The sequence below is a fragment of the Colletotrichum truncatum genome (genome assembly GCF_014235925.2).
Source record: "Colletotrichum truncatum strain CMES1059 chromosome Unknown Contig_0010, whole genome shotgun sequence".
Classification (NCBI taxonomy): domain Eukaryota; kingdom Fungi; phylum Ascomycota; class Sordariomycetes; order Glomerellales; family Glomerellaceae; genus Colletotrichum; species Colletotrichum truncatum.
Genome location: NW_027222407.1, coordinates 1323445 through 1460007, shown reverse-complemented (window position 1 = coordinate 1460007; position 136563 = coordinate 1323445). Strand labels below are relative to the sequence as shown.

Below are 136563 nucleotides of genomic sequence, written 5' to 3'. Positions count from 1 at the left end.
GTTGGCTAGGTGATCGAGTAAGTCCAAAAGACTGTCCCCTCTCGTCCAAAGTGTTTTCGCTGGCAGAATGACAGACGGTAAGTAGAAAGCGCCGATGCTACACGATCAAACTCATAGCTTTGAGTGGGATCTGAGTAGCGCATGATTGTGTCGGGTGGTTAGGGTAACGTCCCACACCCACTTCTGGGCACCCCCCACATTTGGGCACCCCATTTACACCAAAAACGCCGTTTTTCGAAATTCTATATTAAACTAACTACTATACTTACTAAGAAAAGAAAATATATATAAACTATGTTAAGTATAATTATAGCCATCTAATTTTTTATAAAGGTTTAAATATAATAATAGTTATAATATAGAAGTTTAAAACTAAAAGCTTTAAAATGTTAGTAGATACTAGTAACTTACTAGTATTCCTTAATATTAGAAAAATATATTTTCGCTTATATATACTTATTTAAAAAATCTAGGAAATTAATATTTATACTTATTAAAAGTATATAATTATATCTAAAAGAGATTTAAAAGTATTACTTTAGTAAATATAGTATAATTAAGGGTTAAAATTCTATAATAGAAACTTTTCTTAAGGGAAATTTTAAAATATTATTTGTTACGGCCAGCTAACTGACAGTGGGTTTGTGTTAACAGTAAGCCAGGGATTGAGAGTAGTAACAGTCGTTCCGTGGTCCTGGTCGAATAGATCGTAGATCTTCAAAGGTCTTGGTGATCAGTCAAGGCCTCAACAAGAGTCGTAGAGTAGTCGTCACTTAGGTATAGCTGAAAGTACCGGTTAGGGTAATCACAAAGTTGATTGCTGAAGAGCTATGGAAGTCTGTCCTCGAGCCCGGCTCGAGTCCATCCTATATACAAGTCCTGAACGGTCCTCCTTATCTTGGCTATGTTGGATATTTGACATATCCAACATATCCGGGGATCGGTTGGATATTTGACATATCCAACATATCCAGCCCGGGTTGTCCTTACCCCGCGTTATCCCCGAGGCCACGTGACTTGTCCATAGTTCTTCCGTTCCGAGGATCCCTGGTTACACCTGTCCGGCTGGGTTACATATGCCCTGCGTTAGCCGCCGGGATCCAGGCGGGGTCGTGTTGGCGACCATGTCCAACGGGTCGTAACATTATTCTAAGCTTAAAGAATTTTTTACTAAGTATAAGAATATATAAATCTACTATATCTTACTTAAAAATTCTAATCATATTAGTTAAATATCTCTACCTATTTTATATATTAAGATATAGGCTAGGTAAATTAGTATTATAAATGTTAAACCTTGAATTTATAATACTTATTATCAATAATACTAGTATATAGCTACTTAAGTATTATAATTAAGTCTTAATCTATTTAACATATATTTATTCTCTTTAATAAGTAAAGTATTTAGTTTAATATAGAATTTCGAAAAACGGCGTTTTTGGTGTAAATGGGGTGCCCAAATGTGGGGGGTGCCCAGAAGTGGGTGTGGGACGTTAGCGAGTCAAGAGCCAGGTCTCCACCAGACACTTCTGCTATTACCAACTTAATTATTGACGATCTATGAACTTACCATACAGGATTTCAAGAAACCATATTTGTTTATTCCTTGAACCAAGACTCTAGAGGTGAGCATGAAGAGTCATGTTAGGTGGGGCCCATCAAACATGAGCTGAGGCTTTGGGAAAGATGAAAAGGTTCTTTCACTTGGCGTACGAAGGCTTGTGTACCAAGGTCTCGTTTACTGCTAACCCGCGCTTTCGATTTGTCCGTTCTACTCCTTCAATCTTCAAATATCGTTCCCATTTACAAACACAAGATCACACCACATTGAAGGGTCAATCCAAAGCAAGTCGCAAGCGATACAATTCTCACACAACAACTGTTCCTGGGTCAAAATGAACTCACCAAAGCTTTTTGATACTCCCATCTTATGGCCAACTGTCTTTTCTTGGGGAACTTGTGTTTTAACACTTGCGTTAGTGGTGCGGTATATCTATCTGGTGTAGTTTCATCCGCTTGCCAAGTATCCAGGCCCTTCACTGGCCGCCATTTCTTACCTATGGTATGCAAGAAAGTGGCTACAAGGGAGATATCCCTGGGCTGTTGAGGAACTTTTCGACAAATACGATTGTACGTGCCCTATATAATTTCTGGTGAAATATACCGTATCTCTAATCATGCGTAACTGACAGCCGATGTTGTTCGCGTTGGACCCAACGAGATTGCATTCAGGTCCCCAGAGGCCCAGCACGATATCTACATGGCCACGGTTCGTAACCGCGAGACATTTGTCAAAACGGAATTCCAAGATCTTGGAGGGGACGAACCGGGTGTCACAGCCGAACGAGACCCAGAAAAACATCGAAATGTGGCCAAGCAGCTTACACCCGCATTCTCCCCCAGAGCATTGCACGCACAAGAAGTTCACGTACACCGCTATGTAGACCTGCTCATTGATCAGCTGGACAAGCACGGCGGCACCAGCGCGGCTGGAGTTGATATGAGAGAGGTATGATAGCCTATCTTGCGATTTTCCTTTTTTTTTCAAGGCTCATATTACAGTGACAGTGGTTTGACTGGCTTGTTCTCGATATCGCCGGATATATGGCTTGGTGCTATGAATTCAACAATTTGAAAAATGGTAAGTTCCGTATCATACATCATTGAATATTAATTTCTGACTTCATGGCAGCTCAAACTTGCGTCTATTTGCGTGAGTCAATTCAAATTGGACTCTTTGGAACCATACGACAAGTTTTGAAAAAATTTCCACTTCTCTTCCCATTGGCGCCTTTTTTCATCCCGACATCAGTCACAAGAACAATTCCCACCTGGATCCAATTTAACCGCAAGATCGTCGATGAACGACTGTCGAAACGAAAAGAACTCCAAGGAAAAGACTATTTCTCATGGCTTTTGAAAGATGACTCGAAAATTCCTTCAGAAGAGTGGCTGGTGGCACAGTCCAACGTCCTCCTTGCTGCTGGATTTGACCCCCTTACTAATATTCTCACATCAGCGGTTTACTTCCTTTGTAAAACTCCGCGCGCTCTTGAACGACTTTCTGACGAGATCAGCGGCAGTTTCTCCACTTATGAGGAAATCAAAGCTGAGAAACTTCAGAATGCGAAGTATCTTCAGGCTGTCATCGATGAGTCTATGCGACTACACACTAATGCTGCATTTGGGCTGCCGAGATACAGTCCAGGGGCCGTTGTTGACGGGGATTATATTCCAAAAGGGGTAAGTAAATCGAGTCATCCATTTATGCCAAATTTCAACCTACTCACATGAGTGTCATCTCCGACAGGTAATCGTTCAGAACGCCTCTTTCGCTGCAACGCACTGCGAAAAGTATTTTCTGAAATCAAGAGAATTCTGGCCCGAGCGTTTTCTGGGCCCGAATGACACTTGGTATGAGGAAAGGTTCGCTCTATATGACAACAAAAAAGCTTTCAAACCGTTTTCGCTGGGACCGCGGGCTTGTCCGGGTCGAGAGATCGGCATGATGCAAGCCCGCATTGCCTTGGCGAAGCTTATTTGGACCTATGAAATGGAGCTTGTCAACCATCAGGTTGATTGGGAAAGGGACTCCAAGTTGTTTCTCATTTGGGACAGGCCGGAAGTTCGAATAAGATTCCACAAACGGCGGTTATAAACCTGTCATACAACTAACAAGTAACGTTTGTTACGAGATCTTTGTGAATTTCGTTAAACATCACAACAATGTAAGGAAACAGTGGAAGTTTGCTCCATCTACAGCTTCGGCTCAAATTGAATACATATTGCAGAGCAAGCTGCATTATCGCACGTGCTGTCAACAACCATTCGTATACATAAAAACCACTTCGGCAGTCTTGTAGAGCATAATATGAATTATGACGTATGCCAACGTTATCTGTGAGTTCAGAAACCGATACAAGGAAGCTTATTTTCAACTGATCTGCGACTTGGCCCATGCACAATTTACATAGATTTTGTGTCCTGCAACACAATCTCTTTAGTTTGACGGTGTTAATGCTGCACAAAATACAATGTACTTACGCTTCGGGGATTGTTTTTGTGTGGTGCCTGTATGCTGGACAGGTAATGGGTTGTTAAATATATTAAAGGACCCCTGCAACCCTGAAATTTGTACATTTTAACGTTCTCAAATGTGAGATATACACTTACTTACCGGTGGTGGAGTTCTCAGGTCCACCTTCAGCTTAACATCGGTCAGATGTAAAGCTACTTGACGATATAGGGGAAATAGCTGAGAAAGAAGGTGAAAGTTCCTACTAGCAATGTGTATGAGGTCTATACATAATTAACATTTAGAACCCTGGAGGAGGTTTAGGGTGTAGTCCAAGGATGTGTACGGTAAAGGTCTATTCAGTGGATGCCCATGTTCTCAACAAAGCTATGGTTCAGAAGAAGGTTTCGGACAATCAAAGTTAAGCAGTTTAACCGTCTACTAACCGTTTACTAATCGGGCAACTTCGCCTGTTTGGGGAACTGCAATGGAAAGACTATGCTGCGAAGTTAGCGTACAGGGGGTGCTACTTTCAGTTGTAAGTTTACCGCCTTTAACGTAGCTGACGTTCTTTTTTCTTTTTCTTGAACTGTTTCGAGAACAGGTTTAACGCCTCTCATGCAGATTTCTAGAACTCACGGAATGGCGACAGATTCCACTAGTGTCTGGTCAAGTGGTAATATCCCGGGAGACTTCTGTAAGGTCGTTTCCTGTACACACGCTTGACGTTGTGACGGCCCGATTATACACGAGATCCCTACTGAGTAACCGTGGCGATTCAGATTTCTGAAGATTTGTTATTGTACCAGCCAGAGCCGACATGATGAAGCTTCAATCACCAAACTTTCAACAGATCGTCGATTTCAAACGACGATCGGCATCACACAGGCTTGGCTGACAATGGTGAGATACGACTCAGCGCTTGCTTTTTTGCTGAGTTCTCAGAACTTTGTTCAAATGCAATAATAAGTGGATTTGTAGGAGGAATATGCGAATTCCCTTGGAGATACCGCTAGCCATGCCAGCCTGCCGTACTTGCTTATAGCAACTATTCTCATGACGCCTGTGAGGATATGCATTGAATTTCTCTGAATTATTGTAACTTCTTCTTTCTACAGACGTCTAAGATTCATTGAAGATAAACCGTGAGCGGTCGGCAGTTGTTAACCATCAGCTCCAAGCAAGCGAATCGCCAGTTGAAATAACAACCAAGCTCCAAGCTTCGCCATATCCCCTCGAACTAATGTCTGACAACATGACACCAACCGTTAAATCTCAACAAAACATTGATACAACCGCAGTTCAGGAGTCCTATGAGCAAACAAAAGAGCAACCTTCATCTGAGCACCCAGAAAATCAAGATGGACCCCCCAGCCACGGACTTAGAGTGAGATTGTCTTTTTGGGGTGCAATATTAAGTCTTTGTTTTACTAGTCTGCTCGGGTCATTTGAGAATGTAATCACCACCTCAATGTCATACATGGTTCGAGAGTTGAAGATTGGGAGTAACTATGTGTGGATCACCAACGGTTTTTTTGTCGCAAGGTATGCACTTTCGCCGAATTCCATAACCGAACAGTCCTGATGCTTCTTATAGTGCTGCTATTCAGCCTCTGCTTGGCCAACTAGCCGATGTGTTTGGCCGCAGGAGACTTACTCTTGTCATTGTCGCAACGCATACTCTTGGGAGCGGCATCTGCGGCGGGGCCAAAAACGCCGCCATGCTATTCGCCGGACGCGCAATTCAAGGTGTCGGTAGCGGCGGAATCAACATGATCATCGAAGTCATAATATCAGACCTTGTGCCGCTCCGGAAACGAGGTTATTTCATGTCGCTCGTGCTTTTGATATATGCCCTGGGACTAGGCACAGGCCCCTTGATAGGGGGAAGCCTAGCTCAGAATGTGGGCTGGCGCTGGGTGTTCTGGATCAATCTCCCCATAGGTGGCACTTCACTGATACTTCTCTACCTGCTACTTCGCGTGAAAGACGACAAGACAACACCGCTACGGGACAAGATTCAAAACATCGACTACATCGGAAACATTATCATCATAGGATCCACTGTATCTGTGCTATATGCACTCACAGTGGTGGGGTCATTGTATTCTTGGGGAGCCTGGCAGACTCTCACACCTCTGTTACTGGGCTTCGCAGGTTTCTTTGGTTTCATTTGCTTCGAGGGATCGCGCTTCTGCCCACGTCCTGTGATACCTCTCCGCTTCTTCAAAGACCGAACCCGGGCAGTTATTTTCGTCAACACGCTATTCACTTCCATTCTCAGCTATTGGATGCTGTACTTTCGCCCGCTTTATTTCCAAGCTGTCTTATTGTCAAGCCCTACATTTGCTGGAATTCAAATGCTACCCAGCACTCTTGGCTCTCTCTTGGTATCAGCAGGCTGTTCTGCTGCCCTCTCCTGGGTCGGCAGATACAAAGCTTTCCACAACTTAGGCTTCGGAGTTCTCACGCTCGGACTGGGCTTACATGCACTGCTCGACAGATACTCGTCGCCTGCTCGGTGGGTGATATTCCAAATTCTAACAGGAAGTGGTATTGGCATGGTACTGAATACACTCTTACCTGCACTTCAGGCGAGTCTTCCAGAGACCGATGTTGCAGCCGCCACAGGATCCTGGGCGTTTATAAGAAGCTTTGGTAATGTTTGGGGTGTAGCAATTCCGGTTGCGGTTTTCAATAATCACTTTGAGCAGTTGGCAGACCACATTACGGATGAAAAGGTTCGTCAGAACTTTTTAGGTGGCCATGCTTATGAGCAAGGAACGCAGGAAGGCCTTGTCAGTCTAGAGAACAACACCAAAATTCAGGTGGTGGGCGTGTTCGAACGTTCACTTCAAACTGTTTGGTTTGTCTCAATCGCATTCTCTGCCTTTGGGTTTCTACTTTCATTACTTGAGAAAGAGATTCATCTCCGCAAAACCCTCGAGACCAAGTATGGCCTTCATAGAAACGAAAAGGATGGACGTGAGAACGGTGGTCTAAGAGAAAGCGAAACTCCTCCTACTACCTCTTGAGGATTTGCATAATTATACTTGGTGGAATGGCTTGTACTACATTAAAGAGACTACATGGATGAGAGATCGTTTTAAAACACTGGTCAGATATCTACTAGATGGACATAATTTTGTGGTATTCACCGTGACTGAAACACATGAACATCCGTGAAGCCGCGACGCGCCATACACCATTCAGCTGATGCTAACTACAATTTCGCCTGGTCATGTCACTGACTGAGGTGTCAGACATACCGATAGAAAAGCGACGTATTTCTCGGGGAATTTCCATCGTTGAGTTCTTCAACATGGTTTATGTTACTGTATGACAAGCTTTCGGTATACGTGATCAAATTGCTCCTTTCTACGAGAATGGTCTGAATTACGCGGATCTTGATTCCTTGGTTATTGCACGTGACCTCGCAATCGGCTTGTTTCAACTTTTTAGTTTGAGGCATTTAACTCAAATCAATGGTGAGTGGTATGTAGGAAACTAATTCTACTATGTTTTATACTGCCTTTGGACCAAAGTTGTCGATCAGTTGGAGATGGGAATGCAGATGTATAGAAGAACACTATAATGTGGCACCGAAGCTTTCGCCATCTTGTCAGTGATTTAAGATTTAAAATGGTAAAGACAACGTGGTAGGAGGTAGTCGTCTAATATAATGCAATAATTTTAAACTTTTCTCGCCTGCATTTATCAGCTAGAAGCTTTGGGAAACAGGTTTGTTGTAGTCTCAGGTGCCACTGAGAGGTGTAGACCATATGTTGTGCAGCCACTGCATCGTACAGTTTCCATCTTCAATAGGCATTCAGAATCGCCCGCTTACCAACGATCACAGCCCAAGCAATTACTCAACACCATGGCGTTTTCCATCCCTTCAAACAGATTCATTCAGCTATCGGCGCTTGTCCTATTGTACGTGGCTGCCTGCAGTCTACTCGCGTACCGTCGTCGGCGGCTGTACAGTCGACGATACGGTTGTCGCCCTCCACCGAAGGCGAAGCTAGTTGATCCTGTGTTTGGAATCGATGGAATGCTTGCGAATGCTAAAGCAGCACGAGAACATAGAAGTCTTCAGACATTTGAGGAGCGCTTTTACTCCATAGGAGCGACTTACAGCACTAAGCTTCTCTTCGGAAAACCGATTATAATCACCATGGAACCAGAAAATATCCGCACAGTCATAAGTCAAAGCTTCCACGATTACGCCCTTGCGCCTTTCCGTCAGCCTGCGCTGAAACATTTTCTTGGTGATGGCATCTTCACGACGGATGGCGCAAAGTGGCAATCATCCCGAGCGTTGCTGAGACCGAACTTTACTCGCGACCAGGTCGCTGACCTAGAGTCTTTGGAGAAACATGTGCAGGATTTGTTCAAGGTGCTCCCACGAGACGGAACTACGCCGGTCAATTTACAAGAACATTTTTTCCGCTTCACCCTCGACTCGGCCACCGAGTTCCTTTTTGGAAAGAGTGTCAATAGTCTGAAACGATGTGTTGACCAAGACGCCGACAGCCTCGATGCTCAATTTGAAACTGCTTTTGCCACTGCTCAAGCGGAATGCATGGAGTTCGTCGGCCTTGGCCCGTTGGCAAAGTACGCACGAGTTAAATCCCATAAACAAGTCGACGTTGTACACCGCTACATCGATCAATTTGTCGAACGAGCCATCGAATACCGAAAGAAGCACGACGAGTTGGGAGCTGAAAGTAGTGCTGAGAAAAAGTCGAAGTACTTGTTCCTACAGGAGCTTGCTAAGGTGACTACCGACCGAAGCCGTCTGCGATATGAATTGCTCAACGTACTCATGGCCGGACGTGACACCACGGCAAGTTTGCTGGGCAATCTTTTCTTTATGATTTCCAAAAGGCCGAAAATCTGGTCTAAGCTGCAACATGAGGTCGATGGCCTTAACGGGTCTATGCCTTCGTATTCTACTCTGCGAGATATGCCGTACCTCAAAGCGTGCCTCCGCGAATGTAAGTGTCCCTCGTGGAACCCATCGAATTGGGATTTAGAGTTTTGGCTGACACTTGAGTCGTCAGCGCTACGACTGCATCCCGTTGTTCCCGTCAATACACGCATAGCAACAACCGACACTATGCTACCACGTGGTGGTGGACCAGACAGGAAAAGCCCTGTGTACGTGAAGAAAGGAACTGCTGTGGGTTGGTCAGTGTATGCAATGCACCGGCGCAAAGACATTTATGGCCCCGATGCCAATGAATTCCGTCCGGAGCGCTGGAGCTCACTTCGGGTTACGTGGGAGTATCTTCCGTTTAATGGGGGCCCACGTATTTGCCTTGGACAGCAGTATGCACTGACGGAGGCCTCGTACCTCACGGTGAGGATGTTGCAAGAGTTTTCGAAGGTAGAGAGTGTGGACCCAGGTGAATGGGAGGAGGAGCTCGCTATAACCGCCTGTAATCGGAGAGGATGTCGAGTTGTACTTGCTCCAAGACTGAAGACGGATATGAGTCCCTCTTTGTCTGATTGAAAATAGGTCGTTATGGTAATTACGAAATACGGATATACTCGGGGCCAAATTTTCTGCTTTTTCTTTGATAGAAAATCCGGTTTGCGAGATAGATTTATGTCAGATGCTGCCATTTATTAGACGGACTGGCCCTGGAATCGATTTTCTGTGTATTGCTCTTTCTTGACCTATGTTTGAAAACAAGTGGTTGGAATACTTGGAGAAGTGAAGTCCTGACAGGTTTCTCTGCTCCGCGAGAATCAGAAAAGGTATTGAACGTAGGCGCTGAGTGATTCAACACTTTATGCCAGTGTTGCTAATCAAAAGCGAAAGAATGTGTTGCTTTTAAGTATGATATAGGGCATGGTTCCCCCTTTTCCTTTCGTTTTATCCTCTTATTCGTATCTGTATTAGTACTATCACGACTCTTAGGCATAACATAACTAGGACCAGACCTATGACGGTACTTAGCGGCTTTAGGGCATCGATATACAACGAGACCTAGGGATATAAAGGTTGCCTTGGAACGGAAGAAACGGGAATAAGTCACGTAATAAGGAACTAATAAGATAAGAGTCGAAAGAGTCGATATGGGATCCTAATGGCCGCTTAACTAACTCCTTATGAGAGAGACAATAAGTTTGAGTACTAACTCCCTCAATTCCTTGACTAGATAGTATAATAAGATAGCTAAGAAAATAGAGAATGGCAGATAAGCACTCAATAGATATTTTTGATTCATTTCTTTTCCAGTAATTAATTCTGGCCATAACCAGAGACTTTCGACATACGAAAGTAAAACCACTACACACAAGGGCCTTGGATTAACTATGATCAGAGAAGCGAAAACGCCATACAGTGGGTTGCGCAAATTCTCAGTGTACCAGAAAATCATTTTGAGATATGATCAGGTAAAAACATCTAGTCAGGGAGGACCTAAGGTAACCCGTGGTTGTGGTTGTGTTTGCTGTTCAATCGCTGCCGGCCCGAATGCTGAATCCCCCCCAACCCTGCTTCAATGTGTAGAACATCTTATAGTTCTTTGGTATGTATCCTTGAAGTTTATTACCAAATGGCTTCCATCCAAAGTACTATAAATGTGCAACTTCGTTATTACGTAGTTAGAAAACTAACAACAGGGTGGAGGGATGGAAGCAGTCCGCCAGAACATGAATATTTACGGACGGACCCACCAGGGACTGCTCAGAGGGTCGACAGAAATCCGGTCATGGCAGGCTTAGTCAGCAGGGATACCGCCCGCTCCTTTTCCATCACAATCCCAAGTTCTCCGGTGGGTATGGTCGCATCTGGCATGTCCCCTAGAACAAGAACCTGATGAACCTGTTTTAGTCTCGCAAAAGGTCAGGGGACAGGGTCAAGGTAAATTATAAAAAAGTCTGAAGAAACATCGCGCGAACCTTAAAAACGGCCGGGATGAGTTGATCTTTTTTTCCGATTGTAACCCAGGGTTCCATCCGTCATTATTCCTAGGTCGATCCCCATTTTCCATTTTTGAGTTACCGAGATTCGGATCGGCTCTTGTTTAAGTGGCTGTTTCCCGTCTTCTTCTTTTTTTTGTCGAAACTCTGTTGGGAATGCCGGGTCCCCTGTCGTTTACCCCACGAACTTTAGACGTGAGGAAACATTGACGATATCTTGGAATCGCCGAAAGGGGGGTATGAGGCAGTGTAAACTGGGGTTGAGATTTTGAGAGTGTTCGTTATTAAATTTTTATGCGCCAAGTTGAGCAAGTTGGGACTAGGTCGTCTGTCAAAGTCATGACTTCTGTCGTTACGTTACCCAAGAGAAAACAAAGTGATTATAGCTAACTCAAATGGTTTATGCAATTTGTCTCGAAAACGGGCTTTCTTACGCCGCTTCGTAGTTGTTATCGTCAATGAAAATGTAGAAACTGCTGTGCACTCCCACAGCCCGCAGCATTCACCAGATAGCACCATGAAATGAACTTGAATGTATCAGTATGTATATCTTTTTGACAAATAAAACGTAAAGTATTACAGGTGGTATCAACATTGGCACACCAAGACGTCGTCGACCCCAAGACACCGCCCAGATGCACCACCCCCGACTCCGTTACGATGCAACCCATATTCCCACAAGAAAAAAAAAAAAAAAAAAACCGAAAACTCTCTATAATCCTTTCTTTTTTGGTATCACCAATTCTATAACGTGCCAATCACACACAAAACATCTTCTCCTCCAAAGTTCTCCTCTTAAAAGCAGAAGACGGCATCGGACATCTTGGACATGGAACCGGGCTTCTCGAAGCCCAGGTTCTCCAGCGACTTCTTGGCGGCGTTGACCATGCCCGGCGGGCCGCACAGCATGATCTTGGTGTCCGGGGACGGGGCGGGGAAGCGCTCGGCCATGAGCTCCTGCGTGACGTAACCGACGCCGTAGGTCCAGTTGTCGGGGGGCGCGTCGAGGAGGTAGTGCAGCTTGAGGTTCTTGGGGTAGCGTCTAGCAAAGGCCTCGAGCTCCTTGCGGAGCAGGATGTCGCCCTCGGTGCGGTTAGCGTAGATGAGGCTGACCTCGGTGGTGTCGCGGTCGTCTTCGCAGATGGCGCGGATGAGCTGGTACATGGGGGTGATGCCGGTGCCGCCGGCAAGCATGCCAATCTTCTTGCAGAGGCCGCGCTTGTAGCGCATGGCACCCTTGGGCCCGCGGAAGAGCACCTCGTTGCCGATTTCGAGGTTGGCGAGGTACTTGCCGGTCAACAGGCCGTCGGGGTAGCAGCGGATGACGAGCTCGAGCTTGCCGAGGTCGGAGTTGTTTGAAGTAGGCGTGTATGACCTGCTGACGGACTTGCCGTCAATCTCAGCCTTGATGGCGACATGCTGGCCGATGGGCAGACCCAGCACGGTGGTGGGGGTGGGCAGCTCAAAGACGAGGCGGTAGACGTTGGGGGCGATGAGCTCCTTCTCGGCGAGAGGCAGAGGGTGGTAGTTGACGGGGTCGAGCCAGCCGCGCTGCAGGAGAGGGTCAGGCTTGGCGACCTTGGGCATCTTCTGGTGCGGGCGGAACTTCATAGGGGTGAGGTCGTAGTGGAGGAGCTTGGAGAGCTTGTTGGCGGTGATGGTGCCGGCTACAGCGAAGAGGGCAGATGCAACTGCGAAGCCCTCGACGAAGCCGAAGCCGGTGCGCTTGGGGCGGCCAGCAGCGGCGCCGAAAGAGAGCCACTCGGGGAGGTGGAGGTTAAGACGCTGGAGAGCGGCGATGGCGTCCTGGCCGGCGGGGGTGTTGGAGGCATGGCGGGCAGCGACGGCGCCGAGAGTCAAGAAAACGGCGGCGGCGGCGGCTTGAGAGGCAACACGGGCAGGGCCGGAGGTGGTGGTGGGCTGGGGAAGAGTCTTGGGGGCAACGCGAACAGCCTTGGGGGCGTTGCGCTTGTTTGCGCCCTTGAGCTTGCCGACGCGGAAGTCGGCCATGATCTCGTAGGCATCTTCAGAGTGACCGGCGTTGTCAAAGGCCTCAGTTGCGTCGACACCACCAGCTTCGATGAGTACCTCTGCGCCACCAGGGTGGTCGTGCAAGTACTTTGTTACATCATAGACTGGACGAGTCAGTTAGTGAGAAGATCCACAATTTTGATGGAAGATTTGAGCGCACCTTCACCGTGGATGACCATCCAGCAGTCGTTGGCTTCTCTGTGAAGAGCGACCTCCTTGGCCGTGAACTCCTGGCCTTCTGTTGATGCCATGATGGGTGTGTGTATGTGTGAATGTGGGTATCTTTAAGAAGTGGATCAAGGAAAGGATGAGGAAATCGGTAGTGACGAGACCGACTCTAGTAGTGCGCAGATATGAAGAATTAGTATGTTATTTAAGAAAGGAGAATACAATCGAGAAGGCGTGGATAGGACGATAGTAATGGACTAAGATCCCCTTTTCCTAGAGTCGGGCTTCGGCAGCGAGGAAAACCAGGGAGTATTATTTATCGACAGATGAGCTCCATGGCGACATGCAGAAGATATCCACAATTAAAAAATAGAAAAAAAAAAAAAAAAAAAACAAGCAGTCGGGCGTCTGAGGCAAGACTGAGAGATAGCGTAATGTCCGACCGACATAGGACGGGGGGGGGGGGGGGGGGGGGGGAGATGAGATGCCGAGGTCGAAATAGGTGTGGATTGGTTCCCTTCAATGCCACTCGTAACTATCAATGCTCCTGCCCCCCCCGAAAATGGAGCTCAGGGGACCTTGGAACCTAGGGAAAACGGGGCCGCGGTGATCGGGCGGTCGGCCGTCTGACAAAGTAGTGCTACGGGATTGGATGCCGGAGCTGTCGATACAGAGGGGGCCACCGTGATGCCTTTCGGGAGGCCCGAGGTGGTGATGCCCTGTTTTTCGGTCGCTGAACCAAGTTACAGCTTTTGCCTCTGTTGACGCAGTTGGTTCCCCCGAAATGGTTGTTGAGGATCCGATTTTACGTGTGCAACGGGCAGAAAGGGCAGAAAAACAGAGTCAGGCCCTGCATTAAACTCACAGGGCACTCTATGACTGCCGGAAGCCAAGAGATTCGCGGCTCTTACTGGGAGATTCTTCTACTTCTTCTCCTTTACACGTGTGTGACATCTTAGGTAAGCTAATCATTATTGATAAGCAGCCATCAATGATTGGCTGGTTCGAGTGTGCCCTGATGGCGTGCACCAATGATAACAACGGTCCAGACCCCCCCTATTACGTGGGTGGCACAACGAGCCGAGGCGACGGATTTCGGGACTTGAGACGGACGACAACGGTGTGCCGCTACACTAAGTGCGCTAGGAACGGGTGCTAGTACAGGCACCTGGCAGTAAGGAAAATTTGCATCGGCAGGGATCGATATAGAAAGCCGTAGTGGGCCCCACCCGCAATTTCAGGGCCTGATTCGGTGGTTGCTTGTATTGTTGGAAGTTTCGTCTCGCCTCGGTACCTCTTAGCGCAGATCATCCATGATCCTCGTCTTAATGTCAGAACCCTGTTCGTCCCTACCAGCGCCTATCAAACATGGCCAATGTGCTTCTTGTCCCCGGTTTTTACTTCCTATTTTTTCCCTCGAGGCATTCTTTTGCCTCAGTTCCGCTGTCATGGTAGAACCGCGGCTTGTCTCCGTTCACATCCTTCACGGAGCCGATTAATGCTCTCATCATAGCGTGGCCCCCCAAACGGCCCGCATTTTCGGACTTGAGCGCTCATGAAGTCATTGCTCCCTATCGTTGCCCCGTTCAGGGCTCTTTTGACGTGAACCTCGGCAGGCCACAGTTTTTTTTTTTTTTTTTTTTTCTAGTCTCTCTTTCCCTCTGTCCCTTTCTCGTGCAATGGCCATGGGCTGTTTGTCGGCGTGTTTCCACCGTGGAATTGGCATTGCCCAGGGTCGGATTGGATAAGCTACGGCATGGATTCGTTAATCTGGCCATGGGTACGTACCGTTTTGAATTGCGACTTTTCTATTTACCAATCCCCCTTCCTTTACTACTTATATATCGTGAACTCGTTGCTTCCCCCATCCGGTACGGCTTTTGGTTTATTGTTAGACGTGCCTTATCTATTAATACAAGTGATTCATACCATTTCTTAACCCATTTTCATCTTTGTTCGATATTCAGACTGGTACACCACTACATCAACACATCTTCAACGCCCACCATGTCATCACAACGCTTCTACCTTCTGGGTGAAGATCCCTCTACCACAACAGAGATCGAGATCCCTGCCTCAACAGACGAGGAGGGTCTTCAGCATCTTGCCGCCTCTCACTTTGCTGTCGTCGACCACAAGGGTAAGCTTTCTACCGTCTCCCACCGCAATTGCGACCAATCACTAACAGTCTTAGGTGTCGGCTTCACCTTTGGAGATGAGGCTCTGACAACAGTCGCCGACGTCCTCGCTGTTGAGGGCCCCGTTGCTATCACCATCGATGGCCATGCCGTCCGCGATGTCCCTGGCCCGACCGGCCTGCCTTTCATCGGCAACTACTTCGAGGTTTACCCCGACCATCTTGGCAACCACCAGCGCCTATTCGAGAAGTACGGCCCCCTCTTCAAGACCAACAACATGGGCTCTGTCATCTACCACACAAACGACCCCGCTCTTGCCAACATCGTATTCTCCGAGAGCGATTTCTTCACCAAGAACATCATCCCCGGACACCCCCTGTACCCCATCAAGAACAAGGAGTCCGGTGTCTTTCTGGGCGACACCGACACCCCCGAATGGAAGCTGGCCCACAAGTTCCTGCCCCCGGCTTTCGGCCCCAAGGCCGTTCGCCACTACGCGCCCACCATGCAGGCCACCATCGAGGACGCTTTCAAGGTCTTTGACGAACTCGACGAGCGCGATGAGGCCTGGAACGTCTATCCTTATATGCTGAAGCTCGGTTCCCAGGCCGTTGGTAAGCTCGTACTCGGCATGGACTTCAAGCACTTCACCGCTGTCGATGCCCCGCCCCATGAGATGGTTATGCGTATTGCTCAATCCCTTGAGCTGAACAAGAAGGTTACCGCCATGGGTAGCTGGTACGCCTCCCTGCCCTTCGGTGACCCCAAGCGCCTCCGCGATGCCCGCTGGCGCATCATTGAGATGATGAACGAGTCCATCAACGCCGCCTCCAAGGGTATCGAAGATCTCGAGCTGCAAGAAGCGGCCCTCAAGGCCGAGAACATGGTCGACTACGTTCTGCGCGCCGCCGACCGTGAGGGCAACAAGCTGCCCAAGGACCGCATCATGGAGCCCCTCGTCGTCGCCACCGGTGCCGGCTTCACTACCACCTCTTCCCTTCTCTCCTGGCTGCTGTACGGCTTGGTCGCCTACCCCGGTATGCAGGAGCGCCTGCTGCAGGAGCTCATCGACAACGACTTCGACGAGAACACCCAGATCACTGCCGAGCTCACTCAGAAGCTGTCTTTCCTCGACAAGTACATCAAGGAGACCCAGCGCAAGCACAACCCCTCCTACCAGCCCGCGCGCACCTCAAAGGTCGACATGATTCTGCCCGGTGGCTACAGACTGCCCAAGGACTCCATCGTCATCCCTGCCATCCACCACATCCACAACAACACCCTTGTATGGGACAACCCCGCTCGCTTCGACCCCGACCGCTGGGACACGGAGAAGGTCAAGAACCGCCCCAACGCCTCCTACATCCCCTTCGCCACCGGCCCCCGCATGTGCATCGGCTTCAACTTTGCCCTGCAGGAGGTCAAGGTCTTCCTGCCCAAGCTCATCTACCGCTACAAGTTCAGCCTGGCTCAGGACGGCCCCGTCGAGTACGACCCCATGTTCCAGCTCATCCGCCCCAACAACCTGTACGTGCGCGCTGAGCGGAGAGTCAAGTGGCCTCCCAGGAGCGACGCCTAAGTGTTTGAAAAAAAAAAAAGGTAGTATTGGGATATGAGTAAAGGGTGTTTGGGGGGGGAGAAAGAAAAAACAAAGAGTTCATTTTGTATGTACCATCATCGTCGGTGTATACCCTGGAGCATTGCATGGCGCAGAAATGGGAGGTTTTTTTGGGATAGATCTCATGACTTAGACATAGAACTGGATACCGATCTAGACTAATTACATGTTTATTTTGTTTACATTCTCATGGTGCCATGTGACCATATGTAGTGTCTGTCATCAATCGTTTCGTTGACGTTAATGAGTTGCAAATTCATCAAATATACGGGGTAATACCATCTGAGAATGAAACATAGGCGTAGGCTCAAGTAACCGAGGCTCATTCCCGGGCCTGAGCTTCACCTGTTGAGTTGATCTAGGCAGTTACGGTGGAAAGCCATGCAGCCGATCTGTGCCCTGTCGTAACTTCCTATCAATGTTCAATGAATATGCAGTGACACATCTCTAAAAAGGCCAGGAACGCCTCTACTTCTGATTGACCCGTGTCACCTGGCCATCTGTATTGCGCTTGCCTTTCTTGTTCGATTTATCCGATTTATCTTTCAAGGAAGTTGCAACTTTCCAGCCCCTCCAACTTGTAGAGCCGTCCATCTTGGCTAGCCTTACCGCCACCTCCTTTGCCTTTTACACATCCCCACGGGACCCTAATTTCCAATTCTTCGTTTGATAAATGACAACACCTACTCAGGAGAGCCTCAATACTGTTGGAGGAACATGCAGCACGTCCATCTTTTCGAATACACACCGCTACCCAACCCGAGATACACGCGTCTAGTCGTGCTCCGCCGTGGCGAACACGACCCATCGTGTCCCTTACCCTGCGACATCAGGAGATGAAAGTTGACCGCCCAGCAGCTTATCTGGCTCTATCATACACATCGAATAGTGAGACGCCCAGCGTGCCACCTACGGTCCATAAACCCGACACCAATACCGTTGGCAACGGCATCGGCAAGACTGGCAGGCAGCTCTTGATATCGCCCAAGTGTGCCGCTGCTCTATGAGTCTCCGAAAGTCCTCCCACAAAGCTTTCAGACGGCGCGGCATCTTGCTTGTCTAAATCGACGCCATATGTATCGATCAGGCGTCAAACGAGGAGAAGAGTGCCCAGGTGGCCACAATGTTCGAGATTCATCAAGAAGCAAAACGCGTAGTGGTTTGGTTCGGCAAAGATAGCGCACCTTTGACGGCAACATCTTTCGCATATATGGCTCCTTGTGCAGTACTCCCCAAGATTCATGGTATCCCTTCCTTTGGGATTCTTGATACTTTCACCAACATAGTGAAAGCATTTGCTACGAAGAAGATTGTCAAGCGTACGCCGATGCTGCATTGTGGGCGACTGTTCCTCACACCTGATGGGCGCCCAGGATTCAGTGTTTCAGGAATACCTAAAGAAAATGTGATTCTCCTCGTTGGTGGACTGAACTTCCCTTCATTTTAGACGCCGAGGAGAAGGGTATCTCGTTGAATAGGTATCACATTTGGGTGCGATGGTTGGAGGTTGTGAGGCATATAATTGACCCCTAACTAGACACAGATATAAGAATTCCAGTCGTCGGCATTATTCCCAGCAAGCCTGGCAGTTTGCGGCCAGGGACAAAGCTTTCTGGTCCGCCCACTTCCATCCGCCGGCGAGCTTCCCAGCAGTTCGGTAGGAGCAGCACCCTTCTCAACCCAATCGACCAAGGCTTCTAGTGAATTCTGTTTCCCGGGAACCTGGGGATATGTGGACGCGCCGCCGCAGTGCCCACCTCCTGCAAACACCAGTCAATCTCATATACGTTAGCCATGCGCACTTGGAGCCACTTACCAGGAACCATGAACAATGACGCCCAATCCTTCCTGTCTCCCGTCACCTTCTCAACCTCCTCCAGATGCTGAATCGGCCACGTTGCAGCGTTATACGGATCAGCCCAACCCTGCGTAACGAGCAGCTTGCCCCCGCTAGCCTTGAAAGCCGTCAAGTTGGTGCTAATCGAATCGATCAAGCTCCCGACCTTTTCATCCAAGGCATCAACATCGCCAGCCCAGTCGAAAGTGGTGCCATTGTAGCTCAAATCGTCAAAGACCATGTTTTGCAGTAGAGGCAGAGAAAACGACAAGGACAAGCGTCCCTCCTGGGGCATCCATTCAGATTCGCTCCCAAGGTCGAAGCCGGGGTAGAGGCTTGCGTTGGTCTCAGAGTGGCGCGGGCCGGCGTATATTTCCCTGGCTGCGACGAGTTGTTCCGGCGTGAGGCAGGTGGTGGTGTTGGCAGCAGATGTTGGACAGGCGAGGTTTTGGAGGTCAAAAGTACAGGCCAAAGGGTTCTCGAGGACGCCATCCTTGACGCCGTCTTCGGCGTCGCATTTTTCGAGTACTGCACTACGGATGAGGTTGAGAGACTCCTGGGGTAGGAATGCCGATCCCTGCACCGTGTCAGACATGCTGGCGTCAACTTTGCTCCCCAAACTTACCTGTGTCACCTGCTGATTCCATAAAAACGACAGTGCGAGGTGTGAATACCAGTTGCCCGGGCATCCCGCGGCAATACCATCAAACAATTCTGGATGATACTCCGCCAAAGCAAACCCCTGCGCACCTCCGGTTGAGCACCCCTTATAATACGAGCGCTCTGGGGACTTGCCATAGTGCAGGGCAGCAATCTCCCTAGCAGGCGGCGTGAACAACGCAATGGAGTTCCTGATCCACGCGAGAACCTGGTTGCGGTCGTGCAGGAACGGCAGGCGGATGCCTCCGGGATACGCGTCCCCACCATTGTTATCCTCCGCCCTATGTCCGCTGTCGCCTCCCGCGGTGGCAAAGCCTTTGTTGAGGTTTTCTACCATTGCTGCGTAGTCAATCTTGCCAGCTAACCCTCCGTTGCCTAGTTGCATTAGCCAAGTCTGTCATCTGCTGGGAACTGGCTTTACCTACCGACAGCGAGGAACCTGCCATTGTAAGAGCTTGCCTCGGGAAGCCAGACTTCGAACAACACTGTGTTGTTCTCTGGGTATGGGATGGTGCCGTTAACGCGGCAGAAGGAAGCCGTGTTAAAAATTGAGGACGCGTTCACGGTGTTTGCTGCGACGAAAGCTGATTCAACTGCTACCAAAGCAGGCACCGATGTCTTGACTAAATCAGCCAATGCGGCGCAATCCGGAGTGCTGCTGGATGGCGCAGCGCTCGAAGCTGTGACGAGCCAGACTGTTAGGGCTATGGCAGACAACATGATGTAAACGCGGCGCTTCCAACGCGGGTGGTCTTGTAGCTCAATAAGCCATGGCTTCGAGGGCGAACAGCGCCATATATGTATACCCCATATTGGAGGCTGCTCAGTGGGGACGAAGTTCAATCCGCGCAACGGGCTTCGAGTTTCCTTGCAGAGACGCTCCATCCCATTGTGTTGGGTCCGTTTTCGGTCATCGGCGCCGAGGCCGATGGGCATCATTAAATTACAACCCACGAGGACAGCAAACGAGGTCTATGAGGGGAGGTAAACCAGTCGAAAACAAGCATGATAACCCCACATAGGACATTTGACAGTTGCCGGGTTCCGCTGGGAAACAACGATTACTAACCTCGGTCAACGGCGCCGAAGCCGGTTTCTATTCAGCATAGAGATGGAGTTGCAAAGACCATGGATCTAGGGGTGAAGTGCGTCCGTATAGGTGGCATTTCTCCGCGGCACGGTGAGTCTCCGCATCGAGGTGTCATTGCGAGCGGGCCACGACAGTGCGCTTTATTGCTCCTTTACGCGGGGTAATTACCGACCAGGTGGCTCTGGATAATCGTCCCGCTTGTAGATCGGATTGAGCAGCTCTAAGCACCGACTTGGTCCGGATTGTTTACAATGACGTCTGTCGAGCCCCGCTTCGGCTTGGACATTGTCCTGTCGTGGATGAGGGTCCGTGACGTAACCTGTTGTCTTGGTTGAGACAGGCTGAGTTGTGTTGTTTTGAGACCAACAGTGTAATTTGATGCCAGGTCTATAACCAAAGACGCAGTTTTAGAACTCATTGTAACTCATGTTGACTTTTTCACAGAAAACTAGACTCACTTAATGTGGGCGAAACCAGCACAGAACGCTCAGAATGGGGAAAAGTGGTGTTGTTGGTTGGAAGAACTAACTGACTAGCTAGAGGGCTGTGGAGGCTGGCTAAGACCAGTGGTGGCGGCCGTCAGCCCACGTGACGGGCCGGCGAGGCCTGCCACCCACACTTAATTAGACTTCCCGATTTGCCGTGTTTAAAATACGCAATTCAAACAAAATGTGGGAACACCGAGCGTTCCTCATCTCCACATCCTTCAACCCTGTTTCGGCGTGGTTTATCGGCAATTGAACCTCCTTGCCTCACATCATCTCCGCCAAGCCCGCAACCATGTCGTCGGTACAGGTGCCGCCACGGAAGCGCCGCAAGACGCAGCTCGCTTGTAATCCGTGCCGCGCCCGTAAGTCCGGCTGCGACGGCATGCGTCCGGTGTGTACTTCGTGCAGGACTAAGGGATGGGTGCAGCAGTGCGCGTATCAGGAGTCGGTGTTGCGTGCGTCGTCGCGGCCGTAAGAAATCTTCAGACTCTGTTGATTGAACAATACTAACGAGTTGCTAAGGACCATATCGGAACTTCAGCGGAGATTGGAGAGGCTTGAGGGGTCGCCTGTGCCTTCGAGTTCCATTCACACGGCTGCAGTAGGGAACGGAGATGGTCCAACGAGAAAAGTCTCGAATCCGAGGCTAGCTGAGCATGTCTCCGAAATTAGTCGCCATCAAAACAGTGAAGTCTCGCATAACGACGATGAGACGGTTTATGGCCCCTCTTCTAATATTTCATTCCTTCGCCAAGTGACGCTCGCGGCTGATCCTCAGAGCCAGAGCCCGGATGCTCCTGGTGAGGCGACCGATACCGCGCCGACGGTGCTTGGCTTCTCTACTACGCAACCTAAAGGCCCGGATCCTCTGCCTGAGCCCGTGATGCTGCCTGAAAGGTGGCTGGCCGATAGCCTGGTCGAGGCTTTCTGGGAGTTCGTTCACCCCGTCTTTCCGATCCTTCATCGCCCGTCATTCATTGCATCATATGAAGCTTTGTGGCAACCTACAAGAGGCAACGGCCACAAGCGAGACTTTAAGGATGTGGTGTTCCATTCGACCTTGAGCATTGTGCTTGCTCTGGGCTCTCAACGCACCGACCGAGTCTCAGTTGCAGAGCAAGCTGATCTGGCAGACAAGTTTTACAAGCAATCTGTAAAGTTAGTTTCAGTTGATACACTTGACCATTCCTCGCTTCACGTCGTTCAGCTCTTTCTGCTCAGGGGCGTTTATCTTCACTACACATCATACGCAGACCGGTGTTGGAATACTGTTGGCGTAGCTTTACGGATTGCACAGGGTCTTGGGTTGCATCACGAGGGAGACAGGTCTATCGCGACAAACCAACTTCGTCGGGAAATGAGACGGCGCGTGTGGCATTGTTGTCTGACTTTGGATCGGTAAGTTGGATCTAATCTGTGAACGCATTCCTTTGAATGTCACAATTGACGTCGGACGCGCTTGCAGATTAACGGCAACGACCTTTGGACGACCGGTTCTCCTCTCTCGCCAGTACTCTGTACCGCCCCCAGCAATTATCGATGACGAATTCCTTTCAGAAACAAGCGAAGGGGCTCAGCCTCCGAGCCATCCGTCGTATCTGGTGTTCTTCGTTCATTCGTTAGAGCTTTTCGACGTGTTGAAAGAAATCCTCGGCAAATTCTATGGGGATGGCGACTATGCTCTGGAACAACGAGCTCAGTCTCTTAACGATGTTCTCCAGTTATCTTCGAAACTGGACGACCTGAGCGATCTTGTTCCCGCTTATTTGAAAGAAAACGCCAGTCTAAATGGATATAAAGAAGAAATACGAGGATGCTTGCAGATGCAGGCAAATATCCTCAAGTCCAGGTATTAATTTAACCCCGGTTCAAGACATCTTGCTAAGAATTGGAATAGAGTCCTGTGGATCCGCCTCCTGCTATTACGTCCTCTGCTCCTCGCGGAGGCCAAAAAGGCCAGTCGATCACGACTAGCTTTACCTGGCTCATCTACCCTACGAGAGAGCTTTGGGCACGCAGTCAACACCCTCTGTGTTGCCACAGCCCATGCTGTCCTCCAAGAAATGTATGAGAAGCTAGGGAGTGTTCGCCAAAACTCAGCTTGGCATGTCCTGTTGTGTAAGATCACAACCCCAGGGATAGCAGTGGTCAAGACTCACGGTTCTTATAGTCACATTTGCGGCAGCATCTACCCTGGTTGTTGCTACATTGTGTCCTGGTCTTCAAGTAAGCTTTCACACCGAGCCAACAAAGACATCTTGGGATCATGCATTGCGCATCTTTGAATTTCACAAAAAACACGTCGCTTCAGCTGCCAGGGGTATCGAGGTCTTGCAGAGATTCCGTGACTCGGTTGCCGCTGTCTCACGTCGCGACGCCCCCGCAGGTATGTTTACAGCGTTGACGAGAGTTTCGTGTGCGGAGTAACTAACAAGATAGAAGAACAAAATGATGAGCCCCATCAAGTACAGGAGGACGTATTGCTCCCTTTCAGCACTGTCCCTGGCCTAAGCCAGACGCCGATGGCCCAAGACTTTGGTGACTTTTTGGGCTCCGACTTGCTAAATGAGAGCTGGTTTAATACGCAAGGTATAGATTTTGGCAACTGGCCCGTTTTTCAATGATAGAAGTATCTAGACATATTTATGAAATAAAAGCAAGTCCGGCAACCAGCGCCGACGAGTGTGTATTCTTGTTTTACTGACAAGGTCTAAAGACCAGATGTTTGCTTTTTCTGCACCGCATCACGATTGAATAACTGGAGCAAAAGAGTATTTAATATGTGTCAAGTGAATAGACGCATGAGATAATAATTACGTGAAAACAAAGTGTTGAGCCTCGGCGCCTGCTTACTATCAGACGCCACCATGGACTTTGGTGCTGACTTTTGACTTGGACGAGGACAGGTTAAACACCCAAAGTTCCAATTTCAGAAAGTAGTCAATATTTCATCAAGAATTTCCGCCAACACAATTCACATCAGCACAGGCTCAAACTTGTGAATAATCAAGATTTGGCTAACTACGCCCGCTACACAAATGGCTCTTCAAACTACTAATACATGACATGCTCAAGAGACAGGGGCGTCGGAGTCGTGAAACTTGTTCAGTTTCAACAGCTTCTTTGCGTTATCCCTTCCAATCTTGCGGTAGTTCTCAACACCGCCGACGGCTTTCTTGACCTCTTCCGCCTTGCCATCCCACCAGGCGGAACAGTTCTCGATCGTCTCGTACGGATAATCGACGCTAAAAAGCACGCGGTCGGCGCCAATCTCGTCCACCACGTACCTGAGTGTCGACGTCGAGAAGTGGCCGCTGGTGGTGACCCAAATGTTGTGCTTAAAGTAGTCGTAGACGGTCTTCTTGCACATGCGATCCTCGTTGCCTTCTTCCTTGGCAATAGGCTTCTTGACGTCTTCGAACCAGTGATGAATTCGAGGGAGGTCGAAGGGGATATGTTCTCCCAGGTGACCGACGATGATCTTGAGGTTCGGGAACCGGTCAAACACACCGTTGGAAATGATTCCCATCAGGTGCAGGTTCACGCCGTTGGCGAAGCTGAGAGGGGGGCCGACGAGGTACTTGCGCTGCGCGTACAGCTTGTCGTACACCACATCTGCCGGCGCGGCGGGATGGATGTACACGGGGACGTCGAGGTCGGTCACGACTCTCCAGAAAGCGTCGTACTCCGGCTGGTCGTAGAACTTGTAAGTCTCCCCGTTGGGGCCCGCGTGCTGGAAGTCGCAGAGCAGCGCGCCGTGGAAGCCGAGCTCCCTGACGCAGCGGGTGAGCTCGCGGCCGGCCTGGGCGGGGTCGTGCATCGACAGGCACGCAAAGGCGCCGAGCTTGTCGGGCCGGGACTTGACCTGGTCGTGGGCCCAGTCGTTCACCTCCGCGGCACGGCGCTCGGCCTCGGCCTGGTCGGCGATGCCCTGGATCCCGGGAACCGTCAGGGAGACGATGGTGTAGCCGATGCCGTGGTCGTCTGCCAACTTGACGCGCTCCGAGTTCACATCGCTAATCTGACGCATGTAACGATCGCGGTCGCTGGGGTTGATGTAAAGGGCGGCTTCGCGGCGGGATTTGTCCTCCATGCCGGCCACTTCGTAGGCTTCTTCGAGTGCGATCTTGCCTAGCATTTTTGACGGTTTATCAAGGACTTGGTTTGTGACTGGTTGAGTGGGGCGTTGCTTGATATTGTGAAAGTACTTTTCTTTTGCTTTTGATGCGCTTTCTGGTGTAGTAGTCAAGAAGTGCCAGCTTTGGGTTCTTGTCACCAACTCTTATACTTGAACTTTTGTCCTATATCAAACGTAGTCAAGGCCATGGAGGCCATGGCTGTCTCCGCGTATCCCGAAGGCTTTTTAGCAATCATGACGTCTGAAAGCCCATAGCCAGACACGTCTGAATCTGTTTAGTCAGTCCTTTCAAGGCTGGAAGAATGGAGTCGTGACAATAATCTGATATGGAGGGCCCATTTTGTGGTGGCAATCAGTCCAAGCTTTTCGAAAGTCGTTGCATTGACCAATGGGAATCGTGTTTTATCTCCGCGGCCTCATCGGGGAGATCGTACGCTTCCGAGGATTGGCGTCATAGGGCTCCGAAGTGGGTACTCCCATCCCGGGAGCTTGAATTTCAAGGTAGGATCTTGTAGCAAGATTCGGCTACGGCACTGAGACAGAAAAATAGAGCTATGCATCCTCGATACCGATCCGGCTAGAATACTTCCAGCGGGGCTAGTAGAGATCCTTGCGGCACTTGGTGGGTTATTTCGCATGACCGTGTGCTATGGCTTTCAGACGTAATGCAAGTAACGGATTGCAAGTTGGTATAGACTGAGACAGTATTTTCTAGAGCTTGAAGCCATATTGAGGTTTTGCATGTCTCAACAACACTATCAAGGAACCTTTGTAAGTACTTAACCCTACCAAGGTATCTCACACACGGTCAACTGGCATTCTTTCAACGGCAAGCGGAACCCCGTATTAGCCACAGTTGCAACATTACCTGGTCGAATCACCCAAGAAGCAAGGCATGTAATTCTTGTTGAATATCAACAGCTTACATATATTTCACTCGATACCACTCACTTACCAGATGAGACCAGACACGTTTGTAGCAACTGGGGCTTACAAGACAACAGATAGAATCATGGCCACCGGACTATAACGAACACGAAACGCGTGTCGCATTCTATTTGACAAAGCAGACTTGGCGTAGGAGTGATTTTGGTGCTGGCCCAACAAGCGAGGTGCATTAGTGGCCTGCCTAGAAAAGACACAGTCGTTACCAATAGGATCGCTTCGCCTGCCGATCTCGGGCAGTAAAGGTACCGACACAAAGGGGGGGTTGATCCAAATTCGAATCATTGCCATATTGATATCAATCGTTGGCTAAAAATTGCCAGTTATTGCTCATGTTCCTATTCAATGTTATGGCATTCTCTTTTGAAAGGCCTTATCTTGGTCCTACCTACTATGCGCGCGCACATTCACAAAAAACAAATGACTGAATGCTGACGTGTATCTCATCGCAAGCTAAGAGGCTTCCTGCAGGGGAACCTCTTTTTTAAGTCGTGGCCGGCGAATCAGCTGCTCATCAAGTGAGGGGTTGTCTGACACCGGTCACGTAGTGGTTTTGACTGCAAGAATCCTTTAGGCATCATTCGTAAGGGCGAAATCTGCCTAATTGTGCAGAATGCGGCCGGACCAGGCATAGGAAACTGAGTGTCGCGCCTCCATTCATGGAGACGGAGGTGGAAAATCTGCTGCCACTTGGCGAAATTATCGTATGCTAAAGAGAGCTTGGGTGAGAGAGAAATGGATGCATCTATAGATTACTTCTTAAATCATGGCCATCTTGCAACGTTTTGGTTATCAATTTCTTCCCATGGCTTTGACGACGTTTGCCATGATTTTTGCTCAGGTCCGGCGTGCCTCCATACCATACCATTGAAATTACCTATGTGACATGATTTCCTCTCCTATAGCTGCTAGGAATATCCTTCGCTGTCTTGTTTTGGTGCAGCCAATAAACAATAGCTATGTTTGTTTTTTTAAGTTGGCGCTGCTACGTCGCCATAGACTGGGTGCTCCCATCCTCAAAAACCTTGAGGCGGGGTTTCTGCAAGGAAAAAAATGAGTACAAGATCTTAAATCACATGAGCATGTAGAGAAGAGGGGTGACGAACAGGATCAATATCATGATAGCCCTCAAAGCGGCAATGGGTGTGCTCGCAGCTATTCAGCCAGCGGCAGTGGTGACCCAGCATGCAAGTGACGTCGATGCAGTCGGACATTTGGCTGCAAGGAATTCCTCGGGACTATGAAAAAGTTGGCATAAATATTATTTTTTTGAGCTGGGGGGGGACGTTTACCTTCTGTTTTAGCACTACTAGTTCTCCTGGACTAAGCTTCTCGCCATGGGAGTAGTTGCATTCGTCTCCGTTTTTGCAATTGCCGTGAAGATGATATGCGTTGCAAACATTGCCAGCTTTCTGCATGCGTTCTTTGAATCGCTTCTCCGCCGCTATGTCGGTTCGCGGAAGCGGTTCATCGACGCGCTGGCTCTCTGCATTGAGGAGGTAATACTTCCGGAAAGCCTGTTTCTTGGTCGAAGAAATGTCGATTGTCTTGGTAGGAGCAGTAGACTTTGTCAAACGGGACCATGACGGTGGCGTTTGCGCACCCCCGCTAGATGGTGAGCTCATAATGCCAGGAGGCTGGCTTTCGTTCGTGTCACTCCTCAGCAGAGCACCGCCGCCGCCATTGCCGTTCTGTTGCTTTGGACCTAAGGGCGGCGGCAACGGTTGGATACCGAGGGATGCAGCCATATTCGTGATAGTGTGCCTGTCGGGGAGTTTCTCGGTTCTGAAAACCGAAGGGAAGCTAATCCTATGGAAGTTTAGGTGTTTAAACCCCTCCTCAGCGGGTGTAGTCTCAATAAGTGTTAGGCGCGGATGGACTTTTGGGTCCAGCTTGTAAGGCTCAAGAACAGGAAGGTAACCGTTATCGTGGCAGGGGCCGAAGAAGATATGCTTGCACTGAGTAACGCGGACCATGACGCGTAGCATCTCCCTGATCTTATGGTCGGCCGACTCCTTGCCAGATCCGACATCAATAAAGCTGAAAAGGGGCTGTGAACGACCAAAGCCCCGGCCAAAGTCGGCGAGAGTGCGCTCGACAGTGCTGTTAGGTATGATTCCGGAGGCATGAAGCTTCTTTGCGAGTCCGTCCATATTCAGTACGATTTGGACAATGATGCTCCAGTCCTCGCTGGCCGACTCTGGATATGCGTCGGTAACATACTTCTTAATCTCGGCCCACAAGAGGTAGCCAGCCTCAGCGCCTCCATCGACACCTTTTTTGAGAAGGGCATCCTGAAATACTGCGCCATCTCCGTCAATAATAACAAAAACGAATGGATTAGAATCCTAGCATCCGTCAGTCTCGATGTCTACGTCAAAAGTCAGAGTAGACCAGAGTGGGCCATGCCGTAACTAACGTTAGCCTTTTTAAGTAGGGATACTTGGCTTTCAAATTTTTGCGCCTTGGTCTGCCACATCCGCCGAGACTCGACCTCGTTGCTGTAATCGTCGCACTTTTCCTGATACGCTTGCTGGAGCTGTCCAAAACGAACGATAATTTCCTGTATTTCGATTGTTAGATATCAAAATTATGAGGCAAACTACGTCGTTGTAACCAATCCCCTCAAGGCAGTTACAAGACTGACGATTTTTTCGGCGTGAAATCTTGACTCTTTTTCCACAATCCCGAGTACTGACTTGAATCATCTGATCTCGTGTGTAATCATTCTGACGAAAGATTTCCAGCTGCTGGACGTATTTGGCTAGATCATTTGAGCTATCCATGTCGCTGCCTTGATCATGTATAAAACTCATATCGGGTAATTTACGACTCTATATTCGCCTGCGCTGGCGAGCCGCTGATTGATGGTGATATGCTGGGCTGTGAGCTCCTTCTTTCATCAATGTGAAATGGGGAGATGAGGTTGTGAAGGTTTTGAGCTTGGGACGAAGCGCTGCTTCATTATCTAATCTAGTGTGGGGCCATGCTGGGGGGGCTTACTTCATCTCAGGCCATTCAGAGCGGTCGCTTTCCATTGTTCTGGGGCTTCGGAGCCCCTTGTGCGGTCCAATCTTAGTGCCAGGCTTTTGACCATCCAGTAGGTTTGGGGGTCTTGTGTTCGCTGAAATCCGAAACTAGCGGGCCAATGAATATCTACTCCCCCGGGCACTGTTTGCTGCGGAGCGGGGACTTGCATTTATTTTCCCGACGTGGCAATACTTCTTTCGATAACTGGTTTTTCTGCCGTTTGTCTTGCCTGCCTTTCTGCAGACATTCTGTGTCTGTCAATGGCAATGGTAGGACAGCCAAGCTAAGGCAGTATATGGGTGTTTGACTGTTTCTGTCTGAGAATAGAGAATTTTCTAGAATGTTTTGTCTCACATCTTGCACCACTAACCCCCAGCTGACCTAAACTCACCAGAAACTAGCATTCTGCCTGAAGTCGGGTAGCCCGGATTAGGGAAAATGACAACGTTTTCTTCTCATTCTATCTATTTTTCGAATTTCCTTGTTGTCGTGATGCCTTCGAGGCGAAGTGCGCAGCCTCACCATCACGTGACCCACATATCGCCTGTGGGGATAATCCCGAAATGGAATGACCGGAATATCTTTATTCCGCTTCGCCCACAAAAACATATTTAGGCACAATATCGTTCCATAGTGTAGTTAGGAGAAGACAAGCCACTCAATCTACTACTTTGAATACATGCCTACGTTCAGCACTTTGCTTCACCACACTTGTGGTAGCCTCCCGATTAATTCAAAGGGATAATGATTAAGGCAAGTAGACAATTGAAGTTTCTGGACTTTTCTGCTGGTCAATGGCAGTGAACCTTTGCCATATTCGTGTTTGACTCTGGGGAAGAACCATTTTCCTTGTCAACGTACAAGTACGTTGAAGAATCTATAAAGTGTTATGACATGTCACAGCCAGCCTTCCTCGTTATGTCTACTTAAATGCAGAGCGCGATCAATGTCGCTTCAATTAGTTCCTATCATCGAGTAGTGTTCAATGTTGTCGTCGTTTTAAATCTTTTCCCGGTTTTCACTTGCTACACAGACAGAAAAAGAATCTGAATTGAACAAAGCAATAGTAGCACGGTTCGTAGATTACGGTCCTTGATTCAGAAATGCTTGACATACTCCAGTAGAACGAAGTAATTAGATTGTCATAGACATATACAATATGGTTGAGTCTATAATTCACATGCTCCCTTGCTGTCACGTCAAAGGGTAGGACAACCCTACAGGTTCTGGTCCTTCTTCAGCAAAATCCAACTTCCACCATTGCACGCATCTCTCTACTCCTCTCGAATGTTCTCATAACCCCTTTCGCACGACAAAATTACCCTATAAAAAGTTTCGCTAGTAATTCTACCTTAACATTAAAGGAATGAGTTTGGCGCTAGCGATAAGCATAGAAACAGACTTAAGCGAAGACAGGTGAGAGGCGCTGAAGAGCGCACACGTAACCAAAGCTTCCAAACCCTTTGGCATTCTTAAAAGAAGGAGCAGAAATTATTACAACTCCTTTGCGACCATGGATTTGCGTCAGGTCAAGCCTGTTTGAGGTACGGGTAAGAGCGAATATTCAAAAGGTTGGATCAATTAGCGATTGGCTGGTGTCACTAGGTACCTGGTATTAAACCTTCAGTTATGTCTACTTGTCTTCAAAATATAGATGGGCTTAGTACCCTACGTTTATACATTAAACCTTCCATGACATTGTAAGTCCTAGGTCTAGGCTACGCTCACCGTAGTGAATGGTGTCATGGATGTGCGCAGTTTGTTGTTTACTTTCCAACCTGGCAAGACTAGCTAACGTCCCACACCCACTTCTGGGCACCCCCCACATTTGGGCACCCCATTTACACCAAAAACGCCGTTTTTCGAAATTCTATATTAAACTAACTACTATACTTACTAAGAAAAGAAAATATATATAAACTATGTTAAGTATAATTATAGCCATCTAATTTTTTATAAAGGTTTAAATATAATAATAGTTATAATATAGAAGTTTAAAACTAAAAGCTTTAAAATGTTAGTAGATACTAGTAACTTACTAGTATTCCTTAACATTAGAAAAATATATTTTCGCTTATATATACTTATTTAAAAATCTAGGAAACTAATATTTATACCTATTAAAAGTATATAATTATATCTAAAAGAGATTTAAAAGTATTACTTTAGTAAATATAGTATAATTAAGGGTTAAAATTCTATAATAGAAACTTCTCTTAAGGGAAATTTTAAATATTATTCTAAGCTTAAAGAATTTTTACTAAGTATAAGAATATATAAATCTACTATATCTTACTTAAAAATTCTAATCATATTAGTTAAATATCTCTACCTATTTTATATATTAAGATATAGGCTAGGTAAATTAGTATTATAAATGTTAAACCTTGAATTTATAATACTTATTATTAATAATACTAGTATATAGCTACTTAAGTATTATAATTAAGTCTTAATCTATTTAACATATATTTATTCTCTTTAATAAGTAAAGTATTTAGTTTAATATAGAATTTCGAAAAACGGCGTTTTTGGTGTAAATGGGGTGCCCAAATGTGGGGGGTGCCCAGAAGTGGGTGTGGGACGTTAAGCCCTGACGCGGGCAGCTTCACGCCGCAGAAACCCCTTTGGCCGACGGAACACCTGTAATACGTATGCGACGCGGATTCCCTTGCTTCGAGGTAAGGTGCTTGTGTAGCTTTAGTCGTTTAGTCGACATGTTTATTTATTGTTTGCAGTCCCTCCCACTTGTCTTTATGATGCACGCTTGTTGTGTATTTTATTTTGTACTTAGGTAGGGTTACAAGGCAGGTTTACGTTTGCCCTTGGCCCCAACTCGACATCAACACGGCAATCCCCCCCAATACCACGATTCCATCATGTCATATATTATTGATGGTATCCAGGGGAGGTCGTTACCGAAGATCGAAACGATTCAAAATGGCCCTATTTCAAGTCTCGTACCCTTTGGATCACTACTCCTGGTCTCCAGTGTAGTCGTTGTCGTCCTGATCGCCAATATACTTGAGAGATGGCTCCTTCGCAAGGTTTACGGGGAGGTTTACATCACTTTGGAACGACCCGAAAACGAGAAGCGGCGGCGCTCTTTCACATACTACCATGTCGGTGCCGTCATGATGTTCGCGCTTTTATGCATCGGCGTCTATCCCGTAATGCGATTCCTCGTGGGCAACGCTGCGTTATCAACTCCTCTGGTTCCAGGGCGGCGCATTCGGATTGGCGACGTTCTCTTTACAGTTTCTCAGACTTACAGCGCCTACTATGTTTTCGAGCTTTGCTTCCGCACCCAATTCGCCAGCCCGCTCAGCATTGCCCATCACATTGGGCTCCTTGCAATTACACAAACGGCTCTTTCCCTTTTCGGCAACTTTGCGGAGCATCCAGAAGCAACAATTGAGTTTTACATGTGCATGGTTTGGGGTAAGATTTACCTCCAGCGTAGGAAGCAGAACACTTTGCTGACAGTGGACGTGACCCCTCTAGGTGCCTTTGATGTCGTGGTCGAACTACCTATTTACGTATCGATGATCGTCTGGAGAGCCAGGCGCGGTGATCATCGACTGCTATCTTACATGGTGTATGGATGTTTCGGCTGGATCCTCCTGGGAGCCACCCTAGAGACTGCAATTACCATCTACCTCCTCCATCGTTCCTGGGATCGCTGGGGACGGATATGGAGGGTCATTACGCCATTGATTTTCTCCCTGTGGATTTCGACACAGCTCTACGGTGCTTCCAGGCTCTTCCTGATGGCTCGCTCGGAGCAAAGAAAATGTGGCAATGGCATGAAGCGGGAGCCAGAGCGTCTTGGAACCGGTGTCGGAAGTCACATCCTCCCTTGCTGAAGGGGATCCAGCCAGACCAGAAGAAGAATCGAAGAGAAAAGCTGTGTGAAGGCTCCAAGATGTATAGCACTTCTTTCAAAGTGTTAATGGTCATTTGATTGGACAATGATAACAGCCGTCACTATCAGATGATTTCCAGCATTCGCCCGGTCGGCCCGCAACTACTCACAACAATAAATCGAGTCTCGGACAGGATGGATTGGATATGACACAGAAATTCCAAGCGTTCTCAGAAGAGTAATTGCCGCCTTCTGCGGGCATACGTCGACGAGGACGGAAATCAACTGACAGCCATTTTCTGGTTTGGGCCGAACTTTTCAGACGTGACACAGTTAACGACTCAACAACAAACGTTAGTGTCGTATCGAAGCGTCTAGTCATGTACCAACAAACCGACTCGGGGAAAATTCGTAATCCTCTTCGCCGCTTGAATCGCGCATTCAGATGAGTGCGGTGTCGGCTCGAAGCTGGCATTGTCCACTGAATCAAAGAATTAGATCGCCCCAAAAGACTCGCATCGTCTTAGCATCGGTGATGCGCCGTCATACTTTACCCAACAGCTGGGTGTACGTGGTGGCACGGAGAGAAACGGTCAAAACAAAGGCATGGAGTCCTGGATACGGCGTTTCGTATTGCATACGCAAATACCCCATTTTCTAAATACAGGACTGGAGCTACATTCCACATCTTACTACTTAATAAATAAGATTAATTCAGGTTTTTTCCGGCGCAGTTAATAACCCAATATGGAAAAAGTTGGGGGGCAGGAGCCGCAAGTGTTTACTCTTGAACCCACATCTCTACATGATTACTGAACCACCTCAGCTTACTCAGGTTTAACTCAATGCTCTGCAGTGACAAATGCAAGAAGCAGGTAACAAACCGCAAACCCTTACCACTGTGTCAAATCAATCTTCACAGGGCATCCTTCCTAGCTACAGCCGGCAGAAACACATATAGGTTCTGACATGATATCACCATGTCTCCACCAGGAGAAGTTGTCAATGTTAATTGGCCCATATCAAGCACGCAGTTGGACAACCAAGGGAGTGCGTGTAAACTGACAGTCGGAGGCCGCGGACCAAAAAACGCCACCAAAACATTCGGTTGCCGGAAATTACCAAGACCCTTACGCCGCACTCGTATCATGCACTGCTGGGGCTTAGGGTACAATACAGAATATTGTGGGCTTGTAAATCACGATCTCTAGTGTAGGCAGACTTCGAAACCAACGTCATAATGGCAGAGTGGGAGGCCTCGTTCACAGGGTTCTGGTGGTAGTACGATGGTACATGCTAAGTCTGGAAGACGCGTCATTCACTTTTCACTAGTCTGGCCTCGTATCCGTCGCATCAGCTTGTTGATGGTGGCGCAAAGGTAAGCGAGAGTGCCTGGTGGAAGAGCCTGTTGCAGATGGCTCTGCATGAGTCCAGATCTGTTTGTGAAGTCACCCAAGGAAGTCACCCAAGGTGCCCAGAATGCTCTCTAAAGTACAAGAGCCAGTTGATCTTGAGATAAGGGACCATAAACACTCTCATCAGATCAATATGGATGTCTGGGAATCTGTGCTGCTTCCCATTCAGTGAAATGGAAACCGCGTGTAGAGCACTCTTGTCTTCATCTTGGTCAAGAACGAGGATGATAACTGAGGGCCTTCTGGCTCTGAATGTTGATATCAACTGAGGAATATGACGTCCAATCCAAAAGGTTTGAGTTAGTTTTTCTGCTCATTAGGGCGTCTTTGAATACATTTGCTTCTCCCCACTGCAATTGATTCATTTTACCCGTATCCTTTATGTCGAGTATCTTCTTCTAGCACGAAGCTTCAAGCGCTCGTCCGTCATTCAGAATTGGCTGACTTGAACATACGACTGGTCTGTTATGAGCACAGGACAAGTGATTATCCTTGTCAAGGTTTCGAGATGATGGGTAGCACCATACATTACTCTGGCCTTTTGGCAACATACAGATTGCCGATGTGAATGACTCTGGTTCTGATATGCATTAACCCTTTTATTTGACTTTTGTCGGCCGAAAAGTATGATTGTGATATTTATACCTACCTCTCAGTCGGCCAGCTTTTGCGAAATTCATCTTGATGACGTATTTGTACCGACGACGATGAGCCCTATTTCAATTTGTGTTCCAGCGGTTGTAGGAGAGCCCCTGTTCATTCCGTTGAAATAGACCACAGGCTTAGTTGGTTCAGTCTCTGGGGTTCATTCGGGAGGAAGCTACATTAAACGTCGCCACAGATATATGCAGCTTGCCCTGGGGCAAGTCTACAGTTTTCTTAATTAAGGATATTGATTGATAAAAGTAAAAGTATGTTCACAAAGGCTCACTATCAAAGTAGGCCAAAACGAAAGTCAGGCTAAAAGAGAAGTTGATGTTTCTGAACAATGGTTAGAAAAAGCAAAAAGAATAGCTGATGTGCTGTCAATCGCGGACGGGAATTGAGCCCGACGTGGGGGTCGAACCCACAACCTTGAGATTAAGAGTCTCACGCTCTACCGATTGAGCTAGCCGGGCGATCGGAAGCACCCAGCTGGATTGTTGACGATTCGGGGCTTGGGAAAGAATATGGACATTAGGCTGCTACTATGTGTGGATATGGGTGTGGGTTAGGGTTCGTTAAGAAATTTTCTTTGGGCCCGCAAGTTGTTCGAAATTAGCGCAGGAACCGATGTGGTACAGACATGACGAAGGGGTCTGGTCCCACTGGGTCGACAATGCAAGTGCCTAGAGCACTTCTCTAATTTTAGAAGTAGAAAAAAAGTTAACGATGGCTTGGAAAAACCTACGCAGAAAAAACTTCTGACTACCAAATAACCCTGAAATACGCCCAAGCTTGCCAAAGTGTTTGAATAGCTGCATAAAGCGAGGGTTCTTAACCCACACAGCTCAGTATCTGCCTGTGCCCAGCTGCTTCATCATGTAAAGGCTGTCCTACCCTCTCGACAATCGGCTCGATGAATGGACATGCCCTTGTTATAAGTTTCCAGATATTGACCAATGGTCTGTGGTATGAGCTTACGGTTTGCTTGAGTGATGAGTTGGAAGAAGCAGCTTATGCCAACCTATCCAGCTGTCTGAGTTTCAGTGTCTATATATGCCCAAAGTCTCGTCTTGCGGGGGTATGCTGAGACTGCCTAAGTCAACCCCGACGAAACATATTCATTTGAGACCTAGCGTGTCAGTTGAGTAATGGAACTTCTCCAGAATGACCACAGACTTTGGTGTTTATGACACCTCCAGAAATGACGTATCGAGAAAATAGCCTTCAAACCTGACGTTTTATTTTGACACGATAATCACCACGTAAATAAGCCCCAGTGTTAAACGGTGTGTTGAAGTGTTCAGATTCACGAAGCTTAACTGCTACAAACACTGCTTTGCACTAGGGCCAGGTCTTCCTACCCAATGTGACTGTCACTACGCCACCCGTCGTATAAGTCACGTAATCTGTTAATTTGGGAGTCTCGGTGCTAAGGAATTAGTTCCAGATACATATTGCGTTGAATGATCAAGAATAACTTGGACGCTGTTTATCTGCGAGACTAAGTCAACAGCAAAGTATTGATAAGCTATCAGCTTTCCGTGGGTGATTGCATTAGTTGATTGTGTATCTTTTATTTGCTTGCTATCAAGGTTCTCAACGATTGCGTGAACAGTTCCACTGGCGCAGGCACTCATAATGGCCATCTTAGCTTCGTTAATGCGATCTATGGAGGTAAGCTAATGGCGTGATTCTCGAGAACAACCCTTGGATGGAAAGTATTGGAAGGAATGCGACAAGTATCAACAAATTTGACGACTGTATGCGACACTACTGGAATCAGTAAACAGTAGATGTAAAGTCAAGTTGGATAGTATGAACGGAATAGCAGCTATTGACCCAACATGACATGGACGAGAACTGCGACTTGACCATGCTGCCTTTTGTTTATATTGACGGACTTCACCAGCCACAACTGCTAAAATAGATTAGGTGGTTCTACAGCAGATACTGAGTTACAAAGAATCATCCCAACACATATGAGTTTGTACATAAAAGGAAGGCGGGATGATAGTAACTTGCTTTTGTGATATTCGGCATTATGACAAAGGAAGCATAAAATGAAACATAATTCTACATCACATGCCAACTGGATTTGAATAATTTGACAATATTGTGCATAATGACATGTGCAAAAGAATACTCATTACATAGCAGTTGTCACTATGGTTCAATAAGGTACATTGCGAGTCAACAAAAATGGTGTGACTTGTTTTGAGTGCCACTTTGATAATCTCAGTAATTAAACCCTTTTAATTGATCGAGCTGAAAACGAATGATATCCATTCATTAAGATATTTGCACGGAAAACGATAAGATAATAAATGTGGTGTAAACGTAATATCTGAAATCAAGTGGTCGGCCACTCCGAGAACCGATGCCAACAAGAAAGCTCATGTTTGTACTCCCAAGGTTTCTCCACAAGAAACTAAATGGATATTATTTTTGGCCAAAGCTACTTTAACATTGAAAAACGCATGCTACATTTGGTTTGCTCTTTTGGGTTATCAGGCCCATCCGTGCGCAAACTTGATCGATAACAGGGGCCGTTAATACCAATGGAGATCATCCGATCTGTCACTTTTCTCCATCTGCTGGGGGGTTTGGCTGCCGGCACTAACTAAGTGTTCCCAATAAGCGCCTCAACCGCGGAGCCGCAACGCCAATAGAAGGAGTCGTGCGCGTCATCACCTACACACGGCAAACCGGGGTCCTGGGACTGGGTGGGCATACCATCACACGTGTGTGCTTGCCCAACACCCAAAGGTGTGTGGTGTGCTATGCAGTATATTGTTTGTGGTTGTGTGGTCACATCGCAGAAGCTGATTATCCTGTTATGCATCCACGTCGCCGGGTACCTATGCAACCAAGACCGCAACCACGCCAGCGGTCCTAAACTATTGGCCCGGTAGGGCTGAGCAACTTTGACCTCTATTGGAGTTGTCTGAAAGTCATTTACCGGCAGGCTGTACGCCTAGCTAGGGTGTCTATCGTGAGACATTACGTCGCGGGGATGTCAACCCTGGATTCCATCCCACCGGGCCCGTATCCAGCTGGGGTTCGGAGTATTTTGCATAGTTAGCTAGCAAGGTAGGTAGGTCAAGAAGCACCATTCCCATCTCGCAATTATGGTATATCACATTAGGGCGATTTTGTGTCTCATTCCCATGTTTCAGGTGTGCGAACAGCTCATGAACAATGTCATTGTCTTTTCAATAGTAATGGAACCAGTGGATTTTTGATTTTCGGATTTATGACAGAAATTTCTACTTCATCGACGAGCAACATACGCCCCCCCCCCCAGCCTAATTTATAATTTCCGTACTGGGAGGAGGGAGAGTGGTGGTGCATGTCGCCGGTAAGACTTTTGGTAGACGTAAAGAGTGATTTGGAATATGCAACAGCCTGCAGTTGCTATTCTGGGGGCCTGAGCTCCTGCCTGTACGGGGGGTGTGGCACGTGCACGGTCCGCCGGAGGAAAGCTCCGCCCAGTGATGTGACAGCGGACGAACTCTCCTACGTCATTGGCGAGTCACCATGAATTCCAGCACAGGACACGCCTGTTTGCTTCAACCTCACATCCCCAACAACATTCAGACCTCATCTCCAGAATTGTAGAGGTCAATCTGGGCATGAATGAGCTTACGCGGATATCGAGTACATCTTCCTACCGCTTCACTGTTAACTGGCGCGCGATGTTCTCTTGCTTCGGATTTGGCCGGTCGCGCGAAGACCGCGAGCGAGAGCCGCTGTTGCCACGCTACAATGATGACACTGCCTTACAGCAAAGGCTGCACGAGAAGCTACACACGTATCAGATGCTGAGGGCGCTTGGAAAGGGTTATATGCCATCAAACGAACAGCTCATCGTCAATCTGAGAACGCTCCTATCTGCCGACATACTCAACCCTGACACGCCGGACCTGAGTGACTCGGGGCGAGCTCTTGTCCTGAACGTCAAACTACTGATTAAGCAGCTGATTGATTTGCTGCTGCACAAGAACGATCAAGATCAAATCCAGGATTTTATCTGGTATTTGAGCAAAGCACGTCTCTCCATAGATGCTTATGACATCGGTGCGCGCGCTCAAAAAGCCAAGACCAGAGCTGATACCGTCGCTGGTGGGTCTTTTCTTTCACCATCCCCATATAATACTCGTACCACCTACAGTTTTTGCCAGGACCCACGTCCCATTAGCTCGATAGTGTAGCACCAAAGTATGATCAAAGTTTAAACTAACCATCGTTAAGCATATAAATCCCTACAGACGGTTGGCTCCTTGATACTAACCAACTCGGATTTCCGCCTTTTAATTTCGGATTTGGGTACCATTGGTCGAGAAGTCTTCCGCGACACCGCCTTTACCTTGTCCGACGTTTCTAAGCAGGCCGCCAAGAAGATTGAGCCGTCCAAGGATGAAGAAGAAGCTGTCCGACATCCGAACGGGGACTCGAAGCCTCCCCCCTCCAAAGACGATATTCAAGATGAAGTCGTTGAGGTTTCCCAGGTTGTCACAGACGGCGTCGCCCGTGTTGCTAATGAAGCCGGTCAGAGCTTGACTGAGCACATTACCGGCGAAGAGCAAGAAACTTTAATCCAGCGCCTGAGAAATACAATTCTTAATTTGCGCAAGAGAAAGGATTATTCTGACTCAGTTTCCACGTTATCCCTGCTCATCAGGCGGTATATGTTGGTCTACTCGCACGCCGTTTCTGATACTATCCAGGTCGCCAGGGAGGACATCGACACCAACCCGGAGGCTGATCGAGCACTCAAAAACTTCTGGCTATTCTTGACCTCGCTTGGCGATCGAAAACACTGGGATGAAGTCGAGCGTATGTTCAAGGTTGTTATGGAGCATGGTCGCAGCGACCCGGAGTTCGACGAGCTCATCAAGCAAATTGGCAACTTGCTCCAAGACATGTTGACGGACCCGGACTTCTTCGAACATGCTGAAGACCGCTTCAAAGAATTAAGGCAAAAGTCAAAAGAGCTTACATCCGAGTCATCAGTCCGTGACGATCTCGACCAATTGCTGGACAAGGTCCATCTGGCCCTACACTCTGTCCTCGAAGACACAGATATCAAGAAAGTGTTAAGCACTACAAAAAGAATTCTCAAGATTTTGTCCCCTGCTCACCAGTACACAAACGGAGAGTTAGTGGCTGACTCGATCAATGTCTTCATCCCTATGCTCGTCCAGGCTATTCAATATATCCCGATCCCTCGCTTGGAGGTTTCAGTGCCGGCCATTGACCTCCTTTTAGAAAATCTAATTTTGGAGCCAGGCCGCACTGTCAACAACAGCTCATTCCTCCCCTTTAAGCTTAACATATCGACTCAAAATGATGTCGAGATCCGGAAAGCCCGTTTCCGAACGACTTCGTCGGTCACAACCCTGATGAGGATTACAATGTCGGGCCTGTCGATTGCGGCTGAGGACCTCGGCTTCTGGCTGCGCCTCCATTCAGGTATATTGAGGCTAGCCGATGCAGGCATCGCCGGTTTTCATCTGGACGAACGTGGAATTGATGTTGCAATTGACGTGGAGGTTGGCAAGGAACGACTTGAGAATATATTGACGCTTCATAATGTCCGTGTTCGCATCCACCACCTCAACTACACGCTCCGCAAGAGCAAATTTGCCTGCCTAGCTTGGGTGCTGAAGCCGTTTATACGACCAATTGTGAAGGCTGCATTGGAGGCCCAAATTGCGGCTAGTATCAGCGAGTTACTTCATTTCGCTAACAGAGAACTTCTCTTTGCTCGTGAACGGCTCCGAGCGACTCGTATCGCTGACCCGCAAGACCTTTGGACATTCCTCAAGGCTGTGGCAGCGAGATTGGTGCCACAGCAGGATCCAGATCTCTACACCCGGGTGGGTGTCTCACAACCCGGACGGGGCATCTTCAAGGGGGTTTACGCCCCCGGCAGTTTGGTCAAAATGTGGAACGAGGAGGCAGCCCTTGCAGGCGACCGAGTGCACGAGTATCAGAGAGACGGGTGGCGCAACGCAATATTCGATATTAGCACTACAACGGTCTGAGGTTGCAGTGCTGCTGGCAATTAAAATGGCGCAGTCGCAGTCAACCAAAAGGAGACTGCAGGAGCAGGAAGGACAAGACACGGCTCGGAGGAGTATGGAATCAGCAACAGCGAGCTTGTGATAATGTGTAGTTTTAGTGGCGTTGACAGGGTGAACAACAGTACCTTTTACGAAATTGGAAAGTCATTGACCGGAATCTGCTCATGGCGCGTCAAACGGTGGACGATCGATCCCGCAGGTGAGCTTGCTTGCATGTTACGTTGTGAAGTGAGATGCAGGGCGCGCAGTGCATCAAACAGCCGACGGCGCAACCATTCTTCCGTCCTGTGGCCCGCCAGGGCCAGCCCGCCCGTGAAGAAATGCAATGCACATGTCCAAAAGCGCTTGTCGGCGTGGCACGGGGAATGTTTACACTACCAGCTCAATCGAGTAGGAGCGAAAATGTGACGAGATCGTCGCCAAGTTTCTGGCAATCAAGGTTGAACGGGTCTCTTGCCTAGAACAGAACAGTACATCAACAGGAACAGAACAGGGCCCGGTAAATTCGGAGGGCTAGATGTAACGGGGGTTCCTTATTTACCCAGCACACTCGACAGAGACGCCCTTCCCAAGCGCCGTCACTACCAGGTAAGGCACCAGTAAGTATGGTTATCTGCTTTCGGGAGACATGCTTCCCTCCCTGACTTGAGTCCCTAACCTAGGTAAACCTATTGTCGCCTCGAGTCATCACGTATTCCTGCGCAGCATGTCGAAATAATGTTACATTGCTCTCCCGGATCCGCACGACACCATCTCATGGTGTTACGCAAGAATCCCTGCAGACGCTTCCCGAAAGTTACGTGTGCTTAAATTCAGGACGTCTCTTTTGTAGGAAGGCCGACATGCCCTCGTTGAAATCGCTCAGACCAAAAGTCGAGTAGTAAAGAGATTTCTCCATGGTCATCCCGGCATCCAGGTGGCTATTTTCAACTGCGAACAGGGGTCAGCGAGTCATAAAAAAAAAAAACAGGGTTTATGGTCTTCGGTGCCGAGGTGGAACCCGGAGCCATCCCAAACGTAAGGTAGTGTAGAATAGGGGAACGGGATCAACCCAACCTGTAAGGACGGCTTGCTTGGCCGTCTTGACAACGGGCCCTGACATGACGGCAATGCGCTCAGCAAGCTTGAGGGCGGCCGGAACAACCTCTTGACGAGGGAACACCTTATTGACGACGCCAAGACGCTCAAACTCGGCGCCGCTGGCTGAGTCGCCGGTAAGGACAAACTCCATGGCCTAAGGCGGGGTTAGTCATATCTGATCCTTTTCGTGGGCGGCTTTTGATGCCCCATTGAGTGATGAATAAGAAAGCAGGTAGCATGAGTCAAACACATCGTTTTCGCTTTTTTTTTTTTTTTTTTTTACTTGCCTTTTGCTTGCCCAGGGCACGCGCTAGCCGTTGGGTGCCGCCAGCACCCGGGATAGTTCCGATCTTGATCTCAGGGAGGCCGAATGAGGCGTCATTGGCGGCATAGATCATGTCGCACTATCATTTTTCCTTTGATAAGCCCAAAAAAACCCTAAAGAGACCTTTCTCGCCTAGCAAGACGATGTAGGATTTCCGATTCCACTTACCGCCAGCGCAATTTCGCATCCACCGCCCAGCTTGAAGGGCTCGCACATTAGCTAGGCTTCCGATATCCAGTGAAGGGAGAATAAAGAAAGCAATAATCGGGGCTCCCAAAACAAAAGGGACAGTCGGGGCCAGGGAGCCCCCCCTCCCCCCTAGACGCCAGGACACACTTACGGCAAATCCGACAACAGCCGCGATGATGGGCTTCGAGAACCTGGCAAAAGCGTCGGTAAGGTCCTTGAGAAAAGCACGCTGGTGGGCCTCTGCCGTGGAGATCTGCACCAGCTCGTTCAGATCCATACCGGCTACACCATAAAACGGATTAGCTAGCACTCATCTCCCCACCACACATTAGATGAAAAGATCCACAGGGGGGTGGAGGGTCTCCTCCCCATTGAACATTTTCCTGAGGTTTCTGATCTCTGAAACGTGCGACGGCCCAACGACAAACCGTGTGCAAGCCCCCTGAGTATCACATCCGTGGGGAATCAGATTAGGATAAGATGGCAGTTGCACTAGGGTGGACATCCTATCGACTGCCGATACTCTCGACGGCGGGGCTTCCTTGATCTTGATGATGATGATGATGATGGGTGCTCGGATGCACGTGGTAAGGGGAACTTGCAGGATGACAAGAAAGCAAAACAGGAAAAAGAACAGAAGATGATGAGGGAGGGAGGAAAGGGGAGAAAAAAAACAAAAAACAAAAAACAGGATGAAAGTTTGCGAAAGTGAGAGGGGCTTGTTTGGTTGTCGCAGCATCCCAGCCCAAACTGCAGTGCAAACAACACACATGCTTTGCAGTTCACAAACTTTGGAACTTTTGGGTCCAGATGTCTCTCTCTCTGTCTCGAACGGGAGGAGAAAACTGGGAATGGAGCTTACCGCAGAAGGGTCCATCAGGACCTCCTGTGACGACAACAGCGCGGACGGATTCCAAGGCATCGAGGTGCGCTAAAGTCGCAACAAGCTCGCCGATCATGGCCTGAGAGAAGGCGTTCCTCTTGGCCGGGCGATTGAACCGGACGAGTGCAACGCCTTTATCCGCGTCCACCGTCAACTGAAGGGTTTGGAGATTATCCATATCAGGCCACGAAGTCCGAAGATACAAAAAAACAACAACAACCAAAAGTGAGGTAAGAAAAAAAGTAACGATAACTTGAGCTAGATTGGATTGGGGAAAAACGGGGGAGGGGAGATAAGACAGAATAGAACGACTGGGAACTTGGACGAGGATGATGGATTGAAAGGTCTACGACGTTGTGTGCTCAACACATGGCAGAGGGAAGAAGAAGTATTGTTTTTTCCTCCCCCCTCTCCCTCCTCTCTGTTGAGCCTTTTTCTTCTTCCCTCATGAGTATTTCTTCTTCACTAACACTGGCACGCATTCCAGGGAGGGCCACCCTGTTATCACCGAATTCGGCCGATGGGGGGACCTGTATCCAGGCTTAGCGTAGTACCCTAATGGGACCAGAAAGTCATAGGGATGGGGGGGGGGGGGGGGGGGGGGAGAGAGAGAGAGTACGGAGTAAGTGGAACATGAACGGTCTGCTAGTAAGGACGGAGTACGTACTCCACTGAACTCGCCTGGGAGCCGCGAATGTCCAGGGCTAACCCCAGACATTGCCCGCATGAGCTAACAGCTAACAGGCCCCCCAGGGCATGGGCGCAAACAGCAAGCGCCAGCAACTGTTCTCACGATCTTGGTACGTACCCTGGGGGGGGGGAGGGCAATATATGACTGATTTACAACACCTTTGTAATCTGCTCCCCTAAACAAAACCCCCCCGGCATAGCCGCCTCTAGGGCACATTGTGGCGGCCAAGGAACCCCCTACCATAGTGAGGTGTCGTAGCTCCCTGCCGCATGGTTCGACTGCTGGTATGTATACCTTCAGACCAGTGAGAACAACAACATGGGGGGAAACAGCTGCCGCATTGGGCGGCGTCTGGTCCGGATTTTCCGTTTTTTCCCGGATTGGGTCGTCTCCTCCGGCCAGCCCCCCCCCCCCCCCCCCCCCCCCCCCCGGCGTCCGGCCAGCGGTTCTGTTACCGCGGTATGGAGACTATTGTTACAGCCAGATTTTCTTTGCCAACGCCGTGGCCCTAGCCAACCTTGTCAGTGTGCTCTCTAACTACTACTACTACTCATACCTCTCTCCAACTTGTATGTACTATGTAAGGATCCGTTCAAACGGACAAACTCCATCGGTTCCAGACCACGGATGGCAGCAGACGCGGATATTCAACCGCCCCCCCCTCCCCTCCCACCTCCTAGACCCCTGAACATTTGGTGATGGCATCTCCGTCGACTTGCGTATGCTGGTACATTTGCCCGTCATGATCCATGGCCACTTGCTGTGTCCACTCTCCCCCCCATTGTTTCTGGTTAACGTCACATTCAAACCTGAGCTCCGCGACACACGCACAAACGGCTTCTGTTGATCAGAGAAGGGCTTGCTGTTCCCCACCGCATCTAAAACATATGTCTGCATACTACATAGTAGGCAAGCGTCTGAAAGAAGAAATGTGGCCTAGCCCTGGAATTCACATGGCGTCCTATGCCAGGATTTGCCCTCTAGAAGCTGTAACCCTGCTCGCCACGGGGGGTTGCTCGATGCAGGCTTCTGCGGATTTTGCCAAACGGGTCTAAGTTGCAGTTCCTATGCCAAGGTCTACTACTACTACTACTACTTACTACTCTGGGCTGGGCGGCCTTCGAAGAGAATTGTCCTTGCATACACACAGACGGATGGGGCCAAACCAAACCCCAGGGAAATCTTTGACAGGGAGTAAGTGGTAAGACGCGCGCCGTTTGCCCAGAGGGACGTGAAATATATCTGCCCTCGAGGTCCCCGCCTCTCCTCGGGAGACGACGATCTGATGCCTCATCCAGCACGTCACTGGTTGGCATAATTCCCCAGAGCACCTACAGCAAACGCAGAAGCTCTGCTAATCATGGTTTCCTCACGCCCCTTCCACTCGTTGGAAAATCTCTCCCTGGCGGATCGAGTACTTTTCAACCAGTTCAGCAGAGGACCGAAGGACGTCGTCCCCTACCAAGTCGTCCACCACGCCTTCGAGTCCATCGCCGCCGCTCACCCCGACGTCACGGCCGTCAGGCACCACGATGGGACCACCATCACATATCGGGAGCTCAACCGCCGGGCCAACGTGCTCGCCAACGAGCTGAGAGGCACCTACGGTCTCAGGAAAGGGGACCGTGTCGTGCTCGTCTACTCCCGGTGCATCGAGATGGTGGTCTTCATCTTTGCCGTCCTCAAGGCCGGCGGCCAGTACGTGCCACTCGACGGCGGCATCATCCCCGAGGACACCCTCGGCTACGACATTTCCGACTCCAACGCGCCTGTGGTGTTGTGTCTGCCCAAGTTCAGGGAAAAGGTGCTGCGCAGCGTTCCGTCGGACAGGCGGGATCGAGTGAGGGTGGTGGACCTTGACGCGAACAGCATGCTCTGGAAGCACGGCAACGCGGGCCACCCTGGAGTAATCGTCAAGCCCGAGGATGGCGCCTATGTCATCTACACGTCGGGAACCACCGGGCGTCCCAAAGGCGTGGATGTGAGGCACGAAGGCGTCACCAACACGCTGTTAGCGGAGCCATCAAAGCTGGAGATCCGCGTAGGAAAGAATGTGGCACAGCAGTTGAACGTCGGGTTCGATATGTGTAAGTCCCATGACCCAGACCACGGATCTCGTTATGCGGGGTTTGTTATTAGGTGGAAATCATACTGACATGACAACCATGAACAGGCGCATGGGAGATTCTTGGAACAATGATGAACGGTGGTACGCTTCACATCAGAGGTAGCGGCAACGACCTATGGACGGAATGCTTGCAGCGCGTCGATACCGTCATCGCCACGCCCTCGGTTGTCCTCAAGCACATGCCCCGCCGCGAGGACTTCCCCAACATCAAGATCATCGCCGTCGGTGGTGAGCCCTGCCCCCTTGCCCTCGCTGAGCAGTGGGCTCCGTATATCAAGTTCTGGAACGTCTGCGGCCCAACTGAGATCAGCATCCTCAACACCGCTCACCTACACAAGCCTGGCAAGACACTTTCCATTGGAAAGCCGAACCCGAACACCAACGTCTACGTCCTCGATGAGAATGAGAACCCTGTCCCCATCGGCGAGCCAGGTGTGATGTGGGCTGGTGGTCCAGGAGTCTCTAGAGGCTACCTCAACCTCCCTGAACTTACTGCACAAAGATACAAGTTGGACAAGTTCACAAAGGACGGGTAAGTCTTCCCTTGCAAGCCTTTAAAGTGAAGTATGGGAGGCGAGATGCTAACAACGTTGATAGCCGCATGATGTTTAACACCGGTGACCTCGCCCGTTGGCTTGAGGACGGTAGTCTGGAACCTCTTGGCCGCAAGGACGACCAAGTTAAGATCTCCGGCTTCCGCGTCGAGCTCGATGGCGTCTCCCGCGCCATCGAAAAGCATTCCGCCGTCATCAAGGGTTGTGCGCTCAAGATTGACGACAGACTCTGGGGCTTTTACTCGGCCTCCTCTCCCATTGACGAGGCCGATCTCAAGGCCATTGTCGGCGAGGGTCAGCCCTTCTATGCTGTCCCAACAGTTTGGAAGCATCTGGCCGTCATTGAGCTGACTCCCAATGGCAAGGTCGACAAGCGCGCTCTGCGCGATATCGCCGGCGTCAGCAGAGACGCTCAACCCCCTCTCCCGCCCATTGTTACTGCCATGTCCACTCCGCAGAACTCCTCCAGCGCCTCCTCAGTCAAGACCGAGGTGTCCAGTCCCACCAAGAGCGAGAGCGCTTGCACTCTCGTCGATTCCCGTGGCATCGACCCGGACCTCGAGAAGACCATCGACTTTGTCGAGGAAGAAGCCGAGAAGCAAGAGGACTACGAGCTGCCGGAGAAGAATGGCTTCCACGGCTGGCGATGGATCCGCCATCGCGGTCTCAATGCTTACCGCAAACTCTTTGGCGTAATATTCGTGGCAAACCTCGCGACTTTTGTCTTCTTACTCTGGGATGCCCGCGACAGAAACTTTTCCCTCCCCCTGAATCATCTGGCGACGGCCGTCTCGGCAAACCTTCTGGGCGCCGTACTCCTGCGACAGGACTACGTCGTCAACTTCATCTTCTGGCTCTGCTCCCGCGTGCCCACCTCCGTGCCTCTCTCTATCCGCCGTCACTTCGCTCGCGTCTACCACAACGGCGGCGTGCACTCCGGCTGCGCCGTCTCTGCCACCGTGTGGTGGGTAATCTTCACCGGCGCCGCGACAGGCAACTTCTTTGCTTCCCAGTCCCTTTACTCCGTTAATCTCTTCACGCTCGTCCTCACCTATCTCATTCTCCTGCTCCTACTCGCCATCCTCGTCATGGCATACCCTTCCATCCGAGCCAAGATGCACGACCAGTTCGAGTGGACGCACCGCTTCGCCGGATGGTCTGCTCTCGCTCTCGTCTGGGCCCACGTCATCGCCACCGCCGCATCAACAGCTTCTCCTACCGAACCCCTCGGCACCACCCTGGCCAAAACGCCAGCGCTTTACCTAGTCGCTCTGACAACCATCAGCATCGCACTCCCATGGATGCGCCTCCGTCGCGTAAAGGTCGTGCCGGAGCCCCTTTCCAAGCACGCCGTCCGTCTTCACTTCGACTTCTGCACCCCGGGCCCCTGCACCTCCCGCGGCGTCCGAATCACCGATCGTCCCATGGTTGAGTGGCACGCTTTCGCCGCCATCCCCGAGCCCAGCGGCAAGGGTTTCTCCATTGTCGTCTCCAAGGCGGGAGACTGGACGAAGCGCATCATTGAGAACCCGCCAACCTCGATCTGGACCCGCGGCACGCCGGCCTCCGGCGTCCTGGCCGTGGCTCCCCTCTTCAAGAAGATGGTCCTGGTTGCCACGGGCTCCGGCATCGGTCCTTGTCTCCCCGTGCTCATGGAACGTCGCGTGCCGGCACGCGTCGTCTGGTCCACCAAGAACCCGCTCAAGACGTACGGCCAGGGCGTCATGGACACCATCATGAAGGCCGACCCGGAAGCGCTCATCTGGGACACGGATAGCATGGGCCGGCCGAACTTGGTGCAGCTTGCGTATAACGTGTACAAGGAGAGCGGAGCGGAGTGCGTCGCCATCATTTCCAACGGCCCCACGACGACCAAGTTCGTGTACCAGATGGAGAGCCGTGGCATTCCTGCATTTGGCCCTATTTGGGATTCTTGAGCAAAAGGCATTTCTGTTGTGGCCGTTTTTTCTGTGTGTTGGTTTTATATATCCCCTCGCAGGCTGGTGTCGCGTCCCATCGTTTTTTTTTTTTGTTATCATACCAGTATACTTTTATTCATCTACTATGTTCATACTCTACAGGTCTAATCGAGCTGTCAATTAAAAGAATTTGAAAATTTGACTTGCGTTTGAAAAGAAATGCGATGTTGAAGCCTGGCGAGTTGGTAAATACCGTATGGTGACAGGATGTAGTCGACTAGGCTGCCATAAAGAAATCTCATATCTGATGGAATATCTACACAAGTGGAGACTCATTTAAACGTGTAATCACCCTCATAACGGATTTTTATGTCTTGGCAACACCTAGCTAGCTTTCCAGGAAGGGCTTGCAGTACTGAAACGATATTATCATGACATAGAACAACGTATTTATGCCGTACTAGCACATCTTTCGCACTGCGACGATGCTCATTAAACGCACGAGGAACCCAATATGAGCACTGATATCAGAACATACTTGAGAAGTTGATAGTAGGACTACCTACATAAACTTATGCTCTACTTCACTTGATTGTTTGCTCTGCCACTTGAGCTTTGTTTGCTTCTTCGGTTGCTGCATCGCTTACCACACGAGCCCCAATGACGTTAGGAATCTCACCCAACTACAGGCCCCACACTTACCAATGTTGTGGAATGAGAGAGTAAGTCACAATCATCACAGAAGGAACGCTAGCGTCGTGTCATTGGTTACTCGTCATGTTGAGCTTGTGTTTGTTAACCTTCAACAGCTGAACCATGCAGATTCCATATCAGCAATCTCGGTGGAGGGCAAGTGTACCATCAAGGGAAACCACATGTGCCACATACAGAAAACTCTACCATAATCTTCAAGGTTCAAATTGTTCCTGATAATGTCGCCGACTACTCCCACTCTATTTACAAAGTTTACGCATCAAAAGATGTTTTGATGCTGCATTTATTGCAGGTCATTGCTGTCTCTGTAAGCTTACTGGTTGCGGCAATGTAGCCTCAGCCAGCTGTAATGATCACTGTTGTCGCAACTCAAGAGACATTTGCCGGTCTAAACGATCAGAAATCAAGAAACTTTGAAAGAGGCCAATGATCCATTGGTAAGCCGCTTCTTGTCTTGAAACTCTCTGTTGTTGATCGTTTCAAAGATTCCTACCTTGAGGTGGGCGAAACTGAGCTTCAGCCACCATGTTCGAAGCAGTTCCAGGAATGAAGTACGGTTTTAGAGAAACCCATGATTTGACCTCAGAGCCGCATTTGATGGCTCCGACGGAGGAATCCACGAACTAGATTGGAGACTCAAGGATCAAGGTAATTTTATTCCATCGAACTCTGCTGCCGGTGACTGAACTCTGCATCTCACCAGGACAAGCTAGCCTCCACAAAATACAGCATGAACCTATCCAAGTCCGAAAACTACCTGTTCAACTCATAAGAGGAAACCGTTGTTGTGTCTTTGAGGCATCCATGCGGGGGGTGGTTACGTCTCTTGGCCGAAAATGACCTTGTGGTGCGAGGCCAGTGGCCTCCAAGGTATGACAGCTGTCCATCTACGATGCCACACCTAGCCAAGAAATGTAAACTATAGATTGCTACCAAGGTATTGTGAGCTATCTTCTAGCCAGTACGCGCGATGCGAGTGGTAAGGGCGCTTTGGCTAACCTGCAATATTGAAGTAAAAGGCCATGGATCGGCTTATCAATTCCGATGATCAGCGATCAACCCTATAGCACTAACTCAAATTGTTTTTTACAGATTCCTCTATTGTGGGAAAACCTGCAGCTGGAAACATTTCGCCTGACTAAAAAGAAAATGGTAGAACGCGTACGGAAGAAGCCGCTGACAGGTCCAATCCCGTTGCAGGCTGGTAAAACCCTACGAGGTGAGACTTGTATCGACTGAATCTCTCGTCCGGGAACAAATCCTGCCGATACATCAGAAGAGAACCGAACAGGATTCCTCGCTGGTATGCGATTTTCACGAATGACAGTCGTATTATTCGCATTTGTGCTCGAGCGTTGTTTTGCTGACGTGTGCTCCTAACCACCTCTCACAGGACCCTGACGGAAAAACCCATACTTTGAAACAGGTTTGTGGAGGGTGGTGGTCTATGTATTCTCTGACGCAGTTTGGGGTCGAGAGTTTCCTCCATTTTTATTTTTTTATTTTTTTTTATTCTTTTCTTCTATCTTTTTTCGTTTCTAGAGGTCCATGCACCCCACCACTACCAACCCAGAACCGCATCATCCACTTTCATGACATATGTCAAAGGGGAGCGATCGCAGATTATCGAACACGTCTGATCCCTTGAAGTGGGGTGCGCGCGTGCGTGTAGCGGAATGCACAGCCCGAGAGGTTTCGAGAGTCAGTCTTCTTACCAGTCAAAAATAAGTGCTTTACGCGTCGGGTTGTGTTTTGTTTTTTCGTATCCGTTTGCATCCAAGGACGAATCTCCACCACGACGAGTCTTCGCGCAAATCCATTACATGTTAATCGCGCTCAGCCTCTTTCCCACCGATCCAAACTTCTGAGCTTCATCTTTTCACATGCCGTTGGACTCATCTTTCTTTCGTCGTCGTCGTTATTGTACCGGTTTTCTCGTTCCATCATTCAGCGCCTGAACATCGCTCTAGAACATGTCTTCGCTTTCGGCTCAAGTTCTAGTAGAAACCCCCAGAAAGGCTCGGAGGAGAACGACCAACCTGGCACTGGCTGAATATGACAAGGCTGGGAACCTGAGAGCCAAGTTTATTGAGTCGGCTCCGGCTCCCGGATCTACACGAGTTGACATCCTGGTAAGCTCTGAACCCAACACCCCTGTTCCCAACTGCTCACAGGGGGTTCATGCACGAATTGACTCTGATCTTTTGTAGCTTCCCACGACAAGAAAGAAGCCCTGGAGGAGGATACTGGACATCTTCTTGCCCGATGGCTATCCTCACAGCGTTACGGATGACTATGCTGCATACCAGATCTATGTATGTTACCAGCCAAGAGCTTACTCACGTAATGATGTCTGCTAACACTGGTCAAGGATTCTTTCCAGGCCTTCGCCGGCACAATTGCCGGAATGATTTCTTCACGTGCGGTGTGGGAAGGTAAGCACATACCAATGCTTATTCGCGGCTAAAGTTGCCTTGGTGATTTTAGATGAAGTCATCAGCAAAAGCTCGGCCTGCCATTGACTACCAAGCATGCTAATTCATCGACCAGGTATGGGTGTGGGTGACTCTATGGCATCGCCTACAGGCGCGATGATGATCCAGGTGATTCGAGAATCAATGGGAAGATTCGGGACCATCGCCTTTGCTCACTTGATGGGAACCTCGATAGAGGCTGAGTGCAAGGCTTACCGCATGGCATCTGATGTGCTGTGTAGTATCGCCTTCGTCCTCGACTGTCTTTCGCCACTTTTTCCAACAAACGTGAGATTCTTGGTCCTATGCTTTTCCAGCATCCTATTCTCGGCAAGCGGTGTAGCGGGAAATGCATCTAAGAGTAGTCTGAGCGGTCATTTTGCCAAGTGGAACAATTTGGGCGAGCTGAATGCTGTAAGTTTCTTGTCGTTGAATAATCGCATTTTGTTTGGCTCTGACAGCATACAGAAAGACGCTAGCCAAGAGACCGCGATATCCCTGATGGGGATGCTTGTAAGTTTGAGCAGCTTTTGAATTCTGCGGCTCTTGTTAACAAAATTTGACAGACTGGCACTATCGTAGTGTCGTTGTTAACGACTCCCACGGCTACATGGACAACGCTTTTCGTCCTGATTGCCATCTACCTCTTCCTTAACTGGAAGGGCGTCAGGGCAGTCAAGTCCCGCTCACTGAACCGACAACGAGCAAACATTGCTTTTTCTGCGCTGCTCTCTAGAGATGAGGTTCTCACTCCTGGTGACATCGCCGAAAGGGAGTTCATCTTTGAGAGACGCGGTGGCGAAGTCTTTAGATGGGACACTGAGGCTATATTGGGACATTGCAAGTTTGGCGTTCCACTCGAGACTATGCTACACAGTCTGGCGAACGGCCACCAGACCATGAGGTCCTTTCAGCTACCAACAGTTGATATGTCTACACTCATGGAGCTTTTTGAAGACCAGCAGTACCTTCTGTGGTGTCAAGTCTCCGACACGCCATCTTTCGATGCAGCGTCCAAGATAAAGGTGTTGGTGGTGCTGAAGACTGGTGTTTCCGCCAAGTCCCAACTGAAAGCCTGGTTCCACGGTCTTTTACTAGTTCAAAGATTGAGCTGCTTGGAAACATCTAGGTTGGAAAAAGCCCGTCTCGGCCAGCATATTATGCTAGAACACATCGAGGCCTCCTTGAGAATTGCCAACGAGAGGTACGAGGGATATGTGAAAAGGCTTTCGACGGCGGGCTGGAACATGGAGGTTGCCGTGCTTGAGACCCGTTCCGGCTGCCGCATAATGCTAGAAACGGACGATAATATGCTCCATTGAGTTTATGCAGTCCAAGAAAGGACGATCTAGATCCAAATAGTGTCTGCGTTGGCGGAAAAAAAACTACCATTAGACAACCTAGACATTTGGGTTCGAGCTTATTTTAAGGCTTTTCGATGCCAAACCAATATGGCGTGTCATCACTCTTTTCGTCAAAATTGCATCCCCTAATTCGCCAAGTGAAAGAGAAGCTTCCTTTCCTCCAGACTTCGGGCGAGCGTTCAACCCTGTTTGATTCGCCTGTCCTTGAATCAATCACCAGTTCCTTTGCACCGTTATGGTGTCGGCCTTCCGTATCCGAGCAATCGTTGCGATGCGTTTGAGAGACATTCTACAATGGTTGCCCAGAAACTTTGCGTGAACGCCACGTGGGATGGAATGATGTGTGGGGGTTATCAAACACAGACTGACAGCCCACCGATCAGCGCGGCCCGCATAGTTGGCGGTGCGTTTGAGTCATCCTGTTCTTGGGCATTATTTCAAATTTGCTCAAAACGTTACGTGGTCATTTTATTTAACGCTCCAAGCAGTTTCGACAGTACTGGGTATCGTATTTGCCCTGGAGGCTGTGTATCGTCGCTTTCGCGTTCACGAATCCGGGTTGTTTGAAGATGATCTGGGGGATATATTTTGCTTCCAATTTCGCTATCGGTAATTTGATCCGCGCCCCCCCGCGGGATTGTAGTGTTCTTTAATCCCGAGATCCCGCTCCTATCGACCCTAAATCTTACGCTAACATGGCTTAGAACTGGAGAGTCCCTTGGCGCCAATGCACGCCATTGCGGCGTCTGTGCTGGCTTCTATTTGACATAGCACCTATTGAGCCGAGTCCTTCCGAGTGTCAGTTTGTTAGGGTTCAGGGTGGACCTTGGTAGAAAAGGGGGAAAGCCTGGGGAAACACTCGTATTGCAGAGCGGAAACGAAGCCTAAAGCGAATCCGAAGGGGCCCGCGGCGACCTTGACGACTCGCGACAGATGCTCGCGCATTAGACTTTTGGAACAGCTGATGTATGAGACACGCGATGGCGTCGCCAACGTCCCAATGTCATTTAGACCCCTTTCCAAACTCCCTGAGCTGTGATTGGTCTGTTGCTAACTTCCGGCTCAAATGCCATAGTTGAGACACATGCGGTCCTAAATTGTGCATACCTTGTTGAATGGGGACCTGGAGGTGTAAGCCACGGTGGTGGCGCCCGTACTCGGGTTCTGTGAAGTCCGGATTTATGTATTCGGGCAGTCTGTGAAGCTCGCTCAGATATATAGATGAGCGTCTGCCCATTACTGCCACCATTTTGAATTAGAGTGTAAATCATCAAAGCCTTTAGAGACCCTTTCAATTTCTTTACAAAATGACGAAAGAAGTCGTTCTCCCTCTGAACTCGACGGAAATCCAGAGGACAAAGTCCCAGATCCGTCGCCTCCGTGTCGATCGTACACAAAATCCCGTGCAACTCCAAGCTTTCGAATGGAACCTTCCTGCCGACCATTCACATTGGAAGCGTCTGAGGCTAGCACTACCAGGACTGAGGGCTGTTGGTATCAATAGCCTTTGGCTCCCTCCCGGCAGCAAAGCCAAAGATCCAGAGAGCAATGGCTACGACATTTATGACGCATGGGATCTGGGAGAGTTCGACCAGAAGGGTTCTGTACCTACGAAATGGGGGACCAAAGAAGATCTAGTGGCACTAGCAACCGACGCCAACAAGAACGGCATCGGGCTCGTCTGGGACGCCATCCACAACCACCGGGCGTACGCCGACAGCACAGAGATGGTCAAAGTTGTAGAGGTTGACCCGAGAGGTGAGGTGCACGACTCGTGTAGGCAGGAATGACGTGCTAACCTTGTTCCAGACAGACGCATAGACATCACTGATGTTTATGAGATTGAAGCTTGGACCAAGTTCAACTACACCGCCAGAAAGGGCAAATACAGCACATTTACATACAACAAGACGCATTTCAACGGCACCGACTGGAACCAGCAAAACAGCAAGAGAGCAATCTACAGATATGTAGAGGACGGCAAGAACTGGCATCAAGATGTCGGAACGAGCCAGGGCAACGCCGATTACCTCATGCTCGAGAATCTGGACTACACCAATCCCGAGGTTGTCAAGGAGCAGACCCAGTGGGGAAAATGGATCGTGGAGGAACTAGGTCTCAAAGGATTCCGTGTGGACGCCGTGCAACACATCTCGTCGAACTTCGTCAATGAATGGTCAAAGTACCTCAAGAAGACCAGTCGACAAGATCTCATGTTTGTCGGCGAGTTCTGGCATGGAGACGTGCGGGTGTTGACGAGTTGGTTGGACCAAATGCACCCGTTCTTCCAGCTGTACGACGTGCCCTTGATGTATCACATTGCAAGGTTATCATGGCACGAGGACACAGACTTGAGAGAGGTGTTCAAGAACACGCTGGTTGAGCAACGACCCAACAACGCCGTGGTATGCATTCCATCTGAAAAACGCGGATCACTTTCGGTGCGCTAACGTTGTCTGTAGACTTTTATCCGCAACCACGATACCCAGCGTGGCCAGGCTATGGACACGCCAATCTCAGCCGAATTCATGCCTTTGGCATATTCTCTCATTCTACTCCGTCGGGATGGTCATCCCTGCGTCTTCTTCGGAGACATGTACGGCACTGGTCTTCCTCATCTTGAGCCTTCTGTGCCAGACCTGCCCAACATTTTGTTAGCAAGGAAGCTTTATGCCTATGGAAGGCAAAAAGACTACTTTGACCGACATGACTGTATCGGCTGGGTAAGGCAAGGAACGGAAGAACGACCTGATGGCCTTGCTGTCGTCATGAGTTGGACACAAGCACATGAGGCTGAGTCCCAGCTTTGCATGCAGGTTGGACGTGAGCATGCCGGCGAAGTTTGGACAGACGTCATGGGCTCAGAGCCTGCAGTTGCCATGATTGACGAGAATGGCCTGGGGCTCTTCCCTTGCAGGCGAAATACCGTGGCGTGTTTCGTCAACAAGGACGCCAAGGGAAGGAAAAGATTCCCCGCTCGGTTTGACACTGATTTCAACGGCCTTTTGAATTAAGCCGGCGAATTTTTCATGTCTCTTTTTCATTCTTTTCAAGCTAAGAGTTGGAATTACAATATCATAGAGGTTGCTCGAAGAGCGACTGTTCCCATATAGCGTAGGATATCATAGCGTGCCCTAAGAAATTTCAAGTTCATATTATCAAAAGTATAGATAAATGGAAAATGTCTATGTTAAGGCCATTTCATAGAATGACTTATTAGGTGGTTACTGGCAGATTCGCTTTTTGTAAGAATGTGAATCCATGCGACTCTGGTTTTGGTTGGTGAATGATGTAACGACAGGACATAATTGACAAATTTCATACCGGATTTAATAGTGTTTAGTTCAACTAGAATCACAAACAATGACATGAAGTGCCTACCCAGGATCATACATCCAACAGATAGGTTTCAGAGAAACACTGGTTCGTCTACGGCAACTATAGTCTCAGCTTATTTGCCTAATCGACAGTATACAACCATATACTTATGATAGGTACCTGAATACCGAAGCATAAACGTGAATTAGGAACCATGTAGCGACGATAGTCGTAGAAAATCAAATCACCATAATCATCAATGTGTGTTAAACAACTTGTTATTTTTCAATAGATTTCACCGGTGTATTTGCGAATAATGTTACTGAGGCATGAGCAAAGGATATGCTTCCGCAGTTACACTGAGACACGTAGCACATACAATAATGATAATATACAGTTAGCAGACATTGAAGAAGAAACTTGGCACATATCCCTCTTAAAATCAGGTATAGGCGGCTCAAAGCAGTATTTGGAAGTATCGGAACGTTGGATACATAATATGCATCAGGTAACACACAGATGGAGCACTTTCATACCCATCACCAACCCTAGGCTCTCAATTTACAGTGACGAAAGTTCAAGTTCAATTTTGTTTCGCGTCTGTAACCTAGATCGTTGCATAGTTCTGGTAAATTCTATATTTTGCTTTCCATCCATCCAAAGTAGCGTCGGCTGTCGTGGACCATACTCCACGGACAGTGTTAAAAGTGAATGTCTACATGTACATACTTCATGAGAGCACCCCCAACTTTTGGAGCCTTACGAATAGAGCTATCGGAAACGGTCATCTGAATGATCACTACGGACTTGATATGATGTCGCGATGGCCCCGGACCTCCGGATCCACCCTGCCGTGCTTCGGCCGCATGGTCACCTGACGACCTCGCCTCAGCGACCGTATGCTTAAGCGTCCTCCGCTCTGCTCGCTCACTTAGAAAAAAGAAGCCGTTTACTTCCTAGTTGTCGTGCTGGCTCCGGGCCTCCGGACCCACTCTGCCGCGTCTCGGCCGCGAGGTCACGTGACCTCGCTCCAGCGACCGTATTCTTAAGCGTCCTTCGCTCCGCTCGCTCACTTAGAGAAGACAAGCCGTTTTGTTCCTAGTTGATGCCGCCCGTGCCTGACGTCGGTCACCACAGTTATGAGCCCAGCTTACCACATCACCCCTTTCTACTGTTAACCAGACGAAGGGTTCGTGGCGGAACACCATCAACTCCTTACGGTCTTCACAAATTTCGCTTCAAACAGCAACTTCTACAACGAAGATGTCGTCGCAGATATCTGTTCTCACGAGCACGACAAGGCTAACCTGCCGCCGGGACTTCCCCGTTTGGTACGACGCTCTCTACGCCGAAGCCGACGCAGCAGACGTCTGGGATCTCATAGACCCAGACGACACTACGTCTCCGTCAGACCCAAGAGAGGACGATGAAGAACTCTCGATCGAATCATGGATCACGCAGCAGAACGAAAAGCAGCGTAGAACCTATGATCGGAAGCGGAAAGCCTACGATTCGATTCTCCAGCATAGGGCAGAAGCGAGTGACGATACAGGGGAAGAACTCCAGGAGCCTGTAGCACAACCAACTCTCACGCAAAACACGCCCGGGATCTTTGAAAGATATACGAACTACCTCGCTTCAAAATCAGGCCGCGACGTCCTCAAAACTCGTCGGGAGCGGGACTTCGACTCTATTCAGCGTTGGGTTAAGGAAACGGTCGACAAGGACATCCTCTACGCTGCGAGATCGGAGATCCTAGCGAAGAACCAACGTTCACTCCGTGCTCTTATTCAGTACCTTCGGAAACGCTACGCTCCAAGCGAATCAAGCAGTCAAACTACAGTTCGCGAAGAGTACCTTCTCCTCCTGGAAAAGGCCAACACAAGCGTAAACCCCCAGACCTGGCTAAGAGACTTCCATCGAGTACTGCTCCGCGCGCTTCGATTCAGAATACCGGAAAGCCAGGGAACGCTCGCTTCGAAAACTTTTCTTCGAGCGGTGGGACACCGTTTTGCCCCCTCCTGGGCGACCTCCGAGCTCACTGAAATTGTCAAAATGGAGCGCAAGGGGGACCGCATCCCTACTGTAAGTGAATACAGGGATATGCTGGAGGACTTGCTGTATGAGGACACCCTATACGACAAAAATCGGGGTAAAACAAGCGGTGTGTACGCTACCCTTGCCGGTCGCCCGAGCGAAGCAATCTCAGATGGAAAAAGCGGTTCGAAAGGAAAAGGCAAATCCGAAGCGTGCCCCTGCAACAAACCCCACAACGCAAACCCCCTGGAGTGCACCCGCGTGGAGTACGCCCTTACCGGGCGAATCAAGCCTTCCCAGGACAAACTATCGAGGGACGAGTGCAAGGAGATTCGAAAGCGTATCAATCAGTCCGAGAACTATGATCTCCGAGCCGAATTAGCTCGGAAAGGCTGGATCTGGGCGACGGAACCTCCCAGCTTCCGAAACCCAGCGCCGCCTCGCAATAGGTCGTCAGGAAATACCGGCTCTAAAGCGAAATCGCAGCAAGAGGAGAATGAGTCAGAGGTGACACTGAAGAGAAATATCCACGCAGTAACGATCAGCCGTGAACTTCTCCGGGAAATTTCGGACGACTTCGACTCGGACTACGACCAACCAAGCGTATTTGCAACCCCACTGACGGGACCCCATGTTCTGTCACGAAGCACGGTTCTCGACAACTGCGGAGCTACGCACCTTGTTAACAACCTTGACTTGCTTGAATCGTCTTCTATTAAAACGTGCATCGGCGACGAGAGAGTCGACTCAGGAACTGCTTCGTACCCAATCCTAGCAAAGGGAACGTGGATCTTGCCAAAAGCACTAAATGGCCCTGATGGAGACCTCACAGCAGACCTTACGCTCCATAACGTTGGATACGTAGAGAACTTTCACGTTAACATCGTTTCGGAAGCACTCCTCCGAAAGACAGGCATCTGGTACTCCGGATTGGATAACACACTTCGCCAGGGAACGTACAAAAACAGCGTGGTAGTCAAGCATCTTGTTAGGAAGATGAACATTACTTTCTTCGAATATAAGACCGGTTCCCAGTATATTGCTCAGAAGCGAATTACCTCGAGTAACGCAGGAATCGTGAACCATTTGGTGCTTGCAGTACAGGATCCCGCTCGACTCTCGCTTCGTAAACCACCTGATAGGTATGATGACGCCTGGTTATGGCACCTTCGTTCGGGTCACCTCGCACCAGACGCACTAGAACGAATGGTGTCAAACGTGAGAGGAGTAAAGATAAAAGGACCCACGCGTCTGGAATGCGAATACTGCGCGACAGCGCACGCGAAACAGTTAATTTCGAGGCGAACCTCTGAACGGAAAGCAATTCGACCGTACTATAGGGTCTCATGGGATCTCTTCGACTACCCGACAAGCTTTGACAAGAACCGCTGGCTCTTAGTGATCAAAGACGAATATACCGGTCGTCTTTTCGCGTTTCCGCGCGTAAGTAAATCGCACACCTTCGTCTTCGACGCTCTCAGGCACTTCGAACGATGGGTCGCTCGCCAACGAGGCGTCACCCTGTGCAAGCTGAGACAAGACGTAGAACGCGCGGTAATTGCGATAAACGGAATGACTGAGTATCAACTTTGGGCCCAGCATAACGGGATTGAAATCGAAGAGACACCCCCCTACACCAAGGAACCCAATGGCGGAGGCGAACGAGCGGGCCAGGAATTAATAACCCGAGCGATAAAGATGCTCAGCGCAGCGGGCCTGCCAACTACTCTCTGGGTGGAAGCAGTCATGGCAGCCGCCTACCTGTACAATATGTCACCACGGAAGCGAAGAGCTTGGCTCTCACCAATTCAAGTCGAAGAGAGCTGGTTCCGACAGTATTTTCGCTGGTGGCAACCACAATACAGCGCGAGCCTCGCCCGCGACCTTCGCCCCCACTGGGGCTGGACGTACGCGTATGGGTGTAGGGCTTATCCCCTGAAAAAGGACCGCGAAGCGGATAGGAACAGACGTAACTTCAAGGTGGAACCGCGAGGATATATTGGATATCTGGTGGGCTACGTTATGGACGCTCACAACCTATACAGAGTCTGGATACCCTCGCTTGATCAAGTGATTATCACGCGAAACGTTACCTTTGACGAGACGAAGTTCTACTCGAAGGACGATGCAAAAGCTAGTTTACAAGCGGAGGTGGCCGAGACAGTCTCTACGGAGATCTCGGAACCTCCGGCTACGGCGAACCCAGGACTCCAATTCCTCGGACTTGCAAAACCAAGCGAACTCGTATTTTCACTTGAAGAGCAGCCCCTGCCACCTGCCTTCGCGCCGTCGACCGTAATCTCAGAAGAGACAACGGTAAAACGCTCCGCGGTTAACAGCCGACGCGAAGAGGGCCTGCTCACCCCGGAACCGACCCCTGAGCCGGCCGCAGCGCTGGAGGGGACGGACGGGCAAACGACCGGCCAACAAAGCTCCGAAGCGATGGACGCCGGCGTTCCCGACCCGGGGCACGAAGCCCTCTCTGAGGCGGTCGAAGACGTGATATACGTCAAGACCAACAACGAACCTCCACGAGAACCGGCCGTGGAGGCCGACTCGAGTAATGATCTCGGGGGTGACTCCCCAACTTACCCGGTGCGGCCACACTCGGATAATGGGAACGGGCGCGAACCCGAGATAAAGACCAAGCGGGTGTACAACCGCAAGGACTACGGCCAACAACAGGGCAAACCGAGACGATCACCTCGCTTCGCCTAACACTTCGCATTCCTACAAACGGAACGTAATTGGGAAACTTTCTTCCATACCTATATGCCTGATCAGCAGAAGGCTGTGGAGGAAGCGAACCAAGCCCACTATACGCTCCATTGCTTCGTCTTCGCGTCAATACACCAAGCGAAGCACTCCAGAGCGGTCACTCCACAGCGAGTGAAAATACACACAGATGAGCTTATAAAGCCCCTACGAACGTGGAAAAGTGTTGAAAAAATGCCGACCCACCTCCGAAACCTGTTTTACGAAGCGGCCCAAGCCGAGATAAGTAAATTAGAGGAGATGGACGCTTGGAAAATCATTGACGAACACGAAGCGTCTACGAAACCTATTCCTCTAAAGTGGGTGTTCACTTACAAGCTTGATCAAGACGGCTACCTCGACCGCTGCAAGGCACGAATTTGCGTCCGCGGCGACCTCCAGGCGAAGCATCCTCTCGAACAGACCTACGCAGCGACCCTCGCAGCAAGGACGTTTAGAGTAGCGATGGCGCTCGCGGCGGAATTCGACCTTGAAGTAGACCAATTCGACGTAGTCAATGCGTTTCTAAACGCAACAAGAGGACCGAACGACCCGCCTGTCGTCTGCTACCTACCAGACGGCTTCAAACAGAACGGGAAGTACGTCGAGCTCCGCCGTGCCTTATACGGGCTACGAGACGCTCCCCTCCTTTGGTATAAGGAGTTCTCATCAACGCTGCGGCGCCTGGGACTCAAGCCTGCAAGCGAAGACCCCTGTCTCTTCACTTCAAACGATAAGAAAGTGATGGTACTCTTCTACGTAGACGATATCCTCGTCTTATACCATAGGGACCACCGCGAAGCTGCTTAAAACGTTATAAACGGGGTGAAAGCCGAGTATGAACTCAAGGACCAAGGCCCTGTCGAGTGGTATCTAGGCATTCGCGTGATACGTGACCGTGAGAAGCGAACAATTAACCTCGCACACGACCAATATATCGAACGCGTAGCGAAGAAATTCAACCTTATCGACTCGATCGTGCCGCATACACCATTGCCATTCGTCCCGCTCCAGAAGAACACCGCTGAAGCGACCCCTGACCAGGTAAAGCAATACCAAGAGAAGGTCGGCTCAATTCTGTACACTGCGATCATGATTCGCCCCGACGTCGCCTTCGCTTGCGCTACACTCTCGAGGTTCCTAACGAACCCGTCTCTCGAACATCAGAAGGCCGCGAACCAAGTCATTAGATATCTTTATCACACTCGCTACCTTTCGCTCTGCTTCGGTAGCTCGGGGGGTGCAGGTGCCCAAGTTCTCCTAATTGCGGGCGACGCCTCGTTCGCAGACGACGAAGAGACGCGGCGTTCATCTCAAGGGTACATCATCTCACTGTTCGGCGGTCCCATTTAGTGGAAAGCCGCGAGACAGAATACCGTTACTACTTCTACTACAGAAGCGGAACTCCTTAGCCTCGAAAACACTGCTAAGGAGACCATCGCTCTCAAACGCTTATTTCGGGATATTGAACTAGACCTCGGAGACGTATGGAAGATCCATTGTGACAATCGCCAAACGATTCGCCTGGTAGTAGGCGACAAGGAACGCATCTCAACGCGCCTTCGCCACGTTGATATACAGAACATGTGGCTACGCCAAGAGTATGCCAAGAAGACGTTCGACGTGGTATATATGCCTACCGACGAGATGCCAGCAGACGGTCTCACAAAAGCACTCTCCCGAGCGAAGTTCGAACACTTCAGGGCACTTCTAAACCTACAAGACATTCGGGCACAAGTCACAAGAAGCGAAGAGAAACAGGTGCGCGCGAGCAATGCTGGCCCGGAGGCCGAAAGTTAAATTTTGACTTGGCCCCTGGCCAGGAAGCATGATACGCTCCCAAAGGAGCAAAAGCAAGCGTACTTACGCCCCGTAGGGCGGGCTCTTTTAACGACCTCGGAGGGAGGCCGCGTACGTGTCCATCAGGACGTTGTACGCGGGGAGAACAGCCGCCGGCAAGTGTCCTCCAACAAGGCTGTCAATGGCAGCACGGAGACCAGCCGCTTCGGCCACGGCCGGAACCGCTGCAGAAGAGTCAACGGGCAGAGGAAATAATAACTGATGGGCAACCCACGTTGTGGGCCAATCAGAAGGCAGGATTTTCAGAAAATTCAACTGGCAATAATAAGAGGCAAGTACGACGGTTGAATAAAGGAAAGTGCGATTATTGCGCCAGGCGGCGCGCAAGGGCGAATTTCGCCATATTCACATCACTTCGAGCACAAAGACCGAGGCGAATACAACAACACCTCTCTTTTGTTATATATATATTCACAAGAGGCTCTGAATAGCCTCATAATCTTGTATCTAGGCGATAGTAGCGATATGGCCTCGAGGCGCGGTTTTCCAGACGACTACGCGCCGTCTGGGGGGGTGTGTCGTGCTGGCTCCGGGCCTCCGGACCCACTCTGCCGCGTCTCGGCCGCGAGGTCACGTGACCTCGCTCCAGCGACCGTATTCTTAAGCGTCCTTCGCTCCGCTCGCTCACTTAGAGAAGACAAGCCGTTTTGTTCCTAGTTGATGCCGCCCGTGCCTGACGTCGGTCACCACACTAGTTGATGCTGCCAATTCCGTAGTCGGTCTCCACATATGGACTACTCATCCTTTGATGTCTAACCCGTTGCACCTAAAACGATGGATGGCGGAAGCTGCTCCATTTTCAATTTTGTGACACATTTACAGTTGCAAACACATTGAACTGAAATGAAGCTGGATAATCAGAACGCGAACACGTTCGACCTGATTCGTCGCAGGGGTGCCTGTTGGTGTAGGACCCAAACAGGGCAATTTATAGGCATGGTAAATCACACGACTATCCTGGGAGGAGGCTGCACGTACATTCGACCCACCTCTTGATTGAAGCCTGGCAGCCGCATTCTTTGTTTGCATCACCTGCTAGTTGATAAGCCTAGAAAGTGATCAGTACGCCGATAAGGCGTTCTAGGCAGCCTTCCTTTGAATGTTGCAGGACTGCCAATCTGAATATGAGATAACCCATGTTCACACCAAAAAGCAGGTGGGCTGTGTAAGCTGCGCCCGATATTGGTACTCCGTAGTATGTGGGTCGGCGCTAGCCTATGTCGCTGCCTGATGCCGGTGCCAATCAGATCTCTATTTCAGTTAGCTCTGCGATCTTCTTTTTATGATTCGCTGGGTGGCCCCAAAAGACGGGCATCCCACCCAGCCGTTCGTCTGCCTCCTCCATGCTCTTGAATTGGCCAGGTGCAGGCTCTACTGCAGTTTGCTCGCTCGCTCGCAAAATTTGAGAATAGGCTATTGGCCTGAAATAGGAACCCATGACTTCATGTAGTCTTTCTAGTAGGCCTCGTTACCACCAGAAGGACTCTAGAAGGCAGACTTCTCTACAAGGTGTGACAGCCTGCATGTTACTAGAGCTCATAATTCGTCCCCCGAGGCAGGCATATCACGCAGAGATCCATAGTCCTAGGATGCTGTTTACTCTATTAAAACCACTTGTTACTAGTTATCTAGTGCGAGCTCTTAGTAGAATTCCAGAACAAGCCCGCTCCGAAACTACCACAACCATATGCACCCAGCATCCTTTTGATGTCATGTTGACCACAAAGCTAAAACTATCACTGGGTGTTAACTGATTTTCTACCTGCTCAGCCATCCACAATGTGTCTACCGTTTTCATCCAAGAAACAAACCTCCCAGAACACCGACTCGTCCTCTCAGCCTCGTCCAGCCACGGCCCCGATCGGACAGAGCAAGACAAGCGGTCACCCCGCTGGGGCAAGTTCTAAGCCATGCAGGAACAACACAAACAACCCCATTACTTCCAATATTAGTCCCCAGTCGGAGAAAGTGGAGGAAAATAGTACCAATCCTTCCATGGTTAGCCCCCAGCAAAGCGGAGAGGACAAGAACAATAGCAACCTCTTGGGGCAAAGTCCTCAGCCGACCCGGGAGATTGAAAGCAGCAGCATTCCTTCTGGAACAAGTCCCGAGCCAAAGCTTGAGAGCACAAAAAAGCGCAATCATTCCGGGGTTAGGCCCAGGCACGGCCACGCTAGCACTAGAAAGCACAATAGAAGTACTTACAGTGGAACGCGAAGTGCAGGGTTCGGGGGATTTGGCGGCGGTGGAGGTGGAGGCGGTAGTGGAGGCGGCGGCGGCGGCGGCGGTGGATGTTAATGACGCGATGTTGGCTTTTGCAATTGAGAATCATAGAGCCTTCGAAATGATTCTTAACTCATAGTATGCGCCGCTTGAAACCAGTTGAGGAGAGATAACCATGAATTTCTGAGTTGAGAATTTGGCAAAGCTGACTCCCCTTGATTCCTCGCCGCTACGTCACTGGCCGATCCAAACGCTGATCAGACCCTTAGCTTCTCCACTGTGATTTACGGGGGGGGGTTGTTACTGCCCCCCGGGGCATCCTCGCCTCGGGCGTCCACTAGCTGGTCATCTGTCTCTCCTGCTCCCTCTCTGATATGCGAGGCTTTCTTGGGGCAGTGTCGCAAAGGGGAATTGAGTAGGCGCGTTTAGCTGGATCGAGTTATTAGCTTGCGGTACATGATGATCTTCGGTGATCCTTGACGGCGCTAGAAGGATTCTAGAAGGCTGAGTTCCTGCAGCGCTCCCCGCCAGCTGGGTGCTACTCAATGCTTACGTCGTCTCCAAGGCAGACAGAAACGCCAGATACATCTACAATCATATATATATATGGCAAGTTTCTTTTATTTAAGTCAGGAGCTGCCACTCATTTAATGAAAGTCTCAGACTATACCAACCTTCCTAATTCCTCAATCATCTCAATCAGCAAAATCATCAACGCCTTAATCAGGCATCATCCATAAACCCTACACTGCTACAGACCAACCGATAAACTACAAATTTGAAATCAACCACCATGTGTTTTGGACTTTCTTCCAAAAAGCGTGCCTACCAGTACACCGAATCATATCAGCCTCGTCCGGCCATGGCCTCTGCCGGATTCGGTAGAAGTTCCCAACCATACTGGGCGAACACAAGCAATCACCGTCATTCCGGAAGAAAACACCGTTACAACCATTATGGTACTGGAGGTTATAGTGGAGGATACACTGGATGGTTTAGTGGTGGTGGGGATGGCGGCGGCGGAGGAGGTGGATGTGGAGGTGGTGATGGAGGTGGAGGTGGCGGCGGCGGTGGCGGATGCTAAGTGATGAGAAGTTAGCTTGTACGATCCGAGGTGTATAATATCCGCCCACCTTGCATTTAAACGTTGTATGCGACATTGATACCTTTTTGGGAAAGTTAGAAATAGGCATTTGGTTTCCAAGCAAAGTAAAATTAAAATCCTTCGAGAGTTCCTATCATCTTTCTCGCAATGCCAAAGCTGATATAGACGGAATCATCGCTTGAGAGCTTCGTCTGTTTTTGAGAAACTCATTGCTCTCGTAATTATATCTTCTGGTATTTCCTCATATGCAACTTGTAAGGTGGTACCTAATCTCTGATGGCAGGATGTGCCATTGGAAATCATTGTCTGATTTCGTAGTTGCGATGACATTATGTTTGCTGAACTCAAGCTGTAGCTGGCTATTGGGCAGGGATTTTCTTGCCTCTGACTCAGGTTCCGGCATATCGTCTCTCGCTTACGAGAAACGATGAATCCTCCTGCCTTGTCTTTAGCATTCAGGGCTACAGATGCTCATTTCTGGCATGGCGGCATCTTGCATAAACCTTTGAGAAAGCTCTATTTAAGTTTTGATATTTGACCATCTTGATAGCCATGAAGGAGAATTACAAGAAATATCGTAGAGGTGTGGTCCCCTGATTGAAGTTGACGGCAAGTAATCGTAGCATGCCACTCAAAGCCCTGCTTGTCTATGTCGCTAAAATGAGGCGACGACGTCTTCTTGAGCAGGATGACTAATGTTAGTATTGATGGGCATAACGTTTATGATGTTTGCTTGTCTCTTCCAACATGGACATTAACAAGAAAAAAAAAAGATAATCATTCAACCGGAAGGATCGGACAGGCCAAAAACATTGATCGCATTCAATACCGCAGGTTAACAGTTCTTTCCTAATCAACCAGTGGCCCCCGATCGGCGCAGTTGAGTATGTCTCACGAAGTGTCTGATAGATGGGCGTGTGGAACTTGGCATGGCCGGGGATAAGATTCATGCGGGTACCTTGGTCAAGAAACACAAACAACTGACGTGCTGGCATACCAAGCTGTTGGTAGGATCAGGTTGAAAGCTCTCAGGTAAACTATAACTTTCCAAGTCATTGTCTTATTAAAACTTCGTCATCTTGTATTTGTTGACATCGCTGCGTAGGCAGGTTAACTAGGATAGTTGCCTTGAACGTGAGCGAATCTTCGGGTAATCACATATTTTCGTTCTCGGGTGGCAGGTACCTTAAGTTAAGAGCCTTGCATGAACAGAACAGTTACTTTAAGTCATACTTTAAGACAATACATAGATTGCAAGATTGTGGTCAATCACCAAAAGATCATCAACGCGAATTATTGTGCAGTACAAAGTCGCATACCTTGAAAGCGTTTGAATGAGAGCCAGTCCGCCTGTGGCCATAAAGTATTCAGCTGGACAATGCTGAATACAACATTGTAGTCACCTCACATATCTACGTTCCCTGTGAAATAACCTGAGTGTATCGTAGCGATGGCCGGGTTCGTATGAGGTGTTCGTCTAAGGATGACTGGCCATCTTCAAGAGTCCAGAGGAACGCATGGGCAACGCCGCAGCCGTAAGGTACGGTCAGAGTGGGTGCTTACGGTTTCCCGCTCGACTCTTCCGCCCGAGTCGGCCATCCTAAACCTGGAGGTCACCGTGAATTGCCCGAGGCGATTCATCGGGGCATCGTGAGCTTAAGCCAACGAACCTTAGGAGCAGGTTTTTCCTGCACGTAGGTGGCAAAACTTAAGCTGATGGGAATGATTAGAAAGTGCCGGAAGTTTTACTCGACGTATGAAAATTCATTCGAGATGATTGTGCTCAGCTATCCAATTTGGTCCCTTTCTTCGACCTCCAATGTCCTCGGCTGTTGGTGGCCAAAATCTGGAGGAGTAGTTGGGGTTGTCGCCCGGTCTGCCCGGAGTTAGGGCGCTAAGGGACATAGTGCGCCGGCATAATAGAGCCATCGACTCCAACTTACCCAATCCGACAGGGTTAGGTTCCCGAACAGCATTTGATCAGCAAGATCTGAGTCGCTTTGACTGACTCCGGCGAGGTGTTAACCTTATTGGCTCAATACATCATCTGATAATTTTCTTTGGCAGCCAAGAATGGCCCGCACCGATTGCCTAATTTCCCCAAATCCAAGGCCTCGGCCCTTGATCTTTGCACAAGCCGACCCAACCAACGTCTTCTTCCGCTCCATGATACGGGAATTTGCCCACTTTGATGATTGGTTGTACGGCCAAAACCCTCTTCACCCCGCACTTTACGCATGATCTGAGTCGCAGGCTTGACGTAAATGTCGAGCCCTTCTTTGACGGTCAGGGGTCAAAGACACGGATTGGGGGACTAAGAAGATGCAAGTTGCTCGTACGGGTTAGGTAAAAATACCTGCTGGTCTGTGCCAGCAGGACTGCTACTTCTTGGGATAATAAAACAAAGCCTATACGGCTTCGAGTGCTCTTGAGAAACTATCACCATCTTCCACCTGAATATCTAAGTCGTTTTGTAGTTTCTTACCATGTACTACTTACCAGTCGTTGCCGCTCTTGCTTCCTATCTCGTCCTCGTACGAGTGCTGCGCTATCGTCGTCGTGATGAGATTCAAAGCAAATTTGCGTACAAGACGCGGGAGGAAATGGCAGCCATGTCACTTTCAGATGCGTCTGCGGTTGTACGCAAACTCTCACAGAGAGAGTTCCCCACTATGTTCTATACATCAGTATCATTTGCCCTGTTCATGGTTTGCCATACCTTACTTGGATTCTCAATCCCAGGTAGCTAAGTTATGATTACAGACTTATGGCATCCCAACTATCTCCAAGCTTCTTGTTGCAACCAGCCAGCTCTCTGGAGATGCCACCGCGTCCAAGCGCCGTACAGATACCGGTGTTCTCATGACAGAAATCATACACAACGAACCAAAATCCCACCGAAACATTGATGCTATTGCCCGGGTTAACTTTCTCCACGACCGTTGGCGAAAGGCCGGTAAGATCTCAAACGATGACATGCTTTTCACTCTGAGCCTGTTCGCTCTCGAGCCAGTTCGTTGGACCGCCAGATACGAATGGAGAGATTTAACCATGATTGAGAAAAATGCCATCGCCATTTTTTGGAAGGAGGTAGGCAAAGAGATGGAAATCTCGTACGACTGCCTGTTCCCCTACATGGGCCAAAAGAACGACCCAATTGCTTGGCTCGAAGCTCTTGATATATGGAGCACAAAGTATCAAGAGCATAACATGGTCTACGCGGTTTCGAACGAAAAGCTAGCTCATGCGAATGTATATCTTTTACTTCTTGACGCTCCTAAATGGGCGCACAGCTTCGTCTTTGCTGGAGTGCGGTGCTTTATGGCGCCACAGTTGCGGCGTGCTATGGGGTAAGTAGACAGAACAGTTTCCAGCTTTTGTAACAAGGTCACTTACAAGTGTTACAGATACGAGGATCCGAGCAAATTTGAGCTATTCATCTTCGACAAAATAATGAATGCTCGACGTTGGATCCTTAGGCACATGTGTTTGCCAAGGCCAAAATGGTGGACAAACCCAACACTTGAAGACATCGATAAGCAAACAGGACGATATTTTCTCCGTACCTACCTGGCGCATCCATTTTATGTCAGACCAACATTCTATTCACGATGGAGTCCCGGGGCCATGTACAGCCGACTGATTGGTGGGGCGTTGCCTGGTGACGAGGGCACCAAATATTGCCCAAACGGCTACGTGATTCCCGAGGTTGGTCCTGATACTCAGCGTGGAAAGGGAAAAGAGCACATGGATATTACGCGGGAAAGAATTGGCAAGGCCAGAGGTTGCCCCATGGCCTTTGGGGTATAGTTTGTCACTGATCATTGAAGCTGCGTCTTTCTGCGCCAAATCAGTATGATTACTTCTATATAAGAAACCAGAATGAAGTTTTCCTTTCAATATTTGAGTTATTTCTCAGTCATCTGCCTTTTTTATAATACTGACCCTGTTATGTGTTTTTGTTCAATTAGCTCTTGTGACGACGTCTGAACCACACTCAAAGCGCGTAAGGGATGAACGCTAGGAGCCACATGCTACCGAGGTCAATAGTTGTTAGACCTCCAAGCGGAAGTACAATCACCCCGAGAGGCACTTATTTCGTGGTTAAACCATGACTTAGAAGCTTTTGCAAAGCGAACATAATTTCGAGCTATCAACGACGTTTATGTAACATTTTACACCAACACTTAGACCTACACTGCCCGTTCAAACTGTATTCAGGAGCTGAACATATAGGCTTTGAAAGCCTGCTCACTCGTTAGCAATACTAGAGAATCGTTGAACTTCAGGCAGTGCGAAGACATCTCGAAACCGAACTATATGGCATCCCCGAGTCTCCATTTGCTGAGCGAGAGACTTTGTGAAGTGGATAGGTGTTATGCAGCCTGACAAGTCAGAGATATATCTCAGCTTTGAAAACCCATCGGTCCTACTTTGACCACCGGGGGACATACTGTTACGGGCTATGCTACGGTTAATTTGATGTCAGGCTGGACCAACGCATATTCCCTACTTAAGTACAGCTAAGCAACAAGCGCACAGGTCGTTGTTACGTACCGTTTTACAGTAGCTCAATTTAGGTAGCAACTTGACGCTATGCACGTGCTAAAGGCTGGTATGCAGCTGTCACTGCAGCCCCTAAGCGGGGCTAGCCTCTTTAAACATACGTGGGCTGTGGATGATGGATGATGGACGTCCCACTACGTATACAGACAGTCTACGATACTACCGAAGTAGTAGAAGAGGGAACCTATGTGACGGCAACCAATAGCAGTTTGGTTATCAAACACCCTTGACTACGTCTCTATCAATTTGAGTGGAAGCTTATTCTCATCAGTAATAATGTCAGCACAAATTGACATGCAAGCTGGTCATTGAGGCATAAGTGCTGTTGAGTTCAATTTAAACGCTTACTTGGGGTGGTTAAGGAATATCAAAACTGCCCGCCAAGGTCCCCTTTCTGATGTTGACCTCAACTTTATGTTAGTTGTAGATCGTTCTTTGCGGGTAAAGGATTTGCGTTGGAAGTTCGTGTCTGCCACCCAAGAAGACTGAACGTCATGAGTAAAAACAATCGATCTATAGTCCAAAAAAGAAGTAAGTCAAAAGAATCCTCACTGAGAAAATAGCCATTCTGTATACTCAGAGTCAGAACACATCTTTACTACCCTGCTTCAGAAACCAGAAAAAGCTTTGAACGTATTTTCGGAGCTGCAGTAATTTTGCAACAAAATAAGGACAATTTGTCTATGGTATGATTGGATAAATTTGATTTGGCCTACTCGCAAAATGGGATTGCCTGTTGATCTTAGGAAGCTATCCATAGCAGCATTAATATGATGAGAATCAGCGCCGGAGTATAGTAGTATTGAGGCCTCAGGGCCGTCGTTTCCAATTGTTAAGTACATGTGGGCCTCTGATCCTGACCTTAATCTCAAGTCAAAAACAAGCAGCTGGGCATACCTATCAAGCCTCTCTGCCGTATGATAATGGATCACACAAAAGAACTGTCAGAGTAAGCGGCTGAACCTAGACCCGCATCGAATTGAGAACAAGAAAAAAAAAAAAAAGTGGCGCAGGAGGACATGTGCGTATGCATCATAGGCTGCCCGTACAAGGGTATATCAGCTTACCGGTTACATACGATGTAGAGGAGACATTTTATTCAAAATCAGGCTGGCCAATGACATCCAATATTTTCTCGCTCGCCTTACAACATCCAGCAAATGAGATACGCTACGAGTGCGGGGTCGCATGCAATATGCAAGCACAACTGAGGGCTAGATCAATAAAGTGTTGTCACTGTGCGTTGAAAGAGGGCGCTCGCCCTCAGCTTCAGCCTGACCTGCAGGGTCAGCACATGCCGAAAAGACTTGTCTGTCTCCGTCACTCATCCACCTTTTTTTTTTCTGCTCAGCGCATGGCTGGTTCATCATCAGAACTGAAATAATGGCACCTGTATCATCTTAATATATTCAAGCCGGAGATCCGGTGACCGGATTTTGATCTTCTCCGACCGGGACGCCACAGCATCCAATCAGTAGTTCATTCCAACATGCCTCAACGCAAGACCCAGGTTCGGATCGACCACGGAACGAGTTCTTCGTCAACTAGCTCGTCCGTGGACTCCATAGACAGTGAGAGCACTAGTGTTGCGTATGAGTCACCATCATCGGAATACTCGCCCCGACGCCCCGCGCGAGGATGTGCGTCACAGAAGCGGCGGTTATACCCGCCGTCGAAAGGAAAGACATCTTCTTCTGAACATCGTCATATAGACAGAGCTCCGAAGAACGAGGCTCCCAAAAGGCGGTCCCCAGCATCTGATCTCCCACAGATCCGTCGACGGCCAGTTAAGCCCAAAGTAGACACAAGTGATGAGAGTATGGACGACGACTTTGGCTACTTTCCGCGATTAGGACATGGCGGGTTTCCTATGCCGCCATTTAACCGTGATTATTACAATCGATATAGTAACGGCTCTGGGCAGAATTGCTTCTCCACTTACGGAGGTTTTGGACCGATTCCGCCTACTCACAATCCGTTCAACCCTATGATGACAGGAGCAGGCTTATATAACTCGCCAGCCCCCCCTCTTCCACCACATTTACAACAGTATGCAATAAACCATGCATCTACGCTCCCTCCAACCGATATTTTAGGCCCGCCAAAAGCCCCTGCACCTCCAACTGAGTCTCCCCGGCAGGAGCTGACAGCTCGGGAATCCATCAATCTAGAAATCGAGAGTTTGAAGCGCGAACTAGACATGAGAAGGGAAGAGCTCCTGGCTAAGGAAAATGCAGAGAAGCAGAAAGCAGAGATCGAAAAGCTCCGAAAGGAGATAGAAGGAGAGTTCCAAATCAAGCTGGACGCATTCAGGAAAGCCGAAGCAGAGGCAAGGCAAGAAATTGAGAAGGTAAAAGCCGAGGCCGAAGCGGCGGCTCGAAAGGCCATTGAAACCGAAGTAGAAGCCGGCGCTGAACGTGCACGTTTGCATCTGGAAGCTGTTGAACATGCCAAGATAAAAGCCCGAGAAGACCTTAGGAAGGAGTTAGAGGCCGAGCTTGACAAGAAAGAACGAGAAGAGGCAAAAGAGCGTTCCTTGAAGCTAGCTGAGGAGAAACTGGCACAAGAGCTAGAGATTCAGCGCAGGCGGCGAGAAGAAGACGAGGTAACAAGGAATCGGCTTCTTGCAGAGCTCAAGGAGCAAATTCGAGCAGAATTGATGGAAGAGCAGAACATTGCTCTAGGGTCGACTAGGTCACCCCGCCAGTCCAGAGAGTCATTCCAACAAACAACTGAGACGCCGAGCGATTCAACAGTTGATCCATTTGAATTCTTCGAAGGCTATTCAACGCCACATCCTGTTCAGGACGAGCCTGTTGAACCTGATGAGATGCATTCTCTGCACGGGCAACTGCCCGCCTTCTGGTCCCATCAGATCGCGGTGTCAAATGACAGAAACCACAGCTATGCACCAACGCAACAACATATGTCCTTGACATCTGAGCATCACGATAAGTGTCGATACTATAAGCCTCCTTATTGCCAGGGCCTGCCTGAATCTGAAGTAGATATCTACTCCCAACACCGATGTTGCGGGAACAGTTGTTGTGCCAGGCCTAGACTTCCCTGTGATGCATCAAATGAGGAAGATTCGGACAAAGTAACAGTAATCCCGTTATCTAGACCCAGACCGACGGACAGCAAGCCCATGGAAAAGGGGATGGAGAACCTAAAACTGGCAAGTAGCAGCGCTGCTACCATGAACGCGACTCCAGGTACACCTCCGCAACCAAACAACAAGACCGCCGACAGACTTGGAAAGCAAAGGGTCGCCAATTGGGCGGTGCCCCCTTTTGGAGACTTAACTAAGGATGCTTCGAAGGCTGATGGCGACCTGGAAGTTGAGAACCTGCCAGACGACGTGCTGGACGCTGATGGCGGAGCCGAATTGGGAAGTCGCCGTTCTCTACAACCAAGCACGACACAGTTTATCCCTAGCCAGATGTCAAATGAAGGCGATGAAATCAAAAGACGGCTATACATGCAACAATCGAGTAGCCCGAGCCCGGTCCGTCACCAGGCGACCCGGGACAGCCCTCTGTTGCCTTTCTTGGCTAAACATCTCTCCGATTATGAGGAGACTCTATCCAGAGATTCGCGGCACCAGCGAGTCGACAACAAGGAGCCCCAACTATTCGACAGAAGAAATCACCAGGACTTTTTCAATCCATCTTTTCATAACTTTGGTTTTAGAGAAGGGCCGAAAGAAGACATGCCAGATCCGATGAGGCGATATTCCGTGGGCCGGCCTGGCGAGTGGCAAACAGCTGGCCATCAATCGTGGTGGCCGAACACAACCCTGAGAGCAATCGACCATGAAGGTGGAATTCCAATGGCTCTTGTTCCATGTGTTGTGGTCCCTCTGCAAATGGTACAGCTTCCCATGCCGGCCCTGCCTTACCAGGGGCTACCAAAAAGACATTACTATCAGCAGTGAATACGGATTCGGTTCAATCGCGTTCTTGATGAGAATGAAATTTGCAAGACAGTTCTTAAACTTGGATATCAGGCCGCTATATATGACAGGGAAAATATGGACAAAATGTACCGATGGGCTCATAAGAGCAAGACTTTGTTGAACGCTTGATTTTGAGATGAAATAGATGGTTTGCTATGTTGGATGCTACAAAAAGAATGAATGGGCAACGTTGCTTCGGAAATAACACGGTTAAAGTACGTACACCGGGCGGAGTCATCGAGGGCAACATAGGGAAGGAAGGCATCAAGGGAGGTCTGCAAAGCTGGTAAATGTAAACGTATGGCATTAATGCCAGCATGGAACTAATATTATTATATCTTTAAACCTTGATATCCTTATCATTCTTCTCATCAATCTCGAGTTCTGGGCCAGGGGCGTTGCTTCCCCAGCGACCCATAAAGAAGTTGCCGAAACTCTGAACAGTATTCTTCATATTCTCCGCAACAATTTCCCGGGTGGGCTTCTCGAAGAGCAAATCGATTTCTTCAAGAGAAAGGTTCTTAGTTTCGGGCATAAAGAGTAATCTCGACCTTAATTAGCTATGATTTCAATATGTGATCGGGGCAGAGTGTGAACATACTGGTAAAACCAACCCAGAACGGCGATGCCACCGTAGAAGCCCAGCGTAAGACCGGTGCGGGTCATAGCTTCCTGCATAGCAGAGAAGTTGTAGGTGACGATGAAGGAAGAAAGGAATAGCAGACCAGAAGAGGTGGTCATGCCATAAGAACGGAGGTATGTGGGATAGACTTCGGAGGGGACAACCCAAGTGAGACAGGCGTAGCAGCCGAAGAAGCCCATGTAAAGAGCAAGACCGACGAGGTAGCAGGCGACGGCACCGGTAGTGTTAGTCGTAGTGGGAATCTGGTAACTGGCGCCGATGATGATGAGGCCGACAAAGAAGCCGGGAAGCATGGTGTTGGCCCAGAAGCGGCGACCGAACTTTTCCATGTAGAAGCATGCAGGAATAGTGCCAATAAGCAGGGAACCGCCACCGACGAGGGACATGTAAGTGGCCTTCTCGTCGTTGAAGCCAATCTGCTGCATCAGGATACTCATGTAATACATGATGGCGTTGACACCTGTGAGTTGACCGAGGAGAATCATAATGTTGGCGTAGATGAGGGCACGGCGGGCTCTTGGGACGGTGAAGAAGTCCATCCAGGGGAAGCGCTTGTTCTTAGCTCCCTCAGCAACAACCTGCTTCTCGTCCACAACAGATACCTTCATGACGAAGAACTCCTCTTTCGCCTCGGGCGTCGTGGTGCCGCGAATACGCTTCCAGACCTTGTAAGCTTCGAGCGTCTTGCCCTTGTGCATCAGATATCTGGGCGACTCGGGCAGGAAGAGCATGCCGATGAACATGATTGTGGAGAAGAGAAGAGAAGAGCCCAGGATCCAGCGCCAGTTGCCAGGGACATGGAGGAAGATGGCCGCAACGGCGTAGCCAAGAACTTCGCCTAACGCAATGTTCAGCTGGTAAAGCGACACGACGTTACCACGAATTCGGCGCTCGGCCGTTTCTGCGACATATACGGGAACTGTACCACCCTCGAGACCGACTCCCATGCCAAGAATGACACGAGCAGAGACAATCATACCTGAAAAGGGGTCAGTTGATGTTGGTCGCAAAGGAACCGCAACCAGGGCAGGACGTCTTACCAAAGTTCATAGCACCAGCGCAGAGGGCACCACCAATTGTGTAGAGAACACAAGAGATAATGATGGACATTTTTCTTCCAAAGTACTCGTTGCAGGGACTGAGGATGATGGCACCACCGACGGCACCGAGGGGCATAGCAGAGTTGACCAAGCTGTTTTGTCTCGTGGTGAGGCCGAGATCACCAGGCAGGAAAAGGTTGGCACCGGAAATCAGGGACTGGTCAAGGCCGGACAGAAGACCACCCATAGAGGCGAAGGCAACGATGAGCCATGTGAAGTATTTTGTGTTCGTGAACTCGAGGTCAAAGATGCCCTTCTTCATTCCACCAGCAGCCTCAAGCTCACGCTCCATGCTGTCGATGAGAGCGTCAATCTCCCAGCCTCCAGCCTGAGCTACGGCGACAGCATCCTGCTCTTTCAAACCTGGAAGAGCGCCCGTGAGGTTCTCGATATGAGCCTCATTCTGGCTGTCGGGGTTGTGTTTACCCGAAATCTTCGGGGCGAGTGTTACGCCGTGCATTGTGTAATATTTCCCAGCCGCGTTATTCTCTGTTAAAGTGGCTTCCGAAGGGAGAGACCATGGACTGAAAGAGACAGATGCCAAGCTTCGAGGTGACTGCGGCTCTGATAAGATCGTCCGGAATAAGAGGACAGCTGCCAAGGAAGTCTAGAGCGTAACCATCTATCGGGACGACGGATAGCTTATAAACAACTCTGCGGATCACACCAGGACAGACACCACCGTACCATGCCACGACGGGCACAACATGGAATAACAACTAACCCGTCGACCGCATTGATCCATTGTGGATTCTCCGCCGACTTTTGATACTTGTTTATCTAAACTTGACACCAACATCGTCATCTACGAAAATTGTCTGCTCTTGGGGTGGAGCAACTGGAAGGAACGGCCGAAGTAGCAGCGATGCCATCCGCACTTTCAAGCCGTCTTCTCCAGTGGAGGACCCCAGGACTGGTTGACGCGCGCCCACAGATGGCCTGGGGATTTGGGATTGGGGGGTTGCGGGTTGCGTGGGCGACTCTGCGGGCACCTAAGCTCTAATGCCCTTGGGGCTCCAGGTTGACCTGATGCCAGGATGCAGAGAAGATGGGGCGACAACTGCAGGTTCTGTCTACGTAGTACGGAGAACAGGTCGCGACGTTGGTTCCATCTGACTCGCGACTCCACAATGGAATAGGATAGTGTTTGTGCGAGACCCGCCCAAGGGGGATTTGGTTTGAGCGAAAATTCTCCCGTTAGGACGGTCGCCATGTTCTGGATCCCAAGACTCGGCGACTGTCCGAGTGAACCTCGCGTTGTTGCGGAAGAGGTCGGAGACTCCGCGTGGAGAAAAAAAAGGAGCTGGACCATAGAAAAACTTCTTTCTGGGGAAAATGGTCGGGGAATGTCGAACGAGAAAATTTCAGAAGGGCACATGGCCTTGAAAAGTCGAGCTGTGTTTCTCCTAGTCCTCGGTGGACAGAAGCTAGACTTGATGATGGCATATTTTCTTTTCTTCTTTTCTTCTTGCTCCCCAAGAGAACCTTTCCAGCTAACCCCTGGCAAGAAAAGTCCCCGTTATTATTCACAATGTGGTATTCGGCACGGCAACCACGTGTCTATAAAAGCTTTGCATCCATACGAGACGTAAAGCCATCGATAGACCACCTTGATAATCCGCGGTCACCCCGCTATTTCAGTTCCCGGCCCGGAAGTGAATCCGCGTCCTTGGCTGGTTAATAAAGAGATTTTTTTTGCCCGGCTTGGCACTCCGAGAAGCGGCAGGGGCTTGTACTAAGCTCAAGCCGATCACTTGGTGTCTTGGCGGCGAATCAGGGAAAATCCTCTTCCATGTACACTAACGTCGATTTTCGTCAGGTCAGGCAAAGCCCCATTACGAAATACAACAGACGAACCGGTTTTATGGACTGTGACTAGTTTCATCAAGCTCATATCTTTCTTCTATTATTTTCTTTGTTCTCCAAGTAAATTTTTTCCCTTGCGACTTGCAAGCAAGGCCGTTCCTAGGTGTTTTGTGGGGTTTAGGAAATTTTTGATAAATTACTTGGCCGAACTACCGCTCTTAAGGCTGCTTGGGAATGGGTAGCATTGCCGATGCTTGCAGAAAACGATCAGGGTTGATGGATAACTTTACAAAGCCGAGCAACTCGTTCTTGAAACGTCACTCTTCCCATGAACCGTTGACTATCCACACCAAGTTTCTACACATGTCATCTGACAATCCCAACGGACCAGCTGACCTCACTGACATCATTTAAAAATTTGTGTGCCTTTTGGTCCTTGTATAGAGTCCATAAAAGTCCCGTCTTTTCCCCCTCATGCGGCTGGATAACCCCCCGCACGTCCCTGCCGAGCGATTGATCGATGGGGCGCTTTTACAAAACTGTGGTCCCATAGACCCAGATTATCCATCTTAATGTTTTTGAGCGCCCCTCAATCCGAAAACGACAAAGCACGGAATCGGTTTGGTCAGTATATATTTTTCAGAAATTCAAGATTTTTGGCTTCACGAGAGCCTACAATAATCTTCACTCGGGACTGGCTGTTGTCCTTGAAGAAACCGAGCCTCAATTTGTTCAAAGACATGCCTTTTTTCTGGGATGGAAAGCTGCTGCTTCACATTGACTTACCTATCATCAAGTGCTAGTACCCTGAGAAATTTTGGCCATTCCACTTATCATCAAAATTGCAGGTTAGTGCGAGGTAAGATCGAATAACTTTTGGCCGTTACATGACCCGTTGTGGTTCACTCGGCCCGGACTTGTTTTTGTTTTCCCCTTTGTTTTTGGCTTGAAAACGTAAAGCAGTTTTTTCTCGAACTTTTTTGCAGCACTCAATGGTATTATGGTTCTGTCTTATAACACATGAGAGACCCATTTTCGAGCTGCGCACTTTTGTGGATCAAATGAATCAGACCGGTTACTCCAGATGGTGACAGTACCTACTCAACACTCGTGTTATATTTACAAACGTACTTTCGATGTTGGCTGAATTCATTTCCATTCACAAAGCTTTCCAAGTGAAAAAAAAATAAGGTTTATTCCCTCTTGTTACATTTACGTAGCTTCGAGATGGATTTGAGCATATTGAAGGCTTATCTGCAGCTGAACGTTTATGCGAGAACCGAGACGTAACTTCTTCGGTGCAGACTGTGCATCGTTACCTACATCTACAATGCAAGCCTGCTAATTTCCAGGGGTTAAAACTAAGGCGGTCGGTTTTGGGCACTCCATGCTCTCCTAGCCGCCAAGTACGAGTGAGGTAGTTGGCGAACCACCGTTCGCTTGATAGCCTTACGCTCAGCTTCTGCCTAATCCTCAGAATATTGCCGTCTTCATCTCCATCCGTGAGCATGTTTCTTGAGCTTCTTTCTTTTTGATACTACATCGTCTGAAAGTATTCATCTGCGTTTCGGTTGTCCCAAACCTATATAGGCCTCACCCTTTAACACCACGCCTGTTTAATGCCACGGAACTCGATTTGTCAATAGTCGTGTGATGCATGACAGCAATATATTTCCAATATCGTTGCAATAATGCCCTGTTCCAAAGAGACATTGGGCGACATTTGTTGCACTGACACTCACGAACAGTGGGTAAGAAAGGCGCTCCAACGTCCAAATCTTTGTGGTTTGTGCCACGATATTTTGGCGGAATCAAAGAACCTGCATGAGGCAGTTTCTATCGAGGGTTTCTATAGGAGTATCCCATTAAGGCAGCTCCACGACAATGCAGTGTCAGCCGCTTGCCGTATGTGTACCTTATTTCTATATATGGTTATGCATTCCTTGAGAGACGAAACTGCCGGTTCGTGGCCAACTTCCGAATTTCTTGACGTCAATAATACATTGGAGGCAGCAGTTAAAGTCCGTGCTATTCCTCGTCCTACAGGCTGGAGAAACTCGAAATTTGACATTCATGAACTTCTCGTATATGGAGCAATGTTGGGCGTCGGCAGTCGGGCTCGGAAGCTTGATGAAAACTTTTTGAGGTTCAAAGTTTTTGCTCAAGAGGGTACGTTACGCTTTATGCGTCCTAATTCTCGTTTGCTTTAGAAACGCTGAAACTCATCATGCCGGCGCAAAATCTAGGCAACGATACTATGGAATATATCAATTCACTGGAATACGATCGATTCATGGGTTCTGACGATGCTTTCATTCAGGTTCAACAGTGGATGAAAACCTGTGACCAGCAGCATCCTCTCTGTTCACGGTCGAACCAAGGCTTGCTCCCCACACGTGTTATTGATGTTTCAGATCCAAGCACCGTACGGCTGCGTGAGATGCAAGGCAAGCAAGATCACGCGGAAATAGAAGTTCTTGGTTGCATACTTACACCACGCTCCGAAACGTTACCGATGAGCGAAGTTGTTGGGGGAAGTTTACGTGTGCGAGGTTACCTTGTCAAAGGGTCTAGTGTAGAAGGATACGACACATGGCTACTTGGGTCATTTAGAGGGTTAGATTCAACTGTCGTTTTAAATTTGGATTGCTATGCAATGCAGGATGAAGATGCCATTGCAGAAGCTAGAAGTTGCGTGTGGCTACGAGTCCAGCATAATTTTGGGTTGGTGTTAAGCCACGTTGGGGGTAATATCTATAGCCGTATTGGCTGTGTGATGTATCAAAATTGGCCGAAACTAACTACGGGGAAACAAATAGTTGAAATCGTCTAAAAGGTAACTCGGTACTTTCACATATAGTTGTGGGAAATATACTCCTGCAATCGACAAGACAGGCATGTGTCAGTGACTGCACGCACTCATCTAGATAAGGTAATGTTTGGTAGTAGCCGTAAACTTGGACATATACAACGACTACGAAGCGTCTTACTATACTATCGTAATAACGTGATCGAAACTTGCCCTAGCAACTAAACTAGGAGAGGCGAGCCTGTTATGATTGACAAACGTGGTTATTGTCATCTCAACCACGTAACGCTGACGTTTCGTTCTCATCTGGCACCATACTGTACACCTATTTTAAATACAACCTCGTTTATATTAGCGCGCAAGTTGCTTCATTTCGGTACATATTGAAATGTGCGCTTGACTAGGTACCCAATAGGTCTATTCTGCTTTTTTTAACTCTGAAAACTGCGTATACTTTCGTACCCCGTTCCGTGTCGACGCAACACGGTCCCTTCAATTAATCTCATTTCTATGAATCGCCAACTTGTCCGTTTCCTGTTGGACCTTGACTTCCCATTCCTGCAGGGTATAATTCCTCCTCGTCCTCTGAGTTCTTTTTTTCGCCATTATTTTCGGGCCATTTCCAATTCGCCTCGGGAGGCGCTGAGTGTCTCGTTGTTGATGGAGGAAACCAAGCATCGACATCAAGGTTCAGTGACAATGATGGATGTTCACCATCGGGTAGGTGCGGCAAGTCATCTCCTAATAGTCTCCTCATGCCTTCAATCGCATCTGGCCGGAATGTCGAAAAATCGTTGCCATACTTCATTCCACCGTGCGTTGGCCATGCACGTTCCTCGTAAGATAGTTCGAACTCCATTGTTTTCATGATACCTGATATTGGTGGCTCTCTCAGTGCTCCACCTGTCGAGACAGCCGAGCTCGCCGAATTTAAGCTTTTGGAAGATTCAGAGCCTGCCGCAGAGGATGATGAGGACCCTGAGCTGGACCGCAGCGAAAAGGCCCATGATGCCCTATTTCTGGGCGGTGCTGGTCGTGTGGGCGGTGTATTCGGCCCAGAAATTCGTGATTCATACGTAAAGTCGTCGAAACGAAGTCGTGGCATCTCCTTGGACGGAGTTGGCTCATTTCGAGACAGGGAGCCCCTGAAGTGTCTCTTCGACATCGTGGTATCCGTAATAGTGATTGTTGGCAATTGCCTGGTCTTCCAAATTCCTATACTATGTCCCCTTTGACGTCGCTTCCCATATAGGCGCCTCACAAGAGGAGTAATCCCCGGCGCGCAAGCTGCAGTGATACCTATCCCAGGTTCGACAGTAGACCAAATCGCAAAGCCGGTGGTGTCGCCTACTCGAGGAGAAGCGTCAGCATATTTTTATCAACGGTGATTGCCAATCTTCCCGGTTCCACCTAGTTTTTGGCACAGAGTGAGTGGACGTACGAAGAAAGTTCTTCTCACTCAAGACAGACGGTACAGTTATCGCTCGAATAATCGTAGCTATACTTGCTCTACAAAGTTAAGTTAGTACAAGTCCTGCGATGCTTGTAAAGTGCAATGCGTGTTCGAGTATTGCGTATCACACCAATCAAAATCAATACCTACATGGAAGCAAACCCTAGTAGAACTGTACTCAGAATTTTTGTCTTCCGACGAAGATTTAGGGACCAGATGATGAACAGAGGCAAAACCCCGAATGCCCAGTCAGCTATGCAGTTCAATGTAGTCGCGGTGTATGTTGAGCCGAGGACGATGTTCCTTTCAAAGCACTTCCCCGGCGTGCGGGGCCCCTCGTCCCAAAATGTATGTATCGGTCTGCACTGAAAAGCGACGAGAAACAGGTACATAGTCCCGAAGACAATGGTCGAGAGCAAGAGAGCGCGCAGAATCCAGATATGTGTGGGGACGATGGCGATGCGCAAAAGGAGGATGCCGACGCAGACCTTTAGCAGGATGGACGTGATAACGTAGAGAAGTTCTCCGGAAAAGAAATACTAGATTGTTATTTCCATTAGCTAGTGCATACCTCCTAGTTCGGTCTGTTCTATCCGCAGCCAAATGCAACACAACTCAAGACGAAGCATTCGACTAACGCACCTGAAGAGCTTTTCTTCTGTCCTCCGACGACAGCTCGGTCGCATCACGGCCCGTACCATGCACGACTCCTAAGATCTCTGTAATAAGGAATGTCGTAAAAACAGCCTGAAGCAAGAACAATAACTTGTCGTCAATCGTCACACTCCGCGTGACGAATATCTTCGAGTATAGTCGCAGGGCGACGGCAAGTGAAGTTAGACACAGAAAAAAGACAGCTACTGCAATAACGCGGCGAGCCCACTGGGATCAATGTCAACATCTATCATGCCGCGAAAGATGTGAGTTGTCAGTCTCGCTGCCACTTACCAGGCTATGCTGGTAACATAGCAGCAGACAGCGGAGACAGGGAAGGCACAAGCTAAGAAAAGAGAACTGAAGACAGGCAGAAACTCTTGGCCTTATCGATGGCACAAATTCCGTCGCGGGAGGGACCACTCTCTAATTGTAGGGCCGACTAGGATCTACGGCCACGCGGGGGCCGGCGGAACCTTAAATGACGGTCAAAAAGAGATAATGTGTAGCTGCACGGCATTGAAGGTGCTCTTGGGGGTGTGGACTGAAGATCAGCAGTGGCTTGATTCGCGAACGGAGGTTAAAGCCAAACATGACAGGGATCACACACATGGGTCGTTCTAAAGCCTCGACAGGAGCTTGGAGGCCACCGCGAAAGGGTAATTCACCAGAAAGGACGCAAAAGGATCGCAGAAAGCCTAGTACTCTGATAGCGGCGCAAGCTCGCGCATTTACGTGCCATTTTACGTCCTAGGAACGCGATGCTCCTATGTCGGCACCCTAGCTGCCCGAGCCGTCCATGCTGGTGGCTTTTAGACCAGTCCGATGGTCATTCTGAGTCAGTTGTTTTGGGCTGAAGTCTTAAACCATTTAGGTTTGTCATGTTTCTATGCAAACGGCATGGCTAGTGTAAAGGCTAGTGACAGCTGCCAGGATCATTGGGGGTGGGTCAGTAGCACCAACTCCCTTACTGGGAAGGGGGGAAGCGCACTTCATTCAGCCATGTTCGTGCCGCATGGACAAGTTGGTACCCAAATGTTGATTACATGAACTCGTCAGAATCCACAGGATATCAGAATTGTACCTGGTTCTGTGGCATTACAAGATAACTTTTCTAAACCTTGAATTCTTTTCTAAATGTAAACAAAACTTTTCGAGCCAGAAAGAGAAATAGAAGATGAGCAAGGGTGATGTGATGTGGTGGCATCATGACTTTCTTCGGCATCTAAGACATTATCTGCTGGCTTTGAACTAGTGTGGCTCGATTCATGGGCAAAATACGCCAAATAAATAAACAGCCTGAGCGACGGAAAGGGTAATCGACACGAAAAAATCTCGTTGGAATCGGACGATCTGGGCCGTCCTCTCCCCGCCCTCTCCTAGGTTTTCCAGCTCCATCCGCGACGAACGACATGAAGATGGCGTCTGACACAGCCACCTCACGCAAAACAGGCGCAGCGCCAAAAATGCCGAAAAAGTCCAAAATACCTACCGCTAACTTTTCAGGTATCGAGCGAGACGTGGTCCAACTGGAGATATATCAAGCTCGACAGGAGACAGCCTACGAGTCACGACAGATAGCATAAGGCTGGCTCTACCAGTCTAACTCTCGCATGAAGAGACGACTCGCTACGCAAAGTTTCGGGTGCGCACCAGTGGATACCCCTGGGTGAATTCCGGTTTAGATTCCTTTGCTTCACGGCCCGCTCGTTGACCAAAATTTGTTGAGCGAGTATGATTAAAAAAGAAAAGAGAAAAACGAGTGAACTCAGAAAGAAGAACGTTGGAAGCTATGAGACCTGTCAAGGTAATTCTGGAAAAGTCAGAGGGTAGTTTACGGCTGCATAGTGCAGGGGTTGATAATGAAGCCGTTCCTGCAGCTGCAGGCTAAATAAGGGCTATGGCCGCTAAGTTGACTTTAAAACCATACCAATAGAAGCGAAACTACAAGAATATAAGAACGGGTTTGGTGAAATCAACACCCACCTGCGTGGCTAGATTTTCCTTCCTTCTTACGCACCACGTCGAGGAAAATGCAAGCCTGCTACAGCAACCTTGCCTCTTCACTGGGTCGTATCGTGTCCACAGATGATGCCGACAATGAATGGTTTCCTGCGACATTTCAACAATAGGTGGTTCTCTGAGAGTCGACCACAACACTTTTGACATATTAAATGTGGTATGGTTTAGAGCACGTGTATGCGACGATAAAATTGAGTATTACCACAACTGTCTTAAAGAAAGTTCAACAAAAGCTGTTGCCATTCGCAAGCACGAAAGTGAAAAACTTACTCATATGTCATCAGCAAGGAGAGCAGCTCTGTATGTTATTCGCTTGCTAATTCATATGAGAAGAATGATAACGGCTATGGAGATAGTCGTTGAAGCTATGAGGAACCTCTTTCGCTAGATCTCCGGATTAGACCATGTTGAAGACAGACGAATGGGGCAATAGAGAATAAGCGATCACAATTCTGCGAATTCGTCCCACCATCTTCTATTTTTGCGCACAAAGCCTTGGGAATATTACTAGATGCGTTCATGGATGTCAAAAGAACCTTAAGACACTAACGTAGCTTCCGAACCATGTGTTCGTGGCTGTTCCGACAAAGGACAGAAAATTTTCTAGTGGCTCCCGCTTCCATCCTATCAAAATTTAATGAGTGCTACATCGCTCGATGCCGAAGAATCATTGAGAACAGGTGGAAAATCCCATATTGGTACCTCGTTTCTGCTTCATCCAGAGTGCAGAGCTGGTATGCTACTTTGGGGTAAGGGCAGCCGGGAGATACTTGTACGGTAGAAACGGCTATCATATCTTTCTAGCAGTCAATTTTCGTATTAAATGAGATGTCAATCCACTGAAAGAGCCACTCCCCAAAACGGTTCGTCCAAGGAACTTAAGGAAGACCAAGTTGAGTTGGCAATACTTCAATAACAAAGATTACAGTGTCCATGGAAGCGACAATGAGAACGTAGCGGCCAATAGTTATTCATTGCTGATTTTACGTTCATAAGTGCTTTTTTATATGCTAGCTCCCATGAGCCCATGAAACACCAAGTCGAGATTTGTACGGCAATCGTGCAGCCCCATTCTTCGTTTAGGGATGGCTGGCCGATTATCAGTCTCACTAAAATAGCCAACGTGACATGAAAATAACGTGCGTTTTAGAGAGTGAGCATTAGGCCGACCTAGAAAGCCAAAACTATCTTATAAACGAAAAGACGAGTTTGACTTCAAATCTTTCATTGAGGTATCATGAAATTTTATCAAGCTCAAGTCATAACTTCCTTTTCCCATTTTGGCTGTACGGATTGGAATGAATGTAGCTAGTAAAGAAAGTATTTAACAAGGGCTTGTGTTACAAATGACTCTAAGAAACCTAATTCTGGTCGCACTTGTCTACCTGCTTGCCCGCGTTACAAGAAAATGTCGTCTCGCCTGCAGGCACCGACTCCTTACCGCCAATTCTGTACCATGTGTCCCAGTACGCTTCGCAGCACTTGTTGCTGAATAGCCCGCAGCTGAAGGAAGCTGCCAGATGGACGATGTGTCGGGGCTTCTCAGGCTTGTATAAAATGACCGCATCGACCCAGGCGTGCGCAGATACACCAGGACTGATTTGTCCAAGTTGCATACCGTGATTCGCTAAGCTCATGCCGGCAGCAACATACAACACGCTTTGGCACTGTTCGATACATGTTAGTGTGTGGTCTTTTTTTTGGAAAAATTCACTCATTCCATCATATCGCATGTTCACTTACACTCCAGTCCCAAGTAATATCGTGTTGATAACCAGACCACACCTCTTCTCCCTCGTCGTTCTCGAGCCAGTGGTATGTTTTGTAAGTGACCTCGGTCTTGAGTTTCCCGATATCCCAGAGAAATCCGCGTTTCCCGAAGTTTGACTCTACCATCGCTGGTGTAAGCCCAGAGGGAATGGCCATGCGACTGGCGAGGAGGCATGTATCGAGGTCTTCACGGCATTCAATGCTCACCAAGGTTGGGTGTTGAGCCAGAGTGCCGTTGAGGTCGCGCCGAAAGACAGAGCCGTGGATGTCCGTTTCAAGCCAGCGGGTATACAAATCGAAAAGAGGATGGGCCTCATGATTGGCGAGGTCGTTGCTGACAAGATCTTTGACGGGAATGGATAAGGTTGAAGGGGCGGTGATGGCTGGAGCTGCGAGAGCTGGAGAGGCGAGCGCGAAGAGTGCCGCTAGGTTGAGGCAAATGAACATCATGGTTATCTAGGTGAGGTGCAGAAGCTGAATTGTTCAAGTTGATGATTTGTTACTTGGGCTTTTATTTTTTGTCTCTAATTCCAATGGTTTCATGGTCCTTTTATAATGTATCGGCACTGCTACAAGCCGACGACGGTTGATAGGCAGCCACATTGAGTCCATAAGCAACAAACTGTTGGCAGGGACCCTATTCCTCGATATCTTGTTAACCCAGGCAGTTACGAACGGTTCAAATTGGTTTTGCTGCGAATGCAACCAAAACTATGGCCTGCATATTCACAGCCCCTACTGCTGTGCCAAATCCTTACTTGGCGAGTTAATTCTGGGCCGGCCCGTAGGGTGAAGGATTACAGACCAACCAATCGTTGCCTAATTCCGTATCGCTTTTGGCAATAATACCAGATTTGTCGACTGAGACTAATAATAGTGAGCTGTAATTCTTAGGTACACAACATGAAAAAAAAATCGCCAGATTGTATTTTGTTTTCGGCAAGATTTCCCCTCAAGTGTATCCAAAAATAAGCAAAACCAGAAGCCGTGCTCTGACAATGCGTAGATCGTACTCCTAATAGATCACCGCCGTTTAGCTCATCGCCTCCGCGTCGCGATCGCTTCCAGGCATGGGCATTAGGAGACGCCTAGACATTCACGCCTTCTTTGAATTACAATACATTACATGTTTAAAATGCTTAGATTTCTATTGTAGGTAGCTTCTCGACAACAAAGATTGCCATACAAGAGATGTCACAATATATGCGCCCGGACTGAACGTCTTACGATTATGAAGGGGAACGACATAGCCAGACATTCTGGAATCCACTATAACCGCGACGATGGACCAGCTTACTGACGGTTCATCCTATTTTACGTCGTTCCTAGGCCACATTGGAATACCACTTTCAACATCCAAGCACGTAGATAGGTATTGCAAAACGATCCAACCTAAACTTTCTGACTCTTATTTGCAATTTTCCATTGCCAGCAAGTATTAACAGCTTATTCTCATTCCCAGAAACAGGTGGTTGATGTTTAAAAGCGCAGTGTTTGCAGTGCTACCCATATTGACTTTGAGAGAGGAAAACTCTCGATTTGTCTTGAGCTGTTTCTCTGTGTATTAAATGAGAAATCCTGGCTACCCTTCTCTAAGTGCCCTTCTGGAGACGGCAATACAAATACCTGTGTTTCCCACTACTCTGATATCTACTCAAGCTGAATCACTGTGACAACATTGATGTAGAGCATATTGACGTCCTCGTCGCTCCCTACACCCCTACGGCTGCCGCCGAAATTGATCTCAAGCTCGACAAAAAACCAGGCAGTTTTGAAGATCAAAAAGTTTACTTAAAAGTTTACGCATTTCTGAACCTGCTTCTGCACTGGCTGATGGGAAGGATTGATGATGCCTCAAGATTTGTCCTAAACCGTTTCCAACGCCGTAGGAGCTCGCTGAACCCTTAGTTCGATAAGGGTATCGCTTCTTCGCATGAGTCGCACAGAGTAAGCTTTCGGGGAAAGTATGAGCAACCATTCACAAGCTCCATAGATAGCTAATTTCAAGCTCAAACTTCACATCAGCATCACTTTGGTGCTATTATCCCTACCTATTATGAGTCTTCCTAGCTAGGGTGTCCCATGTGTTGTGCAAACCAGTGGCCGCTGCGATGGAAAATTAGCTCGGTCAATTCCATCCCTGACCCCATGTAGTCCTACCTCATCTTTACCCGGCTTCGATTTCCCCATGGTGATCTCACTGTTCTCTTTTATCTACGGACTGTCTAGTCCGAGTGCCAAACTATGAACGTCATCTTTGGCCGTTATTTCTACGTCATCACTGTCCGAGGCTGCTACCTTTTTTTCCCCCTTCTATTCGTCACAGCCGATGAGACTTTGTTGCGCCAACATTAGGGAATCATCCATACTGACTCAAAAGCTGGCATTGTCCACGGAGATCAACTTGTCGATCCATATCGGATCACCCATCAAGGGGGCGATCGTTCAGGGGCCTGCCTTTTCGTTCGTGAGGTGTAAGCAAACGCCCGCTAGCCAGGGTAGACGGCCCGAGAGGATGCTAGCGACAGCGATCAGGAAATTCCTGGTCCCAGAAAAGAACACCGCCGAGAGTCGCAGGCAGTAATGAGAACTTAGGTCTATTCCCTGTCCTAGCAGCGGTTGCCAACTGATATGTCAAAGCGTCAATGAAGCACGTATTAGAGTAACTCACGGTGTTAAACATGCTGTACTTCCCAGACTAACGTAGAATACGATCCGAATCACAACTTCATCGCCTACAAAGAGGAATATAACTGGAAGAGTCACACCTAGTAATAGAGTCAGTACTGACTTGGCATTAGCCAACCGCAGATTGATAAAAAGGAGGAAGGTGCGATCGACATCGAAGCCAGCTTGTAAGCATCGATTCAGGTGCGATGCGTACCTGATTTTTTAGTTCGTGGTTATGATGACATGTGATGCTGCAACAAGCGATGACTCTCTAAATTAACCCGCCATAGGCGCTGAAAACTCTCCAAGATAGACTATGGCGCGTCAGCATCATCTACAACCCTGGCATAAGCTACGTTTCTGATATTGAACGAGTGGCATCGGAAAGTAAGGTATCTACGATGTACTGCCAGCCAAGACACGGACAATCTGTTCGCACTCAATCAAAACCCTTCCCATCTTTACTAGGGCCCAAACACCCGAATTGATATGTTCATCCCCATTTTGTACCTGTTTCGATTTGAGGGATGATGAGATACCTATGGTGGTGATTGACAGTCTACGCTCATCACCTTTTTCTAGGTTAAGTTAACAGGAACTATGCCATGTAGCTAAGCAAACGCTTTGAATTAAAACTCTATACAATTTGTATGTTTCAGGGTAATGCATTGTCGCGGAGTAATATAATATATTAGAGTTTTAGGCTAGCCTGCCGGGGGAGACTAAGTGTAACGTATGTGTACTGTGAACGGTAAGGCACATCTGCAGGGTGCTGACGCGGTACATAGGCAAGTGTAGGGTCCTTCTCAACTAGGTACGACAAGACATGACTGATATTGGGATTTTCATTGACTTTAGAAGTTGTGACAAGCCCTACGGAGACTATACCATGCTAAAGATGCGCAAGTGAACGGACTATAATCTTTTGGCGATGACTGACATACACACAAAACGGCGACTCAGAATCCCCTCAATGCGAGTGGATCTGCGGGTCGAGTTTCGTCACATGATTGGCGGTACCTGCACTGTTGAATATCATTCCGATAAAACTGGCCTCGAGTCAGGCGCATAATTGCAGAATCCCAGTCCAGAGCAACATCTTATAATTTGATTTTAGGTATTCAATTGTGCTCAAAATAGAGCCCCTTAAACTGTGTACCTTGACCCATAGTGCCCATCTATTCCTCGTCCCAGATAGTGGTGACAACAGCACCAGTGAGCTGGACCTGGCCGACCTTGCCGCCTTCAGCCTCAGGGATGATCTTACCAGACGCAAGGTCACGCTTCCAGATGACGACGGTGCGGTTGTTCTGGTGTCCAACGGCGAGCAGGTCACCAGCCTTGTTAAGGGCGAACTGGCGCGGGGACCAGCCGCCGGACGGGGCCAGCTGGACCAGCTCCAAGGTTCCATCCTCCTTAATCGCGAAAGTGGACAAGGTGTCAGACGGTCCAGAACCCAAGATAGGGGAGTCGCGGAAAGAGACATCGCGGTTCGAGATGATGAGGAACTTCTGGTCAGGCTGTATTTGTGCCAAGCGAGTCGCGTGTTAGTCAAAGTCCCTTGCCCAATTACAAAGCCGGATGTAAACTACAACCGGAAAAAAAAAAAAAAAAAAAAAGAATGCGAACAAGGAGAAGGGATCAGTGCGCTTTTTCCCCTGATGAAAAAAACTCAAAACCGTTTATGGGGATTCGGCACGGCAATCAAAATAAGGCCCAGAAATTGATCTGCGGGCATGCAGCGACAAGGCGGAAGGGATATCTGGTAAGATTCAAGGAAAGTGGAGGGAAAACTACTTACGGTAATGGCAATTTCGCTTGTAGGGGCCTTGGTGGCAGGGAGATCCGCGTTGACAGCAGGGATGGAGAAGACCTTGGTGAAGGCCAGGCCGGTCTCCTTGTACTCGACCTTGTACGAGTAGATGTTCTGGTCGAGCTCTCCGTTGAAGTAGAAGAAGGTATCGCCATTGGCCGCCTTGCGGAAGACACCGTGGCGAGGGCCAACTCCGGGGCCGGTGATGAGGCCGTCGACTTCCTTGATCGGCGCAACGGTGTTGGAATCGTAGGTGTAGACCCGGACACGGTCGCCACCCAAATCAGCGAGCAGGACATACTTGCCCGTAGGATCATTGATAACGTGATGCAGGTAGCTGGTGTCCTGGCGGGACGTTACCGGTCCAGGCTTTTCGAGGGTCGGGAAGAACTCCTGGAGCGGACCAGTACCCGGGAGGGCACCTTTGTCGCCAAGAGCAAAGACGGCCGCTGCGCTTCGGTTGCTGCCGAGAACGGTGAGCTTGATGATCTTGATATTTCCATACTAGCCTCTGTGGGCAGGTGGATAGGTTTCAAATGCGCAGATGGGTCTGCAATTCTGGGTAACGGGTGAATCATGTTGCCGATTGGCCCGCCTCAGGACAAAGATCCCAAGAAACGGGCAAATGGTCGCCCCATGTTCACATATTGTAGGCTCGGAAAACGACCAAACTCGGAGAAGGAGTTGAGGAAAAAAAAAAGTGTACTTACTATGAGGCAGAGACATAGCCCCGAACACCAGAGGGCGTGGTGACAATCTCACCAGCAACACCGCTACCGGGCGCCGAGACGCGCGCAATACGGGTCAGCGCTCCTCCATCCCCGATAGAGAAGGAGTTTAGAGATCCGTTAGGCTTGGAGTTGGAGCCCCGGTCGAGGCAGTACAAGACCCTGTTGGCGCTGTCGAGGGTAAGCCAAGAAGGATTGACTTCGCAATCTGCTGTCTTGCTGGCGACGGAAAAGCTGTAATTGCCGCCGGATGCGGTAAGCGACAGGGTCGTGACATTTCCGCCCGAGTCGGCCGCGAAGAGGGTGACTGCGTTGCAGGATGCAGCCCAGAGGGCCGATCCCGCCAAGATGTGGTTCAAGGGAGAAGCGCGCATGGTTCCTGGACTTCGGATGATTAGTGGCCGATTTGGTAAGCTGACAACACCCTTCGCTTACCTTGAGGGATAGAGTAATGATAGGAAATTTGCTCAAAAGACTGAAATGAATGGATATACCGCAATTGATTGGGCGGGAACTTTGTGGTATTCAAATCAAACAGGCAGGTCGAAACAAACCGAAATGGCGCGTGTGCTGCTAAACCGCTGTGATTCGCAAGATAGATAAAGAGTGAAATTTAGGACTTTTGTCCTTGGGGGTCCAAAAAAGAGTGGTGTGGTTTGCTGATCGCAAGTTCCTTCTTCTCTCTCTCTCTCTCTTTTTCTAGATTTCCAAGTTGTAAAGAGGATTTAAAACGTGTTAATATAGTGTATGCTCAGAGGCCCTTACTAATGCCCATGATAACTAGCTAAACCCAATAGACGATCCTAAAGGACGGTAATCACGGAGATTAGAGGGGCCCCTGGGTTTGTGACCATCCATTACTTGACTGGTGAACAATAGCATGAGCCAAGACTTTGTATACCACAAGCCAAGACTTTTTCTATCATCTTGATTCATGACACAATGAGGTACGCGTAAGTATACTTAGTTCGCACTCGGGCTGACACAGTTTCTGCTGCCCTCTGCTAATTACACGATGCCTTGCGTCTCTTTTCTGCTACCATGATTAAAACCTTAAACGGCAGGTAACCGGGGTTGTCAGCAGTTTACGGAAAGGAGGACGGAGTCCGAATCCAAACCAACGGCTCTTGGGGCGGAACCTTAAGCAGGGGTCTGCCTGCTCCATAGAACGGATCAACCGGACAAGGTTTAGCACTTTAAGTAGGTCAGAGGCTGAGCAGCACAGTGCCAAGCCAGGTTAAGAACCATGTTGATTGCTTGTTATGATTGAAGCAGTATTATCTAAATCTGTACTTGACTCCGGGCATGCCAGTTGCGCCATCGCAATGGGGGCGCGGGGTACCCGCTCTGAAGGACACATGGCGGTAACAAAGACACCGCTCTCAAATTAACATTTTTAGCTGGTATTGAGTATGGGGGGGCCAAGCAACCGGGACAACCGAAGCAATTCGGCCGTCCGAAGAGCTCCTTGATGGGCCTGGTCCATAATATTCTCTGTTAAATATAAGATGAACTTTTCCAGTGTTGTCATAAAGTCCACTTGAATCTACCATCTCTGTGTCTCTGCCGCAGCTCGATCTTCCGCGTTGCTAGCTAGTCTTAACACTCGTTTTCTTATCTCAGGGTTGTATTCAGTTTTCGCAGCCATGGATTCTACACGCTCTTTTGGACGCTTTGTCGTCGCTTCCTTTCTTTATCTAGCTCCCGCTCTTGTTGGTGCTCAGGACGCCGCTGGTAAGGCTACTGCTCTGCAGTCCTGCCTTAACACTGCCGGCGTTCGCAACGTCATCAGCACCGACCCTAGCTGGGCTGATGAGACTACCGGCTTCCAGAAGCGCATCAAGGTCGACCCGGCCGCCATTTCTTTCCCTGAGAACAAGGACCAAATTGCTCTCTCTCTCGATTGCGCGCGCAATGCCTCTGCCAAGGCCACGGCTCTGGGAGCTCGTCACTCCTTCCAGGCCTACGGCTTCGGCGACCCGGGCAGTCTTGTCATTAGCATGGCTGCCTTCAACTCCGTTTCCTACGATGACGCTACCCAGCGCATCACCTACGGTGGTGGCTCTCACGTCGGCCCCGTCCTGAAGCACCTTTGGGACACTGCCGGTCGTCATTTCCCCCATGTCCGCGGTGCTCACGTCGGTCTTGCGGGCTCTAGCATTGGCGGCGGCTTCGGTTCTACCTCCCGTCACCTCGGCACCCCTATGGACAACCTCGAGTCCGTTGAGTTCATGCTGTACAACGGCACCATCGTCAACGCCGGCAAGGGCTCCGACCTCTTCTGGGCGGCTCAGGGTGCTGCTGCCTCCTACGGTATCCTTCTCTCTGTCACCACCAACACCCACAAGCCCCTCTTCGAGAAGGCTGTCAACTTCACCCTCAACCTTGGCCGACTGGACGCTGAGACTGGCGCTAAGGCGCTTATTGCCGTCCAGGACTACGCCCTGAGCAAGAGCTGCCCTGACGAGCTTGCTCTCCGCTGGAGTCTGAGTGCTCCTCCTTACTCTGCTACCGGTTACTTCTACGGCAACCCGGCTGAGTTTGACAAGGTCATCGCTCCTCTTGTCTCATCTCTTAACGAAGTTGCCCCCAATGCTACCGTCCTTGCCAAGACTGAGCTCCCCTTCTGGGACATGGAGGTTGCTGTCGCCGGCGCCGGTATGAACCAGCCTGAGGGTGGCACTCTCGGCGGCCGCGCTTTCTACACTCAGGCTTTGACTACCACCACCGATCACCCCTTGACCCTTGAGCAGGCCAAGACCCTCTTCGAGAGCACCACTCTGGCCTTCAACCGCACTGACCTCCGCAAGTCCGGTTTCCTCGACCTTTGGGGTGGTGTTTCCCGTGATATCTCTGATGCCGATACCAGCTACGCCCACGGCAAGAACCTGTGGCTTATCCGCTGGGAGGCCAACTCTGTCGATGCCAGCAACTACCCCGCCGATGGCCCAGCTTACATGAAGAGCCTCATCAAGCCCTTCGAGGATGCTCTCGTTGCCGGTGGTTCCACCCTCCGTGGTTTCGTCAACTATGCCGATACCGAACTTGAGGAGGCTGAGTGGAGCGCCCGTCTCTACGGTGCCAACTTTGATCGCCTTAAGAAGATCAAGGCCGCCGTTGACCCCGAGGGTCTCTTCATCAACCACAAGCAGGCCATTCCCCTTCCTTGAGCGAACGTGATGTTACGGAACGGGGGTGACGATGCGCTTCAGAAAATTTCAAAAATGTGAAAGCTGGAATCACATCGTTGTATAGAGTTAGCAAAATAAAACCCTTTTTTCTTTTCTTCAAACCGCGGTTTCCATACTATTTAGACGGTCATGGTAAGATCTGATACTCTATTTGCATTTGTGGCACATGAACGTTTGAAACTTGGGTTGGTGACATGAGTGAAACCACAAAGTGAATTCAAGAAACTGCCCGCACCAGCATGTTTAGACACACTACACGTGGGGGTCAAAACATTGACTTCTCCAACTTCCCCTCAATTCATGTGGGGTAAATTCCAAGTCCATTGCCCTGTGGAGGCTCTCGGGGGGACATTCTCACGAATCATCCGAAGCCGGCTAAATGCAACATGTGGAGGTGGGAAGTTGATCCACCTCAACTCTCCTCAGACTCTAGCACAGAAACTATAGCGTGATAAAATGATGAACTCTGTCTCCTTCATCTCATGTTCACGACCGTTTGCCTGTCTTTGAAACCTCTCTTGGACAGCAAAGTCTCCATCACCGCCAAAATGCCCACCGTACGAAACCCCATTCTCCCCGGGTTCAACCCGGACCCGTCGATCGTGAGAGTTGGAGACGACTACTACATCGCTACATCGACCTTTGAATGGTTTCCTGGTGTGCAAATCCATCACTCCAAGGACCTGGCAAACTGGACTCTTGTCACCCGTCCCCTGAATCGCAAGTCTCATCTCGATATGCGCGGTGACCCAGATAGCTGCGGCGTTTGGGCTCCCTGCCTCACCCACGACGGGGAGAAGTTCTGGCTCGTCTACACCGACGTCAAGCGCAAGGACGGCTCTTACAAAGACACCCATAACTACATCGTTCATGCGCCCTCTATCGAGGGACCCTGGTCCGACCCGTATTACATCAACTCCTCCGGCTTCGATCCTTCTCTCTTTCACGACGATGATGGGCGGAAATGGTTTGTCAACATGATGTGGGACCACCGCCGTCGCCCTCATGCTTTTACTGGCATCGTGTTGCAGGAATTCGACCCGAAAATCGGAAAGCTCGTTGGTCCAAAAAAGAACATTTTCCGCGGTACTGAGCTGGCTTTGGTTGAGGGTCCTCATCTTTATAAGAGAAACGGATGGTATTACCTCTTGACTGCCGAGGGCGGCACCGCCTACGAGCACGCATGCACGCTCGCCCGCTCACGCGATATCTGGGGCCCTTATGAGCTTCACCCGCAGAAGTACATCATCACGTCCAAGGATGCGCCCTTCGCTGCTCTCCAGCGTGCAGGCCACGGCGACGTTGTCGATACCCCCGATGGGAAGACGTACATGGTCCATCTGACCGGTCGCCCAACTACACAAAAACGAAGATGTGTCCTCGGTCGTGAGACCGCTTTGCAGGAGGCATACTGGGGAGACGATGACTGGCTGTACGTCAAGAATGGGCCCGTGCCCTCGTTGCACGTCGAGGTACCGGGAACTCGGGATGATACCGAATACTGGGCCGAGAAGAAGTACACCTTTGAGAATGGCCTTCCTCAAGATTTCCAATGGCTGAGAACGCCAGAGCCGGAACGCATTTTCAAGACGGAAGGCGGCAAACTCACGTTGATTGGGAGAGAGTCAGTCGGCTCCTGGTTCGAGCAAGCTCTTGTCGCCCGGCGGCAAACTCACTTCTCCTACGATGCCGAGACGACTGTTGACTTTGCTCCCACCGACGAGCGCGAGTTTGCCGGTCTGACTGCCTACTACTGCCGTTACAACTTCTTCTATTTGACTGTCACAGCACACTCGGACGGCAAGCGGGAGTTGCTTATTCAGAGCTCCGAAGCGTCGTGGCCTGAGGGCAACCTCAGCTGGCCTTTCGTTGACCCTGTTCCCTTGCCTGATTCCGGCAAGGTGAAGCTCGCTCTCAAAATCCGCGGACCAGCACTGCAGTTTTACTATGCTCTTGAAGGCGAAGAGCTGAAAAAGGTTGGCCCAGTGTATGACGCCACTATCATCTCGGATGAGTGTGGCGGCCACCAGGCGCACGGCAGCTTTACTGGTGCCTTCGTTGGCGTTGCGGCTTCGGATTGCAACGGCACAGCGAGAGAGGCTACATTTGATTACTTCACGTACCGCCCCGTCCACGATGAAAGCGACCGTTACGAGATATAAATCGTGAATGATATATCTGAAGATATAATTACTTAGGTTAAAATTATGGCATTATGAGAATAAATGAAATAATCAACAAATTTTGCAGAGTTTTCCAACCTGATCAGCGTTGGTGTTTCAAGGCTTGGGTTCTAGTTTTGTACATCGCTGCTTGAGCTTCCAATGCTTCATGACAGCTCATAAGCCTCGAAGTGGGGAAGATGTTCAAGAGAGCTATTATTGCCTCAAAAGTCATAATATGCGTTCATCTGACGCAGGGTGCAGATGGTCATATATACATGCCTGCTTTGAAGATATTATCCAGATGCCCGTCGCTGCCACTCTGTTCGAGACGCTCGTGCATGGAAGCTCAGCCAGTCGGTGAACAACTTAGTGCAGGCTACCTAGTTATATAAGGCTGGATACCAGGATAAGGTGGCTTAGAACCAACCAGCTGTGCCACCAATCCACGAGCAAGGTAATGCCTTGGTGCTCCAAGACAGAAATAACTTTTGTTTATTTTCATCGACATGACTAGGTCAGGATAAACAGGGTGGTCTTGAAGCCACTCGGTCATATAAGACAGAAGTTTCATCCAAACAGGGCGGTAAAGACTCATTTTACTACACCATATTACCTAGCTGAATCAATCTTCTAAGATTAAGGTACCCAAGTTACACTGCAATAGTAACTTGACGTCGGTTGGGTACACAAGAGTTATAAGTTAGGTGCACCAACAGAACTGTGAAGGACGAACAGATTTTACCCACTTTCTTTCGGGATCATCATGCCACTAAGGCTAAATCCACCTAGGCGGCACACGACGTCGTTGAGGGGTGGAGAACATCGATCAATACAGCAAAGCTATTGCCCATCATACCTATCATACGAATAGGGGAAAAGGATAAATAAAAGGAATACAGCATCTTAGTTTGAGAAATGAACTCTTTTCAGTTGTTTTGCCAGAAAGTTCTGGTCTATGAAGTTATTTTGTCGCAAAGTGTCGAGTTTACTGAAGGGACTTAGGTTACCACTGGGAACTTAAAATTTATTTCATTTTCCTAGGTTTATATAGTTTTCCTTTTTTTCTCCCAGCTTCTTTATTCTCGATTGAGATAGGACAATGAATCAAGTGTTGATAATCTCTTCTGTGCTGAAAGAGTTTAGGAATTTCTTCTTGAGCCATTCGAAGGTGACACTCAATGATGAAATACCTAAACAGCAAACCCTTGTCCGCGTAAGATAGTATCGTCCGAACAGCCGGCGCCTAGACATCTTCGATGCAGGAGACCCATCGAAAGATCCGATTTTTGGCCCCAAATCTTCCACAGCGAACAAATTATGATTGGAGAGAAAACACACTACTTGACCTCTGAACGATCGGTGATGGCACACTCCCCCCGCACCTCCGTGCGCCCTCCGTCCAATAAAACATGATGAAAGACGCTTCAAAGTGAGAACAATCCAGCCGAAATATGTCATGATCAGGGATCATCTGTTTTGGAGGTGGCTAGGGGGAAGGATCGAGAGAGCGAATTGGATATGTGGCTCTCCCCTCACTGAGCGTCGGCTGTGCAGGCAAACCTCGCACCCTCGTAACTGTGGCGTGTGTGTGTGAGGTCGATTGGCTCCACGCGGTCTGCTCGGTAAACGTCGATTGGCGTCTTGCATGATTGTGCGTTGGGACTAGTAGAGCCTAGGCCTATCAAACCCCGGTACAATCCCGAGACTCGACGTCACCGGTCACAAACGCACGTCAGCTCACACCATCTCCTCAACCTCCTCACAACATCAGTTATCCTACGTCACCAGCGACAACCGCCACAGAGACCAGACATATAGAATACCGAGCCACACCTTAGATAGTAAACTGACATTTACAAATTCGAAAGTTTTAAAAAACTAACTCACTCAGTCTCTTTTATTATTCATCCAGTGTGCTTTCATACGAGAATTGAAACGTTTTCAGATCATTTCAAAGTGAAGAGCTATTAGTATAGTTCATCATGTCTACCACAGTAAAGAAGCAGAGTGAACCTCTGCAATGTAGGTTCTTATTCTTCTTCTTCTTGTTCTAATTCGATGTTTCTCCAATCATTCGATTGCTAACTTGACGCGTCTCAGCCCTGACCCCCAATGCGTTGGGTAACCCCAGGTCGGCCGTAGCCGTTGCCGAGGCTCGTAAAGCTAGAGCAGCCCGAAAGGCCAAGGCTGCTGCCGCAGAGGCTGCCAAAGATAAATCCACGTCTGCAGAGAAGAAGCTATCAGCATCGAAACCGACTACTTCCAGCGCCGACAAGGCTAGAAAATCAACAAAGCGCACCATTCACAACAACACTTCGACGACTGGTGCAGATATCATCAAGAGAATTCAAGAGAGGAAGGCAGCAAACATGAACGCTTCATCAGCTCCCGCGTCTAAGCCAACAACCAAACCATCGACATCAACCTCCACACACCCACACCAGACGTCTTCGAGTGCTATGAAGTCAAGGTCCAGGAAGTCGACCAAGCGCACCGTTCACAACACAACGCCGACTACCGGTGCCGATATTCTCAAGAGAATCCAAGACAGAAAGGCTGCGGCAAACAGACCTAAGCCGGCCCCGGCACCCTCTCTCAACCCTCAACGTACCGCCGAGCCGGCAAAGGCTGCGGCCAGGACCCCTGCCACGGCCCCCAAGACCAGCGCTCCTGCCGTTCAGAAGCCTGCTCAGCCAGTCGGCATTCCGGCTCCCAGACCTCTCCGGGAGTACCAAAGCCCGGCACCTGCCCAGGCACCCAAGAAGAAGACGTATCACCCCAACGCCCTCGTACCCACAGAAGAGCTCGAGGGCAAGCGTACACAGTCCGAGACCCCCAAGAAGAAGACTTACCACCCCAATGCTTTGGTTCCGACGCACGAGATCGAAGCCAAGAAGCAGCTGGGACGTACGGGACAAAAGGGAGGCCTTGGCCAAGTCACCGACGGTGTCGGCAGGACTGTGGGAGGAGTGGGCAAGGCCGTGGGAGGAGTTACCGATACGGCCGGCAGAACCGTTGGCGGAGTTGGCAAGACTGCCGGAGGCGTCGTCGACGGCGCCGGCAAGACCGTCGGTGGTGTTGTCAACGGAGCTGGTAAGACTGTTGGCGGAGTTGCTGATGGAGTTGGCAAAACCGTTGGAGTTGATGGCCTCGGCAAGACTGTCGGAGGCGCCACGAATGGTGTGTCGAACACCCTTGGAGCTGCTACCGGCGGACTCGGCAAGACCCTGGGTGACACAACTGGGGCGCTTGGAAAGGGTGATGTCTTGGGTACTGTCGGTGGTGCCACCAAGGGCGTTGGCGATACGGTGGGTGGTGTCGGCAAGGGATTGGTAAGTTTACTCTCTCGTATGATAAGTTTTAGTACCATACTAACACTTCGCCAGGGCGACACCGTTGGCGGCACTGTTGGTGGCCTCGGAGACACAGTAGGCGGACCTCTTGGTGGTGTGGTAGGCGGTGTTGGCAAGGGTGCTGGCGATGCCGTTACCGGTATCACTGGAGGCTTGGGTAAGGGTGTTGGTAAGGTTGGCCAGGGAGATGTCCTCGGCGGCGTTGGTGATGTCGTTGGCGGCGTTGGAGATGGGTAAGTAAAAACCGCCCCGATGATTATAAAGCAAGATTCTAACTGTCCCTTTAGTGTTGGTGGTCTTCTTGGTGGCGTCCTTGGTGGTCTTGGAGGCCAAGGAGGTAAAGGAGGCAAGGAAGGCGGCGGTGGTGGACTCCTCGGCGGAGGTGGAGATGGCGGCCTGCTCGGCGGAGTCTTGGGCGGTGGCGGTAAAGATGGCGGTGGTGGGCTTCTTGGAGGAGGAGGTGAAGGAGGTGGTGGCCTGTTGGGAGGTGTTCTTGGAGGTGGTGGTAAAGATGGAGGTGGTGGACTACTTGGTGGGGGTGGTAAAGGAGGTGGCCTTCTTGGACTTTAAGAATCCTGTGACTTCCTCTAACATGGCGAGTACTTGTACGATATACGAAAAATGAGATACGTCAAGGGCTAGGCTACTATAACATGCCTGAGTAAACTTTGATTTTGAGTTTAACAGTCGGATTGATGATAACGTTGATGATGACGCTTTAACTGCCTCAACACATGTTTTCGTTGAGAGGTGGCCATGTCGGAGAGGTTCGATGTGAAGACGGTAAGCCACACGAGCGTATTTAGGTTTCGCTTCGGTTTGCTGCAACAAACATTGACCGTTGCAGCATCTTACCAACAGATGTGGGCCGCCGGAGCCTCAAGCGATCCGGAGCCGAAACCATTGCCGGGACTGTGGTCCGCAAAGTCCGTACGGGACGGCGCGGAGCCGTTAGGCCCTCTACGCCTTAAACCCGTTTGAACCGCCCCACCCTCCACACCAAAGTACCGTTCCCCCCAGTGACGTATCATACTAAACGAACATACAGCTGTGCCGCTTCTACTAAGACTACTTGGTATGATAGCAATCCCACCACAATGGGGTGCCCCCACAGGATCTCGCTTGCCCTTCCAAGATTAAGAGGTACACGCAAGATGAACGCCGGCCCAGGATGGTTCGAACCAGGCCCGTTTCTCACAGCTAGATCCGCTCTTCGGGGTAAAAGCACTAAAGGTCTGTGGTTTCCGAGGTTCGTCTGCTGCTGTACACATTCCTACGAACCGCACCACACGCGTCGCTCGCCTTGCTAGATACCTAAGCCGAGCAAAATGTCCCTCGGGCAGACACAACTACCTTAGTCTGGGCAGATTCGTGCCCCCTGGCTGGCACCGTAACAAGTGACGCTAGTCACCTTCCAAACCATCAAAATGGACCTCAAAAGCGCCTCACGCCCCCCCGACTTCAATGTGTCCATGATTAAAAACGTTTGGCAAAGCTCCGATTTCTCGAACGGCCTTTTTAAAACCTAGCCTGTCGTTAATTCATACCATGCAGCGCTCTCAGCATTGCTGGCCCGGATCCATTTGCGTCTTCGCCTCGCCTGATTTCCACCCTAAAGCTCAGCCTGATCGGTAAGTCGCCCTTTCGTCTGCAGCGAAGTCGTCAAATTTGGGCTGGTAAACGGGATTGCTAATCACTGTGACAGTCGTCTCAGTTTGCCATTCCTGAACCAACCGCCACCTTCTATCCCATCGCCTGGGTGAAGCCCACATCGAACATGGACCATCAGTTGCGCTTTAACGAGCCCGCTGGCGACGACTACGTCGGAGACCACGAGACCATCGACCACGACTACGGCCGAAATTACGAGACCACCAGTCACAACTATGGTGGGAATTACGAGGCCACCGGCCACGAATATGGTGCGAATTACGAGACCACCGGCCACGAATATGGTGGGAATTACGAGACCACCGGTCACGATTATGGTGGGAATAACGAGACCACCGGCGATGAATACGTCGAAAACTACAATATCGACTCGGCTTTGGACGATGTGACCGCACCGCCTTGCCCTTTCTACGGCACGGAGAGCTACGGAGAATACGGGGACAGTGCGGGATATCCGTACGAATTTGGTGACCGTCATCATCTCACCCTCACCAACTTCGATCAGGATACCGCTCTGGCGAACGGCGCCTATTCCCCCGATATTGAACTTGACCAGGGAGGGGTCAATTCCGCCGCTCCCACAGCGTTTCCACCTCAGTCGCCTTCGCCGCTTCAGTTCCACCAGCCCACGTCGGACCCTCGAGTCGCATTGGCGCAGGTGAATGTCAACCTACCATACCGAGACAACTCATCTTGGGATCCCGTAGCTGCTACGGCGGTGCCTTACGCCCCTAATTTCGGCGGGGTCACGAATGTATACGGTCACACATTACCCAGCAGTACTGCCACACGCAGCCAGGCTGATGCGCTGTCTTACCTGGGTTCTCCCGGGCCCTCGACCTGGGATGGCGTCAGCACCCGCAGTGGCCATACGGACAGCTCTTCTACGGCCTGCGAGATGTGTGGTCGACCTTTCGGCAACTCAAGACAGATGCGGCGACATCGGCAAGAGGTTCACCGTGAATCTCACGACCCTCAGTATGTGTGCAAGTGCTCATACCAGGCTACGCGCAAGTACAACTACATCCGGCACCTGAAAACGACTTGCAAGAAGAGACGCGATCCTAGCCTTTGGTTTACTTGCATCTGCCAGGTACCCTTTGACAATTACGAAGATCATTTGGCACACGTCGAAACCTGCGGGAGAGGGCAACCCGGACGGCCCCCGAACAGCACCCGAAATGTTCTAAACTGAACTTTTCGAATCCACCAAAGCCGGCCCTATCGTGTAGCCCTGAATCTCTTAGCCACGAGCATAATCTTGGGAAATTGGTGCATTTCTGGATTGTTCATGGTTCTAGTGTGACGACCACTGCTTTGATTTTTTTCATTACATTAAATGGTCCAAGAAGTTAACGACACACGGGTCTTGAGCTTCCCGTTTGGTTAGTCTTTCGGGTAGAGAACCGTATAGCTAGGCAATTTATTAATGATTTCTTGCGCCGCAAACTCCTTCATTTTCGACATGTTCCAAGAATGATTATTAAGTAGAATAGTGAGACTGCATGCTATTTTTTCAATAAGGAGCCACTGTAACGCCGAATTAGGAGGCCTCCTGCAAGGTACTTTAAGCGACAACGCGACGAATTACACTGAAGAAAGCTGTACAGGCCTCTGAGGAAAAACAGAAGTAAGTCTGTTGCATCGTTAAGGGTAGAAAAACTGAAGAAGGGGAGAATCCATCAGTAGGTGAATGAGATGGCATATTTAAGGAAAATCAATGTAAAAACTGCAGCTCTTAATATGCCAACCTGATTTACATCTTTATATCCTGCGATTTATCCAATTCCACTTCTAACGATGAGATACCGAAAAAAAAATCATCAGAACAATAATGCCTAGCCGCAGTCCATCATTTGTTGGTTACATTTCTAAATCAGGCTAACAATGCCCTTCACTTGCCCGATCTAGGCCCAGAACATTGGTCTCGCTTTTCAGAGCGTGAAAGCTGGCGGAGCTGAGTGAGGCCCATTTCTGCCTAATTTTCGGTGAGAAAGCGACCATTCATTGGTTCTGTAAACCCCTCTTGAGGGCCATTTCTTAGACGGGTATGACGCATCCCTAGCCTCTCAGTCATGATTGACGGCTCTCTCTGTGCACTGCATTTTTCAAAGATTCACAAGGCATGCTTGCTGCCTTGGATTCTCTCGCGTGACGAATCGTCGGTGTCCAATTTGGCATAGCTTGATATCTACGCCTTACATGTTTCTCCTCTGTCCGCCATCGAGAGTGCGCTGCTGCCTGGCATCATTCTCAATTTGTCAGGGAAGACCCTGAAATCTGTTAACAATGGAGGCGACCTCGAGATCCAAATGTGCCTCACTTTCTAAAACTGGACTAACATAGTCTGATCATTGGTCAGTGAATATTGTTAGCCACCTACGAGAATACCACTCACATTGTTTCCATCCCTTCCAGGCCCTTCTTGTGCACGGCGAAGTCTGCTACCAGGGGGGGTCATTTGATCTTAGTACCTACTAACACGATGAGGCCGGCCAACCTCTGTTGTAACTGTAACACCTCGCGAAGTCATTTTCGCCTCATAGGCCTTGATTATATACCAAGTGGTGGTTCTTCTTTGTCATGAGCGTCATTTTTCCAACAACATATAGAAAATCTATGCGCATACTGACCGTACCCAACTAAACTTTACCGATATAACTTGCAATCAAATCCAAATCAAGGTCTGCCGTTTTTCGGTTACCAGTTTAATCAAAGAATGATAGAAATACGCAGTATTAACTTTCAGCTGTAGAGCGGAAGCGGGCATTCAAACACTTACAAGGCAGTAACACGCCTGCGTGTCAACGCATCCAAAGAATGGAAGGGCATCGACATCCGAGGCCCTCAAATCATATCGAGAACTTGGTGGGCGAAAAGTACCAGATACAGAGCCACAAAGTTAGCGACGACTATCTCGACGTCTATGTCGTTACCGATGCGTACGGTAGACGTTTCGAGGCGCAGGCTTTTGTGCCCGTCACGGAGCTGCCGCGGGAGAGGGAGGGTCTATACCAGGCGCGTCGGCGGCGTATGCGGCGCATCTGCCGTTCTCCCAACTTCACCGAGGAATTCGAACACGACGGGCGCCGATTTTTGGTTTCAAAAGTTCATAGGAGCAGCAAGGAATGGGCGGACTTGCAGGCTATGGCCGGCGGGCGCACAAAGGGTGAAAACTTGTGCCTGCTGGCGGATAGCTGTACAGAAGATGCCTGGGCTCGAACGACGCGCCGGATAGGTGATTTTGGGGTGACAGACACTCGCGTCCCAGGCCAGCAGGTATCGAGCTATGCGGAAGCAGTAGCTATCAATAAAGAGTATCCCGAGGTTAAAAGCCCGCAGAACGAGAGGCAGCGGGTATATCTTTCTCTAGGCCGCTCCAGAAACGTAGTACAGGGTGCATAGGGTATTAAAGATGCATAGAATCATACGTTGATCCGGATATGTATATATCACGCTATATTTTGGAAGTATACATTCAATATAGATACAAATCGAAATCGGAATCATTCAGAGGACGTCGCAGATTCTCACAGACTCCCAAAAACAGCCAGTCAGTGTGAATATCTTGCCACCAAGAGCTCTTGGGTAAATACATGTGTTACTGGGTCCCGTTAACTATATGCTTCCCGCTGAAAACTAATTACTCAAACAACGGAGCATAAACAACCGGTCAAAAAGCCCCTGTGTTTGTCATACCTACCACAATATATAGACGTATCTGCAGATGACGATTTCTCCAGACGTATGTATGACTTTTGGTTTCCCTGGACCACGATTCACTTTAAGCAGAAAACACATGTCGTATTGCTAAGTACGACCGCATTGCCCAACTGATTTTAATCCTGGAAAAACAAATAGGTGGTTACATTGAGAATGCCATGTAGGTACGAAGCCACACTGTCTGTACTTCATTCAGCCTGACTCTACCTACATTCGAACATTTTCCCGGCCTTCATGAGAAAAATATAAATAATTGGCCTCCTCGCGGTTTGAATGGGGAAGTTATTCGCGTAACTGTCAATAATGCAGGCGTCGATCTGCGCCTCCACGTCGTCGTTCACCATTGGCCCTCAACCTAACACGCAAGCAGTAACGCATGCACAAGTCTGCAGGCTCTTTTGCAGGCGTATTCTTCTGCCTTTGCTCGATTTATGTGGGAAATTATAAATGATTTGGTCATTTCTCCTGTGGCCTGCTGGCCATCCTGACGCCATACGGCTCAGATTTCAGCATTACAAGACACCCGGAGTTGCTATGGATCCCTTCTCCATCGCCTTAGGGGTGATAACTGTTTCCCAGTGCGGATACTCACTCTCGAGAGATATCTACAATGTCGTGAAGAACACTCGCGATGCGCCAAAGGAAGTATCGCAAATCGCGCGAAGAATCAAAAGGATATCTTCCCGTCTTCGCGACCTGGACTCTACATTACGAAGTAGCCGGGAGGTCATCCGCCGACATCAGTTGAGAAAAATCAAGTCATCAATGCGGCGAATCGAGCGAACTTTTGACAAAATTAAAGAGCTCGCCACGCTTGATGAAGAAAGTTGGTCCGACCGCCTGGCATGGGCCATCAAGAACAAGGAGCAGTGTCAAGAGCTGCTCGATAAAATCGCGACGGAAGAAAATGTTGTTTACAAATACACGCAGAGCATATCTCTCGGGATCAACTTGTCTATGCACTCAAGGTAGGGCTGCAAACAAGACCCCAGCTATGTCACGGTTTTCTTCCGCGACTGCTATCAACCAATATGTGAGATAGACGCAACGTTAACGCAAATCACAGCGTCAAGCAAATTTCGGAAGGGAACGCTTTAGAGGCCAATAGTGACGCGATTGCGGATAAAGTGTTGGCAAGATTGACCGAACAATTCACCAGTATCATATACAGACCCATAGAGCCCGTGACACGACCGATCCTCGTAAGAAAGGTCCCTTGTGGGACTCAGAAAGTGCCGAAGAAACACCAGCGTCGACAACTGAAGATGAACTCCAATCCTCGACTACTATCGAATTGTCAAGCAGCAGATGGACCTACATCCCGCCAGAATAACAAACAGGTAAAACAGGAGCTGCAAGAACAGAAGCTACAAGAACAGAAGCTACAAGAACAGAAGCTACAAGAACAGAAGCTACAAGAACAGAAGCTACAAGAACAGAAGCTACAAGAACAGAAGCTACAAGAACAGAAGCTACAAGAACAGAAGCTACAAGAACAGAACAGACAGCGACAGCAGCAAAAGAAGAAAGAAGAGGAGAGGCAGCAAGAAGAGAAGAGGCTGCAAGAAGAGAAGAGGCAGATGGAACATAAAATCCAGGAGGAAGAAAAGCTTAAAGCCCTAGAAGCACCACAAGACCCAATGGTTCATTTGATTGATCCAGTCATGAAAGAACGTCACTTTCCATTTGATATGGTCAAGACCTGGGGAGTAAGTATCACTACCCAAGAAGCCAGAATGTCGAATTGCGACTAATCGCTTTACCACAGGCCATGGAAGAAATCCTGCAGTCAACTCGCTTCCACGGCAGCATTTATAAATCGGCCGTCATGGAAGGACGGTACGACCTGACGACAAAGGATGGTATCGTGGAGGCCAGAGATTGGGAGAAGATGATCAGGCCTGGAGTGAAGATTGTTATGAGCATGTGGACCTACTAATCATCACAGCTAAATCAGTTATCGAATTGAAAACCACAAGATATTGGGTTATTGATCTACTTGAACTGTTTGTATTACCTAGCAATAGTAGGTCTGAATGTAGGAAACACGCGAGAGAGAGAGTGTGTGTAAAGCAGATTGTTTCCTTTGGGCAGAACACTCCTAGAAGCATGTTGGCTTTCCTTTACCATGGGTTTTGATTAATAGATGCAGTCTGTAGTCAAACAAAATTCAACGTACTGTCAAGATCTGATAGTCATCCGAATGTGTCTACAAAACCACAGGCTTAGGAACAGTACATCACAGATCAGAGCATCATGCAGTAACAATCAGGCAAACCCCGAATTTATGTTCTCAGGTCCACCTAGAAAAAGGCGAAACCTGTAATTTGAAAAACTGGATACAAGAATAGGATAAAACATGGGGTTCTCATCAACAGGCCGTCACGTCCAAGCCAGGTCCAAAGGGGAGAGAAGCGCGGCCTTAGCAGCTGCAGCCGCAAGCCTTGCATCCACCCTCGCCACCCTCGGCGTCGCTGTTCTTCTTGCAGTCGCTGCTCTTGGAGCAAGTGCGCCAGTTGCCCCAGCCCTTGTTCCAGGCAGTCCAGCACCAGCGGCCCTTGTCACCGCAGGTCTTCCAGCAGTAGCCGTTGGTGCACCCCGTCGAGTCTCCGTACCAGCAGGCGTCTGTGCCCTCCTGGCGGACGAGCATCTCGCCAAAGGCGTCGCGCTTGGCCTCGGCGGAACCGCCTGGACCCTGGGCCGGGGGCGCGGAAGGGCGAGCACCGGGGCCCAGGGGGTGGTCCCTGCAGGTACGGATCTGGGTCAGGTCGACGCCCTCGAGGAGGGAGGCGTCGGTGTAGGTCATGACGCCAAGACTGCCGCACTCTTCCGCCGCGGTGGCGGGGGCCACGCCGGCGGCAATGGGGTTGGCGAGGACGATGATGGAAGCGGTGACGGCGACGAACTTCATTTTGAAGGTTTCTGTATAATTCCGAGTTGTCAGTTTTATGTTTCCGGGGAATACACGTTTTGAGACCCCGTTGGTGACGAGACTTGGAGTGAAGGGTGTTTTGTACCTTTTATCTTGCGTTTAAGAACGGGTTTATTGCTTTCAATGTTGCGAGGTTGTGATCTGAGCTGGATGAGGATGAGGATGCGATGTCTTTTCCATCATGTCAACCTGAAGGCGCCATCGCCAGACTTTATACTCAGATATCCTTCGAACTTTGTCGTCTTGATCGACGTCGGCAACTTGCTCATCGTCGAATTCACACATCGGCAAAGTTACTCGCCGATGTTCCGTTAAGTGGAAGCCTAGCATGCGGAGGCCAAGTCCGTAGAAGCAAAACCAACAAAGACAGCCGAACCCCCTGTCCTTCCCCGAAATGGCATCTTGCACACGGAGACCAAGTCCGTTAAGGGGAAATGAAAGTCGTGGTGGTCAATGCCCACTGTTGGGCCGCAGCTTTAAGCGCGGTGGGTCCTTGGGAGGATTTGGATCGTCCAACTTGGGGGAGAACTAGACGCCCATGAGCCAACAGAAACTACGATTTTCTCTGGGCTCAACTTTAGTTATAATGAACCGATGGGTCGATGCAGGGTTCTGGCTGGGACTTATCAACGACATAGGTCTTGAGCAACTTCCTAAAAGGTGTTTAGCCTATTCATTTCTGCAATCACACAGCATGTACTCCCCAGTAGCATTATACGTATGTTCATCACTAGACTGATACTACGTGTATCCTCCGTTGCAACTCGGAAGTAAAGGCAAAATCACCAATGCCTAGCTTTCCCATTTCCTATTTTTCATGGTAGGCCTGCTTAGATCAAGACCAGACTTCGTCATAGTTATTAGTCCTTGCCACCTAGAGTTACACGACATAAACAAATTCTTCACTACAATCTAGGTTATGGTGATACCAAGTCCTTTCGTGATGTCTTGGGAAAACTCAATGCATAAATCAACACTCCCATAATCATACAATGGCCTGTAATCAGAAGATGATTTGGGATCAGCAGATGCTAAGAACTCTATCTACGTTTAGGCCCCCTTAATCAGACATTAGGGCTGTGGTGGACCTCGAGGCGGGGCGCTTCGTATAACCTCCCAACCAATGGATGTAACCACTTCACTTCACACTCATCATGGTTGAAAGAGTGGCATGACTTTGTCAACGCATGGTAGCCGCACTTTTCGACGAATCCTTCAGCTCCCAATGTAACAGAACATAGCTCCAATCCTTCTCCGGGGAGGCTTCAACCAATTAACCCTAACCAGAAAGAAAAGAAGAAACAAGCCCCGTCATGGTCTTCCACGTATTCGTAGCGCTAGTTTACTCGTTAGACCTTCCCGCAGCTCCCGGCATCCCGCCGCTGGACCATCATAAGTCGCAGTCTGGAATGGATTCCACCGCATCCGAGAGGGGGCCGCTCACTGACAAACACCAACTCCACAAACTAGGCTGAATGATTTGTTTGAATTCAACCTCCCCGCAAAGCCGGGCGTAAACGAGGCACAAATCGCAGCGGGCTAGACTGTGTTCCTGCAAGGAACCCTCCCCAGACGGGCATGCTCTCGGCTGAAGATGGATTCGGGTGGCGGGCCGGTTTACGATCCGCAGCCTAAAAAAAAAAAAAGAAAATTGGCTTATGCGAGGACTCTTCGATTAGCATGCCATCCCGGATCGCCCGGGGAAGAACGGATATGAAGAGAAACCTGGCATCATCACCGGCACACACAAGCCACAGGGACCAAGTATAACGTTTGGCCTTAGGGCTGTTGGGTTAACAGGATGTTCTTGTCGAACACAACCAGCACTCTCTTCCGCGATGACTGTTAGAAAACAAATACCATGAGAGCTGATTTACGGCTGATTGCATAAACCTGCTGGCAGGGAATGTCTACCAGACAGGAAGGTGCTCGCAGGACTAGCAAGTTACCCCTTGATCCTAAGCATCTACATGGACTATTTGCCAATGCCATCCTTCAAGTAGAAGGATTTGAATACGGACAAATGGCCCCATGCAAATGAGTTTTGGGCCGGGGGTTTGTCCTGACCTGATGACTTTTTTCTTGTGTCCACAGTCACATTGCCGAGGTTTGGCATCTTGACGAAATTAGACTCCTAGACCTACACGGCTCAATCCTTCAGGCATGTCTCATGTTGCAGAGAATAACATGTAACGTTTCCTCTGATTTTAATTCATGTTGTCACTGCGGCTAATGTTCACAAAAGTTGAAAGTTTCGGACCTCGTCTTTTGGATATTGGCTTCTCCAATTGCTGTCCTCTCCTTCATCACCTCCTCTCTCATCTTCTTGGCACTTTCAAGATTAATAGGGACATCCATGTTATCGAAAACCATGTCAACAAGCTCAGGCGGCATATTTTTGTATGTCACGCCCTCCCTCCACCAATGCTCCTGTTGTGGCGGCACATTGGCGGTGCTGATGATTGGGATGGCTGGGTCGACCAAGAAAAGCGCAAGGATTTTGCGGTGGCCAGGCTTGGATTTGTCGACAAGCTCAAAAGGGGCAACGCAGTGTTGGTAGACATTGGGGAAGGTGAGGAGGCGGTCCTCGCAGGTAAGTACACTTCCAAGCTCCTGGAGCGTTTCCCTCTGAGGTTTGATTTTGAAAGTACGGCCAATCGAGTAGTCGTCGCATTGCTCGTATCCAAGGTTCATCGGCAGATCTTCCCGGTCGGCTGTAGTCCGGAACGCAAGTCGACTGTTGGTGATGTTCTCATTGTCGTAGTAGTATAATGCGGTAGCACAGATGTGCTCGTTGAGCTGGCCCTCGATATGCCATGACCCTCCGGCGTACCGAGGCTTTTCTGGAGTGAGTTGTATATTTGCCAGTTTAACAATGACTTGGATTCGTTCAGTGTCTCCCAAGAAACCTTTCTGTAGGTTGAGATCATCGGCACGTGGGCACACAGATTTATACTCGGGGACATCAGGTCTCCTAACGGGATGGGTCACTCTGAACCAAGCCACGTCTTTTCGAATCATTTCGGTGTCTACTTCTGGGTCGCTGTCTGGTTCTTGGTCGCTGTCCAGCCAGTCGCAGTAATCATCATATTCCTGGCGAGGCTCCTCGCCAGCCTCTATCGGGCGATTGTCCGGGGAACAATAGGAGTCTTTGCACACATCAGGCGCAAGGCATTCTCTCCCGACGGATTTCATTTCGATGCGCTGGGTCTCAAATTCGCTCGGCCACCTGTAAACCACATCCCAGAGCGGAAGCGTTTTGGCGATGATCTTCTCAATTACAGAGTACAGGCCGGCGTGGTGGTGGGGGTGCAGGTTGTTAATGTAGCTTACGATTCGTGGCTTATCATCGTCGAGCTCGACTTCGCACGGGAGCCACTGGAACCTTTGGGACCATAGGTTGCTCAATTTCTCCTTTGGCTTCGGGATAACTTCTCCTCCGCCGCATGATTTAAGCGTGCCCTCGAGAGAGATCCTTTCATTGGGTAAAATGCGGGAGATACCATAAGCGAGAGGCCACAGAGATGGATGAACTAGATCGAGTACCATTTCATTGCTTCCGGGGTGCCAGTCTTTTTGTTCGTCGGGGATATCTTCAAGGCGAGCAACTGCTTTCTTCAACTCGTCTTTAACATCGGCGGTCACGGCACAATCAGACTTGACCACCGCAGCAGATGCATCGATGACCGGGACCATGCCAGTGGCTTCATACAGCTTGGCTTTGTCTTGAAGCTCCTTAAGGCACTGCGATAGTGGCAGCAGTCAGTATGACATGCGCATTACTGTGATTTCGAGGAGGGGAACGAACCCATACAAACATTGCATCGTCAAATCGAGCATACTTGAGATCGACGGCATCCCAGTCAACAGCCATGACTTCATTCTTCCACTTTGCGGTGATATTATGGTCAAAGACCTTCAAGTGCCATTCTGGCTTGTTGGTAATTTGCTCAATGAACCACATCATGGCCAGCTCCGAGTAAGTCAACGTGACAGCAGTCCAATTAGAATCAAGTACGGCGCTGGGGAATTTGACTTCTGGCAAGTCATCGATCCGACGGTTGAATCCTGGCCGGTAGAGTTTACTGATCTCACCATCGTCCTTGGTGTTGCAGTCAGCAATCAGTAACTCGTATTAGCACCAGAGTCTTGTTGCTTACGAAAGCTTGTATATCGGGAGGAGGGGCTGCGCGCTTGAGCACAGCTCTGATGGAAGCTTCAGGAACAACCTTGCCAAAGCTTTCCTTCACCCATTCGGCAGCTTTTGGGATAGTCGGCGTCACAGATGTAAACTTGCTAGCCCAACTACGGAGGGCAAGTCTCTCTCGAGCAGTCAACGAAGTCTCCGACATATTGTCTGGAGGTTTGAGGATTGAGCTTGGGCTGTTGGTAGATTGTGTGGTGATTGACTACTGGAGCATTGAACATGACTTCTGGTAGACCAAGTTTCCGTGACTTTGTAGTTGGAATTTGATATGATTTTGTAACCTTTGCAGCTGACACGTGAGACAAACTCACCTAGGGAATGTGGCTCGATACATGATTGGGGGTATTGGGGGTATAATCTAGGCTGCCGCGCGATTAACCGCACTTTATGGCTGGTTTAGGTAAAGCGAGGAAGGTGCCTGGCAGCGCGCATGGTTACAACAGAGGCGCCAAAGTGGCACGAAGTCACGTTATACGATTAGGCCTGTTGCTGCCTGTAAGTGAACCAAGGCCCTGGGACTTGCACTGTCGCAGGCATTGTGCTTCATTGACATCTCATCACCATAATTTCTTATCGCTGTCATTTCAGACTATGCGTCTACAGCTAAAAGCGTCATGAAGATTGCCGTTTTATTCAATCAATTGATGATGAGACAGAACTTCTGAGCTTCTCTGCTTTTGAATGGCTGGCCTATTTCATGTTACCTTACCCATATACCGGTTTCTCCCCGCCTCCAGCGTACTACCTGTAGACCTGGGCTGTCGTCACTTTGTGGTCACCAAATTCATTCGATAACAGGCCATTAAAAGAAAAAGTGGCATCTAGCACAGGTGAGAGACGAAGCCGGAGCCAAATGGCTGTAGACACAGAATCTGATGTTCATTGCAGGCATTGGCCGCCGACGTGTTTGGGCTGAGAAGCTGGTTTGGTGCTGGTCAAACTTTTGGTATCATTGAGACGATGCACAAAAGATGACCCCAACACAACCAAATACAGATTCAAAGCATGCCGCCGCTCTAAAATCACATGTCCAGAACATTAATAATCCACGCAGACTCGGCGCAGTCACCGCAGAGAACCGCATAAATCTGGATCAGTGACAAGTCCTAAAAAATAAAGGCTGATCCCATGACATTGGTGGCGGGAACATATCTTGGACCAAGAGATGGTGAGCTTAGAGGGTCTCGCTGGCGGGGATCGCGGCAGTGATGACATTTCTTCACAAGACATTTCTGCAGGCGACAGTTGATACTTCCAAGCCTCCTTCATATTAGATCTTCAACACCAATACTTAGCCTTTCAATCCAGTGAAGAAAGAGTGGGGGAATTGGATGTGGAATCGATTAGCGACAACAGATACCGGAGAGCTAATACCGTTGGGAAGACTTGGCGTTCTTGGTCTGCACCTTGCGGCGTTGACTGGCTACAAATTAGAGCCTGAATTAAACCTAGACGAACAACCAAATCATCAGGTGACAAGCCTTGCAAAACGACGTTCAGAAAAGTAGGGTTCTCGATCTCAGCCACACAACTAGTTTAAAAATGGTGTGATGTGGTGCGCAGTGTGAGCCCTTAGCAAATTCGATCTGATAACGGTTCTCACTCTGCGCCCCAAATCTGGGGGGGTTGTACCCCCCATTTGGCCTTCTCCACCAGGGGAGGAGACAGAACCCGCCGCGGTTGCCGAATCAAACTGAACCGAGGTGGTGGAAACGGTGGGAGGGTCATTTTCGCTGACCAATGCCGCAGCTGGTTCGAACCCCACTTTTCGCTGCTGCTACATAGCATCCCTGCCCCTCCCTTCTCGGCCCGCTCGCCAGCTTTCTTCGTCACAAACTTGAGCCGAACAAAGTCAGTCGCCCGCGGCATATCGGTACACACTCACTAACCAGAACACACACCACATTTGCTGCAGAATTGTAGCGGCGCTGGTTCTTCTGCGCCGTGCTGCACTACGTCGTCACCTGCTTCTTGTGCTTATTACCGAAAAGTTCCCTGGAAGCTGGCACCTGCTGGCCGATCACAACCACCCCCGTCGAAATCGAGCATCCACCTCGGCGCATGAACATGGCTAATTGGCAAGTAACGGGATATAAACTTGGCTATGCAGCGAATTGAAGTCGGGACTTTTTTCTCTATTTTTCTCAAAGCCTTTGTTGCTCTTCTGGTGTTTTTATTGTGGGCGTGTGTGTCTCACCCCAATGTGTAGCCTCCTACGCAACTTAAACCTCGCTCTCTTCTGATCGGGTTGAGTCCGAAAGTGCGCCAATTATTTTTTTGACGTGACCACATAACCGCCCCTCCCCCTACTTTACCTCGTGCTTCACAAGCTTGTGATCGACGTCGAACGAGAGCCCACACAAATCCTCGTCTTCCGATTCTCGGGTTAAACGCATTTACCACCGAGCTTTCGAGAGAGGGACGAAAAAAAAAATTCAAACTCCCATAAACCCTTGACTATTGTGAACCTCGTTATACTTATTCTTCTTCCCCCGGCGCATTCATTGTTTCTCTCGAATTGACCGCCTCCAAAAAACCGCAAAAAGCCACCACCACCAAAGTCAGCAAAAAAGGGTTCGATAACACTCCTCCAAAGAAACCCGTGGTCGTCATGTCCACAGAAACAGCAGACCAGGCGCCGGCCATCTCCGACCTGCCCTCAGGCGACCCCATCAAAGCTCCCCCTACGCCGCCAGCATCGACGACATCGTCATCATCATCACCGTCGTCCTCGCCGTCCTCTTCGAAGCCAGCAAAACTCCACCTCTCAGCAATCCTCGCAGCCGCACCGTCCAACGTCGACGCCTTCGTCGCCCACCTCTCACGTTGCTTCGAGACCCCCGCCGGAATCGACGCCGTGCTCTGCTTTCTCTGCTACACCTCGCGCCTGTCCGCCTCGGTCCTCGAGTCCTTCTCCACCTCGGCCCTGCGCCGTTCCGCCCGCCGCCTCGTGTCACTAGCCTTCACCCTCCCTCCCGATGCGACCATCCTCCTCTCCACGAAACCTCCGGCCTCGGCCGCCACGACGCTCGCCCTGAGGGTCGCCACACGCCTCCGCGCCCTGGCCACGCTGCTCAGCGAGGCCCGCACGATAACCCGCCTCTGGGCCCTGCTGCCAATGTACCTCTGGCTCCGCAGCCTCATGAAGACCCCCAAGCCGACACCCGAAGAGAAGAAGAAGCAGGAGCAGACCGGTGCCTCCTTCGACAGGGCCCTATCGTGGTTCCAGGTCACCGTCTGCATCCTCCTGCAGTCCCTCGAGAGCACGGCCTACCTCGGCTCGAGGGGCGTGCTGCCGCTCACCCCGGCGCAGCAGGGCAAGGCGGCGCAGTGGGGCACGCGCTTCTGGTCGTGCTTCGTCGGCAGCGAGCTGGGTCGCCTGCTCGTCGAGTACCTGCGCAGGCGGAAGCAGCTCGCCGAGGGCGCCCTCGACGTCCAGAGCACCGAGTACAAGGCCTGGTCCGACGTCTGGACGCGCACCCTGGCGAGGCAGGCCGCGTGGTTCCCCCTCACGGTCCACTGGAGCATGGACAAGGGCTTCGTGCCGGAGATGGGTATCGGACTGCTCGGTTCCATCCCTGGTATCGTGCAAATGCGGTACACGTGGAAGGAGACTGCAAAGAGTGGGTGAGAGAGAGACAGAATTGTGTTGCATTTGGACTGTTAAACGGGATACAACCACGGCAAGGATGATACCACGACGGGATAGAAAAAGGAAGTCCTGGGTGTGATCATGACCATGTTTGTGAGTTTCTATTTATTTATTTTTCTTTATCAATGTAGAGAGAGATATCATTCCCTGTGGGTTCGGCGGAACTGCCCGCTGGAAAGTATATATATATACGAGATCTAGATCATGTTCATGATATCCAAAAAATGTATTCAATCAAGCTATAGTTTTTTTCCTCCGCATAACGCTATGCCTTTATGTATATGCTTGGCGAATGGCCCTCCTTTTTAACAAATTCCCCCTTTTTGTTTTTTCAAAAGACTCCAAAAGACGTAAAAGAAACATGAACCTCTAGAAGACGTTGACCAAAAAAAAAAAAAAAATCACATGGGCATGTTCCTCACCTCGTCTATAGTCCAGTACTTCCTCATGTTGTCCGCGCCGAGCGTCTTGACCTCCTGGTCGAGATGCGTCCAGAGCACCTCGCCCCAGCTGTCCATCTTCTCGAGCAACACGCTCAGCTCCAACTCCGTCTCGCCCGACGCGCACTTCTTGAGGTAGTCCTCGAACAGGTCGAGGCCCTTGTGGATCTGGCGGTGCTGCTGCAGGAGCTCGGCGCGGCCGCCGCGGAACTCGGGCATCTTGCGCGCGAGCATGGGGAACACGAAGCGCTCCTCGATGCCGTGGTGCGCCGTGAGGTGCTGCGCGAACTGCAGGCCCGTGTTGATGAATTGTTTGAGCGTGAGGTTGCGCGGGCGCTTGCCCGAGGTGGCGGCGTCATGGAGGATTGTCCATTGGGCGCGGAAGTGGTTGTGCTGGGAGGTGTTAGTTTTAAAGCTCTTCAGATACTTGTTTTTCTATAGTAGTAGATCTGTCTTTTGTCTCTATGGTGTCGGGTTGAGATAACTTCATCATGTGTATATGAGACGAGTGACACCAGCAGACAATATTTTGGTGGGGGGTATGAAAATGATGGGGGGGGGGGGGGGGAAGGGTTGGGAAGGCGGATGCATCTCCGTCTACATTCTAACTACGAAAAGAGGACGAGCATAAAGGTAACTCTTACAAAGTAATCCATCTTCTCCGCCATTTGGTTGTACACTCTAAACTCAGCTGGCGACAGAGGGGGAAGCTCGGGCTGGGCCGGAGCGGTAGACTCCTCCGTCTTGGGGGCAACCGCCTCTTGCGGTTGTGGTTCAGCGGCGCTCGACATGGTAAGCTTGCGGGTGTGTGAAATGCTAGCCGGGGTGATGACGTCTGCTGCAGAAGGCCGTGTCGGTGGTACAAGGTTTGATTTCAGTAGCTGATGGTTGAAGTTGGGACGGACGATGCGAATCTTAGGTAGGATTCCCCTAGCAAAGCTTGCTGCTCTCATATCTAAATTAAAAACATCTAGGAAGGGGGGAGGAAAGGGCTGCGAGGGGCTCAAAGAGCTTTTAACCATTCCCAAGATTTTGGGGCACCTTGAAACCACCCATTTCTTCCCTGTGGCCCACGGCGGGTATGCTAAACTGTTTTAAGAAAAATACATCCTTTGACGGGAGACATCAGACAGATTCTACTTCCTAGATCAGGCAGCTCAGCGCGCGGGTGTTCCCCTTAGACGCGCGGGCCAGTTCTTGTCGCCTAGACTGGCGCATGTGGCGCTGGTGAGTATGTATGAGTCGAATTGCATCTTTCACATTTGCCTTCTCCCAACCTTGACTGATACCCAGATGTACAGCACAATAATGTATACACATAAAACATCTCAAACTCTTTGTCAGGTTTTTCCTGACTCCAAATCCGGGTTCCATTCCCATTTCCACCCAACCCTTTTTACTTTGCTAATGTGCCTGTTGTGGTTGGTCAGTTCCCATCTTACTCAGCTCTTTGAAAGCCGCCATGCGCCACCCAGTAACTATGGGGAGTCGGTTTTTGAGGCGAGTGCACCGCGCGCGACCCGATAGTGGCTGGTTATTCGCTGCTTGTCCGCTTTGGTCCGCTCCGCCGCCAATATTCCTCCCCCCTATGTGAAGGTAAAGTCACAACTCCGTGCAGCCCCCAAAGGTTTTTCAAACCGTAAGCTCAGGCAAGAAATACATTTGTTTGCTTTAGGTCACTTGTACTGCTGATTGACAAACAGTCATGCTTGGGCTCCGTCGTCCAGTGTCATCTTAGATTTTGTATGCTTACTGAATGAGGACCATACCAGTTATCTACATAGACCTCAACTTCAAGTCCGTTTTGCATCTGACGATATTGAGACGGGAACATAATCATCAAACACCCTCACAGTCCTTATTGGCAACTTTATGGTACTGGCAGTCACATTCTCACATGAGTTGGCAAGGACAATGTCTCTATCAGCTTCTATTCCCTGAAGCTACGAACACCTACCAGCCAGGGCTCGTTTCTTGTGAACCCCGCGGCCGGTAATTTTAATTAAGCAACCAACCGTAATGCAGATACAAGCGTGAAAACCCATTCCCCTTTAACCCCGAACTGCGGCACCCAACGCGCCGCCCGTGAACTGAGTACCGCCAGCCTGCCGTTGGGTGTTGCCGCCCGTCCTCGGGCCGCCGCCACCTCTCCGCGCGCCGCCTCTCGCGCCGCCGCGGCCTCCGCGTCCACCCTGTCTCTCGAACGCGTTGGCTGAGCCCTGGGTGCGCTGCTCCAGTGTCCGCTCGTTGGTCTCGATGAGCGCGCTGGCCTTGTCCGAGAGCGCCAGGGCGAGGCTCTGCAGACGGCTGAGTTCGACGCCCTTGCGGAAGATGACAGTCGAGGTGACCTGGTCCAGGGATGCCGCCAACTCCTCGTGGCTGATCATCTTGCTGACGACCGCGAGGACCTTGCTGGCGTCCAGCTCGAACATGTTGCTGAGCGTCTCGACCGCCAGGGTGTCGTAGAAGGGTGCGTAAGTGAACAGATACGTCCGCAGACCCTCCTCCTGGATCTGCTTGGAGAGCATCGTCTTGATGTCTTCCGTGTTGGGCATGAGGTCCCAGATCTTGATGCTATGGATGAAGTTGATCGACTTCTTCCACTCACCAGCAGCCAGAGCCTTGGACGCCTGCATGACGTGGTCTCTGGTGTTCTCGGGGGGGCCGGTGAAGATCTGGCGCTCGTGGTACTCCAACATGCGACGGTAAGTCTTGCTAATAACACGCTTCTTGACGTCGGGGGAGGAGCCGGTCTGCGCCAGCAGAGGGATCTCGAGGAGCATGCTGCAGGTGAGGTACACGCACTCGAGCAGCTCGAGGTTGATGTGCATGTGGAAGGGGAGCTGGCGCTGCTTCTCCAGCTTTTCTTGCTCCGGAGAGACCTGGCTGTATCTCTGGATCATGACACCCTGAGCAAGAAGCTCCTTCTGGCGACCACTGCCGCAGATCTCCTGCAGAGTGTTCTGGGCATCGTAGACGAGGCCCTTGCGGAAGGCGCAGAGGCCAACCTGGACGAGGGTACGGTTGTAGAGGATCTGGGAGGTGACGTCGAAGTTGGGGATGTTCTCCTGCAAGTGAGACATGAGCATCATGTCACGAGCCTTGTAGTACTCGTCATGCAGAGCAAGGAAGTAGACCTGGCACAGCATGGCGCGGGCGCGGAGGATACCCTCGGCGTTGCTGAACAGGTAGTTGCAGAGAACGTTGACAAGGTTTCCGGCGTCCTGGGACTCGGCACGGGGAGTAATGGTCGACTCGACGTTAGAAGCGACGGTCTTCCAGCAGTTGTCCTCGAGGATCTTAACAACTTGGGCGGGCTGGTGAGAGAGTTAGCAGGTGTGTAATTTACAGCGACAGCAGCTAATACCTTGAAGTAGACGTGCTCGAGGCGGCGAGTCACGATACGGTTGATGCTCTCCTGGGGAATATCCAGGTCGGCGTCCTTGCGGAGGTACTCATAGTACAGCTGACCGCGGAAGACAGTGTTGTAAAGGGCGCCCTCGTCGGTCAGGCGGTCAATGTACTCGGAAGTGTGAGGGTCGATGTTTTGAAGAGAGCGAGTGAGTTCGTCATCGAGGCGCTCGACGTAGGAGACGATGCTTCCGGGGACCTTGATGTACTTCTGGTCCTTCTCCAGAACAGGGGGCTTCTCGTCGTCATCCCACTCCTCGGCGCTCTCGACCACAACGTAGTCCTTGTTAGCCTCAAGGACGTCGATAAGAGCAGTAAGCTCCTTCTCGGCGGCCTTCCAGTGCTCAAGAGGCATGTAGGAGGCACCACCCGAGCCGAGATCGAAGCGGGTCGATACCAGGGTAAGCAGGACGCGGATCTTCTGGTAAGGAGTGTTGGCAATCGCGTAAAGCTTCTCCATAACCTTAATCTGTTCCTGTCTGTCGGTGTTTTTCTTACCGCGAGACTCCAGGATGACCCGCAGGTGCTTGAAGATGCTCTCGGGGGTGAACGGCATTGCGCGTCCACCCTTTACGACAGTAGAGAAGCCCGCGTCGTCGTCCTCCTCGGCGACATCCTCGGCTGTGTCGACAAAGCGAGCGGTCTTCTTGGCCTTGGGAGCGGGCTTGGCCTCCTCCTCCTCGGACTCCATGAAAGCGTCGTTGTCGGCGCGGTAGGCTTCGACCTGGGTCTGGTAGTCCTTGATGATCTTCTTGATCTTCTGCTTGACGGCGTTCAATCCACGGTTTGCGGTGGCGTTCAACTTCTTGGGGGTGACCTTCTGCTTGGCCACAGCCTCGTTCATGTAGTCCTCCAACTCGGCGATGGTCTTAATGTAGACCTTGGGGGTCTTGCCGCCTTCCTGGAGTTTCGTGACTTGACGGTTGAGCTTGTCGAACTCTGCATCGCCACGTCAGCTCATGTCCCTGCATCACAAAGCGTCCTGAAGCATCTTACCTGTGGAGATGGAAGCCCAGTCGCCGTTCTTCTGGCCGTTCTCAATAAGCTTGATGGTGGCCTCGAGCTCCTCGATGCGCTTGTCCTTGGCACTCTTGACCTTTACCCGCTCCTCGTCCTCGCTGTCCTCGCTTTCCGACGAGACATCGCGAAGGAAACGAGAAGCACCGGCCTTTTGTCCATCATCACTGTCGCTGGAATCCTCATCGGACTCGTCCTCGTCCTCCTCATCAGAGTCCTCCTCCTGGTCGTGCTCTTCCTCCTCCTCCTCTTCAGAGTAGAGTTCCTCCTCGTCGGAAGAAGAGTCAGTGGAGCTGTCGTCTCCGCCGCGGAAAAATCGAGACATGATGGGCTATCGCTATCGGATCGTGCAGGCGACGGTTTGACTGATGCGACTGAAAGCGCGGGGGTGGACGGGATTTGTTGTCGTCGGTGACTTGTCACGGGCCTTGGATCAACCTCGAGAGGGGCTCAAATTGTGATAAAGAAATTTGATTTTGGTGGGGGATATTGGGGTTTAGCGAACGGCAGCTGGCAAGGCAGATTACAGGTGGCAGCAGGGTGCGGATTCACAAAGGTGACTACAATTTTTGGCACGCGCCGAGGTGCTGTCGGGTGGCAAGATGACCCACCTGAAAAGTTTCAGAGTCAGAGCTGCCTTTTAGGTGACTGTGTGCGTTTCCACCATGGAGGAGGGAAAGGCTCGGGTGGCTTGGGTGACTCAGCAGCTCAACGCCCCACATCACATCAAGCCGCCGCCCTCCCGCCGGACTATTAGTGTCGCCGACACTGGGACAAGAGCTCGCGCGCTCACGTGAGTGGCTGCAGCCGAAAGTGGTTAGCGCAATTCCCTCTCCTCGTCCTGGAAAGAGCTACATACCCAAAAAATTCGATGGCGCGGCGAGGTTCATTGTTGATGAACTCATCAATCTTTGCTTAATTTCAACGACATTGCGACACCGGTCATCGCTGTGAACTTTTGCGGGACCAGTCGACCACTTTTTCATCTGCATGCAGCTTCAGACCGGCTTTAAGCATCGTGTCCAACTGCCTTGCTACGCCTGAGACGACTTTCGCGTCTTGAAAGTCGCGACTGCGACTCCTCGACTTGACGATATCCCACACACGCGAGACGAGTCTACGATCGAGCCAATATGTCTTTCCCACCACCTCCTCCCCCTGGATGGGGCCCTCCTCCTCCGCCTCCGCCTCCTCCATCCTCGTCGCTCCCTCCACCTCCTGCTGCACCAGCTCCTCCGCCGCCCGGTTATCGCCCCCCGACGGATCCTCAGATCGCCAAGTTTGCCCAGAAGAAGAAGGAATGGCTGCGGAACCAGCGCAACCGCTTCGGCGAGAAGCGCAAAGGCGGCTTCGTGGAGACACAAAAGGCAGACATGCCTCCAGAGCATCTGCGCAAAATTGTCAAGGATATTGGTGATGTGTCGCAAAAGAAGTACACCAGCGACAAGCGCAGTTATTTGGGCGCTTTGAAGTTCATGCCTCATGCTGTTATGAAGCTTCTGGAAAACATGCCTATGCCTTGGGAATCTGCAAGAGAGGTCAAGGTTCTGTACCATGTCAACGGCTGTTTGACATTGGTCAATGAGATTCCTAGAGTCATCGAGCCAGTATTCTTCGCGCAATGGGCGATGATGTGGACTTTTATGAGAAAGGAAAAGGCCGACAGACGACTTTTCAAACGCATGCGATTCCCTCCCTTTGACGACGAGGAACCGCCACTATCATGGTCCGAGAACATTGAAGATGTCGAGCCTCTTGAACCAATCCAGATGGAGCTTAATGAGGATGAGGATGCAGCCGTATATGACTGGTTTTACGACCACCGGCCGCTCCTGGATACCCCTCATGTTAACGGCCCAAGCTACAGGTCTTGGAACCTCAACTTGCAACAAATGGCCACTTTGTTCAGGTTGAGTAGACCTTTAGTTTCGGATGTTGTGGACAAGAACTATTTCTATCTCTTTGATCTGAAGAGCTTCCTCACCGGAAAGGCACTCAATGTGGCCCTCCCCGGTGGACCTCGGTTCGAGCCTCTCTACAAGGACATTGATCCTAACGACGAGGATTTTGGAGAGTTCAACGCTATTGATCGTATCATTTTCCGAAACCCCATCCGGACCGAATTCCGAGTCGCATACCCCTATCTGTACAACTCGCTGCCACGAAGTGTTCATTTGGCATGGCATTCACATCCCCAGGTGGTTTTCGAACGGTCAGACAACCCCGATCTCCCTGCCTTCCATTTTGATCGCAGAATCCATCCTATCTCTTCCCGTGCAGTGGCACCGAAGAACCTTACCATCAGCCACGAGGATGAGCTGTTTGGCCCCGGCAATGACGAGGAGCCGGAAGAGGACGCCTTTGAGCTGCCTGTAGAATTCGAGCCATTCCTTGATGAGGAGGATCTAACTAACGATGACACCGCATCGGCAATTGAGCTGTGGTGGGCTCCTTTCCCATTCGATCGTCGCTCCGGCAAGATGGTCCGCGCCCAGGATGTTCCTCTCATCAAGCAGTGGTACCTGGAGCACCCGCCATCCGACAAACCTCCCGTGAAGGTCCGCGTATCCTATCAGAAGCTGCTGAAGAACTTCGTCCTTAACGAGCTTCATAAGAAGAAGCCCAAGGCGCAACAAAATCAGAATCTCATGCGTAATCTGAAGCAGACCAAGTTCTTCCAACAGACTACTATTGACTGGGTGGAAGCCGGTCTTCAAGTTTGCCGACAAGGTTTCAACATGCTCAATCTCCTTATTCACCGCAAGAACCTCACTTACCTTCACCTTGACTACAACTTTAATCTGAAGCCTGTCAAAACCTTGACCACCAAGGAGCGAAAGAAGTCTCGCTTCGGTAACGCTTTCCACTTGATGCGTGAAATTCTACGCTTAACAAAGCTCATCGTCGACGCTCAAGTGCAGTACCGGCTTGGCAACATCGATGCCTTCCAGCTGGCTGACGGCATCCTGTATGCCTTCAACCACGTCGGTCAGCTTACCGGCATGTATCGTTACAAGTATAAGCTCATGCACCAAATTCGTTCATGCAAGGACTTGAAGCATTTGATTTACTACCGCTTCAACTCTGCGCCGGTCGGCAAGGGTCCCGGCTGCGGTTTCTGGGCTCCTGCCTGGAGAGTCTGGCTGTTTTTCATGAGAGGTATCATTCCTCTTCTGGAAAGATGGCTTGGAAACCTTCTGTCTCGTCAATTCGAGGGTCGCCACAGCAAGGGTGTTGCGAAGACAGTTACCAAGCAGCGCGTCGAATCGCATTTTGATCTCGAGCTGCGTGCCTCAGTCATGGCTGATCTGATGGACATGATGCCCGAGGGTATCAAGCAGAACAAGGTCAACACAGTGCTTCAGCATTTGTCGGAGGCTTGGAGATGCTGGAAGAGTAACATCCCTTGGAAGGTTCCCGGTCTGCCGGCACCTATCGAGAACATTATCCTACGCTACGTCAAGGCCAAGGCGGATTGGTGGGTCTCAGTCGCCCACTACAACCGTGAGCGTATTCGCCGGGGCGCTACTGTCGATAAGACAGTTGCCAAGAAGAATGTTGGCCGTCTGACTCGACTCTGGCTCAAGGCTGAGCAGGAGAGACAACACAACCATATGAAGGACGGCCCTTACGTTTCTTCCGAGGAGGCTGTCGCAATTTACACAACTACTGTACATTGGTTGGAGTCTCGCAAGTTTTCTCCTATTCCTTTCCCCAGTGTCTCGTACAAGCACGACACTAAGATCCTTATCCTCGCACTGGAGCGCTTGCGCGAAGCGTATTCAGTCAAGGGGCGCCTGAATCAGAGCCAACGTGAGGAGTTGGCTTTGATCGAGCAGGCATACGACAGCCCTGGCACTACTTTGGAGCGAATCAAGCGCTTCTTGCTTACGCAGCGTGCATTCAAGGAAGTCGGCATCGACATGAACGACAATTACAGCACGATTAACCCAGTCTACGATATTGAGCCCATTGAGAAGATCAGTGACGCTTACCTTGACCAGTACCTGTGGTACCAGGCTGACCAGCGTCATCTGTTCCCTGCTTGGATCAAGCCGTCTGACTCTGAAGTACCGCCCCTTTTGGTCTATAAATGGGCGCAAGGCATCAACAACTTGGACAAGGTGTGGGAAACCGAGAATGGAGAGTGCAACGTTATGATTGAGACGGAGCTATCGAAGGTGTATGAGAAGATTGAGCTGACTCTTCTCAACTCTCTTCTCCGCTTGATTATGGACCACAACTTGGCAGACTACATCACTGCAAAGAACAACGTCCAGTTAACGTACAAGGACATGAACCACGTCAACAGCTACGGTATGATTCGTGGTCTGCAATTCTCGGCCTTTGTGTTCCAATATTACGGCCTCGTTCTTGATCTGCTGCTGCTTGGTCCTCAGCGTGCCAGCGAGATCGCTGGTCCTCCCCAAAGTCCCAACGATTTCCTCCAGTTCCGCGACAAGGAAACGGAAACCAGACATCCCATTCGTCTGTACACTCGATACATTGACAAGATTTGGGTATTCCTGCGTTTCACGGCCGATGAGTCTCGAGATCTCATCCAGCGATTCCTTACGGAACAGCCTGATCCCAACTTCGAAAACGTCATCGGCTATAAGAGCAAGAAATGCTGGCCGAGAGACTCGCGTATGCGTCTTATGAGACACGATGTCAACCTTGGCAGGGCTGTCTTCTGGGATCTCAAGAACCGACTGCCCCGATCTGTTACGACTATTGAGTGGGACGACAGTTTTGCCAGTGTCTACAGTCGCGACAACCCCAACCTGCTGTTCTCAATGTGCGGATTTGAGGTCCGTATTTTGCCAAAGTGCCGCAACCAGAACGACGACTTCTCAGTTAAGGACAGTGTTTGGTCCCTCGTCGACAACACAACCAAGGAGAGAACAGCACATGCTTTCCTGCAAGTGACTGAAGAGGACATCCAGAAGTTCAACAACCGTATTCGCCAGATTCTCATGTCTTCTGGATCTACTACCTTCACGAAGATTGCCAACAAGTGGAATACTGCGTTGATCGCGCTTTTCACCTACTACCGCGAGGCAGCGGTTTCCACTGTCAGCTTGCTTGACACCATTGTTAAGTGTGAGACCAAGATCCAGACGAGAGTCAAGATCGGTCTGAACTCCAAGATGCCGTCACGTTTCCCCCCGGCCGTGTTCTACACTCCCAAGGAATTGGGAGGTTTGGGCATGATCTCTGGTTCTCATATCTTGATTCCCGCCAGTGACAAGCGTTGGTCTAAGCAGACCGACACTGGCGTCACGCACTACCGTGCCGGTATGACGCATGACGAGGAGACATTGATCCCCAACATCTTCCGTTATATCATTCCATGGGAAGCTGAGTTTATTGATTCCCAGCGAGTCTGGACTGAGTACTCTCAAAAGCGTATGGAGGCGAACCAGCAAAATCGCCGCCTTACCTTGGAGGACCTCGAAGACAGCTGGGACCGTGGTCTCCCTCGTATCAACACCCTTTTCCAAAAGGATAGAAGCACTTTGAGTTTCGATAAGGGTTTCCGTGCCCGTGCCGAGTTCAAGATCTACCAGCTCATGAAGAACAACCCCTTCTGGTGGACAAGTCAAAGACACGATGGAAAGCTTTGGAACCTTAATGCGTACCGCACGGATGTCATCCAGGCACTTGGTGGTGTCGAGACCATTCTCGAGCACACGCTGTTCAAGGCGACTGGATTCCCTTCTTGGGAGGGTCTCTTCTGGGAGAAAGCTTCAGGTAAAGTAACCTCGCTTTGACTTTGGTGTTGATTAGCATTACTAACGCTTTTTTTTTCTTACTCAGGTTTCGAGGAGTCTATGAAGTTCAAGAAGTTGACAAATGCTCAGCGATCTGGTCTGAACCAAATTCCTAACCGTCGTTTCACTCTCTGGTGGTCTCCCACAATCAACAGAGCCAACGTCTACGTCGGTTTCCAAGTTCAACTGGATTTGACTGGTATCTTCTTGCACGGCAAGATTCCCACTCTCAAGATCTCGCTGATTCAAATCTTCCGCGCCCATTTGTGGCAGAAAATTCACGAGTCTGTGGTCATGGATCTGTGCCAGGTCTTTGACCAGGAATTGGAATCCCTCGGTATCGAAACGGTACAGAAGGAGACGATCCATCCTAGAAAGTCTTACAAGATGAACAGTTCTTGTGCAGACATTTTGTTGTTTGCCAGCCACAAATGGAATGTCACTCGGCCTTCCTTGTTGTTTGACACCAAGGATGTTATCGAGCCCACCACGACCAACAAGTTCTGGATTGATGTCCAGTTGAGATACGGCGACTACGACTCTCACGATATCGAAAGATACACGAGAGCCAAGTACCTCGACTACACAACCGACAGCGCCAGTATCTACCCCTCAGCCACTGGTCTAATGATTGGTATCGATCTCGCTTACAACCTGTACTCGGCATATGGCATGTACTTCCCGGGTCTCAAGGTCCTCATCCAGCAGGCTATGGCCAAGATCATGAAGGCTAACCCTGCACTGTACGTCTTGAGAGAGCGTATTCGCAAGGGTCTGCAACTTTACGCCTCCGAAAGCAATCAGGAGTTCTTGAACTCGCAAAACTACTCGGAGCTTTTCAGCAACCAGACGCAACTGTTCATTGATGACACCAACGTCTACCGTGTGACCATTCACAAGACGTTCGAGGGTAACTTGACGACCAAGCCTATCAACGGTGCCATTTTCATCTTCAACCCCAGAACTGGTCAGTTGTTCTTGAAGATCATTCACACTAGCGTTTGGGCGGGTCAGAAGCGTCTCGGACAGTTGGCGAAGTGGAAGACGGCAGAAGAAGTGGCGGCTCTGATCCGCTCTCTACCTGTTGAGGAACAGCCCAAGCAGCTTATTGTTACCCGTAAGGGTCTGTTGGATCCTCTCGAGGTCCACCTGCTCGACTTCCCCAATATCTCCATCCGAGCCTCTGAGTTGCAGCTTCCTTTCCAGGCTGCAATGAAGGTGGAGAAGCTGGGAGACATGATTCTCCGTGCCACTGAGCCGCAGATGGTTCTCTTCAACCTTTACGATGAGTGGCTCAAGAGCATCTCGTCGTACACGGCCTTCTCTCGTCTCGTCCTGATCTTGCGTGCCCTGCATGTCAACCCTGACAAGACGAAGCTTATTCTTCGCCCAGACAAGACTGTCATCACCCAGGACCACCATATCTGGCCGACTCTGTCTGACGAAGACTGGATCAAGGTTGAAACGCAACTGCGCGACCTCATTCTCAACGACTACGGAAAGAAGAACAACGTCAACGTGTCCAGTCTGACAACCACTGAAGTCCGTGACATCATCCTGGGTATGGAGATCTCCGCACCCTCCATGCAGCGCCAGCAAGCGGCAGAAATCGAAAAGCAACAGCAGGAGCAGCAGCAGTTGACGGCAGTAACAACCAAGACGCAAAACGTGCACGGCGAGGAAATCATCGTCACGACGACGTCCCAGTTCGAGCAGCAAACATTTGCCTCTAAGACGGAATGGCGCACACGTGCCATTGCCACGTCGAACCTGCGAACCAAGGCCAACAACATCTACGTGTCTTCTGTTGACAATGACCTTGATGACGTTACATATGTCATGCCTAACAACATCCTCAAGCGCTTTATTACCATTGCCGACCTCCGCGTCCAGGTCGCCGGTTACCTCTATGGTTCTTCTGCTCCTGACAACGACCAGGTGAAGGAGATCAAGTGTATCGTCATGATCCCACAGATTGGTGGTCTGCGCAATGTGCAACTCCCGCAGCAGCTGCCGCAGCATGAGTTCCTCGAGGGCATGGAACCACTCGGTGTCATCCACACTGCCTCCGGCTCCGAGTTGCCCTACATGTCCGCCATGGATGTCACAGAGCACGCCCGCCTCCTCGACGCCCATCCGCAGTGGGACAAGCACAACACCGTCACCGTCAACGTCGCCTTTACTCCCGGCAGTGTCTCGCTCTCAGCCTGGGGTCTCACGCCTCAGGGCTACAAATGGGGTGCTGAGAACAAGGACACGGGCAGCGATCAGCCTCAGGGCTTCACGACGACAATGGGCGAGAAGCGCAAACTGCTCCTCAGTCCGCGGTTCCGCGGCTTCTTCCTCGTGCCCGAGAACGGCATGTGGAACTACAGCTTCATGGGCTCGGCGTTTGCTGGCATGGAGAAGAAGCCCATCCACGTCAAGCTCGATACCCCCCTGCCTTTCTATAGCGACCAGCACCGTCCCGTTCATTTCCACAGCTTCGCTGAGCTAGAGGACATCTGGGTCGATCGCCAGGACAACTTTGCTTAAAGCGGCGACCATTGCATGGCACGCTTGGCAGACGATAATGGCGCATTGCCGATCAGCGCTGTTTTTGGAATTTGAATTTTTTTTACTTTTTGTTGTTTTTTTTGGTCACAACCTACCAAAAGGCGACGCCTTTGGCCGATATTACAAAGTTAGGCAAGGAGACACTTGAGGGAATCGGTGGATGTTGATCAACTGGAAACTAATGCATTGTACTGGTACATCAAGAATAGGACGGGGGCGGCGGCAGCAGCAGCAGCAGCAATGTATTACGATACGGAAATTGGTGGTCGAGGGGAAGGGGGGCCTGAACTGGATGGCAGACTGCTTCACCAGCCAGCCCTGCGAGTCAAGGAGATGACCGAAGACGGGACGGGGAAGTGTGAGGTGTGAAGGGACGCTGGGGTTCGTTGCGCGTGTGTGATTAGTTGGCATTTGGCGTTGAGGGGTTGTTGCATGCCCTCTATGGGTTTGATCGAAACCAAACTGTACTTTTTTTGTCCCAAAAGATGACTTGTCTACTAAAATAAAATCATTAAAAGAAAAACAAAAGGGTATTTTTGTCTACGCGATGGGTTCGAATATAGTCAAAACAACATGTGAGCTTGTCATCATCGCCATGTTTGGTTTTCCATGCTTTCTGTAAAACAAAGACGTATACGTGAGGCTCGTGAGTCGTCACCATGGAGGGGGGCGAAGCAGCTGTCACTATTTTGACAGGCGTGTGTGCCAGGTGCCCTTGTTCTTGAAATTTAAAAAAAAAAAAAAACAATAACAAACTCGGCCTTTTGCGGCCTCGTCATCATACGGAACTCCGTCATGTCAGGAATCGGGCCCAAACTGTCGGAATTTGTCATGAAAGGGGGAGAGGGGGGAAGGTACGGGGGCGAAGGGGGCCAGAGACAAGGTAGACGAAAATACGGGGGTGGCGGTTCCTTGTGGGTGCTGTGAATAGAACAACAAAAGTTCGAATGCCTTCTTGATTTCCCTTTCCAAAGCTTCCATGCAGCTACTCCTCCAGGAGGTGCGGAACCACCAGCAGCAGGGGACCTAGCCTGGAACGCATGCAGATGGAGGAGATGGGCGTCGAGGCACGCAGGTACGGGCGGTGGATGCCGAGAACGAAAGGGATCACCTGTGCAACAGGCACCCCCATCGGTCAGAAAAGGGAGGGAGCAGCGTGCGTGACGACAGTTAGTTGTGGTGTTTTCTCACTTTGGCACCTTTGCTGTGGAGTCCGCATCGTTCCTTCTTGGGTGGCCTTTGCCATGCCCGCGTATCCGCTGCCACAACGGCCCCTACCGTTGGCCTGCTTGTTTTGGTGTCTGATGATGTCTCTGCCTCTTCTATCTTCGGACGACACTGACTGCTTATGGTAAGGCGGCGGGAAGGCCGTCAGAGTTGGGGGGTAGCCTAATCGCTGATTCAGCGGGGTAGATGGCCCGCGCAAATTGGAGATTTCATGCATTAATGCGACTGGGCGAGTTTAAGACAGGCCACCCCCTCCCCTTTTTCTCTCTCTTTCTTTTTTTGGGCTGACAACGTCCTCGTAGATCGATAGGATGGAAACATGCTTGATCAAACTGGAGAGGCTAGCTGCCCTGTAGATATTGCAGCGGGGGTGGCAAATTAATAAACGTCTACCGAGTATAGCACGAGGGTTTGGAAAATAAACCATATGTCGGCAACAATGTCCTAATATGAGCATGGGGAAAAAAAAAAGGCAGTTCGTCCGTGTACTGTCATTGTGGCAACGGAACAAAACGTCATCGGGGTGTGGCATCCTGGGAGATGGGGTCGGGATGGGCTTAAGGTGCGGCTGATAACAACGATTCATTCCGAGTTTGGTAGGTCCTAATCCAGGCCGTCGGAATGAGGGCTCTTCCTAGGAACTTTGTTGGACGAACAAGGGTTCGGGAAAAGAAAAGAACAAAAGAGGTGACATGGTGCGGATATTTTTGGTCCTGGAGATGTGGCTGTTGTGGGTGACCTGATTGGCGATCAGCAAATTCGACGCCGCAATCGGGCAGAAGTAGAATGAGCCACAGGGCGGCGCATGAAAACCTCTAAATGACTTCTGGGTCAACCCCCGTTGACTGAGTAGCGAGACGCGCCGGATTGGGTGGTTTTCGCAGTCGGGACGAACTATTGAGCTTGGAGGGTGGAGATGAAGCAGTTCGGAGATGGCTCTGGCGTTTGGGCTGAGAGGGAACGAAGGACGGTAGTTGCGTGAGAGCATGTGTTTGAGTTGGCTGTACTCTTGGCTTGGTCGCCATCGCATCGTATTCCTCATCTTATCCTTCCAAACCCAGGTCGAGTTCTAGAAGCGGCGACACAACCACTTGTCGGCCGACTCAAAAGTGTACGTGGCTCAAGGTAAATCAAACATGGCTGAAGAGGGGCTGTCGCGGATCTTGGGAGACGCTTGGAAATCGGAAGGCCGGCCAACTCGCGACACATCTTGTGATTCAATCTTCGGCTGGAGCAGATAGTATGTAATCTGAACAGGGCTGGTTTCTGAAGGATCCCTGAAAAAATGCAAAGAAGGAAAAAAAAAAAAAAAAAAAAAAAAAAAGGAAAGGAAGGAAGAGGCAAGAGGCACAAGGCCCAACTTGAGACGGTGCACAGTGGTAGCGCCCTTCTCCAAGGAATATTAACGTTGGCCTGCTGAGCAGCAGAAACCTAGGGGGTTTAGTGTGAGTGTTGACAGCCTCAGGGATCCCTTCCCAACTTCCGTTCATCTGGGTCTTTCCAACGGGCTTCTTCAGAGGTTAGAGTGCCAGCCACAATAAGGCCCTTGAGGTTCTGCGGGGCACCCAGTGGTGACGGAGCGGGCAGCTAGTGCAACCCGGGGGATGGGAACCCCTGGGAAAAAAGGCTGTAAGACCTGCCCTGTGAGACAAGGTGGATTTGAGTAGCGTTCTGTGCTGTGTGGCACAGGCGCTACAGTAGGAAACCGGCGGTTGCAATTTGCCGGGGCGGGGGGCCCTCCGTCATCAAGGGTGATAGGGAGTAGAATGTAGGTGGCAGGCTACATCCGCTAGCCGACTGCCCCCAAACCGCCAAGAGCTCAGAGGGTCGTCAAGCTTTGGGCCTGCGGCGCAACAGGCCCCCATGAGGGCGCGCAGGGCGTGGCAGGGGCACCACTGCTACCTCAGAAAAAGTTTGATCGTACGATACCCCCCCATTCGAAGTACGGGCAAGCTTTCGGCTCTAACCCGGTGCAGACAAGCCGTTCCTGAAGTGAGACCAGAGACGACAACGGGTGACCTGGGAGGAGCAGTCGAAATTCTATGTACGGGTACAGCAGCGGCTGTCATCTGGTGTGAACTCAAGGTCCGGCCTCACGGGCTCGAAGAAGGTTTTGCGGCAAGTTCAGGCCTTCTGACGAAGCTGAAAGGATGATCCTAGGAGATTGAGAAAAGCGCAAAAGTGTAAAGCGCACATCAACGCGAGAACGGCGTGCCGCTTCGCAATCCTAGGAAGCCGCGGAAAGTCTAGAGCGCTGGGTGAGTGCAGGGTATACCTCTGGCACCTATTGTGAGAGCGACGATCCATCTTTGGATACTGCCTCTATCCTACGGATACACGGATACCTCAGGCCGGGAAGCCGAATGGCGAGCCACGCCGTGCATGTAGCATCTGTCCCGTCAAGGCATGCGTCCGTAACATTATCTGACCGTTAGTCAAAGCCAGTCTCATTGAGGCGGCAGATTAAGGTAGAGCAATATCTGGCAGATCTTGGCAGATCACAGTAATTAAGCAGATCGACTATTGGCAATAACCAATATATTTTACTGCGGGAGACGAGGATGATGAAAACAAACTACTGGGCCAAAGACTTGCCATTAAAAGAGAGCGCATATGGGCCTTGGCTAGTGTATCTGTCATATGCACAACAAACGATAGTGGTGAAGGGGAGAATGCCATGCCAGTCCTAGCGGCGCCCTGGTTTACCCCGTAGCAAGATGAAATGAGGACAACTACAAGTTGTCTTACTACGTAGTAGGATTTCCTTGGCTGACTACCCAACATCGGCTTAGTGCCGAACGGGAAGGAACCACCATTGGCGTCGTCTTCACGCATTCTTGCATCTGGTACCTGGCATTTTGCGCAGCATATGCAGGGTAGGAAGGCAGGAGCTGACAGCGTTCTCGCTTTACTAACCGTACACTAGTAGCTTATCTGCCACTTACCCTGTCACTTTCTAGCCTTGCCCTACCTGAATCTGGCCGCAGCAGCGCACATCAAGGGATGAGCGGGCACCGGGCACTGCCTGCCGCTGCTGTGCCCTCCCCTGATGATGCCGGACGGCGACGTACAACAACCCGACGAACTGAAGGGAAATGCTGATGACGTATATCGTGGTCTCCAGGAAGAACTCGCCTAATAGTATCCGTATCCGTAGGGGGAAGGAAAGAGAAAGAAGAAAAGAAAAAAAACGTCAAGGAAAAAAGTGTGACAAAAGGGAAGGTGTCGTCCACATTGGAGTGGGACTGGGTGGATCATGAGTCTTGTTCCGTTTCGCTACTGCTGTTGCCGTCGCTGTTGCTGTTGCTGTTGCTGTTGTCGTTTACACTGCTCTTTCTGTTGGTAGGCCTGTTTGTAAGCCAGCGGTGTAGTGGATAAGGCCCCATCTAGGTAGGTACAGTTGCAGGGCTCTTGCGGAGCCTTGTCTGGACCCATCTGTCAAACCATCGCATTTGACCCTTCCTTCCTGGCTCTCCTTGCGAATACTTCGTACCTGACGGAGTACTTACCACGGAGTGTGGCGGACCTTCCTGCGTACCTTACCTGCAGCCTTGAGGCTTGGCTCTCAATGCGGACTGTGTGCCTGGCCAACTTTGGGCTTCTCCCTTTGGAAGGCACCACCAGCAATCTTTAACGCGCGGCGGCATGATTTGAAAAAGCACACCCCAAGGAACCTAGAAGCCGACCAAAAGATGAGACACTTCTGTGCCACAAAATCAGCCCAAGGTACGAAGCACTATGTACCACCTCACCTTTACTTTGCCGCCCTGGCGACTTAGACATGACTTGAGAGAAGGCTACTACTATTGGGTTTCGAGGCCAGCGCGACTAATCTGAATTGGTGACGACCTCGACCTGAGCAGAAGGAACAAATTGCTGCAATCTGAGCCTGCATTCATCGCATATTCCCGTCTCGATTCTTCCAAATTTGCAATCTCCTTCTCCGTAGCCATTGTTATACGACACCTCTTCTGGTTTTTCTTTTTTTTTCTTGTTTTTTCCTTCCTGGTCACCCTCATCTCGCATTTGCAATCCCGGCACCCACGGCCGAAACCTTTTCTTTGATCTTGTTCGGTATTCTCTGGTCCGGTCTGGTTACCTGCCTCGCAGCCGCGGATCTCCACCACCACCACCACCACAACCGCCACCGTCGTTGTGGTCGTCCACTTTAAACCTCCCAAACCCTCACCCACGTCTGATCATCATCCCCATGTCTACAGGCTCATTATCTCCGTACCCACAGACTCGACCGATGTTAGTAGAGCCTAGCCTTCTGATTCGTGGCTCAGTCTCTCCATGCAGACAGTCCCCGAGGTGAGCCCCCAAATCCGAAAAAGGACCCCAACTTCGACGAAGAAATAAGGTGATCAGGCGCTAGAATGGAGTCCCACTCCTTCTAGAAAGATTGCCCGGGATCCCTGGGTCGCATAATTGATCTTTTAATTGCCAGGTATGTGTGAAACGCGTTTCCTTCATGCGATACCCGTCTAACCCCTGCTCCAGCATCAAAGTTCCCCCCTCCCATG

General features: G+C 49.9%; 36 protein-coding genes across 36 annotated transcripts; 23 read left to right on the top strand and 13 right to left on the bottom strand.

Moving 5' to 3' along the window:
• Positions 1–1898: 1898 nt before the first annotated feature.
• On the top strand, positions 1899–3661 carry CTRU02_213840 (benzoate 4-monooxygenase cytochrome p450; the record flags this gene model as incomplete). Its single annotated transcript, XM_036731098.2, has 6 exons — positions 1899–1978; positions 2075–2133; positions 2196–2512; positions 2572–2644; positions 2696–3246; positions 3314–3661. The coding sequence occupies 6 exons, from the start codon at positions 1899–1901 to the stop codon at positions 3659–3661; spliced, it is 1428 nt and encodes a 475-aa protein (XP_036577183.2).
• Positions 3662–5261: 1600 nt separating this feature from the next.
• Positions 5262–7053, top strand: CTRU02_213839 (major facilitator superfamily transporter; the record flags this gene model as incomplete). The annotated part of the gene is made up of 2 exons (XM_036731097.1): positions 5262–5563; positions 5616–7053. 2 exons carry the CDS (start codon positions 5262–5264, stop codon positions 7051–7053), a joined length of 1740 nt encoding a protein of 579 aa, XP_036577182.1.
• An 845-nt stretch (positions 7054–7898) lies between these two features.
• CTRU02_213838 (cytochrome P450) lies at positions 7899–9536 on the top strand (the record flags this gene model as incomplete). Its single annotated transcript, XM_036731096.1, has 2 exons — positions 7899–9018; positions 9085–9536. 2 exons carry the CDS (start codon positions 7899–7901, stop codon positions 9534–9536), a joined length of 1572 nt encoding a protein of 523 aa, XP_036577181.1.
• A 2213-nt stretch (positions 9537–11749) lies between these two features.
• CTRU02_213837 (cytochrome b5) lies at positions 11750–13236 on the bottom strand (the record flags this gene model as incomplete). Its single annotated transcript, XM_036731095.1, has 2 exons — positions 11750–13089; positions 13146–13236. 2 exons carry the CDS (start codon positions 13234–13236, stop codon positions 11750–11752), a joined length of 1431 nt encoding a protein of 476 aa, XP_036577180.1.
• Positions 13237–14929: 1693 nt separating this feature from the next.
• On the top strand, positions 14930–16870 carry CTRU02_213836 (cytochrome P450; the record flags this gene model as incomplete). Its single annotated transcript, XM_036731094.1, has 2 exons — positions 14930–15293; positions 15348–16870. The coding sequence occupies 2 exons, from the start codon at positions 14930–14932 to the stop codon at positions 16868–16870; spliced, it is 1887 nt and encodes a 628-aa protein (XP_036577179.1).
• A 1572-nt stretch (positions 16871–18442) lies between these two features.
• Positions 18443–20126, bottom strand: CTRU02_213835 (feruloyl esterase; the record flags this gene model as incomplete). The annotated part of the gene is made up of 4 exons (XM_070206138.1): positions 18443–18669; positions 18726–19323; positions 19372–19789; positions 19828–20126. The coding sequence occupies 4 exons, from the start codon at positions 20124–20126 to the stop codon at positions 18443–18445; spliced, it is 1542 nt and encodes a 513-aa protein (XP_070060170.1).
• A 1150-nt stretch (positions 20127–21276) lies between these two features.
• CTRU02_213834 (transcriptional regulatory protein) lies at positions 21277–23608 on the top strand (the record flags this gene model as incomplete). Its single annotated transcript, XM_070206137.1, has 6 exons — positions 21277–21455; positions 21507–22382; positions 22450–22833; positions 22882–23102; positions 23155–23370; positions 23424–23608. The coding sequence occupies 6 exons, from the start codon at positions 21277–21279 to the stop codon at positions 23606–23608; spliced, it is 2061 nt and encodes a 686-aa protein (XP_070060169.1).
• Positions 23609–24054: 446 nt separating this feature from the next.
• Positions 24055–25122, bottom strand: CTRU02_213833 (amidohydrolase family protein; the record flags this gene model as incomplete). The annotated part of the gene is made up of 1 exon (XM_036731091.1): positions 24055–25122. One exon carries the CDS (start codon positions 25120–25122, stop codon positions 24055–24057), a length of 1068 nt encoding a protein of 355 aa, XP_036577176.1.
• Positions 25123–27052: 1930 nt separating this feature from the next.
• CTRU02_213832 (C-x8-C-x5-C-x3-H type zinc finger protein) lies at positions 27053–28853 on the bottom strand (the record flags this gene model as incomplete). The annotated part of the gene is made up of 5 exons (XM_036731090.2): positions 27053–27106; positions 27174–27305; positions 27360–28415; positions 28487–28630; positions 28767–28853. The coding sequence occupies 5 exons, from the start codon at positions 28851–28853 to the stop codon at positions 27053–27055; spliced, it is 1473 nt and encodes a 490-aa protein (XP_036577175.2).
• Positions 28854–31976: 3123 nt separating this feature from the next.
• On the top strand, positions 31977–32963 carry CTRU02_213831 (uncharacterized protein; the record flags this gene model as incomplete). Its single annotated transcript, XM_036731089.1, has 1 exon — positions 31977–32963. One exon carries the CDS (start codon positions 31977–31979, stop codon positions 32961–32963), a length of 987 nt encoding a protein of 328 aa, XP_036577174.1.
• A 5691-nt stretch (positions 32964–38654) lies between these two features.
• Positions 38655–41069, top strand: CTRU02_213830 (uncharacterized protein; the record flags this gene model as incomplete). The annotated part of the gene is made up of 2 exons (XM_036731088.1): positions 38655–39144; positions 39274–41069. The coding sequence occupies 2 exons, from the start codon at positions 38655–38657 to the stop codon at positions 41067–41069; spliced, it is 2286 nt and encodes a 761-aa protein (XP_036577173.1).
• An 835-nt stretch (positions 41070–41904) lies between these two features.
• CTRU02_213829 (enoyl- hydratase) lies at positions 41905–43763 on the bottom strand (the record flags this gene model as incomplete). The annotated part of the gene is made up of 6 exons (XM_070206136.1): positions 41905–42038; positions 42165–42342; positions 42476–42592; positions 42682–42720; positions 42854–42984; positions 43565–43763. 6 exons carry the CDS (start codon positions 43761–43763, stop codon positions 41905–41907), a joined length of 798 nt encoding a protein of 265 aa, XP_070060168.1.
• A 1873-nt stretch (positions 43764–45636) lies between these two features.
• Positions 45637–48895, top strand: CTRU02_213828 (nonribosomal peptide synthetase 12; the record flags this gene model as incomplete). Its single annotated transcript, XM_036731086.1, has 3 exons — positions 45637–46363; positions 46450–46936; positions 47002–48895. The coding sequence occupies 3 exons, from the start codon at positions 45637–45639 to the stop codon at positions 48893–48895; spliced, it is 3108 nt and encodes a 1035-aa protein (XP_036577171.1).
• Positions 48896–51564: 2669 nt separating this feature from the next.
• CTRU02_213827 (DUF647 domain-containing protein) lies at positions 51565–53387 on the top strand (the record flags this gene model as incomplete). Its single annotated transcript, XM_036731085.1, has 6 exons — positions 51565–51723; positions 51802–51906; positions 51963–52026; positions 52142–52479; positions 52534–52578; positions 52632–53387. 6 exons carry the CDS (start codon positions 51565–51567, stop codon positions 53385–53387), a joined length of 1467 nt encoding a protein of 488 aa, XP_036577170.1.
• Positions 53388–54736: 1349 nt separating this feature from the next.
• Positions 54737–56443, top strand: CTRU02_213826 (alpha-amylase; the record flags this gene model as incomplete). The annotated part of the gene is made up of 3 exons (XM_036731084.1): positions 54737–55187; positions 55239–55834; positions 55892–56443. The coding sequence occupies 3 exons, from the start codon at positions 54737–54739 to the stop codon at positions 56441–56443; spliced, it is 1599 nt and encodes a 532-aa protein (XP_036577169.1).
• Positions 56444–58010: 1567 nt separating this feature from the next.
• Positions 58011–59985, top strand: CTRU02_213825 (reverse transcriptase domain protein; the record flags this gene model as incomplete). The annotated part of the gene is made up of 2 exons (XM_070206135.1): positions 58011–59818; positions 59889–59985. 2 exons carry the CDS (start codon positions 58011–58013, stop codon positions 59983–59985), a joined length of 1905 nt encoding a protein of 634 aa, XP_070060167.1.
• A 1241-nt stretch (positions 59986–61226) lies between these two features.
• CTRU02_213824 (uncharacterized protein) lies at positions 61227–61502 on the top strand (the record flags this gene model as incomplete). Its single annotated transcript, XM_070206134.1, has 1 exon — positions 61227–61502. One exon carries the CDS (start codon positions 61227–61229, stop codon positions 61500–61502), a length of 276 nt encoding a protein of 91 aa, XP_070060166.1.
• A 4912-nt stretch (positions 61503–66414) lies between these two features.
• Positions 66415–66705, top strand: CTRU02_213823 (uncharacterized protein; the record flags this gene model as incomplete). The annotated part of the gene is made up of 1 exon (XM_070206133.1): positions 66415–66705. One exon carries the CDS (start codon positions 66415–66417, stop codon positions 66703–66705), a length of 291 nt encoding a protein of 96 aa, XP_070060165.1.
• A 2507-nt stretch (positions 66706–69212) lies between these two features.
• On the top strand, positions 69213–70536 carry CTRU02_213822 (uncharacterized protein; the record flags this gene model as incomplete). Its single annotated transcript, XM_036731081.1, has 3 exons — positions 69213–69434; positions 69490–70076; positions 70134–70536. 3 exons carry the CDS (start codon positions 69213–69215, stop codon positions 70534–70536), a joined length of 1212 nt encoding a protein of 403 aa, XP_036577166.1.
• A 2245-nt stretch (positions 70537–72781) lies between these two features.
• On the top strand, positions 72782–75229 carry CTRU02_213821 (kinetoplast-associated protein kap; the record flags this gene model as incomplete). The annotated part of the gene is made up of 1 exon (XM_036731080.1): positions 72782–75229. One exon carries the CDS (start codon positions 72782–72784, stop codon positions 75227–75229), a length of 2448 nt encoding a protein of 815 aa, XP_036577165.1.
• A 361-nt stretch (positions 75230–75590) lies between these two features.
• On the bottom strand, positions 75591–77453 carry CTRU02_213820 (sugar transporter; the record flags this gene model as incomplete). The annotated part of the gene is made up of 3 exons (XM_036731079.1): positions 75591–75795; positions 75852–76872; positions 76934–77453. 3 exons carry the CDS (start codon positions 77451–77453, stop codon positions 75591–75593), a joined length of 1746 nt encoding a protein of 581 aa, XP_036577164.1.
• A 4663-nt stretch (positions 77454–82116) lies between these two features.
• Positions 82117–82773, bottom strand: CTRU02_213819 (uncharacterized protein; the record flags this gene model as incomplete). Its single annotated transcript, XM_036731077.2, has 1 exon — positions 82117–82773. One exon carries the CDS (start codon positions 82771–82773, stop codon positions 82117–82119), a length of 657 nt encoding a protein of 218 aa, XP_036577162.2.
• A 4325-nt stretch (positions 82774–87098) lies between these two features.
• CTRU02_213818 (uncharacterized protein) lies at positions 87099–87957 on the bottom strand (the record flags this gene model as incomplete). The annotated part of the gene is made up of 2 exons (XM_036731076.1): positions 87099–87404; positions 87481–87957. 2 exons carry the CDS (start codon positions 87955–87957, stop codon positions 87099–87101), a joined length of 783 nt encoding a protein of 260 aa, XP_036577161.1.
• Positions 87958–91355: 3398 nt separating this feature from the next.
• CTRU02_213817 (YkgB) lies at positions 91356–93092 on the bottom strand (the record flags this gene model as incomplete). The annotated part of the gene is made up of 3 exons (XM_036731075.1): positions 91356–91697; positions 91979–92453; positions 92701–93092. 3 exons carry the CDS (start codon positions 93090–93092, stop codon positions 91356–91358), a joined length of 1209 nt encoding a protein of 402 aa, XP_036577160.1.
• Positions 93093–94364: 1272 nt separating this feature from the next.
• On the top strand, positions 94365–95888 carry CTRU02_213816 (berberine-like protein; the record flags this gene model as incomplete). Its single annotated transcript, XM_036731074.1, has 1 exon — positions 94365–95888. One exon carries the CDS (start codon positions 94365–94367, stop codon positions 95886–95888), a length of 1524 nt encoding a protein of 507 aa, XP_036577159.1.
• A 569-nt stretch (positions 95889–96457) lies between these two features.
• On the top strand, positions 96458–98071 carry CTRU02_213815 (Beta-xylosidase; the record flags this gene model as incomplete). Its single annotated transcript, XM_036731073.1, has 1 exon — positions 96458–98071. One exon carries the CDS (start codon positions 96458–96460, stop codon positions 98069–98071), a length of 1614 nt encoding a protein of 537 aa, XP_036577158.1.
• Positions 98072–100443: 2372 nt separating this feature from the next.
• CTRU02_213814 (uncharacterized protein) lies at positions 100444–101997 on the top strand (the record flags this gene model as incomplete). The annotated part of the gene is made up of 3 exons (XM_036731072.1): positions 100444–101406; positions 101461–101660; positions 101715–101997. 3 exons carry the CDS (start codon positions 100444–100446, stop codon positions 101995–101997), a joined length of 1446 nt encoding a protein of 481 aa, XP_036577157.1.
• Positions 101998–103204: 1207 nt separating this feature from the next.
• Positions 103205–104293, top strand: CTRU02_213813 (uncharacterized protein; the record flags this gene model as incomplete). Its single annotated transcript, XM_036731071.1, has 1 exon — positions 103205–104293. The coding sequence occupies one exon, from the start codon at positions 103205–103207 to the stop codon at positions 104291–104293; it is 1089 nt and encodes a 362-aa protein (XP_036577156.1).
• Positions 104294–105918: 1625 nt separating this feature from the next.
• Positions 105919–106503, top strand: CTRU02_213812 (uncharacterized protein; the record flags this gene model as incomplete). The annotated part of the gene is made up of 1 exon (XM_036731070.1): positions 105919–106503. One exon carries the CDS (start codon positions 105919–105921, stop codon positions 106501–106503), a length of 585 nt encoding a protein of 194 aa, XP_036577155.1.
• Positions 106504–107586: 1083 nt separating this feature from the next.
• Positions 107587–108760, top strand: CTRU02_213811 (kinetoplast-associated protein kap; the record flags this gene model as incomplete). Its single annotated transcript, XM_070206132.1, has 4 exons — positions 107587–107789; positions 107864–108023; positions 108171–108530; positions 108590–108760. The coding sequence occupies 4 exons, from the start codon at positions 107587–107589 to the stop codon at positions 108758–108760; spliced, it is 894 nt and encodes a 297-aa protein (XP_070060164.1).
• Positions 108761–109243: 483 nt separating this feature from the next.
• On the bottom strand, positions 109244–109732 carry CTRU02_213810 (uncharacterized protein; the record flags this gene model as incomplete). The annotated part of the gene is made up of 1 exon (XM_036731068.1): positions 109244–109732. The coding sequence occupies one exon, from the start codon at positions 109730–109732 to the stop codon at positions 109244–109246; it is 489 nt and encodes a 162-aa protein (XP_036577153.1).
• Positions 109733–111982: 2250 nt separating this feature from the next.
• CTRU02_213809 (uncharacterized protein) lies at positions 111983–114105 on the bottom strand (the record flags this gene model as incomplete). Its single annotated transcript, XM_036731067.1, has 3 exons — positions 111983–113497; positions 113562–113888; positions 113914–114105. The coding sequence occupies 3 exons, from the start codon at positions 114103–114105 to the stop codon at positions 111983–111985; spliced, it is 2034 nt and encodes a 677-aa protein (XP_036577152.1).
• A 2466-nt stretch (positions 114106–116571) lies between these two features.
• On the top strand, positions 116572–117591 carry CTRU02_213808 (peroxin 11C; the record flags this gene model as incomplete). Its single annotated transcript, XM_036731066.1, has 1 exon — positions 116572–117591. The coding sequence occupies one exon, from the start codon at positions 116572–116574 to the stop codon at positions 117589–117591; it is 1020 nt and encodes a 339-aa protein (XP_036577151.1).
• Positions 117592–118013: 422 nt separating this feature from the next.
• On the bottom strand, positions 118014–119074 carry CTRU02_213807 (neutrophil cytosol factor 2 protein; the record flags this gene model as incomplete). The annotated part of the gene is made up of 2 exons (XM_036731065.1): positions 118014–118445; positions 118697–119074. The coding sequence occupies 2 exons, from the start codon at positions 119072–119074 to the stop codon at positions 118014–118016; spliced, it is 810 nt and encodes a 269-aa protein (XP_036577150.1).
• A 1029-nt stretch (positions 119075–120103) lies between these two features.
• CTRU02_213806 (eukaryotic translation initiation factor 3 subunit 8) lies at positions 120104–122805 on the bottom strand (the record flags this gene model as incomplete). Its single annotated transcript, XM_036731064.1, has 3 exons — positions 120104–121369; positions 121420–122402; positions 122460–122805. 3 exons carry the CDS (start codon positions 122803–122805, stop codon positions 120104–120106), a joined length of 2595 nt encoding a protein of 864 aa, XP_036577149.1.
• Positions 122806–123613: 808 nt separating this feature from the next.
• On the top strand, positions 123614–130789 carry CTRU02_213805 (Pre-mRNA-processing-splicing factor 8; the record flags this gene model as incomplete). The annotated part of the gene is made up of 2 exons (XM_070206131.1): positions 123614–128234; positions 128301–130789. 2 exons carry the CDS (start codon positions 123614–123616, stop codon positions 130787–130789), a joined length of 7110 nt encoding a protein of 2369 aa, XP_070060163.1.
• Positions 130790–136563: the final 5774 nt, after the last annotated feature.